The sequence below is a fragment of the Haemaphysalis longicornis genome, unplaced genomic scaffold, assembly GCF_048455015.1.
Source record: "Haemaphysalis longicornis isolate Haplotype H1 unplaced genomic scaffold, Haemaphysalis longicornis Haplotype H1 scaffold_6, whole genome shotgun sequence".
NCBI lineage: Eukaryota > Metazoa > Arthropoda > Arachnida > Ixodida > Ixodidae > Haemaphysalis > Haemaphysalis longicornis.
This window is the reverse complement of record NW_027526407.1, coordinates 187,366,122-187,502,298: the sequence shown is the minus strand read 5'-3', so window position 1 is coordinate 187,502,298 and position 136,177 is coordinate 187,366,122. Positions and strand designations below refer to the sequence as shown.

The window sequence follows — 136,177 nt, the reverse complement described above, 5'->3', positions numbered from 1 at the left end:
TTAGTTGAGGCGAAAATACAAAGCGTGTCACGAACTCCTCATTCTTCATAATGGGCCCTGTAGAAAGCCTAAATAAAACGTTTGTTTCATACTAATAGTTCTGGAGGCAGTCTGTGAGAGAGTGACGGAAAGCGAGCTGGGTAATGCAAAGAGCTGCGACAAATAAGCGCAGGCCGTATAAGAGCACATCAACAGAAGCTTCAACTAGGCTTTCTGCTTCACATTCATACAAAGCTCTAAGAGATCCCCGTAATTTTTTGGCGTCAGCTATTCTGGATGTCTGCGGTAGTACAGTCCCAGCTTTTAAATGGTGTAAATTGATTTTCGCATCGCATCTTCGCCCGGCAAACATTATTATTAAAATTAAAACCAAATTCAAAGTATATAAATGCAGATCGGTGCCGTATAGATATTTTGCGGAAAACACCCAGATTTTTTTCAGCTTTGAATAAATGTGCAGTATATTCAGAGGTCTTTCTGTTAACCTGCTCATTTAGTTGAAACTGGCTATATGCGAAAAATATGAATGTTCTTTCAAAACATTTATAACTTTAATATACGCGACCTTTCCTTTCGCTTGAGTGCTCCTATCATCGAAAGTCCCGTCTTCTGTAAAAAAAAAAAACGGCAATAAGGCTAATGCTAAAAAACAACTTATTAGCACACCAAAGCAAGGGGAGCAAAAATGGCAGCATCTCCACTCCGTGAATGATGACGAGGGTGCGGAGTACGGGGACTCGAAATGACATCCAAGTTGCGCCCCGAGTGACATCCGATTTGCGCCCCGACCGTCATTCCGATTTGGGCCGTGAGTTGCGCCTTGATTATTCCCTAAGTGAAACTGCAACTGACGGCTCAAATCGAATTTCGCTTGATTTTCGCTTGATGGTGGTGTGCGCGCGGATGGACGAGGACGGACATTGGGAGTTCTGAAGAAACTCCGCACCGTTATAGGCGAGGAAGTAAGCCGTTTGACTCTCGGATACTAACTCACGGCGGCAGCGCAATGGGTACGACGACTGACACAAACTCGGCCTGGTCTAACCGATACAGGCGCGAATCCTGCCGGTGCGTGCGTAATTTTGCGATTGTGAATGCTATGCGCACGGACGCGGACAGACATTGTGTGGTCCTGAGATACTCCGCAGCTGAAACATTTAATCCTGTTTACTATTGTTTTTCAGAGTACGTTAGTCACCATGGGGAGCGTCTCCTTGGTACGTAATTTTGGCAAATGCTTTCAATTTTGTCATTGGTCTTTCACAGCGGGGAACTGTGTTCAAAGCACGTCCTATCATGCTTATGTGTGCGTAACTATAATTTATCATTTAAATCGCCGTGATGCACCCCAGCGTAAACTGTTTTGTGACATCTTGAAGCTCTTCATGGAACCCGCGGGCAATGTAAACCCTGTTTTGCAAAGGCGAAATGTTGAAGCGCCCCTTTATTTTGCAATTAGATCTGAAAGTGCCAGTTATGATTTTAGTTCAACAAGACCTGAACCTGTATGGAATGAAGCTGCCCGCACCGGAACGAATGGGTAGTTTTTTCGGTGCGGCGTCACGATATACTGGCATTTACTGGTATTTTATCATCCCGGTCAAAATATATTGTTATGTCTGGACATTTTCTTGTTGCGTAATGTAACGTGAGTAATTCTTGACTCATGCGAAACGTAATGCGTAATGTAAATGTGTAATTCTTGACGCATTCGGCTGCACTAACTGAAGTCATCTAACAGCCTTTCAGATTCGTAACATATTCGTCGTGCTCTTCTTCGCCCACATGGTACTTCAAACGAGGCGGCATCGTGCGAGTATGACGGAGTGAGTAAAACACCAATTTTCGATTTGATTGATTGTAGGGTTTAACGCGCCGACGCAACGCAGGCGGTGAGGCGCGCAGTACTGGAGGGCTCCGGATTAATTTTGACCATCTGGGGATGTTTAACGTGCGCCGAAATCTCGTACACACGGGCGTTTTTGCTTTTCGCCTCCATCAGAAAAGCGGCCGCGGCCGCCGGGAATCGAACCCGCGACCTTGTGCTCAGCAGCGCAACGCCTTAGCCACTGAGCCACCGCGGCGGGTAAAACGCCAATTTTTATTGTTTACTGTGCAACAGGGCGATATTACACTAAAATGAATCGTAGCTTGCGGGCTTGGACCTTTGTTCAAAAAAAGTTAGGAGCCACTCCACGCTTCGAGCGTGGATGACTAGCGAAGCTTTTTTCACTTTTAGCACACGACATAGAGGCTACGCAGAATTTAGGTGAAAGGTATGAGCAAATTTAACTTCTCTCGACCATTAACGGCTGTTATCCCTAAGAGAGAGTTTTGCGCCTCGGACACCTTACCAACATGGACCCGTAGCTATAAATTATGCCGTGGGTGAACGCGGTTTCCCGCCATGGGCGCGAAGTGAACACGGAACACAAAAACTGACCGCGTATCTGCTTGCCTTCGTTGCAAATGTCGACAAAAGACGATAGTCTTTGTCGACATTTGCCGTGTAAATTCCTCTCCCCTCTTTTCCGCTCACCTCTCATGCTGTTTCTCACCCGTCGCGCTCCTTCCAAGATAAACACGCTAGAGGTTTGGTCAAGCCAATTTAAATTTACCGCTTTTCACAGCTCCAGGCCGGTTGTCTCGATGCCAGCGCTCCCGTACGGCGGAGACGCGCGTAAACCGAGGCATGCCCTACTACAACGTCTATTGAACCACGTTGCCCTACTCCACGTGCGTTCCAAGCGGAACAACTATAGGGAGCCTACAGCCTATCGTCATCATCATTATCATAATCGGAGCCTATCTACGCCCACTCCAGGGCAAAGGCCTCCCCATTATTCTCCAATAGCCACGGTCCTGTGCCAACTGTGACCAATTTATCCCCGCAAACTTCTCGATATCATCTACCCATCTAACTTTCTGCCGCCCCCTGCAACGCTTCCCTTCTCTAAGGATCCACTCTGTTACCCTTAATGACCAACTGTTATCTTGCCTTCGCATGACATGCCCTGCCCACGTCCATTTCTTCTTAATTTCTACTAATTTGTCCTCAACACGTGTTGGTTCCCTGACCCACTCGGCTCTCTTCTTGTCTATTAATGTTACACCTATTATCTTCCGTTCCATTGCGCGCTGAGTGGTCCTCAATTTAAGTTGAACCCTCTTAGTGAGCCTCCAAGTTTCTGCCCCATAGGTGAGTACCGGTGAGTACCGGTGAGTACCGGTATGCTCATAGCATACCAATATACGTGGACCATTCGCCCTACTTTCACTGTCGCATACTTGTTCATCAGGCGACAGTTTTGTCCACTTGTGCCTGCATTCGATATTTGGGAATAGCAAGTTTCTTCTTTGCTGCCCTTTAACTTCCCCCTCGTTTTGTTGCTTATTCCCCATTTTCCGCGTTCCAGGCACGATATCGCCCACCTTCCTGTCGTGATTTTCCCGGCTCCACCTGTCCAATTTGCTCATTTCCTCTCGTCACTGTCATATTCCTTTTTTTCTCAATAACGTCCTTCGTTTAATGACATGGTTTGCCAGTTTCTCTTCGAAGCTTCTGATGATTTTGCGATTATGGTCGTTGGCTTCTAGGGTGGATAGAAATGATCCGCTATCTGCATCATGGGCGATTACGATCATGAATTTCTTAACAGCTAATCAAAACTTTTCGTTTCTTTCCTTCCTTCCAAAGAGTCTTTCTGCTTCTCAGATTTCGTCTAATTTTGGTCTTCGACATGCTGTTGCCTCTGCTCTTCATATTGCCTAGCATCTAGATCAGCGCTTAGAATGAAGTATTGAGGTTGTTCTATATCTTTATTGTACTCCTTCAATAGACGAAGACTGTATAAATTGTCCTAAACTGATTTCTCTGCTGAATCTCAACCCGTGCTTCACCTCGGCCGTTTTTCATCATATTTGAGTGTTTTAACGGCATATTTTTACCTGCTCAACTCGTATCGTTTCGTTAAGATTCCTCGTAACCACAGTGTACTGAGTATTTCGCATTTCCAATTGTCGATAACGATGCCCTCGTAGGAACAGTCAACAGCATCACCCTCGTTGCTAGATGTTCGTTAATATGTTTGTTCCGCAATTAATCGGCAAAAAAAAGTCTAGAGTTGAGGAAATTATTGTGCCGGAACTTCACCTATGCTCCGAAGCACGCCGCTCTGGAGTGCTACGGGATCATTCAAATCACCCGTGGTGTTAAACATGCGCCGAAATTTTACGCATGATGGTCAGCGATTCCGCGGCAGAAATTAACCTCGCGGTGAGCTACTGAACCGTTGAATCACGCGTGGGCTCAGCGTTGTCATGTACCTCGTACGCAGATCATACCTGATCGCTAATGCTACATAATCTCTGCGATTCATTGCAAGCTCTGTATATATAAAGAGTCCAGCCCCAAGCCCCTTTTTTCTAGATGCCCTCGGTAGCACTGAACATGACCGGTGAGTCCTCACCGCGCCTAGTCCTATACCCCGTATATTGTCTAAGACCTTCACCGAATACGCTGCCGTCGATTCGCTGAGTTCTAGTGCTGAGCGCTGCCAGGTTAAAACTCCATTGATTGATTGTAGGGTTTAACGCGCCGACGCAACGCAGGTGATGAGGCCCGCCGTAGTGGAGGGCTCCGGAGTAATTTTCACCACCTGGAGATCTTTAACCACATGCGCCGAAATCTCGTACACACAGGCGTTTTAAATGCGAATGCATTTCTTAGTCGGGGGCTGTCGTGCTCCGTTGGCCGGCGTGCGCCCCGCAGGTGTTATCTCTCCGCGCCCTAGCAACAGCTGTGGCTCGCCTAGCAACCGGAGCAGGTGGTAGCTCGGGCGAGGGAGCAGCGGAGGGCAAGGGGAGAGGAGGAGCGCGCGCGGGCGTGTGAGGGCGCTCACATCGCGGAGCTCGGGCGGAGAGAGAGAACTCGCGCGCGGGCTGGCGTGTTTGCGCGGGGCTCTCTCTCCTCTCCGCGTACCCTCTCCGCTCGCTGCGCTCGGAATCTATATAATGCAGTGGAGTGCGCGCCTAATTACTCGCAGCGCACTCATCGGCGCACCCAATACATTCGCATTTCCGCACGATCCCCTTCGGGGAGGTGGGGGGATTTTTTTACTTTTCGCCTCCATCGGAAAAGCGGCCGCCGCGGCCAGCAATCGACCCCGCGACAGAGGTTAAAACTCCAGTTGCGACCTATTCGGACCCACATTTTCTTAGCATTCTCTGCTGTGTCGGTGGCCTGACGTCCGCCTTGGTTGGGTGCTCTACAGCTGCTGGGGTTATGACTTGAGACTTCGGTTCATAGGGAGGATGGAGCCGCTTATTTTTGTGTGGGTGTGGAAAAATACACGTGCATAAATGCGAGTGGGGAGAACTGGCACATGCGAGTTGTAGCTGTGATATGCAACGCAACTATTCAAATTTTTTGAGACGCTACAGAAAGTGTCGGGACACAAAGACCTTAGCCTTTGAATTGGTGATCATTGGAATTTTGAAAGGCTTCGGAAGTGTCTTGAAGGAGAAGTGGCTGAAGAAAAATAGTGACGCTGATGGTGACAATTCTTCTTCTTCTTATTTTCTTATTATGTTGATGATTGTGATTTAATTGTGCTTCTAGAAACCAGAGTGCGTCTTTTGAGCATCTGAAATGCATAGTTTTTCTCAAAGGGGTCGGCCCTGGCTTTTCCAACGGAATTTCGAAGCCAACACATTTCACACATTTTACAAGAATACCCCCTGCAGTCGTATTGAGTGTCATGCTTTGGACTGCTCCATCCAGTGTTATTTTTTGTTTTAGAGCCTTGATTTGTCTAATCATGCCTAGACCAAGGAGGGCTGAGCTCCTTTTAGGGGCGAAGTACCTTAAAGCATCTTTGCTCACGGCGCAGCACCGCGTAAATTGAAACATCTGTGAACAAAAGGTTCACAAAAGGTTAACAAGAACAAAATAAAAGGTTCATAAAAGGTTAGAGAGAGAGGGAGAGAGAGTGCTCCTGGAGAGCCGTTCTGCGCATGCGTGAAGAGCATTGGATTGGATTGAAATGAAGTGGACTGAATTGGAATAAATTGAATTGTATTGGATTTGATTTGATTGGAAGCCGTTTTAACAGCAGTAAGCACTCTCACGGGTGATTTATGGTAAGAACGATCTCCAGTGCTTCGCCCACTCGTCAAGACTAACTTCGTGGAGATGCGTGAATTTTTTTACAAGGACCCCCTTCCGGAGCCCCTGGAAAAATTGTATTTAGACAAGATCACTTTTTAAACAAAACAAAGTTACCATGAGAAATGACGCGTCGCCACTTACTGCATTAGGAATTCCGTTTTATATTTTTCAGCGTCTTCAAACACTGCTTTGAATAAAAGTAATGTTCATTTATGTTTATTTTTTGCAATTGGTCTTTTTTTGTTAGCGAGTTTTGTTGACTTGTGTGCTTGTTTATCCTTTGCAGTGCTCACACACACAACCCTGCTGCAAAGGATTTCGCTGCGAAATGTACACCCCGGAAGGGGGAAGTTGCGTGAAGAAATTGTCCACCCCAGCCCGGAGCGGAGGACGCCGCAAAGGATAATTCGAGATAATTCTTGACTAGCGAACGACAAAATATTCCGTTTATAGCCAAAGCCTCAAGCCGATGTTAGTGTCTGCAGCGCACCTTCTTGCTATCTTGCAACTGAACAGTGACGCCATTTTTGTTGGTTCGTTATTTGGCAAAGTTGTTTCGACCTGTCGTCAGCAGTGAACCTTTTCTAATCTTGGCATCATGGAATTCTTTCACCGCAAGATGGTGGCAGGCTGCGCCAAGCTTTCTTCTTAACTTTCACGTTCATGTAGTTGCACTGCTTTTGTTCAAAGAAGAATAAACGTTTTTTTTATGATTTCAGGGGAACTAAGTTGCCGGGAATTGCTCAGTTCTTTGTCTGGGGTAGCTAAATTACATACGTTTTGAAAATCGCAGCATTTTTATATATGGTATTGCGTCCAGCACTGGGCACATCGAGCAGTCTTGGTGACCTTTTGGGCGACACCACGAGTACCAGTGCATAAGCTATGTTCAACGGTTCCAATATGTTCGCAAGGGGATGGACCATGAACGAGCCCTTAAGAGCTGTGGGAATGCTATGGCCGATGAATTTCTTGTATTTTTACGTGGAAGAAGCTGGAGTATCCTGTTGACCATGAGTGTTCAACTCAATGTACTTTTCAAACTACCTACCTTCGTACCAAAACTCAATGGGGCCATGCAGACAAAACACAAATTCAGCTCAGTCGAAAGATTTCCTCGTTGGAATCATACTGACACCACTTTTAATGCACAGTTCGCTGAAAAGAGCGATATAATAGGGAAAAAAGGAAGGGCCATGCGACCCACCAGCTCATTGCCCGGAACAGAACCTATGATACGCTCAGGTGTGCGATTGGCTGAGGCCGGCAAAAGCAAACGCAAATTAGGCAGGTCTTATAAGCTTGCTGAACGAGCTATTTGCGATTAATTGTAATGCATATTCATTAGTAAGAATCAAAGCTAGCAGTCGGCACGTGCCATTGCATAGAACAGACGTGTCTCGTATGAGCCCCTGCGATTTGTTTCCAAGTGGACGGAGAGTCTCAATTTTCGGCAGTGCAAACAAGAAGAACGTTTTCGCGAAGCTACCAGGATCACGCAGAACCAACTCTCAAGCTCGTGAGTTCATTTATTGCAACGATTTGACAAATCGAAGCGGACGCCACCGCGCTAACCCTAACCCCGGTGGTCCGCGCCTGCCACGGGTATGGAGCGCGGGGCGGGCATGAGCGCGGCAGCCGAAGCTGTGTGCGCTGTACCCGGCGAGCACGGGCCACGAGACGACGAGATGGAGACGCAAGATCGCTGCAACGAAGGAGAAAATTCCAATGTCGACGACAAGTGGGACAAGTGGATAGAAGTAATGAGCAAGTCGGCGAAACGAAGAAACAAGGCCAACGCTTCAACTGCTAAGCAACAACGGGACTCTACTCCAACGAAGCCAGCTTTAAAACCACGATGGGAAACGTCTAGGCCCAAACCGCCGCCCTTACCACAGGAAGACTACAAGCTTGTGATTCGCCCAAAGAATGGGCTCGACCTCGGCTCGGTCAGCCCGGCACTTCTGGCAGAGAGCATTCTCAACGCAGCCAACCTGTCATGGAGGGAAGCTGAAATCCGCGTCCGCATCGACGAGAAGCAGAACATTCTAACTATCAGCACGCCACACCAACAAGCAGCAAAAGCCCTAAGCCAGATTACTCAGCTCACCGTCCAAGGAAGGGTCCACCTGGTGAATCTCTATGGTCTCTCACCTTACGATTCATGCAAAGGTGTCATTCGTGGCGTACCAACGCAGTACACGATGGAGCAAGTCTTGGACGACATTTGGTGCCCAGGATATGAATTCCTAAGCTGCCGCTGCCTGGGCATGTCGGGCTGTGTTGTCATTACAATACAAGGTCATAAGGTACCCTTTTACATTTATTACAAGGGCGTTGAGATGAAATGCTTCATCTACAAGAAGAACATTCCATACTGCACCAACTGTCACTGTACAGGACATAGAGCAGACGTATGTGTCAACGTCGGAATCCGCACCTGTGAGAGGTGCGGCGTGAGAGACCCAGCGCTGAACCACCCATGCCATCCGAAATGCGACCTCTGCAATGGCGACCACATCACAGGATGTAGAGAATGCCCAAAACGTTTTCGGGAACCATACATTCTCCGGCGCAAGGCCTGGGAGAAGAGTAAAGAGCACTCAAGTGGCAGAAGAGGAGCATCCAAGGACAGATCTGAACACTTGGTCTCGTGGGACGACGGGCCAAGACTGAGATCATCATCTCGCTCCAGTCCTCGCAGCCAGTGGCCGTCGCTGCAAAGGTTCGCGACGGCAGCTGAGAGGCGATCGAGGTCCCGCTCAAAACACAGACCTGTAGACTCCAGGCACGACACCCGGGACGGTTCCAGATCCCGCTCTAGATCCAGGTCCCGACCAGCCGCGGATGCTGAGCGCTACAGAGGACGCATGAGGGCCCAAGCTTCCTGGACTTCACAGGTGAGCTGGTCTCAAGTTGCCCTTCCCAGAGCTGAACCCCCGAAACCCCAATGTGAGGAATGCAATAAACTGCAGTCGCAAATAGAAGCCCTTAAGAAAGAAATGGCAATCCTCAGAGCTACAATCGCTCAGGTTGCCTCACAGGCTAAACCAACCTCCCCGCAAACGAGCGGAGGAGCGGAGAAGCGGCGCAAGATAGACGACAATAACAAGCAGAATTACACGCCAAGACGTAGTGAGACGCCAGAGATGCAGACAACAGGGGGAGTGGAGAACCTGGCCGACAAGCTAAATGAAGTGGCGCAAACCATGACGGATGGCATAGTTAAACTCCAACAGTCCATCGACCTTATTTTAAGCAGACTACACGCACTGGAAAGCCAAAGCGCATCGGCGGTGCGAACTTCACGTAGGGAGAAGCCATATCTTCGTCCGTCCTCGCAAGATACCCATGACCAGGCAGACTTCACTCGACCTATTCATGGATAGCCGCAAGGGGAGGCAAGAGCAAAAACTTATAGTGTGGCGATGGAACGCGAGAAGCATCAAAGAAAAACTTGGGACACTCTCACAGTACATTGAGTCGTGCACAGACAAACCGGACGTTATCGCATTGCAGGAAGTCAATTCGTATGCCAGACTCCCTGGCTACGTCACACACGGTGACCCGGAACGGGGCGACACTAACACGCTTGTCAGCAAGAGAGTAACTGCAGTGCAACGCACGTTAAGGCAATCCGGAACGGAGGGAACTCTCACAGAGCTGATACCCCGTAAAACTGGGAAAGGAAACAGCATTTTTATTCTTAACCTGTACTGCAGGCCAAAGAGGAAGTTGTCAGATCTCCGCAGTCTCATACAGCAAGCAGTACAGATGGCTGACGCATGTCCCTTGCTAATTTTAGGCGACTTCAATGCAGCTCACCCGGTATGGGGATACCACTACTCAAATAGGCGAGGAAACGAACTCATGGCTTCAATTGAAGAGCACGAGCTCACGCTCCTCACCGACTGGACTGCACCTACCAGACTGGGCAATAGTGTATCCAGAGACACGTGCCCGGATCTCACGTTTGGGCGAAACGTCTCTCAAGCCACGTGGGAAAATACCGGGGAATACCTAGGTAGTGACCACGCAGTTATAGTTACCGCTGTCGAAGAGGAGGAATACCGAGTACATACTGGTGTAGCCCGAATCGTAGACTGGACGAAGTTCCGGGAGCATCGGGCGATCCAATCTACCTCAGAAATCGAGAACATTAATGATTGGGTTTCATCAATTCGAAAAGATATTAAATCGGTAACGCAAGAAATCAAGACTACGGTTAAGACTCCATGTGTTGACCCCAAGTTGCTACGCATGTGGGAGGCCCGCCGCAGCCTCATCAAGAGGTGGAAGCGGCAACGCCACAGCAAGAAACTTAAAAAGAGAATAGCCGCACTCTCTGAGCAGGCCTCAAAATACGCAGCGGAGCTCTGCAATCAAAACTGGCTCCAGCTCTGCGACGGGCTGCGGGGGACCCTCAGCGCATCCAAAACCTGGAAACTGCTGAGATACCTCATTGATCCTGCGAAAGGCAAAAGCGTGACGTCCAAGATAATTCAGACCATTATACACAAGTTCAAGGGATCGCAAGAGGATCTGCTCGGCAAACTGCAGCAGAAATACCTGCCCACGCACCCCCCTTACGCGGCCCCTGATTACACGGGACATCCAAACCCGCAACTGGATGCGCCCATTACCACGGCTGAAGTGAAAGCAGCGCGTCATAAAATCCGCCGAAATACCGCGCCAGGTCAGGACCAAATCACAAACAAAGCTTTGGCCAACCTCGATGAAGCCTCTACCGTATCCCTTACGCGCTACTACAATGGCTGCTGGGAGCGCGGAACTATACCACTCGAATGGAAATCCGCCGAAATCCGCTTAATACCTAAACCAAACAAGGACCCCGGCATCGAAAACCTACGGCCAATATCGCTCACGTCGTGTATCGGGAAGCTGCTCGAACACGTCGTGCACAACCGGTTGCAAAACTTCCTCGAAGACACGAAGCAGTTGCCACCAACCATGTACGGGTTCCGACAGCATCTATCGACGCAAGATGTATTGCTTCAACTGAAGGAGGACATTATAGATCGCGCAAACAGACACACACCTAAAGCCATCCTAGCGCTTGATTTAAAAGGGGCCTTTGACAACGTCACTCACGAAGCCATACTGACTAATCTCAATGAACTCGGATGTGGAACCCGCACGTACACTTACGTCAGGGACTTTCTCTCTGGACGCCAAGCCACCCTCAAGATTGGAGACTTTCAAACAAAACCCATTCGTACCGGCGGACGCGGCACGTCCCAAGGAGCGGTCTTGTCGCCCCTCCTTTTCAATATTGCCCTCATCGGCCTGCCTGCAAAACTGGCGTCAATCCCCGACTTACACCATGGTCTTTACGCCGACGATATCACGGTGTGGACCGGTGTAGGCTCTGTCGGGGAGATGCAGGACCGCATCCAAATGGCGGCTGATACGGTGAACAAGTATGCCAAGAATTGTGGACTCTCGTGCGCCCCAGAAAAATCGGAACTGCTCCTAGTGCGCCGTAAAGGCGGTAGGCGAGCTGATGCAACTTCAATGCACATCATGCTGAACGGTGCCACCATCACCCCGTCTCCGCAAATCAAAATTCTAGGCATGATTTTCCAAGCGGATTGCGCAAACACCAAGATGATAAGGAATTTGTAAAGCACGATTAGACAGATTGCTCACATGCTTCGTCGGATCAAGGTCAAAGGAAGAGGCATGAAGGAGGCTGACACACTTCGACTTGTCCAGGCATTTGTCGTCTCAAGGTTCACCTATGTTACGCCCTATGCTCTACTAACGAAGACTGAGAAGAACAAGATGGATACGCTCTTGCGAAAGGTGTACAAACAAGCGCTGGGTTTGCCATCCTACACCTCCAACGAGTGTCTCCTCAAGCTTGGGCTTCACAACACTGTGGACGAGCTGATTGAGGGCCACCTGCTCAGTCAGCGCTACCGGCTATCAAGGACAGATGCGGGCAGGGCCCTTCTACTGAGACTGGGCATGAACATCCCTGATCGCCCTCTAGAATCGACGGAAAATATCCCTGGTGAGCTACGCCGTAACATCACAGTGGCCCCCTTTCCAAGAAACATGCACCCGCAGTTTCACGAGGGACGGAGAGAGGCGCGAGTTAGAGCCCTGGAGAAAAAATATGGCTCCAAAGAAAATGTTTTTTACACGGACGCCGCAGATTATGCAAGACGCGGAGTTATGGTGGCGACCGTAACGAAGATAGACAGCCACGTCACGAGCCTCACTCTCACGAAAGTAACGACGCTACAGGCCGAAGAGGTAGCTATAGCACTGGCGATAACGCAAACACCTGCGGAAGTAGTCATCACGGATTCTCAGTCAGCGTGTAGGAGCTACCTTCAAGGCCGCATCTCACACACCGCAATAAAGATCCTAAGCCAGAACCCTCCAAAAAAAGGGTATTGGTTCTCTGGACACCCGCTCACACTTCTCTCCGTGGCAATGTCTTTGCCCACGAGACTGCTCGAGGTCTGACCAGCCGAGCGCCGCGAGAGAGTTGGCTAGAGACGGCCATCCCCTTGACATCATTCCAGGAGGTGACGCAATACTACAGGCTAGCTCGGCTAACGCTTCCCCCTGCACACCCCTCTCTCAGCAAGAAAGAGGAGCGCTACTGGCGTCTCCTGCAAACAAACACCTTTCCCCATCCTACCAAGCTGCACTTTATCTGGCCTACGCAATACCACTCGCAGTGTCGTTTCTGCAAAGCACCCTGCACTCTATACCACATGGTGTGGGAGTGCCAGCTCAACCCCTCAGTTTCCGCGATTTCTAACCCCTCGGTTGAGCAGTGGGAAGGAGAACTGGCCAGCTCGACCGCCGAAGAACAGCTTCGGCTGATTCACAGGGCTGAGACGGCTGGACGCTCCAACGGGGTCCTGGACTGAGGAAACCGACCACTTGGCTCTTTTTCTTTAATAAAGTTTACTCTCTCTCTCTCTCAAAGCTAGCAGGGCAGGCGCCTGTTCTTGGAAACGTATGCATGAAGGGCTGCAGTCATCCCTCGGTGACAATATTCCAGTGATGTGGCCCCAAAAGATAGAAGCACGGGTGCGGAAATAGGAAAATCAATTCGTTGCAATGGCGTGACAAGATGATGTTGCCTCATCATTGAAAAAACGCGGAAATGCAAGAGGAAGTGCTCTAAAGTCTCCTGTTCACCGCAGAAAGCACATCGGGAGGAGGAGGCTAGACCAACCCGGTGCATATAAAAGTTGAATTTGGGGACTCGGCATCTGAAGCTAGTTAATGTATCAGCCAGCTCGTGCAAAGAACACGCTTGTAACTTTTCTGGAGCAGCACCTCGTTCTACGCTGCTCGCCCCCACCATGGCACAGCCGTCGCAACCTCAGTAAATGTGGGCTCGGTCACACTACCTCGTCGGCAGCCTTGACATGAAGAGGCACATTGAACAATAGCACTTATACTGGAGCTACGCACCGAGTTCAAAGAAGGCGTTACTTCCTTTCACGTCCGCACACCACCACCGCTGATCTTATGAATGTCTTGCGCAGGTCTTGCCACCACCCCATGGGCGACAGCTTTTAAGATGCAGGTACTCTGCTTGCCCTGAGCTGGTTACCCTGACCCCGTACACCACAGAGTGGGCAACAAGATTTGGCGGGAACTGCGCAAAAGTTCGTCTATGCATGGACCTGAACGGGAGAAGAAATTAAGACTGCTGTGATGACTTACATTAATGGTGTCAGCCGCAGACAGAAGAAAGTTGCGAGGTGAGCAGGTGTGCGTTTACTTTTGGCACACTTACCAGGTGTACCTTCCCGTGTACCTTCGCGGTGTACCTTCCCGTAGAAAATGCCGCATAAACCACATGGCACCCTTCACCAAGTGACGTGGTTTACTCCATTCCTTTGAATTGTGGCCAGCAGCGTGCAGGCCAAAATAAGCGATGCTTGAAGATTACGCAAACGGAGCACGAATCCAGTAAAAAGCAAGACCTGGTGGCTGGCTCACATCTAACGTGTCGTCCTGCAAGTGTATGCCGGAATTGAGAGCGTTATCAGATTTCGAAGCGCCAAATATTCAGACTGGGTACAAAAAGGACAGAGACATGCGCTACTTCCGACTGATATTTTATTTTCAAAACCACACACATCAATGCAGCAGTGCTAACAAAAATCTAAAACACAGCATCTGCGCAGTGTTCTTTCCCCTCACCAACCGCGCGGCGACCCCTCTCGCCTCTCGTTCGGCTAGGCAGCCGGCCATCAACCACGAACCCCTCACGACCTATACCGAGGTCCTCCAATGGTACCGGTTCAGCCGACGAACTATGCCACCACCTCATCCTCGGCTCACAAGGGCCGAGGCCGTGCTCTACAGACAGCTACAGACAAACTCTGTGATCACACCCGTGTTGGCGCAATACGTGTGTCCGACAGCGTGCAGTGCTGTGTGTGCGCGAGATCAAACGCGACTCTGGCCCACCTATTGTGGGATTGTGAACGCAACCCAGACGAGGCGGCCGCCCCGACGCGGCTGCCGGACAGTTTCACGAGTGCCATGATTTCGTCCGAATACACGACCCAACTCCAGGCCGTCCAGCACCTCGAGGCAGCTCTCGCACGGCAGAGACTCGGGGAGGCGGCGAGGCCGAGGGATCCACTTCCTCACTGCCCGTCAGCCGAGCCAGTCGACGCCTGCGGCGCACACCACGAGGACGTCCAGGCCGCGTCACGATAGGGTGCTTCTTTTGGAGGCGATACCCTCGTTCTGCAGGCTAGTCAATAAAGTTCTCTCTCTCTCTCTCTTTTCCCTGTATAAATATTTGGCGCTTCAAAATCTTATAATGGATTACCAACTAGCTCGCATTAACCCGTTGTTAAGGAATTAGAGCCGTGTCGATTGATCAAGCACTACTCAGCGCACAAGAGAGCTGCTGCAAGCTACACGAAACAGAAGAGGGGACACTGATTGTGTGAGTACCCCTTTTGTTGGTTTGCACCAAAGGAGATAGCGTATTGAGGACTAAGTTTTAACATAAGACAGCGAAATGTTCGAATTGTTTCCATGATGATGAAAATACTTGTTTGTTGCATATATTTTAATATTTTTAAACTTTTTTTTCTCTACTCCCTTTGCGCTGTTATCTAACGGCAGCCTTTTCGTTTGTATTGCCCTGAGGTGAATAAACACTTCGATTTGTAGCAACGTTCTTTGTGTCCCGTCCTGAGCGCTTTTTTTATTTGCAGTGTCTAGAGTGCCGTCCGACGGCACTCCAGCTCAGCGCTACAAGCATGGCTTGAATGCCGTCCGACGGCATTCGAATATTTAACACAGGGCTGACACAAGCCAGAGCGTCTGTCGTTGTTATGTAGAGGTTTCGTTTTAGCTTCCTCTTACGAAAAACGGTGGTTGGGGTCCGGCTCTCGACTTGTTTATGTTTTAAAAGCGGAGCTGTTGTACAAGCTGTAATTTCACCATTGCAGGAAAAAAATACAAAGGAAGGGCCGAGCGCTCATGAGCGCGTGCCTCACGGCGATCGCCGAGTCCCCTGCTCACGCGGTGCTTTTAGCAAAAAAAAAAAAAAAAAAACTCCAGCGCTGTCGTCAAGCGCTACCGCGCATGCAAAAAATAACTCCAGTGCTAATGCGAAATATGAGCCGACACCCTGCTTGGGAGAGGTCCCCACGATCACCGCATTTTCGATGAGCCATTATGTATATTAAGTAATTATTTAATTAATTTATTAATTTAGACAATACTGCAGGCCAGGATTAGGACCAAGCAGGAGTGGGAAAGTGATTACAGTGATTACAGAGCAGAGTAGCAGCTGTAGCAGCCCATTCCCCTTCGTCGATTCTGCCCTTTTTCTACCCCGCGAATAGCCGCAGGTCCGACGGAGCTTGCGGGATACAGGGAGCCAGGAGTGATGAAGTGGCCCCGGATCCTCTTGCGGGACTGCCATGCGAGGCGAAGATCTCACAACGCCCTCCGTCGACTCGAAGCATTGTCACCGGACATTCCCAGTCGTCAGAAAATGTACCAGTGGTGTCGAACCCCCCCGGGGCGCGCAGCAGCACAATTAGCATTGCCAGCGGCGGCCCCCTGACGGGCCTTATTGGGGGATGCTCGCGCAGTCACCAGGGTTCCCGGGCCTCCGTTTGGAATGGTGATCCGGAAATTACCGCAGATACTGGACCACCAAGAGTGGAAAAAAGTCCAGCCAACCATTTATTCTTGTCGCAGTCTCAAGAAACGGAACAGAAACAACGTGTGGGACTCCGTCGAAACGAGGACGCCCCTGATGTTTCACCCGCCTTCTTACTGACCCAACACCAGAGATCTCGTGGTGTGACGCCGTTACCAACTCATGAAAACATGGTGGACGCGACCACATACCTTGGGGAGGGACAGCTGGGGGAGCGGCGCTGTGTGCGGGAACGAGGCCCTGCACATAGCTAGCTGGCACTGCGCCAGCTTGGCAGCCAGTAGATGCTCCTCGCTCACTGGTCACTCTTGATTATGATGAGAAAACTTTATTTCGCCCAAACCGGGGGAGGGAAGGGGACGAAAGGAAGTGTTCGACGGCCCGTTCCCGTCATATGGCGGCCAGGGACATGTGAGCCCTGGCGGCTTCTTCGGCCATGTGGACAAGGCTGCGTTTAGTCGCTTGGTCGGAGCTGAGCAACACGGCCTCCCATCGCTCTAGAATCCTAATCACCATTTCTTGGATGTGTGTTGTCGTTGATGGGGACAGGCCCATACTATGTTCTGCAGTTTAGCTCGTTCCGAGCACCATCTACATTGCTCTTTGCAAAGGTTTGAATATAGCTAGCTATAGGCTACGGGGTCAGGAAAGGTATTCGCGCTTCCCGCTGGTCCTAGTAGTGACTGTGTGTTCCGTGCTTTGCAGGTAAAAGTATACGCTGGACCATGAACTTGTACGAATGGTAGGAGTGACACTGTACAGGAACGTCCACAGGTGAATGCCAAGAAAATACGGTGAACGTGCTTGTTTGTCAATGCAGCTTCAGAAATTCGGTTGGTTTCATATCTTTAATGAGTGTCTGTATAATCGTTACACAAAAAACGCGAGACACCAAAAGGTTCAAAACAGGGTAAACTATTGCTGGCGCATTACGGCAGCGCCAAATAAACTGGTCGCCATTCCGGTTTATGTTATTCACTGGGCATTTGCAGATCCCCAACCTTCTCGCTGTTTGTGGTGCCATCCTTCAAAGAATGGCGGTTATGCAGAAGCTTATACTTTTTTGGGTACACACAAAGAGAGGCTTAAATTCCTTAGGACTGACGTGGCAAGAATCTCAACCTCACACGGCCTGCATGGACCAGCTTGACTTCCGGCGTTGCTTCGTCCTGCAGTGGCTTATCTAGCATCACAATGTACTTCTGCAGAACGAACGTCATCATCAGGAACATTTCCATCAAGGCGAACTTCTCTCCTGGACACGATCTTTTTCCTGCAAATAAAAGCGTAAAACGTTCAATACAAAAATTCAGTGCCCTTCCACTCTGAAGGCGGATGACCAGCAAATCTGCGGTGCCGAGCCTCAACGTGAGCTTTGACTGGGTCGTAGTCCGAGGGATGCACGAAGCAAAACACGTTTGTTGTTAATTTGTGATTGAGTATAGTTCCTGGTTAATTAATTGAATGAACTTTTGACGAACTAGAGTTTTGTTCCGGTGGAAAAACATGGGGCTTTCCGTTTCCCTCCCGTAGAATCCCGTATGTATTGACAGCGGACGCGATTTCCACAATATTTAAAACTTCACTGTGAACCGTGTAATTTTGAAAACTATATGAAACCCGGCGTTGTGTTAGAGCCGTCTTAGCGGCTAATTGTCATATAATTTGTTTCGGTATAGTTTCAATAAAACAAGCGTCAGAGCTACTTTCTGTAGTGGTATTCCCTCCGAAGATTGACGTGATTCACTGTGCAACACTCGATGTGGAAAAGCCATCTTACAAAGATCAAGCTTACAGCGACCCCCTTAAAGTCTGCTTCACCGCCTAACCAAAAATAAATTGCTGGGAAGACATTTTAGTGCGCAGCCCTTTGGCGGCCGTCTCTGGGCTCAGCCGCGTCGGCGCCGTCGTGACCGAGTGAACGATGGGAAGACCGAAGAGTGAAAGAAAGCAAAGGAGGAGATTGTCGCGAAATTGGGAGGGGAGGGCGGTTTGCCGTGGCGGCGCGAATCAGCGCTCTCCGAAAGCGTGCGGTGGTGGTAGGGTAGGGCCAGTATGCTGTGCCCGCACGAGGCGCTCGACGCTTGGCGAAAGCATGAGGGGGGCGTTCGCGTGACGATGATGTGCGTTCGCTTAATGCTATGGTCAGACTACCGACGTAACAGCCGTATCATGCGCTATGGACGTAAAAAAAACGGCGTTTCACGCAGTTCGGTTGCCTGAGACGTCAAATGACGTCATTATTTAAAGATGTTTCGACAGTTGCCACAACAGTCTGAACCCGGCCTAAGACGCCGTTTGCGGTCCCCTCCTGAGACACAGTTCGCGCCGCCGCCGCAGAGGCTCACCGTCGAGAGAACCCATGAATGAGTGCTTCCCCAACGCACTGCAGCCATCAGGAGTGAGTGCTGAACTGTGAATGACGCAACCGGTCGTGCGCATCTGCAGCGGTTGTTGTGAACGCGCACGTGCACTCTCAGCCAATTCTCAAATGAGCGACGCAACTGGTGGTACTGCGTCGTCTGCCGCTGCTGCTAAACGAGCTGCCGGAACAGCTGGGCCCATATATCTCATTAGGGAGTATCGTAATCGCCAGCCAATTTTTTAAAGGAAATATCAGCCGTGTTGTATTAAAATATGACTGCCCTAGGAATTTTTCATTTTATATGATTGTTTTTTATGAGCCGGGGGTGGGGCGCGCAGTTTTACGATCCTGGGGATTTGAGTTGGCTCCGCAACGTGCCGCAACGCTCGCTAGCGATTCTTGTCTACATCGCTCTGATACCGGATACAATCTGCTGGATCCTAGCCATAGACAGCTTTGCTGTAAAAACGATGAATGAATTTCTAATATTTGTATGTTGAAGCAATATCGAGAGTTGTCTACTCACACAGTCGGATGTGAAACGTTTCCCCGTGGTCTCTGAGGTCTCCCTATAATTGCAGCATGGAAGCTCTGTTCACAGTTTCCCCACATCATCACCCATGATTTTTTAGACCAGCTACTGCCCAGCGCATTCCATGTCCCCCATCCCTATGGACCACGGAGCCACCCAAACCAGGCTAAAATCACCCATGTAAAATCTCCGAGCAAACATGGGGCAATGTAACAAGAACAGAGTTTCGAGATGAATTTGCGTTTTGGTCAACGAGTGCAAATTCTACAACAACCAAAGACTGACGCCCAACCAGGCTCTGCGACGCCCCCACACTTTAACGACCGGGTGCAAGAGCTACGCGACACGTCAATATATAATGACTTGCCAAGGCGTTGGACTAGACTAGTTGGTACATGTTTGAATGGAATAAAAACCAGCGGTAGACACAGGACACAAGAAAATGACCGGACAAGCTGTTTGTACCGTCGTTTTCTTATGTGCCCTGTGTCTACCGCTGGTTTTTATTCCGTTCAAATATAATGACTTCTCGGTGCATCTGAGGCATACCCAGAGAGAGGGAGTTGATGTTTCCGACTATTAAGGACCTTAGGGTTGTTATGTAACAAGCACTGGCTGGCAAGCGTGCAGATCAATTTTAAAACTGCAAAAAGACCACGAGAAAGTTAAATTGAGGAAAACCTGAGTGATTTCTCGCAGTGAGGGAGAGAAACGGGCTGGTATAACGCAAAATGTCTTGCATTGCAGCTAAATTGAGAGTGCAAATTAAAGTAACGGGAGTCCTGCGCTATGCGCTCACAACGCCGTCAAGACCGTTGATTATGCTGTTCCTTTTGAAACTTACCAAATGAAAAGGGAACCAGACTTTCTGGCTTTTCCTCATTGAAGGATCCGTCATCGTTCAGGAATCGGCTGGGGTCAAACTTATGCGGTTCTTTCCAGTACCGCGGGTCTTTGTGGGCAGCCCACTTGTTCAGGAGAACCATGGTGCCTTTAGGTACGAACAGATCACCGATGACGACGTCGTCCTTGGCTCTGCGAAATTGCGGATTTGTGAAGAAAAATAAAAGATTCACTTCAATCGCTTAAAAATACTAAAAAAGTGAAAAGTGATGAAATTAATGGTGTTATAGGTTTTTAAAATTCAATACTTTACCTTGTCTTCATGAGAGATGAATTTTGCAAAAAAGGAATATCAAAGTTAGGTTGTCACAGGCTTGCCTGATCACAATGCTGTAATCACGTGGCTAATTATAGCCTGCCCGCCTAATCGACCAGATTCGAAGCATGTGGTTGATTTTAGTTGGGCTGATGACATCTGTAGTGTCGATACTCTCGCGTCTTGTTTCCATGATTTTTTTCCCAAGCAGTGAACACAGTGATGTAAATGTAATTCGTGGTCATTTCATAGTATTGTCCAGGGGCCCAATTCTCTAAAAAAGAACCGTCGTTGCGGTAACTCCATGCAAATGCATGTGTTCTGAGGTTGGGGCCGTCGCTTTGATTGTGGGAGAGGGACGAGATGATCCATAAAGAGCACTGTGGCAAGGGCGCAAAGAGACAAGCAAAACGACGGGGTGGCAGTTCCCGTCACTTTGCGCTCTTGACACAGTGCTTTTCTGGATTCATCTCGTCCCTCTTCCACAATCAAAGCGACGGTCCAACCCTCAGAACACATGCATTTGCATGGAGCTACCGCGTCGTTTCAAAACAACGGCCCGTCGTTTTAGAGAATTGTGCCCCAGGAGTGCATATCAAAGTTGGAGCCTACGAAATGCATTAAACGCAATCCATGACATTCCTGGTAGACAAGGGAAATCATTCAACCAATTCGCCGTATAAAGCGACTTCGCAAAGGTCGTCCTCCTTTGTCAGCTATGTGCACATCAGTGCTTAGTTTTTTGAAGTGTACTTTGAAGGCCAAAATGAAGGAAGCGAGACATTTCTATTTCAGCAATACATTGGCATGGACAAAATTCTGGAAGCCTATCAACCCTGAGTCACCTGCTCAGTCATGTTTCCTTGTTACGCCCGGCGTACCGACCGTACGCCCGTTTACATCCGGTGTATCGTAAATTACTTCCGGCGTACCGCAAGGCTCTGTGCTAACACCTGTCTTATTTATTATATTTATTGTTGATGTTAATGTCATCGCTAAAACCCCTGTAAACATACGTCTGTATGCCGATGATTGTGGGCTGTGTAACTCTATTACAACTTCCCCAGAACAGTCAACGCTCAGCAACATATTCTCATTGTTCTGCGATTTGAGTGTCACGTGACAAATGCCAATAAATTACAAGAAAACTGTAGCTATGACTTTGTAAAATGAAAAATAGCCTCTTAGTTTCAGTTCTAACTACAACGGAAGCACCCCAGCTCACGTGAACGAATTCAAATATCTCGGTGTCACCTTTTCACCTGACATTTAACCGCCCAAACATGTAGATCAGAGAAGATGTCAAGCTCTAAGAAAACTCGGTTACCTGAGCATAGATTGAAAAACTCGACTAAAAATGCAAGTTAACTGCCGACAAGACTTTAGTGAGACCGAGGCTCGAGTATGCCTCGGTGGTTTAGTCGCCTCATCTTGAGCAAGATAAAAACATGTTGGAATCTGTACAGAGAAATGCTGTACGGTTCATTATTAATCATTAGGATCGAGACTTTTCACTGTCGTCACATGTTCACTTGCCACTTCATACTCCAGAACACCGCTGTACGCATGAGAGTGTTATCTTGTTGCACAAGATTTTACACAATAAAACCCGCATTCACGCGCCCTTATTTTTGGACGGTGTACCAGCGCGCGCAACGCGTAGTGTAGATGCTTTGAACATTGCACCCTTCAGGTCTCGTCTGGCTTGCTTGAAATCCTCTTTTTTTTCTGCGTGTGGTGGAACTAGTGAAAATGACCTAGACAGCAATAAGGCAACAACTGAACAGGTGGCAAAAAAATGTGTGGCTGTGACGCGCTATGTACCCCAGCAAGTCTTTGTGATTCTGCGAGCAGAATCACATTCAGGCTTTTTCATTTAAATTGTCGCTCAAGTAATGAAAAGACAGACGAGCTGAAATTAATTTTCGACTAATTCAGGTTTTCCTTCCATGTCATTACGTTCACGGGGACATTGTATCACGATGACTCTAGTTATTTTGTTTTAAATGGCTACACGCATTTTACACTTAACAGATCTGGCCGTCGGGAGGGAGGCATATTCTTACAGATTTTGAACACAGTCCGCGGCGGCCGCTTTTCTGATGGAGGCGAAAAGCAAAAACTCCCGTGTGTACGAGATTTCGGCGCACGTTAAAGAACCCCAGGTGGTCAAAATTAATCCGGAGCCCTCCACTACGGCGCGCCTCATCGCCTGCGGTGCGTCGGCGCGTTAAACCCTACAATCAATCAACACAGTGTTTCCAGCAAAAAATAGCAAATTCTCGACTATTACGCCGGAATTTGAAATACTGGCAGTTGAACGTGGCAGAAATGTATTTACTGTGCTGTACCATCCACCAGACGGCAAGCTAAATTCTTTTTTTTTTCATGCTAGACGCTCTTCTTGATCACGTGTCTTTGAATCAACAAATTTTATATCTTTGTGGTGACATGAATATCGATATTAGTTTTTCTTCCCCCGCACAGCTAGAGCTAACCAGTTTATTAGATGCATATGGGTTTCATAATGTCATTGAAGTGCTGACACGCGTCACCAGTGCCGACACGCGACGACGTCAACAGTGCTTGACCTTATCATAACGAACACGGAAAAGCAAAATGTACATGCCGGCACGCTTGTGTGCGATATAAGTGATCATCAAGCTCATTTAAATGCGGAATGCGATTTACCTCGCGCACGCTGTCAACCTATGGACGAGAACACACTTGAAAGCTTTAGGAATAAGATTCGAGCAACAAACTTGGAGGGAGCACTGTCACACACAGACGAGGGTAGCGCGTATGGAGCCCTCATTGACCAACTTAGAATCTTCTTACGAAAAATAAAAGCTAAAAAACAATGGGTAACTGCGGATTTGCTACAAAAAATCACAATAAAACTGAAATTATTTTCGCAGTTAATGAAGTAGAGACACATTAATGAATTCGGTGCCTTCAAGAAATATTCTAATCAATTAAATAAAGAACTAAAGAAGGCAAAATCCGATCACTTTAATAGCGTTTTTTCTTCTACCTCCAACAAGGACTACCGCGACTCATGGGCTCAGTTAAACTCCGTACTCAACCTCCGATCAAGAGTGTCACCAAAAACAATTGAACATGATGGCACTGTTTTAAGCAGTAAAGCACTTTCAGACAAATTTAACAGCTTCTTTATAAACGTAACGCAATACTTATGCTGCTTATCTAATTATACATGCGGTTATGTTTATCAGGCTCCAAGCGTGAAGGAATCTTTGTTCATTTCTCCAACCACCGAAATAGAAGTTAAACAAATATACAAAAATGTCAGACTCAGCAATGCTCACGGTATAGATGGTTTTCAAATTCAGCCATTCCAATATATAACCTACCTAGTAGCCTCTGCGTTGGCTTTCATTTATAACATTTCACTGGGTACTAGGATTTTTCCAAGACAAATTGCAGATTGCGAAATGTGTTGCCGTATATAAAGGTGGAAGTATTTCTGAGTTTTCCAATTAGAGACCACTTTCGATCCTTCCAGTATTAATAAAGGGCTTAGAAAGATAATTTACATCAGAATGAACAATTTCTTATCTAAGCACTCCGGGCTTTTAGAGTGTCAGTTTGGTTTCAGAAATGCAGATCAACAGAGACTGCCCTGCTGAAACAAAAAGAAACAATATTTAAGGCATTCGAGGGAAAGCACCTTGATCTCTGGAAATGTATAGATTTTTCATAGGCATTTGATGTAATTAATAACAAAATTTTGTTGGACAGTCTTTTTCATTGCGGCATCTGAGGCTCCGTCGCTACTCTTCATACTTGGAACACCGTCGTCAAGTAGTAGCTCACAATAACATCTTCTCAGACATGCAACCAATCGTGTCTGGTGTTCCACAAGGCAGTAGTTTAGGTCCTGTGCTGTTCGTTTTATATAATAATGATATCTTACATAGTTCATTGCCAGGTAACCTGATAGCATATGCGGATGATATCACCATGCTACTTTCGGAAAGTACAGAAACAACATTGGCAGTATATGGCAAAGAATTCCTGGAATACCTTAGACAACGGAAAAAATTACTTCGAAGTAAATACCAACCACAAAAAAGCTTTAATATATCTAGCAAAAAAAATTGTACTTGATACTATTAAACAGGTGTATGAAAATATAGTTATTAATATTGTTTCAAACATAAAGTTCCAAACATAGGCGTCCTTTTTGCAGAAACAATCAGCTGGGATCTAGAAATAGACTAAATACGCAAAAAATAATAAAATAAACAGAGTAATATGTAAACACAGGTACTCCCTTCCAACGGAGTACCTAGTGAAGCTAGTTATATACAATGCTTTCTTGCTTCCAGCCATAAGATATTATTATACCGTATGGGGAACAATCACAAAGAAAAATATTCTAAAGTTACTGGTAGCGAAAAACGAGCAGTTAGACTAATTGTAAACGAACCACGGTATGCGCGCACCGAACACTCTTTCACTTATTATAATGTACATAAAGTTAATACCTTGTACGCATTCAGATTGCTAGTCATGTATAAGAATGCAATATTAAGAAACAATCAACCATTTATTTCCATGCCTCACGTGAGATGCAATGCCACTTCTTACACAGTACGCCAGCGCCTGGCGTTGTTCCTGCCTTTTTTCCGAACTAACTATCGCCTGCAGTCATTGTGCTATATTTTACCATTGTATATAAATTGTCTTGAGAGTAATAATATCTGACTCAAAAAAACTTCAAAGAAAAAATTGTATACTGCTCTTTACCTGTTCGAGTCCCTCTGAATGATCATGATCAGACCGCATTAAACTGTTTGTCAAGCATAAATCTGTACGGACAGAAAACACCTTATGCTGCGTTTTAGGACTTTTTTTTTTTGTTTTACGGTGTGCCTTTTAAGCTATCCGCTATGCTTTTTATGCCTGTGTTAATTTTGTTCGTTCTCATGCAAGTGTGTTTCGTGACTTTATTTTATCCTTCTGAGCGACCGGCATATCACGTAGATTTTAGTGTGGTTTGGCCAATGTATGAAGTGAACTGTATTGAACCAAGCTGTCGGGTTGGGAGTACAAGGTCCTCAAGCTGCGTTGTTTGCAGCTTTTTCCGATGCGTTCTCTCTCTACTGTACCGCAAAAAGAGAGAGATGAAGTTTCATTTCAAAGTTTTATTTCATTTTATTTCAACTGGGGAACAAACTTGATGTTGCTTTGCGTAGACTAAACACTGTAGAGTTGGGGAAAAGTTTTTTTGTGCGTCATAAAATTTTATGCACTCTTGTTTGCTTTCGTGTTCTTGTTTTATTTTTCTGTACCCTCTCCTGCAATATCCCAGAGATCAGGCAGCAGTATTTATAAATACAATAGAATTTAAATAAAGTGGCTTTAGCAATTTTTGTTATGTCTGCCTTACCACAACCGGCGTGCTCTTCTCACTACGCTTAATTTGCCCTAGGCACACTTCTTGCTAAGTCATTGATCTTCGCTGCTGTTACGGAGCTTGTATTACACCCAAACACTCGTGCATCTGTTGGCCACTCTGCAGACTGGCTTCCCACTCAAATCAGAGGGATGGTCTTTACTGCCTATACTACCGTGCTGGTTTCATCTTCCCAGTGCAGCAAAGGTCGCTGAAGGAAGAAGTTATTATGTGCCCTTGAAAGAAGAAAATCTAACTGTTCACTTTATGATAGCATTCAGTGCGATTATAAACAGCTTTTGAACGAGATATGTGTTCATGTAGCTGTATTGTCTAGAACTAGTGTATACTGCTCCCTCCTGATAGAATACCAATGTTATTGCTGAAAGAGAAGGAATATATACCAAATATTTTACGCACACACAAACTTTATTTTTGGTGTACACGATAGATGTACTAGGAAGAGATAACGGGGGCAAGAATTTGCTACCCTTTCTTCTAGGTAAGGGGTATTGAAACCTTAATCAGATTACCTGAAGCAATTTACTGTATTGAAATACGGTTTCGTGTAAGCTACATCATGTTGTCTCACTCTACCCTGCTCGAGAAAAAAAAAGAGCACTACAAGGAGAAGCAATTTACATCTATGAAGCTATCCAATCACTCTGGTACGAACAGCAAAAAATGTTGCCTTATATATTGGGTTTGGGTCTAATGCCAAAAGCTTATCTTCAATAAGAATGACGGTTACACGGCAAAATGTTTTGGAGTGTCCCGTAACCCCGCTGATTTTTGTCATTCTAGAAAAATGGTTGAAAACAGCAACCTCTTTGATGTTGTATGAAAAGGCCAGTAGACAGAAATATCATTTTAGAAGTAATAAAATTTTAAATAAAAAACTTTATTAATCATTCTTAGTTGTCTGGATGGTGCCACCAGTCTCTATAAAATTTGAACTGCTGATGTAATGCCTCTTCTTCTCCAAATTTTTTACGCAAATTTTTCTAGATGTCGACAAACGTGTGTACCTACCTTTAGTTCCTTTATTCTGAGTGAATTTGTTCTTTTTCGCCAGGCAAACTAACTGTGAACTTTTCTACGTAGCAAATGGTCCACCTAACTACATGTTTTTCTGATGGGGGCTAGAATACGTTTCCGACGCATAGTTTCGTAATACACGACGTCCATTTACCGTACCTAAGAAATAAACGTATTTTGATTTCTTCACATATCTATTCATGCGTACGTGTTTTCTTTCAAGGTGCTTAGTGAGAATAAAAGTTTGAACCCTTATATTCGGAATGAAAGTAGCGATTGGTTCTGAGCTGTTTATTTTTGATGTCCCAGCTAGCCTTCTGTCCATCATTGATTATGGAAACGTGCTTCCCTGATGTACCATAATAAACCCTACGGCTATGCCCAATTTTGTTTCCTTTGCTTTTTATTAGCCGTTACAACTTTTCAATGTCATATATATTAGACTAGCAATAATTCCAACTCGGACAATTAAAAGTTTCGATTCACTCAAACCATCCGCGAAATTTAGCTTGGCTCGCAATGTTTTCAATGCATTCTTAAGCCGCTTAGTTCACACTGCTCACTTGCTTAAGAACAACTGCGGGTGGACTGAGGAAGGAACAAAGAAAAAGTACAACATTGGGTTATGGCCCAATATGATAGCTTCAAGTTGTTCCGATTTATTTGCAACACTGCGAGCGTTTATGTTTAAAGCGCCACTTTTTTACCGTAGCGGAGGAAGAGAATGTCTGTACACAAAGCAGCCGCGTCGGTGGATTGCCTCGAAAGTGCGTCATCCCTATTTCATATTTGCCGCGCTTTCGAGGCGCTTTTTCAAAGAAAGTGCTACGAGTTGTGCCGTGCCTCCGCCAGATGGCGCCACGGGTCCCGCGACCGAGAGAAGACGCAGTGAAACATCCCCCTCGCGAGGGGCACGATCAAATGCAGAGCATTTCCGGGGGAGCAACGACGTTAAGTAGTTCGCGTTACGTTAATGTTGTTGCACTTGTGGCAACTGCTGACGAGAGAGCGCTCGTCAGCAGTAGTTTGAATGAGTCAACGATATAAGGCGCGTTCGTAGCGTCCCATTCTGTCTCGGCTTTGTGGCGCAGTGGGTAGAGCACCATGTACATTGCGTTCCGCCCGCAGGGTCGAGGGATTGAAACCGGGCGCCGGATAGTATTTTTGTTATATATAGTAGGGAGGGGTGCGGTGCGGACTACGGACGTCAACGCGGGTGACATCGTGAGTGACTGAAATGCTCTGCATTTAAAAAATGCACTGACGATTACTATACTCTCTAATGCGAAATCTGTGCTAACACGAACTGCAGTCTTCTCAGCCGCGGCGCATATCTGCTGCGTCTCAGGAAGTGGCCGCGTGATCAGCGAACGAACGGCGGCGCGTGCCACTCGGCCGTTATTTCGCAGAGCGTCGCCGCCGCCGAGCATGTTGCTGCAAATTCTGTTTCAACCTCCCGCGCAAATTACAGGTGGTTCGGACGAGCCACGAACGGAGGAGGAACCTCTGGTGAATGTGTGAGGGGAGGCAGTGAGAGATGACGCCTTAGTAGCGCGTGCCGCTCTTCCCCTCAGCCTTTCGCCAGGTACTGCTCCATTTTCTTTCGGCCTTCGGTGCCGCGTTCGCTGGCTTGGTTACGCGAACACCGGACATCGCGGCGGCCGCCGCTGACGCCGCCAGCAAACAACGGTAGTGGGCGCCGAAGTTCTCAGAACTAACAAAGACGGCATCCGGGGAACGTTCCTGACCAGTGCAGAAATCTCTCAGAATGAACGGACTGCCTTTGCTGGCATCGAAAACACTGGAACTCTCATGCAGCGACAAGGCAGTCATCCATTCGTGATTTTTCCCAAAGTGTCAGTAACACTTTAGTATTGTGTGTTAAAGTGTATTACAATAAATAGATTTGAATGTTTATTACAAAACAAGTTGGTATGCCGCGCAGAGTCGTATATATGAGAACTTGTGATAATTCAAACTTCTGATTATTCAAACAAAATCTCGGGACCTTCGCCTTTAAATTATCGCGAACCTACTGTATTCCTGTTTTATATCCACCTCAGTTCTCGTCACCTAAGCAACGAAGGCGGACTTTATGAACTCTGCCTTCGTTGCTTATTTGTAATTATGGTTCAGCTCACATGCCCGGGTGACAGGCGGACATTTGTAGAACATCAATAGATAAAGTAATATTTAAAAGTTTTGCGAGCAACATTGAAGTGTAGCCTTTCAATTTAAATTTATCAAAATGCTAAAAAAGCACACGTGTTTTGCTTAAAACCATCGTTGCCGAACATATAAACAGTGCCTAATGGTTAAAACGCTTGTCTGAGATTGGCTACATTTCTTGTTTGACAAGTCACTGCTCAAACTGAGTTGCGCAGGAGGTAGCTCACTCTCTTGGAACGCTGATAGGAGCTAGTTTCCATCGCTCCACTTCCCAAAGCCAGGCCAGCGTGAAAGGCATGCTCTTTCTGTCTCCCCATGTGGGGCACCGGTGCGGTCCGACGATGTCGTCAATCTCCTGCTGAACTCTTCTTTGAAAAGTGTCTTTGTGAATGGCAAGGAGTACGAAAGTTTGTTGCATTGACTCCCAGGGAGACAATGTGCCGCCAACAATAAAGGAACCCATGTGTCCAACCAGAAATCTGTCTGAAGGGGGAAACGATCAAAAACAGAGTAACAATGCACCAGTTAATTATTAGAGTGAATGGGCGAACTCTGGAGTGAAAAGGAATAATTTGGCCAGGAAAAAGATGTCAGTTCTGAGTTCAGTAAAAAGAATTCTAGCTTGTCCCTCAACTCCTTTCTATATTGGAATACTCTGCAATTTTTCTAGCTGGTATGTCCGATAACCACCAAAAATATATATTGGAGGGTCTATTTGTTGGTTCCACGTAAGTAACAGAAGAAACAGCGCAGCTGACACCCGGACAGAAGTAAGGCTTCGCACAGACAAGGAAGGGGTCGTGTGTATCTGGTCTTACTTCGGTCATTCTCTCAGCTGCGTGGTTTGTTCAGTTAACAGTATGTACAGGCAAGAGCAAATTTTACGGACCACTAAAATTTTAATTTTAGGTATTTCAGCCAGAAACTGTACTTTGGATGCGAGATGTATTATTACGGAAGTATTGCGAAAATACCGCACATAGTACCCCGGGCTGCCGTGCGGGAGAGAAATAACTCAAAATGGCTGCCTTTGTGGTTCGTAAGCACTTTATTTGAGGTACTTGTCAATAACAAAAAGCTTAAATGTATTTCGGATCTTTGAAAAAACCAATCATAGTAAACTACCGGGCTCTCTGACACTTAGATCCGATTATCCAGCTCCTCGTCCGTGCTTTCCGAGACCAATCGTCCGGTACTCGCAGGTACTTGTTCAAAAAATGCGTACTCGTAATTTAGTATTTTCACCCTGACAGCATTCGCAAAAATAGATTTTCGTTCCAGAGCTTTTGTGTGGCGGCATTACAGCCACCTAGGTTAAAGGTTATGATAAGGAAAGGTCACGGGCAGCACTGCACCAACGGCATCAGAAAAGATACCAGACTAATGCGTAAGATGTTCGCGCTAGTGACCACAAGGTGAGGAGAAACTCGGAATAGAGTATAGCCCTTGGAAAATAGTAGTGGAAACGTAGGACAGAACGTCTATACTATTTCGAAGCCTTTCATCACCAAATGAACATTCAATGAGTCTTTGCACCTATGGTAATTGACAAGTCTGTCTGAGGCATCCACCATCCGGAGTAAGGCAAAGTAGTGGTCAATGGCCTGCTCTGCACGCTTTATCCCTAAGAGCTGATGTACCATGTCTACGCAATTGGTCTTTGACATGAGCGGTAAAGGCGATGTACTTTGTTTTAAATGTGAATGCATTTCTTAGTCGGGGGTTGTCGTGCTCCGTCGGCGTGCGCCTGCATGCCTCCAGCGCGAGCGCACGTGAGCGCGCGCCTCGTAGTTCTGCCTTCGTCGTCGTCGTCTCGGCGCGGCGGACCCGCGCCGCTAGTATTTTTAAATGCGAATGCATTTCTTAGCGGGTGGTAGCTCGGGCGGGAGTAGCGGAGGGCAAGGGGAGAGGAGGAGCGCGCTCGGGCGTGTGAGGGCGCTCGCTTCGCGGAGCTCGGCGGGAGAGAGAGCTCGCGCGCGGGGCGGGCGTGTTGCGCGGGTCTCTCTCTCCTCTCCGCGTACCCTCTCTCCGCTCGCTGCGCTCGGAAAATGTATATAAATGCAGTGGAGCGCACGCCTCTCTCCGTTACTGCTTGCCGCAGCGCACTCATCGGTGCACCCAATGCATTCGCATTTCCGCACGATCCCCTTCGGGGAGGTGGGGGGAGTTTTTTTAAATTAAAACCGAAAGGGCTCCACCGAATGGTGAAGTGGCGAAACGATAGGGCACTTGAAATAGTGTGAATCGAACTTAGGTGCTGCCCGACTTTTCGGTGTGACAAGGTTGAACGCAGGTTTTGAATCAACCAAACGCGATTTGAACTGACAACGTAGGAGATTAAAACTACCGAGGGAGACTAATGGACAAAACATTTGAAGCAGTATACATACCTTTCGCTAATCTAATGGTAGAAGGAACCGTGCTTTAGCAATCCATGCGCGAAAGCTTCCTGCTGGGACCGCTTAGTTCTTATTGCGTGTAGGCAGATCAAAACAACAATATTTCATTTGTCAATGATTTTGTAGGTTTAGTTTTTGTGTTTCGTTAAGTTTTTGACGAAGGACATTGGTACACCAACCTCTTATACAGGGTGATCAAAATTATTTCGACAGGTTTTTTTTTAAAATTAGGCGCTTAGCTTTACGCGGGGGCCAATCTCTACAGTGAGATTGGGCGCCAAGGGGGGCGCAAAATGAGGGGGGGAACTGTTGATGTCGGTGGCTTAACTAACTAAAATTGAATAATTAACTTTTTGGCGGCTGCAGTAAGCAGCCATGCTTGTATGAAATAGTTATACGTAATATTGTTTCTACGCAGTTTTATTTGGCAGAATTCTTCTGGCGCATTCGTACCCCGAGATATCGAACTGCGAAGTTTAATGGCTGTTCGCATGATTACGAATGCTAGACAGCTAAGACCGGCGCAGAGCTCCTCCCTTCTGTGACGTGCGTGCTGTGTTCGGTGTATAGTTTGACAACGGGGTGGAGGCATAGGCAAAAGTGATAACTGGCATCCTTTCAGTCTTGGCTGGCGTTATCGCAATCTGCAGTACTTGGAACCCATATCAAAACACAGAACAAAACGGAGGAGCTTTGTGCCGGTCGCCACTGCCTAGCATTCGTAATCATGCGAACGGCAATTAAACTTAGCACTTCGATATATCGGAGTAGGTACGCATTAGAAGAATTCTACCAAATGAAACAGCGTAGAAATACGATTGCGTCTAACTTTTCAATACAAGCATGCCTGTTTACTGCGGCCACTAAAACGTAATTATCTAATTTTAGTTAATTAGGCCACCGACATCAGTTGTTACCACCTTATTTTGTGTCCCCCTTGGCGCATAACCTCACTGTAGAGGTGTCTTAACGTACATCTAAACGCCTAAATTAAAAAAAAAACCTGTCGACTTAACATCACCCCGTATAAAAACAATGCTGTGCTTTTGTTGCCTTTCCCTCCATGTTATTCCTTAGAACTAATATTAAGATTAGGGTCTCCAAATAAGAAGTGTTCGCACGATACCCTCTATTGTAGGACCCATCTCGCTGATATTTATGGCCTTATTAAACATCGTCTACCTGTCACACATCCCTTTCTAGGAGGGCACCTAAATTTTTGTCGGATGCTTTCTGCCTCGTTTCATTGCAGTAAAACTTGTTTCTCCCGACGTCTTGGTATTATACATTAACTAAACTCATCTTCTAAGTCTTTGTAAACGTTCAACAGTTGTGAGTAGTTTGAAGTTACGTTGGTGGAAGTTCATGCTAGGACATGCGGCATGGTGCAGCCTGTCTTTAATTGATTTCCTGCAGAAGCAGCTACCTGCCCATGATTGGGATGATCGGTATTTTAGCTGTGTGGTTCTGGCTAAATAAATCCACAGCGTTCCGAACAATCTTATTTCCAAAAATGCAGCAGCAAAATGCTTTACGGAACAAAGCATACTAAATTACTCATTCGAGATTGAAGCGCGTGGTTTTATTAGTAGCTTTATTGTAGAATTATTACCATCAAAATGTCATTCCTAATGACTATTTAAAAGCGCTTGAAAACCCAAGAAGTTCTCACATAATTGTTTGACAAAATGTATGCAGAAAAGCTCAAGTTAATGCGGTCCTTATTCACGTGCCCAGCGTCGTCTTGAGCGTGCGTATGCGTGTGTGCATGTGCTCATAATTTGATTTGCGTTGCCGTTGGGAAGTTTGGCTTCTTAAGGCCGACGATGGTTACCTCCTTCCTAGTGTAATAATTGGAGATACGTGGTTACTCAAATTCAACTGTCGTAAACGTGAAAATGGTCAACTGTTTGAACACAGGGAAACTCTTACTTCAAATATACTCGGAAGCTTGGGTAGCACCTAGAGATGGATGCTTGCATTGAGCCCTGCAGTACTTCTGCAAGACGTAGACTAAATTGCAATTTGCGATGCGCTGTATACACTTCCGAACTGTAGCGATCTTTTGGCGTCATCAACAGCAACAAGGACTTAAAAATTAGTGTCCTTCCATTCTGTGAACGTGGATGACCTGCGAAGTCGGGCGCTGTCGACGGAGTGCACAAATTAAACCCCGTTGTTTGTGTTTGCGCTGGAGCATAATTCTGTTACATAAATGTAACAGAATTAAACTTGGAAGGACTTGAGCTTTATTGTAGTGGACCAACATGGGGCTGTCTGTTTCGTTACCGTGTCGTAGGCATCTTACCGTCTGTGAAACACACAAGACACAACCCATTCCGACCGACCAGTGAAGACACCACAGAGGGTGCATTCGGCTGTTTGACGTCCACGTGTAAGCCTCCCGCAAGCAGAACGGACAGGCCATCAGTGAGGGCACGAAACCTATAGCTTTGCCTGCGCGCCCCCCCTTACTCCCTGCACTCCCCGAACGTGCACGCATAAATCGGCAACTGCTTATGTGCGCGTGCTTAAACCTCAAAGGCGCCGGCAAATAACAATTGTGAAAGAGGGGTCGGTGGTGGCGAAAAGGAACGACGGAGCGGCGCCGAGTAAAGTGGCTCCACCGGACTGAAAACTGGGGTGGGGGTTGGGGTAGGGGACGGGGTGGGGGTGGGTTAGACATACACTGCTTCGCAGTGAAACACAAGCATGCGGGACGAATATAAGAAGCGGATTGTTCAATAAATATAAACTAAAGAAGCTATAGATGATCACTTACATTGAAATGGAGAGTCTGGGTTGCATTTCGTCTCCTCAATTTTCTTCAGGTAGAGGTGAACAAAATCGTCCTTAGAGTCAGCTTCCGATGTGGTGTCGTACTCCTGCATCTGGGTGCTACGAAAGGTTTGAAATCAAACCCATTTCAAATAGGTCTATGATATGCATGTAAAAGGACAAAGTTTGTTCACGAAATTGCTGCAATAGAGTAAAACTTAGAGCAGTTAGTTGTCAATTTTGTAAACAGAAAAACTGATAGAAGTCAAAACACCGCGTTGTAGTCTGAACGTTTGCTGTTACTGAGATGAAGTCCTCATTGTGGCCTGTTAATATAACCCCAAGAATTCACTTTAACGCGTAGTTGCCGTAAAAATACATAAAAAATCACATAGCGTACGTCCAACAGGAGGCGTAGAAACACTGTAGAAGCAGTTGAAGCACACTTATAGGTGTCAGGTGTTGAATGCACTGCTTGTATAATGTGCGCAGTGAATAGGCCTAATCAATAATGCTTGAAGAATACTGGTATATATTTACGACATCGGCTAAACACTCCCGCAGTCAGCAACTATAATAATTTACAAGCCCATGTTACCCAAAAATTTCTTTAATCTAATGCTTCTGCAGTCTAATTATCATAACATTTCCACGTAGCAAATATCACAATGTGTGAAAATATTTTATAAATATTTCTCACGGATAAGAACAATTTTAAATTTAAATGGGTCAAAAATATCATTGGTAAATTTTCACGCAACAAAATGCGAATTAGCCATAAGAGAGGCACGGCATTGCAAGAAAAAAGACGGCACAAAATTAACTGAGCAGTTCTGAACAGCATCAAAATACTTCAGTTCTACAAAGGCAAATGAAACCACTATACATTGGTGGCAAACTTGGAAAAGGATGAAAAAATGTTGCTCGCAGAAGTGGCGTAGCGGACTTTATGAAAAATGTGAATTGAAAATGCATTTGTAATATTACGAGGAAGCAGGTACCAACAGTGGTTCTTGATTGCAATTGGTTGATTATGAGGTTTAACGCGCCGACGCTACACATGCCATGAGGCGCGCCTTAGTGGAGGGCTCCGGATTAACATTAACCAGTTGGGGCTCTTTAACGTGCGCCGAAACCTAGAACAAACGGGGCGTTTTTGCTTTCCGCCTCCATCAGAAAAGCGGCCGCAGCGAGGTTCTTGATTCTACGACGACCGCCAACCATCTAGCTGCACGAACCAGTGGAAAAATAAGTCAGCCCTTTTGGACGTTCACCTTGCAGCGACCGCTTTTAGGTTTTAAAGAGACCCTGCAGCACCTTTTTGATCTTATTTCCAAATCTTAAATGCTTGCAGGACGTAGTCAACCAACACAACCAGTACTTAGAGTGGGGTCGGAAAGCACCTCCGCCAAAAAATACTGCAGTATGCCCAGCAGATAACGTAGAAACTTGCTCAAAACATTTTCTCTCTTTCTACGTGTTGGCGTTCTTTGACCCGCTGGAATTGCATCATTACCGCGGTTTAGCGGCCATTTCCCGGCTCTCGTTCAGTTGCAGCTAGGGACGCATTAGATAGCCTCTTTAAAACAGAAAGACACGAAAGCAAAGCCGAACCGGAAGGCGTATCTGGTGCGACGAGCAAATCACGCAGTGCCGCTCCGCGTTGGCGATAACTATAGCTTTCTCAGTTCTTTCAGACGCGAATGAGAGAGTGAAAGCGTTTTTTTGAAGTGCTGCAGGGCCCATTTAAGAACTAGGCATGTCTTTGGTATACGTAATCAGAGCCAATCGTCCGCAAAGGCATCAGCAATGTTTCGTGTGCAGACCACGCATGACAGGCCACTGATTGATGCGATGCATGATGGAATGTAATGCCTCTGCAGTAATAACCTAGAGAGGGCGCTGCGATCGCCGAGGTGAGCAGTCGTTTTCACATCGGCTCTGTCTTTCATACCTAATTACGCAGTGCTATTTGGATCAACCTTCGGTTTTCGTATTATCAATGTGTGCGCGAAGGTGATTACCTTCGACCGATACCGATTTTTTATCGAAATGTGCGTTTTTCGCCAATTTATCGAACTTTACCTACTCCGGCGCCACATGGACTCGCTAAGCCTAAGCGAACCCAGGGCTCGCTTGGCCTAGCCCGTACTCTTCGCCAACGACATGGAGACTTCCGCTCAATTAGCGGGGCCTTCGGACTCCAAAATGTGCGTGCAAGTGCAGGGCGAGGATATTTCGCCCGAAGAATACCACGATGAAGCTGGCTGGACCCAGGCCTGCGATCGCATGTCAAGACTTCGGCAACGCGCTTCGAACGGTAAGCCTGACGGCAATGCGAGCTCGAAATCGAAGTTCTTCACCAGCGCCCGTGTATCGGCGATTCGTGCGGCACGCATGCCAGGCATGCCTACGGAGGAAATCAAGATAGTGGTGAGGCCAAGGGGCGGCCTCGACATTCTCAAGACCGGCACCACCAACGTGGCCGCGGCGATTTTGGCAGCGGCAGGCATCGAGAGCGCGGCGGGGACCAGGGACACTATATGCCCCAACGTCCAGCAAAACATCATGGTAGTGAGCACTCCCAGCGAGGAAAACGCAGCAAAATACTCAAGAATTCAAGCGATACAAGTACAAGGCAAGCTCCACCAAGTTGGCGCTTATCGCACGGCGCCCCACGACACCGTCAAGGGCGTCATACGCGGCATCCCGACGGATGACGGCGCCGCCGAAATAGACAGGAACATCGTGAACGACCGCAACCCCCTCGCTGTCGGAGCCAAGCGCATCTGAAACACGACCACAGTTATCATCGCGTTTCAAGATCACAGGGTACCGAACTTCGTTCGTTACGGCGTAACCCTAATCCCGTGCAATTTGTATCGCAAGCAAATAGACGTGTGTCAGCAGTGCGGCAAAGTCGGCCACCGGCGCGACGTATGCCCCACACCGACCATGCGCGCGTGTCTTGCGTGCGGCGCGACCAACCCCACGGAGGACCACACATGTACCCCCAAGTGTAAACTGTGCGGAGGCGCTCACCCAACGGGCGACCGATTTTGCAAGGGAAAATTCAAGACGCCGTACGTCGTCCGGCGCCGGCAGTGGGAGCGTCGCGCCGCCGAGCAGCAGCAGCAACAGCAGCAGCTCTCGGCAAGCTCGTTCCCGCGCCTGGAAGGGTCACGTTCCCCAAGCAAGTCAAGGGCTCCTTCCAGGAGTCGCGCATCGTCACGAAGAAACAGCAGCTGCGACAAAAACAAACGGAGCCTCAGCCGCAACAGGTCACCGTCACGCGATCGCGTGAGTTGGGCCGACGTAACTAAGAGCGACAGCGGCAGAAGCACGCCGACCACGCCGCCACGGAGGCGAAATGACGAAGCAATGGACCGTCTCAAGGCAGCAAATGGCTCGCTACGAAAAAGAAACATCGAACTGGAAGCCTCAGTTAACAACCTGACCAAGGAAATCGCCGAGATACGCAAGTTACTGCGTATATCGAAACCCGCCGCTACGAACCCCACCCCTGCACCGTCGCCATCCCCGACTCACTCGCCACCAACCCCACCGCCGGTTACAGAGTCAAGACCGCAGATTATGCCCGAGGAGGAAATGTCAATGACCGAACTCCACGATGAAATGGAGACTGAGCCCGTAACCAAGAAACGCGCGCTCGAGTCGCGGAGATCCCGCAAAGAAGCGGAACAGTTCGAAGCAACGCTTGAGGCCAAGCTAGAAGCCAAGTTTGACGCAAGATTCAACAAGCTGGAGGAGCTCATTATCACGTCTTTCAAGAAAATCGAAGCAAAGTTCGAGTTCATCGAGCAGACCTTACGCCCAATCGTACGCCACCCGACCTTTGCACCAATGTTCGTGAACCACCCTTATAACCAAGAGCAACAACAACCCTTCACCCTAACGCAATCATGGCCGCCAACCCAACAGCAGCAGTAAAACCACGGTTGGATCTCACGATCTGGCAGTGGAATTGCCACAGCTTTGATCACAAGAAGGCGGTAATACAACAGCACACAGCGATGGTTAACAGGAAACCAGACGTGATCATGCTCCAAGAGACGGTCTCGGCGGCCCCGTCCCTCCCCGGGTACAAAGCACACATTAGCCCCGACCAAGGCCGTGGCGTGTGTACTTTCGTCCGCAAGGGTCTCACCTTTGTGGAGCACACGATAAAGCAAGGAAACATCAAGATTCAGTACACCTTTACGGAGATCATACCGAGCAAGCAACGCAAGGGCAGCCTGTTCCTGCTCAACGTTTACAGCAACCCCAAGCACATACACCAGAAATTCCGCTCCCTCCTCCGCCAGGCCAGCACAAAGGCCAGGGGCAGCACGCTCGCGATCGGTGGCGACTTTAACGCGTCGCACACAGCATGGGGCTACCTCCGAGACACGATCAAGAGCAGAGACCTGCTGCAAAGCGCCCTGGACAACGACTACGTACTCACCACGGACCCCACCAACCCCACCAGGATAGGCAACTCCGTGGCAAGGGACACTACACCAGACCTCACTTTTGTCAAGAACGATCGAACGGGCAAGATTGCGTGGGCAAACACCGGAGTTGATCTTGGCAGTGACCACTACATTCTCGAGATCACGATACCCAGCACGATCGGGGGTAACACCGTGCTGCACAAATGGACAGATTGGGACTGTTTCCGACAGAACCAACCCAAGGATTGTCCGGTCATCCGAGACATAGGTGAGTGGTCCGCCGCGCTTCGCAAAGCCGTGCGATCAGCCACCAAAACCGTGGAGACCGACGAAGACATAGTAAGCGTGGATAGCCGCCTTGCCCACCTCATCGAGGCCAAACACTCAATCATGGAACGCTGGAAGAAACATACTGAACCGTAAACTGCGCAAGAAAGTGGTCGAGTTAAATCGGGCCATCGAGATCCACTGCAAACTCCTCTGCAAACAGCAGTGGAACGAGATCTGTAACAAAGCCGATGGACAATTACATCGTGGCAGAACGTGGAACCTCCTACGACACCTGCTTGACGAGGCTAAAACCAAGTCACACCAACGAGACCGCCTCGCTAGGCTCATGCACACAGCGGTGCAGCAGGAAGGTAAAGACGCTGTGCTCAAGAAGCTGGAGGACAAATACCTACCTGCTACCCCCACGGAGCACCACCCACCGTACGCAGGGTCACCCAATGCGTGGCTAGACCGGGACATCACGATGGCAGAGGTGCGAGCTGCGCTGCACGAGCTAAACACCCGCTCGGCAGCCGGCCCGGACCTGGTCACGAACAAGATGCTTAAAAACCTAGACGACCCATCGATAGAGGCCCTTACCCAATACTACAATGAGTGCTGGCGATCGGGCAGGCTACCGTGCCAGTGGAAATGTGCCAAGACCATCCTGATCCCTAAACCGGGCAAGCCGCCAGACACCAACAACCTCCGTCCAATCGCGCTCACGTCCTGCGTGGGCAAGGTGCTGGAGCGCGTGCTCGCGCGCAGATGGCAAGAGTACCTTGAAAAGGAAGGCATATATATCCAGACTCCATGATAGGGTTTCGACACAAGCTGAGCACGCAAGACGCCATGCTCCAGCTTATGGCGGAAATAATCGACAAGGAAGGCACGAGAGATAACAGAGTAATCCTTGGGCTGGATCTCCAGAGTGCTTTCGACAAGGTAAAGCATTCGGCGATCTTGGCACAAGTTTCCAAGTTGAACATGGGCGAAACCAGCTATAACTATATCAAGGACTTCCTTACGGATCGGATGGTAGAACTCCACGCGGGGGACCTACAGCTTAAAAAGAAGATGCTCGGAAGCACAGGCACACCGCAAGGATCGGTCGTCTCACCGTGCCTCTTCAACCTCGTCATGATTGGGGTTGCGGAGGCGCTAGCGCGAACGGGCGTCCGGCATACTATATACGCCGACGACATCACGCTCTGGGTTGCCGGCGGCAGCGACGCATACATCGAGAGTCAACTGCAAGCGGCAGTCACCGCCATCGAGCAGCATCTCGTTGGTACCGGCCTGCTCTGTTCGCCTAGCAAGTCTGAACTACTCGTGCTCGCACCGAAACGCAGGGGCAATACGCCACAGCGCGAAGCCAACCGTATCAAAATAGTCACCGCATCGGGGCAACGCATCCCCGAAGTAACAAGACTCAAGGTTTTGGGCATGATCATTGACAAGAACAACAGCAACGGTGAAACCCTTGCCAAGCTCAACAGCAAGACGGCCGAGGCAATTCGCCTCATTCGCCGCATTTCTTCGAGAAGAACGGGCATGAAGGAGGACAACCTCGTGAGACTAGTCCAGTCCTTCGTGATCAGCCACATTACGTACGTGGCCGCGTACCATAACTGGAAGGTCATGGAACGGGCCAAGATCAATACACTCATACGTAAGGCTTACAAATCGGCACTGGGCCTTATGGAAACCACGAGCACTGCGCGCTTACTACAGCTAGGAGTGCACAATACCCTGGAAGAAATCACGGAGGCTCAGTTGGCGGCACAGCTGGAACGTCTCTCCATGACAAAGACGGGACGCCAAATCCTCGAGAACCTTGGCTACAACCCTCGCACGCCGGACCGGCAACAGCGTGACATAAACGAGGAAGCGATGGCACACATATGCGTTGACCCAATACCTAGAAACGTGCACCCGGAGCACAACAAGGAGAGGCGTGCAGCGCGGGCCAAAGCCATCATCAAGATGCATGCCAAAGACGACTACGCGCGTTACGTCGACGCAGCAGAGTACCAGCACGAAGGCTACGTCGCGGTCGCCGTTAAGGCCTCCACGGGCCCTAAGACGACGACTGCGAGTGTACGGTGCACCGAAGCCACGGACGCCGAGGAGGTCGCCATCGCCCTGGCCATCTCTGAGGTTGAGTGCCGCACAGTGCTCTGTGACTCGAGAATGGCCGTACGCAACTACGCGAAAGGTCGCGTTTGCGCAAAGGCGGCCGCCATCATCGGCAAGGCAAGGCTCCAGGGCAGAGACGTTCGTGTCAAGTGGTTTCCGGCGCACGTGGGCGAATGCGCAACCGCACCCAACCACAACGAGACGGCACACTCGGAGGCGCGAGCACTTACCCTCCGCTCCTCCGAGACCGACCGTCCGTGGTGCTTCGCGAACAAAGATCGCCTTGTGAGCTACAACGAGATCACCAAGGCTTACCGCCTGGCTCGATGGGTCATGCCACCCCCCCACCAGGGCCTGAGCCGGGAGGAAGCAGTTCTACTACGACAGCTCCAGACCGGGTCCATCCTCGCCCCGGCAACGCTGCACAGGTTTCATCCAGAACTTTATTCGACGGACGTGTGTAAAGTGTGTGGTGTGGGTCTGGCAGACCAGTGGCACATCTTCTGGGACTGTGCCCGGTTTCGAACGAAGCTCAATCAAGAACTTATCCGCCGCAGCTCCAGGACGCTGTACGCAGTAGCGACAAGGACACTCAACTCTGGGCCGTCCAGCAAGTCCGGGGTGCGCTCGAAAAGCACAGACCAGGCGACCCGGTGACGGGAAGCGTTGGCGCTGCGCCTAGTAACGGCAATCCGGGCAATCCCTAGGACGACGCCAGGCCCGCGTCGCGGCGCTTAGTCGTTTTGCAGACACAAATACAGTTTTTCCTAATCCTAATCCTAATCCGTTAACGCCGTCAGCTGAAATTCAATCGAGCCAAAGCCTCTCGCCGCGTGCACTCGCCGCGGTGGATCAGTGGCTGAGGTGTTGTGCCACTGAGCACGAGGACGCGGGTTCGATTCCCGGCCACGGCGGCCGCTTTTCTGCTGGAAGCGAAAAGCAAAAGCAAAAACGCCCGTGTGTACGAGATTTCGGCGCACGTTAAAGATCCCCAGGTGGTCAAAATTAAACCGGAGCCTTCCACTACGGTGCGCCGCATCGCCTGTGTTATGTCGGCGCGTTAAACTTAATAATAAATCGCTCTCGCCTCGAGCGCAGCGGAATGGGGCGCAGTCACAACTGTAGTGCGGAAAGCGGAAGTCCTTCTGGGAGGCTCGCCGTCAATTAATAATATGGCGGAGAAAAAAGAAAACGTACGTAATTTCAGCAAACAACACGCTTGCGCAGTAAAGTTCATTCTTCACGTGTCGCCGCTTCCGTCGATGAGGGATTATTTTGTATCTTGCGGCGTATAGGCACGTGGCAGTGATGTTAGCTGCCGGAGCAGCACCACCATTTTATATATCGTCACGGTGTGAATCGTGATTTTAATGCGAGAGCGTTACGACACCCAGTGAGCATGTTTCGTGTACATGAGGCGTGCGCATTCTCCCTTGCTCATCAGCAATGATCGTTGAAAGGCACCACCACGGCAACTCATGCGGGCGCTGACATCACGACAGCTAAAAAAAAAATGGCAAAAAAGCAAATCGAGTCTCTGAAAAAGCGATGGGTCGTCTAGATTGCGAATAGACGCGGAATAAATGTGCCGTAATAAGAAATTATTGCAAGTAAAATCGTCTAATTACATGAATTTGGAAATTACTGTTCAAATATCCCGCGACCCCATCCATGGTGTAAGCTCTGTCGGTCAAATTGACAAATGGTGTCACGCATCCAAGCACCAGGCCCCTTCACTGCGTTGACGGAATGTCCACTTGGAATCACTTGGCAGACTGGCGACACCCCACGCACACGCTTCACCAGCATTAAACTTCTCCGTGGCTGAGGTGCTCGTACTCGACTCATGTGCCGTCAGGTTCACCTGTCACGCGATATGACATCGACACCGCAAGCACCACTCTAACCGCAGTTCAATCTCCCACAACGTGCTGATGTTGCGCGGTGATAAAACACCCGGGCCCTGCTCTGGACAGCAGGGTTTCAGTTTCTAACGAACTCAAAAGAGGTATTTTTTTACCTGAACTGGCTGCACTGGTGCAAGCAGTGCAGCATATTCTCATTTTTTTACTAACCAATATTCTCAGTAGCACTATGCACTGGGACACCGCAATAATATGCACCAGTTCAGGTAGAAAATGCCTGTAATGTTCTCAACTTTTTGGTTCACATTACAGAAAATATTTCACATACGCACTTTGCACAAATTCCTAAAGTGCAGCGTTTTTTTATTTTTTCAGCGGTGGCGAACATCTACACCACCGTTTCGCACACGGGACACTTAAAGGCCCCCTGCAAGGCATTTGATAAACGCTTTCACTCTTTGCTTCGTGTCTGGAAGCACTGCAAAAGCTACAGTTATCGCCAGCACGGAGCGGCACTGCGTGATTTGCTCGTCGCAGCAGATACGCCTTCCGTTCCTGCTTTGTTTTTGTAGCTTTATTTGTAGCTTTGTAGCTTTAACAGCCGCTACATGACCTTAATGACGTTATGTGAGCCGCCTATGAACGCCAAGACAGGCAAAGAAAGAAAAATGTTTTGAGCGAGTTTGCAAGTTATCCGATAAGCATAGATCAAAATTTTTGTTTTAGGTACTTTGCAACCCCCTAATCTAAGTACTGGATGTGTTGGGCGACTACGTTCTGCGGGCATTTAGGATTTCAAATAAAGTTGAAAAAAGTGTTGCGGGTTCACTGTAAGGCTTTTGGCCTAAAGTTTGAAAAACAGAAATTTGGTGTCAGTATTTTAATTTTGTTCCGGTGTAGCTCTTTACTAGTAGTGCGGCATATAATAATTGCATTTTATGAGGCAACAATGGAACTACAAATATAAGTTTGCGTACGCTGAAGCGTGCATAGAACTCAAAATCAAACTTGTTTTAAGAAGAGGAAAGTGGTGCGGTAAAGAAACAGCAATTGTCTCACAGAATTAATTCTTCCATCTCATCCAGAGCAAGCAGGGGTTTGGGACGTCCCGTGAAAGGCATCTTTCTTGCAATGCTGGGCATAAAGTCCAAGGATTCGCCATCGGCCAAGCTCAAGGCGAGCTTCTTGACGATCTGGTGCAGTCGTTGCTGGAAGACAGCCTTGTCGCGTAAACGTCGCCCCAGCAAAAATTCTACGACGTTATTTGTGATGCAGGCAATCAGGGGATCATGCAGGTACACTGCTTCTCCTTTTGTCTCACCAATCCGTTGTGTGAATCGGCTCACTTCCGCCTGTTTGAGATGGATACAGTGGGAGGGTGTTACCATAAAAATATATGTACGTAAATGTTCACGTAATGTCTTATTTTGTAGCACCTTTTTGTTTTTTTTCTCTCGTGTTTTGTATTTTTATTTGCTCTAAATCTTCCTTTGTCCGACTTGTTATACCTGCACGTTGTACGCAATCAACCTGTGAATGTATCGCTGCTGCAGGGCGTCACAACACGAGCCTCCTGAAATTTAAGCTTGCTCGCAACTATACTGATGTACGTTTATGAGTTAAATAAATATTATCCTAACTTATATTGTGTTATCATCATTGAAAATTGAGTGTGAAAGAAGAGCGGGTAATGAGAACCATGTAGAGTACAAAGAAGACATAAGCTTGATGATATCTGGTAGGGGACACACATTCTAAGCAAAGTGCAGTATTGGTCGAGTTGGTTATCCATCATTACTAAACAGCGCAACAAAAACACGGACTATAGCATAGGTACACAGGACGAGCGCTGACTTCCAACTGATCTTTTATTGAAAAAAACACATATTTATACCCCACACACCTACACACACGTGCCATAAATGCACACAACAAAACAAGCAATTCATCACAGCGGTGCTATTTTTTTCAATAAAAGATCAGTTGGAAGTCAGCGCTCGTCCTGTGTACCTCAGCTATAGTCCGTGTTTTTGTTGCGCTGTTTAGTAATGACACACATTCTGCCAGGCTACGACAGACCTAGACTGGTTCCTGCTGCTATTTCATTGCTCCTACCTTATTTTATGTCATGTTATCATAAATGGCAATTGAGGGCGCAAGAACAGCAGGTAATGAGAACCGTTTAGAGACCAAAAAATATAAGATTGATGATGACATCTCGTAGGGTACACACATTTCGAACAGTTGCCGTCAGGGCACCAGAATGCCCTGGGCAGGCAATCTGCCCTGGGCAGGCACGAATTTAAGCGACCACTGAACTAGACTCTGGTTCCTGTTGCCGTTTCTTTCTTTCCGAATGTTGTGTGCCAAAAAAATGTGCAACAGACGTAATTGACATGTGTTGGAACTTTTTCCCCCGAAGACAAAGAAGTGATCGCACATGTGAGTAGAAGAGGACGACGAGGAATGATGGCGGCGATCGGGCATTTTGAGTGTGTATTCTAACGTAAATACAGTTCTTTTCCCTTAACGAAGGCGTTGTAGTCACGACAACATGTGTTCAATACACTGCCCAGATACTAGATTTTATAGTTATTTATCTATTGGAAGGACGTGTGTAAACAGTTTTCCTACTTTATGTTGTGGCTGAAGTTTTTTGGCGAGATAAAGCTCAGTACTTTACAATACAGAATAGGACACCCATATTTAAGCTCCACCACAAGGCCAACAAAGAGTTCGTGAACGACTTCCTGGAAAAACAATGAAAGTATGAAATTGCGGATTTTTAGCAATCATCTAATAATCACATCTGCTAAGCCCACCAAATTTCTGTTTACCATAGTTAACAGGTGGTGAGCATGGTTTGCTAATGAGAATATTTTTGTACAACCGTATTAGTGCAGCGTCCGTAAAATGAAAAGCGTTAACCGAAACCACTTTTCTGTCACGGTATTGCCGAGGGTGAAAGGATCGGAAAAAGCAGCCCCCAGAATCCGTGCAATTTACTTACATAATTCCTGAAGGGCTGGAATGAACAGTTGGCGTTCGCTGAACTTTTAGAGGCGACGACATTCGTTCTCCAAGTAGCTTGGGTAGCTTGGGAACATTCGTATGTCTTTGATTTCTCACATGGAAATATTATTCTTACTCGGATGCCTTCTTTACCTACGAAGGTGTGTGGCACTGCTGGCAGAAAGGGAGGCGACGGTTTGCCACTCAGGAGTGACCGAGAATGACCCCATTTTGTCGCCATTAGGGGCCCAGCTTGTTACGATGCGCTTAAGAAGGAGCAATCACGATAAAATAAAAGGGCTCATATTTTGACTTGAAGAACGCATATAAACGCCAAAAGCATAACACCAAAACTAAAACCCATATTTGTACACTTTGTTGGAGTAGTTTTGGCGCCTCAAACGCCATTATTTTATTTTTATACCGTTAGTCTCTGTTCGCGTCGTCGCGCAACTCGGCGCTTTTATCGACTGCGTCAGTCGCCGCGCTGTCTTTTCTGCCCTAGCAAAACTCATTGCTGGGTTCTAATAGCTGCCACTGCCGTTGACGTACGCTTCTACTCATCTATCTGAAATATTCATAATGTTCTTGTCATTTGGAACCACTCTGCCAGTCTCAGAACTCTGTCCCAGTTTGCTTCAGGCTTCGTCACCATAGGCATGAGGCCGAATTTTGCTGCATCCATGACTTCAGGATTAACTATAAAAATGGATGATTTTCCAACTTTCTTTTCCCTCCACGGCATCATACCACTCCGAATAATCTAAGAACATCCAAGTGAAACACTGGAAATGAATACAGTGACATATACTCAAATACACAAAATCACTAGAATTTTCTTACAAGTGGCAACATTTGCCGAGACATCATCATTTGCAGTGCGATGGTTTGGTGAGAACGCAAGGTCTATTGAGCCTTGCCGTTACTTTCTTAGCCATCAGCCTTCGTGGTGGTATTGCACTTATTCTTGTTTTGCAAATGGCGAAGACGGTATGGAAGGAGATGTGGGCCTAGGTATGAAATAAAAATGACCTTTTGATTTTCGATACGTGGAAAACTAATGAGCCGATTACCCAGAGAAGTTTCCGCAATGAAGCCGAATATCTCGGATCGTATTCTCGTCAGTTTGGGGAGTCACTAAGGCTTTGTGTTTATATTTAACTGCGTGTGGGGTTGAAATGACGTTCTATGAAATGTGCATGATATTTGCATGCAAACGAAACATTGTTCTTGTTCTTGTAGCGTGGTATCTGTACTAATGTTTGTGATTTCACCCCCCGCATTTTTTCTCACTTACCCTCATTAGATCTTCCCCGGCAGATGTGGTAAATCCAATGTTCTTCAATGTGCTCATGCAAAATCTCTTGTTGGCAGCCCATGTTTCTCCATTGAGATATGCGAGTCCTAAAAAGACAAGACGGCGCGAAGTTGTTTAACCGCTAGGTGGCGGATACTTACTGTCATTCACAGCAAAGCAACGATGGCTGTTTGTTTTACATTCGAAGAAATTGCCAGTTGGATCCTTTAAAAATACCACGAAGCGTTGTGGTCCTCAAAGATATCGTTATTTTGTTATTTTGATCCGAAAATTTTGTTATCTTGTCCTTGGTAATTACATCTGTTCACCTTCAACGTTTACAACCAACGGCTCAAAGTTACAGTGGTCCAAGATCACGCACAGAGTAAAGACAAAATTCAAAAGAACCGCGACAGATATGTACAGGAAATTAAAAAAAATAGATGACTAGTACCTAACGCCTTTAGGAAAATGTTTTAACGTTAGCCAAAAATCTGTAATATATACAGTTACTTATGAGCAACAAAAATACGCTCATTTAGTTGATGGTTCAATTTTGTTAATCCTTCGCATGTAACAAATGTGTCCTCTTCGTCTGCGTCCGTCGCTTGTCAGTACGCAGTCTGTTCGTTTAAGAAAATGTAAAGAAAACTTGACTTGTAACTCACCCGTATTTGTTGCGCTCGGTGAGAACATTGTATGTAACGTCTCTCACGGTTAACTAAATGTAGAGCCGCATACTTATTGTCCAAAATGTTGCTTTGGTATCCTTAACGGCTTCTGTGCGAGTTTTTATTGTCTTGTGTCTTAATTTCTTTCCTTTTGGTATTTACCGGTCTTCTTACCCAAAAAACGCTAATTACTGCATATAAATTGAACCAAACCTGCCCAAAGGAGGCACAATATGACTCAGAAAGTGTCAAAAAGCTTTCCTGGTCGTTTTTTACAGCCTTTTTACAATGAGAGTTAATATTTTGACGAGCAGGACGACCCCTTCTGCCACTCTCTTACTATACACTGTTTTTTTTTATGTTCAAGCCGCCACCAAGGCCTCGAATGTTGCTGCGATCGGGAGCTCTCCAGTTCTGAGTTAACAGATAGACATCTCTTAATAAATTTGTCTACGCGAAATGACAACAAAAATTGGCAGTTACCCGGAAAGTCAGCCTGTACTTACAAAAGTGCTCTAATTCTTCAGTACGCGATATTCTTGTGAACATGCAGGGGTTGTAGTGTTTCATAAACATTTACAAAAAGCTTGTTCGGTACTAAATAGTTGTTGCTCTAATATTTACATACACATAATAACTCTGGAGCTGAAGCATGGAGGGAGTTGTTTTCAGTAAACGTTTTAGTAAAGTCATTGCTAAATGCTTTCTCAGTTTCACAGCATCGTTGAATTGAGGGGGAAACGCGGTGTTACCGATTAAAAAATGCATGTAATGTATGCGTCCTATAAATAGGCATGTAAAGATGCGTTCTTCAAATAGATTTTCTAGCCATATCTTGCTGAGGACGAGTCAAGCATCTATTTGACCGGCAAATATTTTAATGTTGCATCCATGAGTGTCGTCCGGCTGCTGGGCTAGGCAGACGAATGCATTGATCACATGGAAGCCCGCGGGAATTGCGCACTTTCAGCTGATATCCTCATTCCCACTCACAGACCAGGGTTGCGTCTTGCACGCATGTTTGTTATTAATTTAGGAAAATATGACCTATGCTGAAAGAAAAAAAAACAATGCCAGTACACCTCACTACTTCTCCGGAATTGTGAATGCGACGCAATAATCTCAGATTGAACGCCGCTCGTCCTTCTAGTTTTTGGCTGCAAGTAATTGTGGCCAGGTGACTTCTGCGCTGCGCCAGGTGATCGGGGCTTGTGCGTGAGAGGCGCCGGGCATGAAGCTCACAGCCACAGCTGCAACTCTGCGCTTGCCACGCCGCTCTGCATTGCCTAGAAGCGCTGCCCTAAACTTGTGTTTTAAAGCAAAGCTATACTAACCTCGCCGAGCAGTTTCACCGACGCGGTAAATTTGACCTTCATTTGATCGTATCTGCACCGTGCCCTTGGCAACGCATGACGTGACTCGCCCGGCTGAGCTTCGCCGAGGGCAGCGTTCGCTAGCCACCAAAGCCGCCGCTGCCAGCTTGGCGCATGCACTCTCCGCAGCAGTAGTAGTAGTTCCACTTTATTCCCGTAGCTGTTTCGCGCCTGACCACGTGACCGTGCGCATGTGAGCATGACCATGGATGTGAGCGAGACCGGACCGTATTCTCTGAGCGTTGCGCGGGAGATGGCTTTAAGCCGTCGTCGGCAAGCGGCTTCTGACAACCCCGCGGGTATCGGCCGGGTAGCGGTGCGGCTCGAAAAACGGCAGAAGCGGGACAACAACCGTTGACAAAGCAGAGTTTGGATGAATAGTGTAATAATTACAGCAAAATCCAAGGTTAACCAAGTGCAACCAAGCCTTAACCGGGTTAAGCCAATCCTTCAATTTGCATATTCAGGGATAAACGAACTAAGCTGCAGCCATTTTTTATTCCACTTTGAAACTCGCGCTTAACTCCTCATGGTTTCGAACGCCCCTCGAGGAGCCGTTTCTCTGTTCCAGACGCAACGCCGATACCGGAGGCTGCCTTTTTTGAAGAAGGAACCACACATTGCGTTTTGCCATAATTAGTTAGTGATCTACCGAGTAGTTTATATCCTTGAATTGTAGGTGTGACTAAATGCCATTAGGTGTCTTTTAGAATTGTTTAGAGACCTTACCCTCGCAGACTTCTTTCAGGCCTATTAGGGTAACATACGTAACAAGTACCTGATATGACTAGAAGATGTCTCAAATTGAGTGAGCAGAATTTCCGGCACAGTTTTAATTACGCATCCTCGCGCGAACCTTGTCAAATTTTGTTTGAAATTTCAGAATGTCACACCTATTCCACAAAACAATTATTTTGTTTTCGCGTTTTAACTATGTTGATATTCCAATGCTAATTGAAGGTACCGCATTTGAAACACAAGTGATTTCTTTAGTTCCAACGTCGTTCAGGTGCGGCTCTGCAGGTTGCAGTAAGACAGCAGGTATTTTTCATGAACATGCTAGAATTAAACAAGAGCTTTAAACATGAACACGTCAACATGGCTGGTAAAAAGTCCAATAGAATAAACGAGGGGAAGTTGTAAAATGTAGGCGTCGGTATTTCCTGAAAACGAACAAATGCGTCGCCTATAAGGAAAACGGAAGGGAAAACGGGCTATTTATGGCTATTAGCTTCAATTTCAAATTTACCATCTTTGAGTGTCACGTGTTACATTTGCGATGGGTTGCATTTACGTTCCTCGCAAATCTTCTGCGTCGAAGACACTTCGGTGATTGCCTTAACCTTGGCCGAAGGCGTTAGGTCACCGTGTCAGCTTTAATTGCAAATTATTCATATGATGTTGACACCTGTATGTTATCGCCAAATTTTCGCACTTACCTGGGTAGTTTTCGAAGTTCAAAAGAAAGCAGCTTGAACGGTTTAGTATATCGTCTTTCGAATAAAAGGACTTTATAGATTCAATATCGTTGAGTACCACTATATAATTCAGGTTCACTCGAAGTCTGAAAAAGGGTCAATGTGAGAGGAATGAGACATATTACGAAGATTATGCATATTTTAGAGTCTCATGCTCTACCGACCGAGCTAGCCGGGCTAACTGGCGTGTTCATGGTAGGTTTTGGCGATTACTACACCAGGCTGCCCAATCCTGCTCTGGTGAGGGAGTGCCTTACAGACAATGGTCTCCGAGATCAGGCCACACCCCGAGCCTCCTTCTGCAATTTCATCAACAAGCGGATTTCTTTTTTTAATCCGGTATGAATTGTGAGCCACCGGAACTAGAACCAAGTTCTTTCTGCACGCGAAGCGGATGCTCTACCTCTACAGGGTGGGGTGCAGCGGAAGTACCGTGACTCTAATACCGGTGCCGCACAATTCCCACCGGATTAAAAAAAAATGTGCGTGTTGATGGAATTGCATAATGAGGCTTGGGGTGCGGCCTGATCTCGGCGACCATTGCCGGTAACGCACTCCCTCACCAGAGCAGGATTAGTTATTCTGGTGTAGTACTGGCCACAACCTCCCATGAATACACCAATTAACCGAGGGCCCTCAGTCTCCAGTGGCTGCGAAGCAACTCACCACCACGGCGGTCCTACCTGGGGCGCAGTAGATGGTGCTAAGAATCCCTAGAGCCGGACAGGCTGCCATTGGAACCTGAACCTGGCAACGTTTAACACGAGAACTTTATCCAGCGAAGCGAGTGTAGAGAGGTGTTGTTCGAGAAATTAGAGCGCAGTAAATGGGGTGTCATAGGGTTTAGTGAGTTTAGGAGGACAGTTAAAGCCATTAGGGTGCTGAAAAATGGACATGCCCTATGTTACCGTACTCTAGTTGAGACAAGAGAAGTATGAGTGGGATCTCTGGTCAATAAAAGCATAGCTGTCAACATAGACGGATTAACGAAAGGGTAGCCTGTCTTGTAATTATGATTAATCAGAGGTACAAACTCAAGGTCGTACAGGGCTGTGCGCCTACATCCAGCTACGACGACCAGCTGTTGAACGCTTCTATGAAGATGTGGAATCGGCAATAAATAAAGTAAGAACACAGTATACCGTAGTTGTGGGAAACTTCAATGCTAAAGTAGGCAAGAAGCAGGCTGGAGACAAGGTAATTTCGAACTATGATCTGGGCTGAAGAAAAAGCAGGGGGGACCTACTAGTCGAGTTTGCAGAACGGAATAACCTACGCATAATGAATACCTTCTTCTGCAAACGGGAGAACCGGAAGTGGACGTGGCAGAGCCCGAATGGGAAGCATAAAAATGAAATAAACTTCCTATTATGCATTAACCCTGGTGTCGTGCAGGATGTGGAAGTTTTCGGAAGGGTAAGGTTTAGTGACCACCATATGGTAACATCTCGAATCAGACTAGATTTGAGAAGGGGCCGTAACAGGCTAGTACGAAAGAAGCCGATCAATGAGCTAAGACGTAAACATTAAGACGTAAATTAAGTTAAAGAATTCAGGATCGCGCTGCATAACGGATATACACCTTTTACCGAGGAAGCATAATTCACGACACAGGAAGACAGCGACAATCTTACATGCATTAGCATGGTGCGTGCAGTAGACATCGGGGGCAGGATAGCTAGACAGGATACTGGTAAACATTCCCAGAAGACGAAAGATGTAATTACGAAACGGCAAACCATGACAATATCCATCCCAACTAACAAAATACAACTAGCGGAGCTTTCGAATTTAATTGGCGTAAGACAGCTGACATACGGAGAGGATCAAATGAAGAGGATCGAACATGGAGAGGATCGAAAATACTGTAAAGAAAGGAGGCAGCCTGAAAGCAGTGAAGAGGTGACTAGGCATGGGGAAAATCAGATGTATGTACTTAAAGACAAGCAAGGCAATGGCATCTCAAATAGGGATAAAATAGTCACAGTAGCCGAGATGTTCTATAGAGATCTTCACAGTAGCCGGGGCATCGAGGACAATACCGAACAAGAAAGTAGTTCGGAGGAGATAGGCATCCCACCATTAACGACAGGAGAAGTAAGGAAGGTTTTGAAAGCAATAAAAGGGGGCAAACAACCTGGTGAAGACCAGAAAACGGGAGTCCTCTCTAGAGGATGGCGGGCAAATTGTACTAGTAAGACTGGAAAACCTGTACACGCAATGCCTAATGACTGCGAGTGTACCAAAGTCTTGGAAGAACGCGAACATCATCCTAATCCGTAAGAAAGGTTACATGAAGGACTTAAAAATTATAGGCCGATCAGCTTACTGTCTACAAGGTACTGTTAGCGATTACCTTGTTACAAGGTACTTAACAAGGTAATCGCTAACAGAATTTCTGCCACCTTAGATTTCAGGGAAACTGACGAAGAAGCAGGGTTTTCTAAATGCTATTCAACAATAAACCATATTCACAGGATCAATCAGGTCATAGAGAAGTGCGCGGAGTATCCTAAACCCCTATATATAGCCTTCATAGATTATGAGAAAGCATTTGACTTGATCAAAACTGCAGCAGTCATTCAGGCATTACGGAACCAAGGTGTAGACGAGCATTATGTAAGAATAATAGAGGATATTTACAATGGGTCCACAGCTACCATCTTCCTCCATAAGGAGAGCAGTAAAATACCTATAAGGAAGGTCGTCGGAGAAAAAGACACAATCACTCCGACGTTATTCACAGCATGTTTACTAGAAGTATTCAGTACATTGGATTGGAAACAGGTGGTTCTAAGGGTCAATGGAGAATACATCAGTAACCTCAGATTTGCTGATGACGCTGCCTTGTTAAGTAACTCGGGAGAGGAATTGCAAAGCAAGCGTACCGCATTGGACACAGTATAACCGTGGGCCTGAAATATATTATGCAGAAAACTAAAGTAATGATCAATAACCTCGGGAGAGCACAGCGGTTTGAGACAGGTGGCAAGGCAGTGGAAGTGGCAAGCGAATATATCTACTTCAGCTAAGTTGTGACCCCTGATCCCAAGCTTGAGGCAGAGATAATTAGGAAAAGAATGGGGTCGTGTGCATTCAGCATGCATTCTCAGATAGTGAATGGCAGCCTACCCTTGGCCCTAAAGAAGAAAGTGTATGACAGCAGCATCTTACCGGTACTCACGTACGGGGCAGAAACTTGGAGGCTCACTAAGAGGGCTCAACTTAAATTGAGAACGACTCAGCGGGAAATGGAGCGGAAGATGGTAGGTGTAACATTAAGGGACAAGAAGGGAGCGGAGTATGTCAGGGAACAAACGCGTGTTAAGGACATCTGAGTAGAAATTAAGAAGAAATGGACATGGGCAGGGCATGTAATGCAAAGGCAAGATAACCGTTGGTCATTAAGGGTAACCGAGTGGATACCTAGAGAAGGCAAGCCTGGCAGGGGGCAGCAGAAAGTTTGATGGGCAGATTAGATCAAGAAGTTTACTCTGGATAAATTGGCGGCTGTTAGCACAGGACCGGGATAATTGGAGGTTAATGGGAGAGGCCTTTGCCCTGCAGTGAGCGTAGATAGGCTGGTGATGATGATGATTACATACTTTAAACCACTGCTGAGCTGGTGGTAAATAGAGCGTTAACATCGCCACAAGCAGCCTGGGTGTTTGTGCCTAGGGCACTTTATCTAGCAGCAAGAAGCTGAAGATTGAAGAACCTCAAAATTTATCAAGTGTGCAACCGGGAGTTTCCGAAATGGCCAAGTAAGGAAGGCATTTGTGCTTAAAGTTGGGTTCAGAGCGACTCGGTTGACGTACAAGCCGCAAAAGTCGACATAAAGAGCTTTAGCAAAAACGAAAGGTGCCGAAACCTCCCAGTTCAAAATTTGCAGAAAAGAGGTGCGAGAATGCCCGAAACATGTTCTAGTTTTTCTTTTTAAAGCAGAGCAGCCATAGATAATTTTAAGAATGGTCGATGGGGCATAAAGTGCGGCTTCCTTCCCCTCAACACCAACTGTCGAACCCATGCTCCGGTGTGGTATAAAGCGCGTGGCGTGCTTAAAACAACAGATAAATCGTCGAGCTCATATACCCCAGTCATCCTCCTTTAGCTGACATCCTGTTCAAATTAAACCGTTGAGGGACCCCGTAAGCTCCCCCAATGATTTGGTGCATTCCTCTTTTAATTGCTGCTGTTTGGTTTTATATATCCGTTCCGACGATGGCATACTCTACTTTATAAGAAAAAAGCAGTCAATATGACACAAAAGAGCTCAGATTGCTCCAAAACGTTCGAAAAAATATTGTAGAGATGGCAACTCGAAGGTATTCAATTTATGTGGCGACACGCTCTTGCCCTGTGTTGATGGTAGTATGATATACCTACAGACTCTCCCGAAGCGAGTGTCAAGTTTCCCGGAAACAATACCTTGTTAGCGGAAGTAGTCATATAGCTATCGTACTTTTAAAGCGAAGTTTTTATGCTTTACTGATGGCTTCCGGCGCACGGGTAAACGCACTGCTGGAAAGCAAACTTTCTCTGACGATGTCGATGACTATTGTTGCAGTGAAAGATGGTTGATACGCGAACCTTTCTCTAGTCGAAAGACAATGTCTCCAAAGTCCAAAGTCAAAGTCCAAAAACCAAATCGTTATGCTCAAAACTCACTGCAGGAATGCGAACTTACACAATGAGTTTCAAGAATGGCACATCAAGGACAGGGGACACTTATATATTCATAGCCACTCCTCGGAACTGGATACATGGGAAGCACTTTAACACTATCATCACCATCCTCGTCATCTTCATTAGAGCGCGTGAAAAAGTAGGTTTTGCGCAAGGTGCTACGGCGTAGACGCAGGTGTACATAGGCAGCGCTCGATGTGCGCTAATTACGCCGGCCGTCCTGTTAGATAACGGCTGAGCCGATGAGTACAAACGAGGATTTTGCTAGCCTGAATAAGAGTAAACAAAGTGGTTTCACACATACATTCCATGCTGTAGAAATGCTGTGGCGCGCGACCAACTGCCCCACCTAGCTCATAGCCTCTTAAATGAAAGCTGCCGCCCCCTTGCTCAATGTACAGGAGGTTGATTGTTCGCAGCGTTGCAGGGGGATCAAATGCACAAGATGATGGTGAACAGCCTGAAGACGACGGTTCTAGTTTCGCTTTGAGCGCGACCTATGGAAAGTTAGGGTGCCTTAGGTAGCGATGGGCAGCATAGTCGTATCATAGCTACCACCAGTGACCAGTTAGTGCATCACCGGCTGCCGTCATGGGCAGACGACAACGAACTAATCGTTAACGAGCTAAATAAAATAATTCCGCAAAATTGGGGGGAGGACACGGACGAAGTGAGGACAGACACGTGCTGCGACGTGTGTGTCTGCTGTGACGTGTGTGTCTGTCCTCACTTCGTCCATGTCTCCCCCACTTTTGCGCAATTATTTTATTTCAAAATGGAGTACCAACGAGCTCCGGACGCTACCCTTATTACGTTAACGAGATTTAACTTTGGTTCGACTTCGTTTGTGACGAAGGAAAGCCTCGCGTTTCAATCGACTTTGTCATTTGAAGAATGGGATTGACCTTTTTTTTACGCTAGCATGCTAGCGTGAACAAGCTAGAACATGCTAGCACGTTAGCATGCTAGCTAGCATGCTAGCGTAATTTCGTATTGTTCATCTTTGCCCACACATGCCCCGACCCATTTTCTAGTGGGTATATATGTTTTCACGTGGTTTGTCGCAAAATAAACTAAAAAACAAAACAAAACTTTTTCTGGCTATCTATAGGGAAGATTGGTAATCACGTCTCTCTCTTGATTAAACTTTTCATGTTGGATGCAGTTTTATCATGTGGCAGGCACAAATGCCACTAATATTGCTTCTTGTGAAAATTCTGAACACTCAGGCAATTTCATCTTATCTTTTGTTCGATACCTACATGACCCAGTGTGTCTGAAAAAAATACTTCATTTGTTACGATGGCGTTACACTTTTTCTGGGTTCTGGACCTACTACAGCTACTAAAGGATTTGTAAAAATCATAGTCAGGTTACAAATCTGCATGCCTATGGAACATTAACCCACCCGTTTAGGAACAACAATTTTCTCTTAGTCGGTTACCCTAGGTTCGAACACGTTTTGCTATTATCTAAGAGGTGTAAAGTAAGGATGGACAAGGGGACAAGGGAAAGACGCTACAAAACAAATGGGTGCAAGCTGCCGACTGGATACCGTTCTTTGTACCCCCTCATTTGGCTGTGCACACAAAAAAAGAATTACAAGCTGTTCTGTTCTATGAAGGTGGATGGCCGACAAAAATGGAGTCACGACTATACACGAGAAATCAAATTGAAAATAGAGAAAGTGTTCCTAACAATGGGAGCGCCACCTCGAGCTTAATGAAGAAGGGTAAGTAGGCCACTTAAAATGACGGCATAGAGAGGCCGTTGTGAACGTAGACAGCCGCTCCAAAGAGCCGGAGAAAACCAGAGGCAAGAGCGCTTGGAACGTCTGCATACAGGGGGCAGTGAAAACGTAGACATGGTCGATGCAGGTCGCACAGTAGAAAATCTTTGAGGGACCTTCGCTATCTGAGGTCTACTGATTTTGAAAATAGTGCCCGATGATAACTAATCCACTGAATATCCACGTGATGAGGCGTACAGGCTTTTGCATGAAACTACGGAATTTGATTTTTCAGGTTTCTGACCGTATGTTTTGTTTAGCACACGCAGGACCAAAATGCACCATCCCCTACCCATAAACACCCTCTCTGTAGCAAACAGAGACGGAATAGGTGTAAAATTAGTGCCCACAACATAAAAATAATCATGCGCGACACAAAGATCAACGAATGGGACAAGTACACCGCATGGTGTCGTATTTTTGGAACTTTCTTAAGCGAATACACTTGTACAGGAGCCGAAGCACACCTCTCAGGAAGGCACACCTCTCAGGAAGGCCTAACGATAGCTGATGCATACACAGCATTTGCCTTACAACATGCCATATGTTTCTAAAAAAGGTCTTTTTTGCGGTTTTGCCAAGCGAAACAATATCTTGGTCTGCACGAACGTGGGCTGCGTAGACTTTCCGATGCGTACCCAAGTTCTCGGGGTCACTAGTTTGCGCACACGTGATGCCCTTGGAGCCTGTTGTTTCCGCATGTCCGCCCCCCATCACTCTGCAATCGTTCATAAAGAATACCATATACTTCACCTACCAAGCATTAAACAAATAGAAAAACCCTTCAAAATTTTTTGTTACGTCGCAGGTGTAGAGCAATCCGACAAGAGATATGTTGGACATGCAGGTAGATGTCAAAACACTATGCTCCGAGGGCACCGGTACACCTGTGCGCAGAGTAGTGACCCTGAGAAGGTTGCTATTGGCGCGCACTATGTGCGCACAATAGGCTATGGTCCAGGAGACCACTGTCTTAGCAACCTGCCTAAGAGAGCAAAGAAGAGAGTCCGTAGAGGCCCATAGCTTGGTATCATGCGCTAGCGTATGTGTGTACGCAGACCCTTTTTATCGTTAAGCGTGAGCTGATTGGAATTATCGAAGGGTAGAATGCGGCCCTCTTGCATTCTGTAGAACATAACGCTGTGTATTTCAATTGTCAATATTACGGGCGGTTGTGTAGTGCACATTTTTATATTTAGATATTAATTTTATTTAGATTTACATATATTTATATTTAGATTTAGATGAATGTAATGTTGCTACTTTACACCTCTACTTTTTTGCAGCGTTATTGCCTGAACTTGATTTTGCACCCTGGCCGCACATCTTCAAAACAAAGTTTAAGACGTTCCAATCGAACCGACGGAAAGCTTGTATTAACGTTATTACAAAATCTTGCCCGCTCTCTCTTACAGAATTCAAGTTATTATCCTTTTACTGGTTCTCTCGATAGCGTGACCTTTTTTATGTATTGCAAAGAACAGGAAATATACTTGTGTTGTACAAGTTCCCGGGTTACATCCTGTGATCACAGCTCTTTATCAAGACTAGCCATTCATTCTCATCTGCAATACCTATCAAGTAAGGTTTGTTTTGTTTCAACATTAAGGCTTTTTAATAACTGTTTTCAAATCCTTTGCTTTTAAAAGAACGAATTAACTTTATTCCGGTTACTCATTCGCGTAAAACAAACCAGTGCATTATCGGGGGCATTGCGTATCATTAAAATCATCATTCTTTTGTGTATGCCGCAGGACAAGGCCTCTCCCAAGGATTTCCAGATAGTGATATCTCGAGATTGCCACGTCCTTCTCCCCAAAAATGTCTTATTCATCCCGGTATCGATTCTGTGGTCTTCGCTTGTACATTTTGTCTTTCCTTGTTTTCTTGCCATGTTTATCTCCCAGACAATGCTCTACAAACGCCGCGCCGATCTTTGTTTCCGAACAGATAAATTAGAGTCCGCCTGGCTAGAATTTGACCGTACCTTGTTTTTTGCTCATAAAAACACTGTCGTGGCCTCAATTTACCGATCGCCATCCTCATCTTACCAGGACTTCTGTGCCGAACTCGACAACATACTCCATCTTCTTAACCGTGAAAACAAAAATGTCATTATCGTTGGTGATATAAACACCAATATAAGCGGCATAAATGATACCTCGTGCTCAGATTATGTGAACTGGTTTCACGGTCATGGTCTGGATTCTTTGATTACCTCGCTTACAAGATGCATGCTACTTGGCCCGTGTACCCTGATCGATCACGTCCTATCAAACCTCATCTCATCTCAGATTGCTGGTGTTGTCCATTGCAACATTGCGGATCACTACCCCGTCTTTTTACTTATCGAAAATCAGAACCCTACAAAACGTAATATTCTGCATGCAGCTTCATTTAACTCGGCTCAGTTTATTCAAATCATTTCTAATACAAATTGGGAGGATATAATTCAGGAAAAAAATGCTGAAAAGGCGTATGACATGTTTTGTGATAAACTAAAAACAGTTTTTACCTCATGCACATCACGATCACAGACCTACAAGCGTTCTAATAACCCAAAAAATCCCTGGGTTTCACGTGGCTTATCGCAGTTGATGCGCAAGCGAGATAACCTGCAGAAAAAAGTGAAACTCCTTCCCTTTAATCTAGCTCTTAAAGCCCGCCTAAAGAAATACTCTCGCACACTCACCAAATTGTTAAAAGAAGCCAAACAAACCTACTACCAAAATCAAATTATGAAAAACAGTAAAACTAATTACATGAATTGGAAACTAATTAAGGAATTTCTAAACTTGGCTAACCCAGAACGTGGAATCAACAAAAATACTGATGGTCCTCGGTGGTGGACTAATCCCGACGATATAGCGAATGCGTTCAATGGTTTTTTCTCAACGGGTGTTCCGATTGAGGACGCTGTTGCAGTTCACCTTCCCCGCTGCCCCCGTAGTTTCTTTTTACGCCCCGCATAGCCGGATGAGTTTACGCCATACTGAGTAGCTTCAAAAACAACTGAGCTGGGCTGGACGCAGCCATGCCATCCAAAATTAAACTTCTATCCCGTGAGCTAAGTGGTGTACTTGCTAACATTATGAACAAAATATTTATGTGTGGTATTTTTCCCAGCCAGCTGAAAGAGGGCACAATTGTTCCTTTGTTTAAAAAGGGAGAGCGTGTTTTGTTGTCCAATTATCGTCCAATCACTATCTTGCCGTTTTTAGCAAACTCCCAGAAAAACGAATTGTTAACCGCCTGATCAGCAACCTTAACAAATTTGACTTGCTCACATCTAAACAATTCGGTTTTTGTGCAAACTACTCTACGGGATTAGCTCTGATAACATCTATTGACGCCGTGAAAACATTTACTGACAAGAGGTTCTGGGCCGGGGCCTTGTTTATTGATTTCCCAAAGGCATTTGACACGATTAATCATAAATTGTAATCGCTCGGAATATGTGGGCTCGTCTTAAACCTTTTACGCAGTTATTTGGCTAACCGGAATCAAGTGGTACAAATAAAAGATTCCTTATCACAACCATCAACTATTAGCAGAGGTGTACCACATGGTTCCCTGCTAGGCCCTCTCCTTTTCCTCTTGTACATTAACGATTTACCTACTTGCTTTCAATACACTAATTGCATCCTCTATGCCGATGACACCACACTATTTGTTGGGGACGAAATTTTGACAAATTTAACGGATTGACTCAACAACGATCTAAAAAATATTTGTCTGTGGTGTGAAAAAAAATCAGCTTCATATAAACCCCGCTAAAACCAGATTTATGGTCTTTCACTCACATCAGAGGCAGCTTCCTTCAACTCCCTCCGTTTTTCTTCGTAATCACTGTATAACCGCATCTAGATCAGCTGTATTCCTGGGAATTACATTAGACCCCCATTTGAAATTCAGCCTGCATGTTAAATCCCTCAGTAAGAAATTATGCTTTGGTATCCGTGTCTTGTTGCGATCACGTTTTAATTTCCCTGTTCACATACTTCGTTTGCTTTTCTTTGCCTTCGTTCACAGCCACATTTCATATTGCATTTCATCATGGGGAAACACTTACCAAGCGCATCTATCTGGGATTGAGCACTTACAAAACCAAGCTATTCGCATAATCAGCTTCAGCACTTACAGGGCACCTACATATTCTATTTACAACAGTTTCAAAATTTTTCCGCTACGACGCTTAGTGCTAATCAAGTTAGGGCTACTGATCGATCGCCTTCGCTCTCATGTCATCGTCATTGACGGCTTTCCCCATGATCACCTCACAAACTCTAACATTACCAGATTTTCTGAACATCATAACCTCCTCCTTCTGAAAGCACGCACCAATTACGGCAAACAGTTCTGTTTTCAGGCATTGCATTCTGGAACACAATACCGGTTGAAATTAAATTGTCTCGTTCCCTAAGTTCTTTTCACTGTAGATTAAAAAGCTTTTTCTTTGACAGCTATTCGCATCTCGGCACTTAACGCATCAGTGTGTCGTACGCCGCCTGAACAACTCGCACAACCAATCCGGTACCATGCCTTTTCGTTCTGTGCCATGTCTTCGCTTTCTATTCTATAATTTTTATTGCACAACCGCAATCGAATGCTGCGACACCTTGGAGAATTTCGCACCATATAACGTTGTTACAGGAGGTCCCCCCGACAGTGTTTCACTCTGGGACCTCCTTCTGTATGTATCCATTATTGTATTTCAATGTAACAACTATATTTTTTTCAATAAAACTTCAAACCTTCAACAATTTACTTAAACCGGTAGTTCACGTGGTGTACGTTATTCACATTACATGACGTCTCAACCTACTGAATTTTGCGAATTCAGATATATCTTCTCCAAAAGTTTGTTTCCGATGTCAGGCTGCTGTTTTCTCATCTCTGATTGTTGCATGTAGTATTGTCTGGCCCCAGAATCGTACGGCCCGCGTGTGTTTGCTTTCTAGACCATTACTGTCACTGAAGTTTGCGCCCCGTACATCACCACTGGAAGTGCACAATATTTGTATACAAGTAGTTTCAGCATAGAAAGTAACTAAGTGCCGCACATTTTGAATTGCTTAGCGAAGGCAGGCCGGTCGACAATATCTCTGCACGCAATTTCCTGCTCAATATTTGCATCCCCAGAGATTTTTCCCGGGAGTTACAATCTTCTACTTGTTCTAGTATTTCATTGCTTACATAGAAATGGTGCCTCACTGCATCTAGGGTCACACGTTGATAGAATGGATAGAATATTCGTACTATACTAGGGTATAAGTTAAGAACGGCAACAGCTTACGTAGTGTATCACTCCGCCGAAGCGATGGTCCTGGGTGTCAACGCGCGTGCGCGTTTTGAAAAGATATGGCGTTTAATGCGTGAAATCTTATTTTTCACACCTAGTGTTTTTATAGCCATTGCAGGAAGTTATAAGCATATCAAGTGCGAGAAATCATAGAAACGACTCGTGTCACTTTCAAAATAATCGTAGTAGGGAACGTTTTGCGCCGCGCGGAGTAACAGCCGGCTTCAGTGATGCGGTGCAGGGGCTACTTCTGGTGTCGTTCTTAACTTGGACCCGAGTATTTTTGCTTGAAATGTTTGTAGCGGTAGCCAGAATGGCCGTTTTCGCGCCGTTTCACTGTGGTCGGTGGCCGCCCCGCCAGCTGAACGGTTCCCATAGCTGGCGGCGGTTCCTAGAGAACCTGCGGCGGATAGGGAACCTATCGATTCCTTAGCCGCCGCAGCTGGCTGCGCCGCTCACCGCGCCCAAAAAACAAAACAAAAGGAAAATAACAAATAAATATGAATGTAAATAAAAAACAACAACTAAAAAAAACGGATATATAGAAGGGGCGGCTCGGTGGGATTCGTCGTCAGATATTGAAAGTGAGTCGGAGAGAATGAAAGAAGTTAGGCTTCGTCGTCAAAACGAAACCATGAGGAGGCAGCGAGCATAGGAGACGGAGCAAGAGCAATCCGCACGCCTCGAGAAGCGTCGTAAGCGTACAGAGAACCAAGCTAAACAATAACATTGCCCGTACCTCTCGCTACGCACACCCAGGCATAACTGAGTTAAGCCGTAGCCAAGTTTTTTTTACTGTACGTTACCTGCTGGTTCTCTATTTTTCTTGTGAAGTTCCCATAGATATACAATTCGAAATGCCTATCCTACAATATCGGGATTCGAAGTTTTGTATAGGCTGTAAACAGCCCCAATTTTGCAGTAAGCCTTGAGTGCATACGCTTGTGGTAGCATTCAACTGAATCTGCTGTTATATTGACCAGAACAACGTCGACACTTTCGCTCGAGCTGTGGAAGGACCCGTACTATCTGGTGTCTTTCTACGGCTGAAGAGTTGTATTCAAAGCCACGTCCTGTCTGGAAGATTTTTGGAGCACAAAATATACCCACTCTTTCAACACTTCAGGCCATATTGTTTGTTAAAATCTTTTACCTTATGATACTTTATTTATTGCCGGTGACTACCTCTCGGTACCCAGCTAGGCTGCTGTCGCTCAACGAAGTTTTTTTAAACGTTCCCGGCGCAAGATTCCAGCGACGGTCTGATGCTTAGCACTGCTCGCTGTTTCGCTGTCAAGAACAACGCTTTGGTCAGATGCCCTACTTCTATGGAGTCTAAGGGCGGCGCATAGTCTTGGGTTCAAGAACATTCTACTGCACTGTACAGCATTATGGTGGTAAGGTCGTTTGCACGACGAGAAGTTTTGTTTTTATCTCAGGAAACCCCAGTACTTTGCTTTGAATCCAAATAGCGTGCCACTGCTAATTGGGGGCAGTGTTGTATACCATAACTGGCAGCGCTCCTACCATAGGTATCTGCTTACTGAGCCTCGATGTCTTTCAGAGGTGTCTCTCCCTAATCGTACTCAGAATGTGAAAGTAATTGGAAAGTGTGCGTATGTGTGTGTGTTATCACAATATAACAAGTTAGGCTACATTTCACCAGAAAAAAATAACGTCCACAGGAGCATCGCAATAAGCTTTGCAGATAAAAACTTGACATTCGATGGATGATCAGGGCACTCTGCCGCGAGCACACAGAAATATAGAAGCGAAATAGGGCATAAATGGTAAGCAATAGTCAAAATAATTTAGAAAAAAAAACACTGTGATTGATTAGAAGATGACAGTAAAAGCAGAACCTTTCTTAGACACTACTCGTACGTGCGAATTTATCCCAACTAATACCACACGAGGTTTCGCACTATTGGCCCTGAATGTCAAGAAAAATGTGCCCGCAGCCTTACCTGAAAATTGTGCCGTATGCCTTGGCCCACTCCATTGCTTTTCCACTAAAAAAGTCCTTCCGTGTTACCTCCAGGTGGCCGCGAATGGACCGAGAGGGTGGCATGGGTGGCAGCCGCGTTTCGGGAGGGAGCGTACTTTTTCTTCTCCACCAGAACAGTGGTACCGCGAAGGAAAGCGCCGAAAGTACCGACAAAGCGATGTCCCGCCGCTGTTTGTAATTCATCCACAAGCACCTTAAAAAGAAATTTACAAGAATTCATTCAGTTACCCTCCGTGACACACAGAATCGACAGCAGTAATTTTGGTGATTACACTCTTTTGAATCAACTGTTTTCCTTCTACTGCATTGCTGGCGCCACAACTGCTGTACAGCTTTGGTCAAACTTTATCGTGCACTCCACATGCAAACGTCTTTGTGGGCGCAATAGAAAGGTTGTGACCTGCTCCGCTGTTTTGTCGGCATGTCGGAAATGACGAGTGGGCAGCCCAACTGTTTGATTTACCCAATGAGCATGCCCCAACTGTTTGAAGGGGAGACATGCTCTTTGGCGGTGAGACTTTGATGTTACCTGGACGAAATTGCTGCCGTCGAGGTAACATAGGGCACTAAATGTCTGAGCCTCAGGTGTACAATCAGTGTGAGTGTACTGAATACTGCGTGATATTACCATGCATAAATACCCCAGTGACTTTATAGGGACCCTTCAGTTTTACCGAGCGGCTTTTTGAGGGCGCGCCAATGAATATGTCTGTGGTTATAATGGAAGTCGGTTTTCCTTCAAAACGAGTCGTGTAGTCATTGTCGCCTCTCCATTGAATACAATTTGATGAGAAGTGTGTGCCCACAAAACGTACGCACGTTTAGTGCCAATATAGCCTGTATTCAATAGCGAGGCACGCATGCAGGCAACCATGTGAGTACGCCGTCACTGGTTACGTCCGGCTTCGCGCGATGGCGGTACTTGTCCGTGCTAAGCGCATGATATAGGTTGGACCTCCCAAGTTGTAGCCCGCCGAACACAAAATACTGCCTCGACTCCAATGTGAGTGCGATTAACAACAGCTCTGTTGACACCACCTTAGAGAATCGGGTTGAAACAGAGCAGACGACGCACGCCGGTGTTATTTTTTTCTTCGGCGTGCGGCCGCAGTGGCACAAGCTGCGCCATGTCCGTGGCGCTCCGGCCATGTCCGTGGCCATTTCAGTGTTGCCAAACGAAGAAATTGACAGCTTAACTTTTCAATGAGTACCACCTATACGGCAAAAAAATTTTTCCCTACAAAAAATAAAAACAACCTAGATAAATACAGGAACAACCCTGCACCAGCTAGGCTATAGTGGGTAATGCCTACCAGAAAAATAAAAGAACAGGAAGCCGAGGCTCTAAAACCTTTTGGAAGAAAAGAAATTGGGTTACAAAAAAAGAAAGAAAAAAATAAGGCTTTTGCTTTGCTCGGCGTGAAAACAATGAACGGAGAATAATAATAAAAATAATAAGAATAAAAATAGGATTGATTGATTGTGGGGTTTAACGCGCCGACGCAACGCAGGCGATGAGGCACGCCGTAGTGGAGGGCTCCGGATTAATTTTGACCACCTGGGGATCTTTATCGTGCGCCGAAATCTCGTACACACGGGCATTTTTGCTTTTCGCCTCCATCAGAAAAGCGGCTGCCGCGGCCGGGAATCGAACCCGCGACCTCCTGCTCAGCAGCGCAACGCCTTAGCCACTGAGCCACCGCGGCGGGTGAGTAAGAATAAGAATAAGAATAAGAAGAACAATGAAGTCCAAAAAAAGTCCCAACAGACCACCGCCAACTACCACAAAACATTACAGTCCCCCAATACCACAATGTCCAGCGATTCACCCACTTCGAGGTGTCGAATATTTTAGAGCGCAACTGCGGCAGCGGCCCTACTAGATTATCAGTTGCCGATTTCTCGTGGCGAAAAAATGCGGTTATCCGGAAAAGGCATTCTCAGAGCAGAGTAGGCGATCTACGCCGATGCAGTTGATTCGAAAGCAGCGAACGTTTTCAACTCTGTGGCTTGTACAGCCCTCGTGAGGCGGCGCTCGATAGTGTTCCTAAAGGTTAGCAGCCACACAGCCCGCTCACGTAGCATGACCTTGAGCCGTCATTCGCCCTGGGGGGCGTGAAGCCAGGTTTTACGTATTGCGGCCTGCAGCACTGGATTCCCGTACATGCGGAAAGCGTTTATAGAAAATGGGCGCGCGGCGCAGCATGAGTGCATTCGCGTAGCGAAACGGGTATGTCTAAGACTGCTGAGAAACAAGCGCCGACTTTGTCAAAGCGTCATCACCACAGCTGCGGTGTTATTTCGGCTCACATAGCTCAATCGTCAGATATTGTTTTTAATTAGTTCGCCTACTCGATAGCGAATCGCTGTTGACTTTAACTAACGTTGAATTATTGAAAGAAAGGGTGAACCAGAAAAGCGCCTGTAACTCAGGCTCTCATAAACGTGTTGTTTTTCCAGATTGCAAGGACATTGTAAGTACTCGTCTTGATGTGGTGGATGTGAAAGCATTAGTGTCGAAAGGCCGAACTGGTCCTCCGACTGGGGTAATCATTTCCTCGGTCTAACGGTACGTAATTGTAAAGCTCAACCTTAGGCGGACCATAAAAAATCAAAGTCACAGTACGTCAAGCTACGGGTGCCACGGTTGGCTGTGTTAAACATGTAAGCGCGACGTTGGAACTAACTTCACGCTAGCATATACCTCCTTGTCCACACTGCTCGGGCGCTTGGGGCAGCACCATGTGATGGCATGTAGTTCGGACGCCGCACTATGGCGCTACTCAAGTCACACCGCCACATACCCATGTTTCTACTCCAAGCAATAAGGAAATTAAGTGCTAACATACTCTGAGGCTCACCTGAATGCTACATCTGCAACTAGCACACCGGGTATACGCCAACAAGTTTGAGTAGAAACCACAACGCATTCAGGAGATCCAATTTTAGTCAGAGTAAGCCATCTACCTGTCATTGCGTGGCAGATACGTGCTCAAGTCGCATTGCGCAAACCCTAAATTTGATCCCATCTGTACCCTTATTTACCAAAATTTTGGTTTCAGCTTGAATACTGTATTGTGGTTTGTTGGTTTTCCGTCGATTACGACACTCACGACGCTGAATGTGCCACTTAGGGATTAAACTAATGCTTGCGCATTAAAACAGATTGCGCTGCATTGATAAACCATTACAATACCAGCTTTCAATTAAAACTTAGCTCCTCTTGGGGCAGCAAAGCTGTATTGAACCTTTTCTGGCTGCTCGGTATGAAGTGCATGATTCACAATTAGGGAGATTTAAAGTGACGCTTTCTGTGTTTCACTGATTCTTCCGTGAGGGCCACAAACGCACTGCAGGAAAGCGAGCTTTTTCTGACGGTGATGATGATCGTGGAAGTGCCTCAAAAAGAAAACGGTTCCCGTCGACGGAACCGAAGCTGGCTTCCTGACGTTATGAAGCCTGTTGCGCCATTCTGACACGGTCAGAGGAGTTCGGATTTGGAGATGGGTACATGGACGTGCAAAGTAGACAAAAAATCATGCACCGCTCCGTCTAACGGGGACGATGGTTGAACGTGAAGTTCTCTTTTTTGCGAAATGAAATGACGAAGGGTCAAAGTCAAAGCCGCTACGATCAAAATTCTAAAATGCGTGCAAGGGAAAGTCAAAGATAACACGCCAGAGGTTTGCTCAAGTCAATTTAAATTAAGCGAGTTCCACTGCTCCAAGTCGGGTGTATCGATGCCAGCGCTGCCTTACGGCGGACCCGCACGCGGAAATGGCTGCGTATGTGCTCCTTTTGTTGCCAATGTCGCCGAAAGACAATATCAGAGTGGAACTTTTCGTTGCTATTGCCATTTGATTTCTTACATGCTACAAGGAGGTAGCGCTGGCAATAGCAGGGGGTGGTTTTCTGCAGTTGATGCTGTATTTCATTTGCTATTGCAAAAGCCAAGCATTCATGAATTTTCTATTAAAGGAACACTGCAAATACCGCTTATGTATTTATAGTTTGTTTGTGTATTTATATTCCGAACCACCTGTGAGCCAAAGTCTAAACTTAGACGCCAACCAGAGAATGAGCAAGCTTCGTGTTCAATAATGGTCGTCGTTAGACGAAGGGGTGCATGATTTGGTTTGCCAACATCCGCGGAAGACAGCCCCAACCCATACTTTTTTGTGGACACGACACCCTAGTCATAGTGTTGACGGACCAGAAACCCCTTTTCTCAAAATTTCATTATCGGGACTGCCGACCAGTACTACAGTGAACGTCAACAGCCAACGCTTTCCATAGGTATCTCACAGGCACAACGAACCAGATCAAACACTTTGCTTTTATGGGCCTAACATCTCATGTCTCAGAAGTGCTGCAGAAAAGAGAAGTGTGAAGCTGGAGTGTATGCGACAATCTACATCAACGCAGCCACCATACGCATCTGCGGTGGCGCATTCATCAAGGTAGCCTTGCCCAGCCAAGCCTTTTCTTTCTCTGACATGGGAATCTGCAATGCTGGAAGGAAGGAAGGAATACATTTTTTCGTCCATCAGGATCAGGTATAGGGGGTGGAGGAGGCCCACAGGGCCGTCGCGACCACGAGGGCGCGGGAGGTGGTCAGGACTTGGCCTGACTCCCCGGGTCACGCAACATGTGCTCCCAGAGGTGAGGGGAGGGAACGGGGGGGGTACGGGTCTTCGGGGCATTCGCAGAGGGAGTGGTAGTGAGTGTTGGGTTCCGCGCAGGCTGGACAGGTAGGGTCCGTAAAGAGGTGTGGATGACTCTGTATCAATTGTGTTCTGTGTGGGAAGGTGTGTGTTTGTCGGATGCGCAGCGTGGGGCCTGCCTCCGGAGAAAGGGGTTGGTGTGGGAGTGGGTATCGGTTGCGGAGAAGGCGGTAGTGCAGGGCAATATCCCGGCGTAATGCTCGGCTGGAAGTGGCGCGGTAGCGCTGCCCAAATGTTTGCGCCTTTCGACATGCAGGTGCGTTTTGGCCGTATTCACCGCATCCTATGAGTCGTAATTCCCACCGCTGACTCTGCTCGCGGCAGTGCTTGTGTACGTTGCACAGAAAAAAGTTCTTTTTTTATATATTCTTCATTTTCCCAGTGGTTCCTGAGAAGCCTTTACAGGCGAAAAGCTATTTTACACAGCTTGACAGGGCCCACAGCGCGCTGTCAAGCTTGGCTTTGTTTGACTTTCTGCAACGCTCTGCCGCATTCAGAATCCATCCTGCCACGAATTTGCCACTGCCGGTTTAAATATGTATGAAGTGGGCCATGTTTCTCCCCAGGAGCGGGTGTTCTTGCGGTGGCTATTGGCATCCAAGTACAGGAACTCATGGAAGTCTGCAAGAGAAGCTTTCGTGCTGGTGGGGACAACAAAGAGGACTCGTTGCTGCTGCTCATGAAAACGTGCATGATGCTCTTGTTTTCTTTGGCTTCGTCACTCACCGAATGGATTTGAAGGACGAAACCCAATTTCCAATTTTTTTCCGTGTTCCCCTTTCCAAAATAAAACAAGAAAAAAGGTGGGGAACAACACCCGCACCAGCAAAGTTATGGCAGGTTTGCAGCCAATCAGATATAAATGAACAGGGGCAAGCGCCCAAAATGAAAGTGTTCGGAAAAAGTTAAATCCGTTCCACTCAATGTGAAAGCTGTCGGAAGTGCAGAGGAGTGATTCGACATAATGGGCCGTAGCGCCGTTATCCGCTCACTGATACCACCCAATGCAATTAAAAGTTCGCGCCTTCACAGTGCTCGCGCCCCCCTACCTGAAACTGCGCCAGCGGGAGTTCTGTTCTTTGTGTGCTTGCTTTTCCTCCCGGATGTGCCGATGTTGCGCTGCCACTTTTTTTTTGATTACTATCGTAGAAAACAACCAAACCAGTCTTCCTAACTAAATGAACGCGCGCGGTGCCGGTTAATTACGATATTTGCCTGAAGTGTACCTCCAGTTTTCTTTTCGCTAAACAAGGGGGAGATGTATGACAAGCGCCAGTGGTTCACGAATTTCGAACGCTTATGACTATGTAAACGGCTTGGCTTTCTAAACATTTGGGTTACGCCGCGATGACAGCTGCTACGACGGAACGCCGTGTGGCTCTACTTGGGTCCAGCGGGCGAGCTACAACGGCAAGGCGAGCCCCTAAAGTGCTCTGCACTTAAAACCAGGCTATCCTCTATCTAACGACGACGATGGTTGAATGCGAGGGTTTCTCGTTACGGATCACCGTCGTCGTTACAAGGTGGGGTGTAGGATTTGTCTAATTTTGCACGCCCATGAAGCCCGCTCCAAATTCAAACCGCTTCGACCATGTCGAAACTGAGCAATCGAGTAGACGCCGGCTTCATAAGGGGAGGGACCCAGGCTTGTTTCCGGCCACGGCAAGCGTTTTTTTCTTCATTGAGAACATGAGTGAGAACCCTAAAGCTTCGTTTTTAACTCCAGCGTCCAGAATCAACGGTATAGATTCCGTACGATTTGCAGAGTGATGACCCTTTGCTTATGGCTGGAAACTGCAGCTGGTGCTTAGCTCTTTATATATAGGTGCTCTATGATTCAAAGAAGCGCTACCCTGGCAGCCACGTTGACTTTGAACTGCCGTGGCATGCCGTATTGGAAATGTAGATTAAAAAAATTGAGTTGGCACTGAAAAGTAAGAAGAGACACGCAGGAGACAATATCACGTATAAAAAGACGCCACCGTGCGTAATTGCAATTACCCGCTTATTCAACGGTACTCTGCCATGCAGCGCGCATAGTGACCTGCTGAATCCAGTGTGGTATTGTTACCGAACAGTGTTCTGTACACTAGGGATAACGTCAATTTTCTTTCGAAGGTACGACTACATTAACTAAAGCGGCTGAACTTGCCTTCCACGCAGTTTCAGCTGCCAGAGGCTTCAAGGATCACACGAATAAATTTTTTGTAGGGTGGATCGAACGCCTGCGGGGTACAAACACTAACATAGAGAGCTTTGCCAACACGTCTTTGTTTGAAAAGCAGTCCAGCGTGTTCGGAACGAGAGAAGGTGTGTATGGAGTGTAAAAAAGTGGATTTAATCGTCCTTGGACAGGAACATCAAGTTAAACTCACACACCTTTCCTTTCCCTAATTTAAAAGCACTTATTGCTCGCAACAAATGATTTTAGAGGCTTACGAAAATAGTTTTTAACGCTTAGAGTCTTTAGGAGAAATTCATCAACAACAGTAAGATATGTCTCGCACGGCATTACTTATAGAGCTTTACGATAAAGGTGAACGGCTATGAGGCCAGTAATAGCAGCTTTCTTATCTGAGCCAGTAAAACACGGTCTAGAGCACATCGTACTCTTGGGCACCTAGCGATGCCGTTGGCTCCCATCTGGTAGCCGCACCAGGAACATCAGCGATACTTGGATAGTCAGCTCTTGAGCTATATAGAGATGCCGCTACGGCAAAGGTCCCCAAAATGTAGGTGGCGGATTGCTAAAACAGAAACAAGAAATTAACGGCAGGACCAACACGAACAAAACGACCGCTTCCTAGCTCATAAAACAGTTGTGTCGTCTTATAGACGGGACACGTGTTTTGAGTCTTTTGTCCCGGGATGGGGTCTGATGAGTTAGCGCAAAAAGGAGAATGCGACAGGTGTGTGGTCGCAGCTTGACCACGCAAGAAGGGCAGACCACTCAATCTCTCAGCCCGACGTTGTAGTAAGTTTCCAGTGACTTATGACAGGTGCTATTCCGATACTGCAAAGTCGCGGCTGCTTATGTGTATCATCGTACTTGCTTCCACCAAAATCTCGGGAAATTAACAACTCGTTTTTGGCCGAGCCAAAACCAAATATTCGAGCTTTTTTGGAAGTCCCATCTTGCGGTAAAAGCTGTCATATTTCCCCTGCTACCACCATGGCGTACTCGAGGTACCCATACAGAAAAAGTCGTTTTTCCTATCATGTGCGGAGCTACCGCACTTTTTTTGGCAGCCCAAAGCATAAATTCACGAAAGCGACTGCTTTTAAGTATGCTGAGCGAAAATGGCTTTAGATAAAAAACATTAACGAATGTAGAGGGTAATTGTTACGTAAAAAAGGGTTTAATGAGATGAAGGTGAAAAACCTGTGGAATACGAAATATGAATACTATCTATACGCGCTTTGAAACACAAAATATGAAGCATGGCTCATGCTGCTTTATGCTTTTGAGAAGCCGAGAATTTGTTCAACGTTGTCTGCTACTCCCTACAGCACTACTGTGGAATTATGGTGGTTCGTCGGATTCAAAATGCGGATTGAAATGAAGTCTACGCATGTGAGAGGATGGATTTTGCAAATTGCCATTTGACACTCAGCTACGCACCTACAGTATAAATGTGCTTTACGGGGCCTAAAAGAAGGTGCCTCAAGTTTCAAAGATTTGCTAGAAAACATTTCAGTAGCGGTGTTTATGATGATTTGAAAACATTCGGGGATCCTGCCGCAAACGGTTCTGTTAACGTTGCACTGGCAGTTGCTTGTGAAACTAAAGGCGGCAGAAATTCAGACTAAGCGTAGTGTTCGTAAAAAGTCCGTGGGTTTCCCTTCCGGGAAAGGTGCATTTCCTTAAGTGACACGAGCCGCATTATTTTTTGGTGTGGCTTAACGGATTACGCTCGGCAACACGGAATAGTTCAGAGGGGAATAACATACAAAAGCGTAAACTGAAATCACTGCTGAAGGATGCTCTCGGTTCCCGGAAAAGAAAACTTTGCGGCCGGTACAGAATGCAAAGGCGAGAGTTTACTCCGTGCACGTCGAAGATTGCATTCATGAGGGCCTTTTCTTTCACTTATGTTGCCATGGTTAGTAATGCCATCACAAAGTTCTCGGGATTCTGTGGTCTAACCAAGGGACCGTTTAGACGGTATTGCAAAAACCGGTGATATATGAAGTAAAATTTTTAAATAACAACCACGGGTTGCCAAAAGGTAAAGGATACATGTTTTTGAACAATGATGCTTAGAAAAAAAAACACTTTTATTCATTCGGAGTCAGATGCATCGAACCACTCCCGGTTATGAAAGTGACATTGTACTAAGATAGGAATGATGTGCTCCTGTATTTAAGCCACAAACAAAATGCGTAAGAAATTGTTCTGAGGCACTCATTGAATTGTATTTTTTAAATAGAATGGTTGGTCGTGACCAGATTTTATCAAGTGCTTATATTAGGCTGCGAGCTTTTTTCATTAGTGCATAAGGTGTATCTCTCAGAATGCGACAAATATCAATGGCATATTTGTGATAGAAGATGTGGGATGGGTGGGACATAAGACAACGAGCTCAAATTACCAAAACACTTGTTACATTTGCAATGAAAAACGGCAATTTTTAAGATGAAATGAAAGAGCCAAGAGGGGTTTTGTACATACGTACATGCATGTTGCCAGTAGAAAAGCTGCCGAAATGGCGGCGAGAAATCTTCTGAGCATAATACTGCTAGTTACCCGAAGCTGCGTAAAAAGCTCTCACTCTGCTTTTACACCAGAGCTGTGGCTGTTCCGGACGCCCTACCAAGCTCCTCCGCAGTCAGAAATCTGTCCGTCAGTTCGCCGCTATCATATTCGATCTGCTGCACCGCCGCAGCCGGGTTTTCCTATAGCAGCTGCGCTGTAAATATGTGTGACGAAAATTAAACGAACAGGTGGGAGTCGACGGGAGAGGCGTTCGACCTGGAAAGTACATAAACTGTCGACAGCTGCTCTCGCTGGTAGTGCCGTGCTGGTTTCTGCGGCTGCCTCGATCCCCCTTCGAGCTTAGAGAGCTACAAAAAGAATCAATGCCCTCGTGAATTTGCGCGTTTATAATCTGAGGCATTAGTATCGGAATACACTCAAAGTGACCATGCTTGTCTTGCACCCGGAAACTGCAGCTCGTCCAGAGCTTGATTGTTCTGTGAGGGTACAAACGAGTGCTGGGTTATCAGTGTTATGGATGGGGGGGAACTCCGGTTTTATGCGTGATTGTGCACATAAGTTACAGCTTCCTCCTGATATCGTCTCAACGGAATGACATTGCTTTCAAAAGTACGCGGCCGACGGGTCACTCCTGCGAAGTGAATGGGTTCAATATTTATCCTCAATAAAATCACGGAGCGTTTTTGAAAATAACACATAGCTCTAAAAATTATTTCCTCCTTCCTCTGCCCATATCTATGCCCATATCTCCTTTGCTGTATGTTAGACTGCTCTAAAAGTGTTTTATCCCTACAAAAAAAGGCAACATATTTCATGAGAAGGCGCCGCCTATTTGCATGGCTTTCCGTCCAAAAATGAACCCATTAAAGTGGCTTCCCTTGAGGGCACACGGAAACAAGGATATAGATACAAAAAACAGAACCAGGAAGGAATTGAAGTATAGGCTGCCACTTACAGAAAAGAAGGGCTTGGATTCCCAAAGGAACAAAGAAAGCCGTGAACTCATCTGTATAAAAGCGCAATGCTAGGTCGACACTGTAAGAAACGGGAAACAAGAAACGACGACTTAAGACGTCAGAAGATTTTGGCAAGTGTGCAGCAGGTAAATTACTTTGCGGTACGTACAAAGAGGCGATCCGACAGTGTAAGTGTTCGAATGAATCAAAATGTTGGTCGGACAATATGTACAAGATCCCGCGAGGGAGAATGTGTTTACTCACTGATCGATTTGCACTGGTGCCACGCAGGCTTTAGTGGCTCTCAGTATTTCAGCCTTATTGTGACATTGCAGATGTATTTCACGTTTGCTTGCAGGGCTCTCTCACAAAAAGTGCGGCTGCCAAGTCATCTAATTTAAGTGTGGTATGCACTACCCCGTTTTACAAGGTGTGAGGCACTTTAGTATACGTTTCATCCGAAATAAAATGAGCACTAGCATAACATTTGTGCCTTCAGAAAGAGAGCTCTAAAGAAAAATTGAGCGTTTCCCCAGCCACATTTTTCTGGGCTAAAGATGCAAACGTTCTCTTGATGTAGCTTATATTAGGACAGTTTGGATATCCTAGAAGTTAACTGTATTTGGTTGTGTTGCACAGTGTAAACACCGGCGTTCGATAACTCCATTAAAACCCCATTGCTAAAATTGGGCACTTAAGTGAAGCTTGCGACGCATCACTGATGGTGTCGTTTCTCCAAATATAGCGCACTAAAGCCATGGATTCCACAAACTGATGCTGATGTTAACTGGAGCCACATCAATGCCTCAAAAAACAAATTACACAATCTTACCACGTGGGAACTCTGAGGAGATGCAAAGCCGTGGAGTACTAGCGTGTTTACTGGTTGTTAGAGTAAAGACACGTCTATTAGCGTATTCAATGACTTCTTTATTTATCGAGTAGTCGGGAACGTTTTGCGGCTTCTCGTTCTCGAAGCGAGGAATACGCTGTTCGACGCTGGTGTTTCGAAGCGTTGTCACGTTGCCGAACGCCATCTGGATCAGCTACTCGCCGCTGGCGTTTCAAAGCGGAGGAGGAGAAGGAGGTAAACTTTATTTAGCCAAGCTCTGTTACGGGGACGTGGTGGCCGCTGGCTTTAGCCTGGCGGCGACAATGGCAGCCCGATTCGTCAGGGAGGCTTGAACCTCCGGATCAGAGCTGCCCAGCGCCCTCTCCCAGTGCTCGTCGCAGGTGATGGAGGGAAAAGGATCATTGGGACAAGCCCACATGGTGTGGGATAAGGTGGCGGGAATGCCGCATGATGGGCAGTTCGGGGAGGGAAATAAGGACGGATGAATGCGATGGAGCAGCGCGCGACAGGGGAGGCTGCCTGTCTGCAGAAGGCGCCACGTGCGTTCTTGCACGTTGTCGAGACTGACGTGAGCAGGGGGATATACACGGCGGGCGAGGCGGAAATGTGTCGCTATGTCGTGATAGCTGAGTAGGCTATCTCCAGCTGATCTGGCACCGTGCGAGGGGACGAGGCTGGGGCCGGCTCGGAAAGTGAACCCTCGAGCAGCAGAATGGGCCGCCTCATTACCTCCTAGCCCGGCATGAGCAGGGGTCCAGATCAGTTCTACTGGGGTGGAGGGGGGATTTTGAGAGAGAATTTTGAGTGCCTGTGGGGATACGAGCCCCATGGCGAAATTTTGAGTGGCCGTTTTCGAATCGGAGATCACAATTGTGGGAGTCGGCCGGTGCGTTAAGGCAAGCGCTATTGCCGCCTCCTCCGCCTTTGCAGGATTGATGGTGCGGACAGAAATTGAGTCAACTGGCGGGGCATTAGGGCGGTCAATGATTGCTACCGCATACGCATCATAGTGGCGGTAGTCAGCCGCGTCCACATAAAGAATGTCCGGTCGGACGGGGAGTCGCTTATTGAATGCGCGCACCCTTTGCTCCCGCCGCCCCATGTGGTAAGTTGGGTGCATATTGCGCGGGAGTGGGCGAACCAGTATATTAGAATGGATATTTGGGGGGACTTGAAGCTTGCTGTCGGTGATTGGCGGAGCTCGTAAGCCGAGTTTTCCCAGAATGTGCCGTCCAGTAGAGGTGCCTGATAGCCGTTGCAGCTGACCTATGCGATGGGCCTCCACCAGCTCCTCCGCGAGGTTTTGAATTCCCAAGCTCTCAAGTCGGGCAGTGGAAGTGTACAAGGGGAGCTGCAATGCAGCCTTGTAGGCTTTCTTGATGAGACAATTAATTTTCCTCATTTCAGTGGGAGTGACCTGAAGGAAAGGCAGTGAGTATGTGATGCGGCTTACGACAAAAGCCTGCACCAGTCGCACTCTGTCTTCCTCCTTAAGCCCTCTGTTCTGGGTGGTTATGCGTCTAATGAGACCGATTGTTTGATTCACGTGCGAAGAAAGTTGTGAAATGTACTGAGTGTTAGCCCGGTTACGCTGGATTAGAAGACCGAGTATACGTATGCTGTTTGCCACCGGGACAGTGATGTCACCAATTGTAATTTGCATATCCGGGACGGACTTGGAGCTGCTTTTTGCCGGTAAAAGAAGGAGTTCAGATTTAGTAGGGGAGCAGTCAAGTCTGGCTGCGCACGCTTCCTCGATGACAATTTGTGCTCCAGTTTGTAAAGTTTCCTCTATCTGTGCATCGCTGCCTCCAGACATCCAGAGAGTGATGTCGTCCGCGTAAAGGCTGAATTTAAGGCGATGAATTTTCTCAAGTCTCTGGGGGATGTTGAGAATTGCAAGATTAAAGAGTAGAGGGGAGAGAACGGCGCCCTGAGGTGTGCCAATAGAGGGAATATTAATGGGGTCCGAGATTATGTTTCCAACCTGAATAACCGCTGTGCGTGACGTGCGGAAGCTTCGCACATAGTTGTAGATGCGTTCTCCTGGGGATACAGCAGTTGGTCCCTGCATAATAGCCGCATGGGAAACCCGGTCGAAGGCCTTCGTGAGGTCCAATGCAAGGATGGCAGCCGTGTCCACTTTAGATGCTGGAGTGATGATTTCGTGAAATAATTGATGGCGAATATCCTGAGTTGATAATCCAGAGCGAAAGCCAATCACTTAATAAGGGAAGGCATTGATGGAGGTGAGATGTTTAGTTAGCCGTGCATGGATTATGTGCTGAAGAACTTTACCCATGCACGACGTAAGTGATATCGGCCTGAGGTGATCCATGCTGAGAGGTTTTCCTGGTTTGAGGATGAGAGAGACTTTTGCGTGCTTCCACGACGGGGGTAAGGTATCTGATGTCCAAAAATGATTAAAAAACTTGGTGAGAGTCGAGATTGAAGAATCGCCCGAGTTACGTAACATTTTGTTAGCAATTCCGTCTGGTCCCGGGGCTGACCCTGGGCGGATGTGGAGTAGAGCAGCTCTTACTTCCGCCTCCGTGATATCAGCGTCAAGTTCAGCATTGGCCGTTCCTGGGTAGAGAGGTAGATCCAGTTTCTCCCCCTTGGGTACGTACAAAGACTTGGCCGCGTCGGTGAGCTGTTGGTTCGTGCCCGGCAAATTGTGAGCAATAGCAGTGAGTCTAATAATTTGGGAGGTCTTTGATCATTCAGAGTCTAAAAGATGTCTAAGAATAGACCATGTGCGTTTCATACTCAAGTGGCCTTTCATCTGGTCACACAGTTGACCCCACTGATTCTGTGCCAAATGAGCAGCATGCGATTCAATTTGTAGGCTCAATTCTGCCATTTTTCGGCGGAGCTTAAGATTACGTTTGTTTTTTCGCCATCGGTGCTGTATGCCCTTGAATGCCTCCTACAGGTGAAGTAGCCGGGAGTCCACTATGTCGGACGGGATTTCAGGGTCTAATTGGTGGTTATTGAGGTGGGCATCGGTAACTATCTGGCCGACCCAGTCCTGGAAAGTGTCAGTCTGAATTTCTGTTTGGGAGTAGTTAGCGCGGGCGTGGCAGGAATCATCCCAATTTGTTATCTGGGTATGTCTGGGTCGCGGTTTGATGGAATGGGCCAGGGAGATGTCTGTTTGAATAATGAATGATCACTACCCAATAATGAGTCAGTACAGCTCCAGCGGACGTTATGTATTCTATGGGTGAGGGTGAGGTCCGGCGTGGAGTCTTTTTGAACGCTGTTGCCAATTATAGTCGGTATTGATGGGTCTGACTGTACTGTGAGTCGAATTGCCTGAATGCATTCCCATAGAAGACGACCCCTTTTGGTGCACCTGGGGTAACCCCATGCAGTGTGAGGCGCATTGAAATCGCCCACTATGAGAAGAGCATAATGTTGAGCAGCCTGTTTAGCGAGGGAAAAGAGCCTGTTAAAGTTATGCCCAATGGCTTTGGGACTGCTATATACATTGAGAATATATAGCCTGGAGGCATTACGTTGCATAGGATAGAGGACAATTAGATCATGCGGAATATCAATGCTATCAAATTGAGATCGTTCGGACGGGACGTTTCTTTGGACAAGAATCGCTGTATGAGGATAGCCGGACATTGAAAAGCCCTGTAACCCTGGAGCTTAGTTGTAGCTCCTGCTTCCTGTACGGCTATGACTGAAGGGGGAGTTTCCATGCAGGCGACGAGGATTTGCAGGTTGTTCCTTTTCTTGCTGTAGCCCCTGCAATTCCACTGCCAGATTCTTAAAGTTTCTTTAGTGGTGGCCATAGACGGGATTATATAGGGGATCAGTGGCCGCTGAGGATGGGGTTGAAGCATTTATACGAGCACCTATTTGGTCAACCCAAGACTGCATTTGCGCTCTTAGCTCCTCAAGATTGGCCTGGAAAGTAGAAACGTTGGCTAGAACAGCCTGATGTAGGCTGGAGTACTCGGCTTTCTGCTCCGAAAGAGCTAGCTTGCATGAGCTTTCAATGGAAGTTATCTGCCGCTGCAGCTGTTCATCTCGGTCAGAGGGCTCGTGTGGAGATTTGGGGTCGGACGACAGCGCCTTGCGCTTGGGCGGAGGAGCGTTAGGGGGAGACGGATCTTCTTTTCGGTGGATTATTTGCTGTTTTAGGGATTGATTTTCGTGCCGCAGGGTAGCATTTTCCTGGCGGAGAAGGGTGATTCGGCCCGGATGGCATTAGTTCTTTAAGAATGTCAGGGGAAAGCGAAGGGGGAGGGCGAGTGTGCGACGAGCTACTGGTAGGAGCGCTCGGGCAGCTCACCTGATGTCCCCGCACGTCCTTCTGCCGGTGCTCGCCGTCCCGGCGGGACTGTAGGGGTGTCTTCGTGGTAGTCTTCATCCCGGTGCCTGCATCGCGAGCTGGGTGGCGGGGAGGGGGGCGAGGTCCCTCTGAAGACAGAGAAGGTTCGTCACGCTGAGCAAGGAAGGAGTCCTTAGTTGGTTTTTCGGAAGACACAACCTGTGGGTAGGTCGGGTGCCGACGGCGGGGCTGGTAACGTCTGGGGCAGTCCGCCGAGCCCGTGAGAAGCGGGCCTTCGCAAACGATGCATCTGGGGGAGCAGTTATGATTCTCGGCAGCGTTCATGGTGCCGCATCGAGAGCAACGAGCGGGGGCTTGGGCATTCGGGCAGACGTCTTGGCGGTGGCCCTGTTGCCAGCATACCGCGCAGGCCTCGGTCTTCCTCCGGAAGGGTTTGCAATGATAAGTGGTGGATCGGTACCTTATACAGAAGGGAACTTTCCTGCCGTTAAATAAGATTTGAGCCATGTTTGACGAATTGATCCGTTTGACGTCTAAAATTCTCATGTCTGGGTTGTAGTTGCAAATACTGTCTCTTATCTGCTCCGGGGTGTCATCTTCGGGAATATTGAAGATCACTCCCGCTACGGTATTCGCCGGCGCCGAGACATGCGCGGCTATCTGCGGCTTCTCGTTCTCGAAGCGAGGAATCCGCTGCTCGACGCTTCCGTTTACGTTAGGCGTCGCGAGCTCTCTTCTGTGCAGCCTTGTCTTCGGAGGCACGAAACGAGCCGAGCGGCGAGGAGGAGCGGTGAAGAGGAGAGCAGCGTTATCACAGCTGGTTAGGACTCCTGGAGCGATAGTGTCGCTGGTGTCTTCCTGAGCCGGCACGAGACGAGCCGAGCGGCGAGGAAGAGAGCGGCGTTATCACAGCTGGCGTGGAGAGGGGCACTAGGAGGAGAGGTGCGGACGCCGGACGACGGAAGGTCGACTAAGAGATGCTTTGCATTTAAAAAAGCCCTGACGGTTACTATACTCCCTAATCCAAAATTTGTGCACAGCGCGAACTGCAGTCTTACCTGTCACGGTGCCTAGCTGCTGCGTCTGAGGAAGTGGTCACGTGATCGGCGAACGCACGGCGGCGCCCGGTGCTCTGCCGTTATCTCGTAGCGCGTCGTCGCAGCGGAGTATGTTGTTGCAAATCGTGTTTGAACCGTCCGGGCAAATGTCATCTAGTTCCGATGGGCCACGAATGGAGGAGCAGCGTCTGGTGAAAGACTGAAAGGAGGCAGTGAGAGAGATGACGCCATAGTAACGCGTGCCGGCCTCCCCCTCACTTTCGCCAAACTCTCCACCGTTTTATTTCTGCCTTCAGTGTCGCGTTTGCTCGCTCGGTTACGTGGAAATCGCCCCCGCCGCTGCCACAACCACGGCACCGGGCGCCAAAATGCTGCGCTTAAAAAGACTTCCAGTGGTCGGACCTAAACATCGGTTCCTTGCGTTATCAAACTGACGTCTATGCGATATCGCCATTTTGACCCTTCTTTTCCCTGTTATGCATACAAAATTTATCAAAACTCACGCATGACAATTACGCACAATGTAAAGTGTACCAAAGAGTGAAGAATGAACACATCAGTCTAAAAAAAGATCGGCACCATGTCAAAACTCAGGCAAGCTGACGAACGAATCCAAAAGCTGCAGCCACTGCGGTCGATTACTCTGCGACGCATAAACGCTCCGCACCAGCGCTGCCTGTTCCCAGAAAAATACACTTGGGTGGCCTTGGTAGTAACGTATGTCGGTCAATCAAGCTGCACTACTACAAGCTAAACAATTATAGCAGAACAAAAACGTCATAGGGAACCGGAATAACATTTTGAAAAGGAGAGAAGCGAATTGTCTAAGGTGCGATGTAGATATCCTTTTTAAGCGTCTGTTGCAAAAAGTCTCAGGAAAGCACCGCATTACAGCATAACACACAAAAAAAGATCTATACGCTTTGGTTGATTGCACAAGTGACAATTGACTGACCGAGGGATCGACATCCCTTCTGGCGCAGCCATGGTTTAACTCGAAGCGTTTGCGAATAAAGCCTAAAGAAATACGTTTGTGTATTTAGCGGCCTACACATACGCCTGACATTATCTATAACACTTCTCTTGGGGTCACGTGCCATTCCGACGCGTTTAAAGCAGCTTGGAGTTTGGACTTTGACTTTGACTCGCGTTGCATGGGCGAAAGCTTCGCGTTTTAACCATCTCTCTCAAAAGAAAAATAAAGAAGGCGGGTGGCGTCCCACGTTTAAAAAGCCAGAATAAACTCTATTTAGCGACAAGTCAGGAATTTGCCCTTTGAACTCTTCCCTTATCCAACCTCCGAGAGAAAAAAAAATATTCCTGCAGTTTTGCACCGTGACGCCGCCATGCAATGAACGATATGCGACAGATGCACCGGCAAGATGTGGGGTCGCGACACTCCGGGCAAGCGCTTCGTCTTAGCTAATAATAAATAACTGAACAGCATTACTACGGAAGCAAGCCATCGTTCGGTGAAGAAGCAAAATAAGCACCACTTCGACCAACGGTGGTGGTCTAACCTTGTTATTCTCCGAACGCTGATAAGCGTGGAAACCGACTCGCAAGAGACGACGCTGCAATGAATAGTTGCTATTAAAGCTGTGGTGTCCACCCGCATGATGGACGGCAGCCTTTTTTTAACTATCCCGCGCGCATCCTACATGAGCCCAAAAGTCCGGTGATCCGCGCAGCAACATAGCAAGATCACAGCGTGTACGCGGTCAGTGGTAGAGCCTAATAATGTTTCCTCCTGATTACTAAAGGCGGAGCCACCAATATGAGCGGGAAATTTGATTGCGGGAGTTGTGGAGCTGCGGAACCTTCAGAAGGCCTAGAGCTAAAACTATGCGCCTTAGAAGAATCGCACCGGCATGTATGCAGTCTGAAGAGCCAAAGGGAGGGAATGTTGCAAATAGAATTTTGGTAGTTGGCTATTTTTCTGGATGCGTCGTGGAAAAACTCAAGAACCCGGAAGCATATGTTCCTGCCCATATTTCTTACTTGTTTTATAAAAAATCAATAACCTAGATGAAAAATATGTCCGCAAAATTCCCTCCATTTTCGACGGTGGAAAACGTTGCCACTAACCGCATGAGGCTAGGCCAAATATTAGGCGCACTATGTCTTCTGAATTAAACTGCCCATAAATTGTCTACGGGAGGCCGGCACTTCTGAACACACTTAAGAAAGAGGCTTTAATTTTTGTTACTGGTCGAAATATGCAGCCTACTCGAGATTGTCTGACGTATGAAGGACATTTGAAGGTTTCAGCAGCAAGCAAAAGTCGCCATATTGCTGAGAAGCATATACAGAAACAAATAAAATGAAGGAGTATATACCTGACGGAAAAAGTTGTAAACAAATTTAACCACGTATTAAAATAAGATAAAATAGAGAGACGAGCTAATTCGCGAACATTCATCATTGAAAAGTTATCGTGAACGGAAACGGTCAAGAAAGACAGACGACAGCGGCGCTTTCTGTCACCTGAAAACTTCATTAACTTAGGAAACACACATATACCCTGTCGGAGCCCAACTCTTTTTCACGTGCGCCCGCTCCACATGCGCGCAGATTGAAGCTGAATTTGAAGTTTATTTCACCGCTTGTGTACAGTGTCTTTTACAGAAAACCGTTGTGGCATGGAAAGTGGAAAAAAGGCTGCTCCTTTGCAGCTTGAAAAGCCCCACCTTGCTGTCAAAGTTGACACCGAGGTCATTAACCTCTGTCATACCAGGTGGAACTTCACTATAATGTTATAGGGGAATAAGATGTAATTGTCGTGTATAATCAATCAATCAATCAATCAATCAATCAATCAATCAATCAATCAATCAATCAATCAATCAATCAATCAATCAATCAATCAATCAATCAATCAATCAATCAATCAATCAATCAATCAATCTCTGTATTATAGTGCCCAGGTACAGCCGTAGTCTTTGTTCTGGCGCACTTAAGAAAAAGACAAACGACGACACAAATACATTCACGCGTGAGAAGAACAATAAAATTCAAGCGCAGAAAAAAACTAGAATGAAGAATAAAGGTCATTTAACAAAATTAATTATTTCGGCACACTAAAGTTGGAACAATCACGAAACGATAAAACACAGTGTCATAAAAATTTGACAATACAAACGGGCAGATATATATGAGTAGGAACAGTAACAAAGGCGAGCAACATAAACGGAAATAGGGCAATAAAAATAGAATTAAAACAGGTCGGAACCACGTCAGGGAGAGACAGAAGTAAGAAGGTCGCACATGTAAGACCGAAGTGGTGTATGAAACAGGTCAATATTATGGGAGTAGAGATTAAATGTTTTTTGAAGGCGGTACAATGTGCAGTGTGTATTGCATGTCTTACGGGTACGAAGTATAGGAGACTTACGGGTAAGTTTCGACTGTACTCTAAGATTTAGATTTGCAAGCAACTCCGAACAAGAAATAATCCCGTGTACAAGTTTAAATAAAAAAATTAGGTCAGCATTGGTTCGTCTTGAATTCAAACTTTGGAGAGGATTAGAAGTAAAAAAGTCTGAACCATTGCCACTGTGGCGGGAGAAACGATGTTTGTGGATAGATATGAACTTATTTTGCATTTTGTTAAGTATATTACTATTCAACTGGCACGGGCCGTTCCAAACAACAGAGGCATATTCTAAAATAGGGCGGACAACAGACAAATAAAGCTTTAGTAGTGCGACAGGGTTGCTGAATTCTCTTGATATTCGACCGACAAACCCCAAGCGGCGAAGGGCGCGCTTAGAAATAGAATCCACATGAGCAGAAAAGTTTACCGCACTGTCAAATACCACTCCAAGGTCAGATATTTTCAACACACGCGGTAGTGGCACACTTTTCACAACGTACGGATAAAGTATGGGGTTTGTTTTACGAGTGTAGGACATAACCTTCATTTTAGTTCCACTAAGAGCAAGTTTGTTCGCGGAGCACCAGTTGCTAAAAGCATCCACATCAGATTGAAGAGCTATGCAAGCTTCAGCGCTAGTAACTTCTTTAAATATTTTGATGTCATCAGCATATAACAGAAAACAAGAGTGATTTATAGAGGCTGAGACGTCATTAACAAACAAAGAAAACAAAAGGGGCCCCAGAACAGATCCCTGAGGCACACCACTGGAAGCATAGTAGGCAGCAGATTCTCTATCATTAACAGAGACAAAACATGACCTATTATTAAGATAGCTGCTGAGTAACTCCACGAAGCAAACTGGAATGTTATAAGTAGACATTTTATGCAGAAGCAAGGAAGGGTCAACTACGTCAAACGCTTTGCTGAGGTCACAGTACACGGTATCAAGCTGACCCCATCCATGCACAGCTTCCGAGGCAAAGGACATAAAAGACACAAGGTTTGTAGTAGTTGAACGGCCAGATAAAAACCGTATTGTTCTGGAAGAAGGATGTTTTTGACACTACTCGACAAAGTTACGTGCAAAATTGATTCGAACAGTTTGCTTGCCGAGCAGAGGATATAAATTGGCCTGTAGTTTTCTACCTTTGTTTTCAAACCAGACTTAAACACAGGAACAATACGCGCGACTTTCCAAAGGCGCGGAAAGGTAGATGATTTTATACAGTTTTTAAATATAGAAGCGAGAATCGGAGCTAGTATGACCCCGTAAGATTTTAGCAGTGCGGAGGGAATTCCATCCAGACCAGAGGAAAAAGATGGCTTTAGCTGCTTGAGTGCCTTGAGAACGTCTTGTTCGCATATAAGGGTGATTCAGAAATTTGAAGAAGACAGTTCGTGGGCGCGGGAGAGGGTATTGGGTCCAAATAATGAACTGAAGTGCTCAGCAAATGCATCGGCAACAGAAGCGGTATTATTTCCCTTTCCATCGAGAAGGCTGATGTGTTCTCGGCTTTTCGTGCCGGAGCGAAAACGGACGTACTGCCAGAAGCATTTGGAACTCCGCGTAGCACCATTTTCAACAGCAGAGATGTACAGTAACCGATCCCGCTTATAGAGCACTTTGTACAAAGACCTGTAATAGACAAACTGCTGTTGCCATGACTCACTATTTGTCCGCCGTGCCTTCCGATGGGCACGCTACTTATGTTTCAAGGCCAGGCGGAGCTCACCTGAAAACCAAGCGGGGAATTTAGAGTTCCTGGGCCACTTACGCGGGATGAATCTGCCCATACCTTCTTGCATAATAGAAGAAAATTGCTCGACTTGCTCGTCAACTTTACGAGCGTTTGAAACCTCAGACCAATCAAACTCCGACAGATAATTATAAAAACCTACGTAGTCCCCAGCGGCAAAGTTAAAGGCAGGACGGGCAGATGGACAGGAGCGAATGAAATGAGGGGAACACGGTAAAGAAAGATGCAAGGGGGGATGATACTTGTCAGGACACACAAGATGAAAGTCGGATTTGGAAACACTGAGAGAATGAAGATGGGAAAAACAAAGGTCAAGCGTGTTTCCATTGCCGTTTTTTACACCATTTTTTTGCTGGAGGTCAGTAAAAGAAATGAAGTCGAGAAGGCAGGTGCCTTTCCTTATGGCATAGTGGTATTGATGCTGGACGGTACCATCCAACCAGTCGATACCAGGTGCGTTAAAATCGCCAGCGATACAGAAGTCATGACGGGGATTTGAGGTGACGACGTTTTCGATGGCCGAAATGCCTGACTCCTACTCATGTGGATGAAGATTTGGAGAAAAGTAAAATGTAGAAAGTAATATATTCCGCTTACCTGGGCAGCATAATTCAACCCAGACAGATTCATCCACAGTTTAGATATCACTGCGCCTCAAGGAAGTAATAGAACAATCTACAGCTATAAGAACGCCCCCACCAAAACTTTTACTATTTGTACAGTCCAGGTCACTGCGGTAAACATTAAAATTTTCGGTAAAATAGTCGCGGGAGGCAATATCTGGTTCAAGCCAGATTTCCGTAAGAATATAAATATGAAAATCGGATGAAGATACGAAATAAAAAATCTCACTAGCCTTTGTCCATAGGCCACGAACGTTTTGATAGAGAATGTTCAGGCGCATCCGGGTGAATTATTATTAGATGTTCCAGACGTGTGTAGCATGGATTCATGAAGAGGACCTAGAAACCGTTTAAAGAGGCACCCATTCGGCCACAACGATGGGTCTTGCAAGCGTTCGAAGTACTCATCGGAGAACACGACATGAAACGACGCATAGTTGGTGAACCTTGTTTTTAGTCGTTTGCAGGTCACAGGAGGGGCGTTCAAAGTGGTGAGGGGGGAGGACAAGGCTTCACTAGAAGTCTCCGGTGACAGCCTAGAAACGAACATAGCAGGTGGCCGCCGAGATACGTCACGTGTCGGTTGTTGGTCAGCCGAGTGTGTTAAGTTCGGTGAAACCACCGTGATTGATCCCGGGTCGGAAGTGCCATACGACGGTTGAAGGCGAGCTGGGCGTACCTTCGGCTGTACAAGCCCAGTGACCGAGGCAGGGACAAATGCAACTACATTACCCTGCACACCCCCGGCAGTGGCTGATGTCGGCGAGGGGGATGCGCAAGGGGCAGGCAGCATTGGAGCCGCCGCAGAAAATAGCGACTTCAATTCCGGGGAGCAGGGCCGGGTGCGCGGGGCAGCAGGCCGTCGAGCGAGTTCCCCACGCAGGAAGCGAATTTGCTCCCGGAGGGAGACTACAACAACATCGGCCTGCCGAGCAAGGCCCTGCATGCTCTGAAGAGGGACCTGTTCGTTTTCCTCACGAAGCCGGGTCACTTGGTCGCTCAGAAAAGAGATTCCCTCCAGCGCGTCGGTGAGAAGGGCGTGGAGAGAGGCAACTTGAGGCCGAAGGTTGACCGGTTGGGACGGTGGCGCGGGTGTCCAGGCGGCCGAAAAAGTACAGGAAATGTTTGTAACTATTCACATAAACTGATAAGTTATAGAAACATTTGTTTCTATAACATTTGGTTCGCCCAGGCCACTTAAATATATGTATTAAGAGTTGACTACATAAGTGTAGCATAGTACATACAACGATTACGCCCGCAGCACTAACAACATATATGAACAAATGAGAACAGACTCTGTGGAAACAATATACACAAGCGGAAAATAACTCAGGAACACGAGAACTGTCGAAATGAAGTTAGTGCGCCACGGCTAACAGCCCGGACAAAAACCCCCCAAGGGGACGGCAAAAAATATCAAGTTCCCCTGAGTGAAGGTTATATAGGCGTTGCAGTCTATCAAGAGGAGAACATCTGCTAAGTTGAGCAGCTGTGTGGAAAGGGTGGTTTAGCCTTGTTGCTTTTTTCGGAACACGAAACCCGATTGCTGCAAGCAGTTCCGGGCATGAAATTGTACCATGAAGCAGTTTATATAAGAAAACAAGATCTGAACGGGTGCGCCGGTAACTTAAAGAGACAGTTATCGGGAGAGGCTCAGAGGGAAAACGATGCATAAATATGGATAAAAATTTCGTCTGTACACGCTCTACACGTTGACAATTAGATGTGCAGGTTCCATTCCAAATGACAGAGGCATATTCAAGTTGAGGAATACAAAGTGCCATAAAAAGTTTTAGGAACGAATGAGGAGACTGGAAGTCTCTTGAAAACCTACATACAGCACCAAGCGAGCCGAGCGCCCGCCGAGTCAGTTGAGTGACATGAGGCGAGAAAGTTAAGGCGCTGTCGAAGAGCAGTCCGAGGTCTTTGATCTCGTCGACTCTAGATAGAAAACCGTCATCAATACTGTAGCGAAAGAAAATGGGGTTCGTTTTTCGGGTATAAGACATGACCTTTGTTTTCGCCGGGTTAAGATTTAGTCTGTTATCTGAGCACCAGTTAGCAAAGGAGAATATATCTTGCTGCAGGGCATCACAGTCTTCGGTGGACTTTATACGTCTGAAAATTTTGATGTCGTCAGCATAGAGAAGAAAAGAAGACTTTCTAATTGCGACTGACACATCATTCACAAAAATGGAGAACAAGAGAGGGCCCAACACGGAGCCTTGGGGCACACCGCTTGTTGATCTATACATAGAGGACGTCTGCCCATTAACACTAACGAAACTGAACCGATTGCTTAGATAGCTACCCAGCAAAGCCACGAGTGGTGTATCAATGCCTGACAGCAAAAGCTTATAAAGTAACAACGCGTGGCAGACAACATCAAATGCTTTGCTCAGGTCACAGTAGACGACGTCCAACTGGCCTCGCTCAGAAAGTGCAGCGGAGGCCTGCTCCATGAAGCAGGCGAGATTAGTCGTTGTCGACCTTCCTGACATAAAACCATGCTGTTTACTTGTGAGAAACTGCTGTACAGAACTTGACAATACCTTGTGCAGCGCTGTCTCAAAAAGCTTGGAGGCAGCACAAAGTAGAGAAACTGCTCTATAGTTTTTCGCAACAGATTTGGTGCCCGATTTGAAGATGGGGCGCACTCGAGAGATTTTCCACTTACGAGGAAATGTGTTTGTGTTTAGACAGTGATTGAATACCGCAGTTAAAACAGGAACAAAAATGCTGCTGAATGTTTTTAAAATAGCGGGAGGTATTCTGTCAGGGCCACACGACAGCGACGGTTTCATGCACCTTAGACTCTGGAGCACCAACTGCTCGTCCAATTGTACTAAGCTAGGACCCTTTACATTATTTAACATTAGGTTTATTTCGCTGTCATCGCGCTGGTCATATGTAGTACTAAATTGCTGAGCAAAATGGTTGGCAACATCACGAACTTCTTCCCCAGAGGAATCAACAAGACGGATTTGCTCATGATAGTTATTTTTACGGGATCGAATATATTTCCAGAATGTTGCAGGCTGGGAATTAACGCTGCTGTCAACAGAATCGAGATAAGAGCGCTGGTCCCGCTCATAAAGACTTTTACACGTTTTACTGTAGGACCGGAAGTCCTCTTTCCATTCATCAAGCCCGGTTTTCTTATATTTTCTGTGGCTGCGGTCTTTTGACTTAAGGGCGGTACGAAGTTCATTAGAGAACCAAAAGGGGTGTTTGGAACGGCATGGTTTACATTTGGGTATAAACTGATTCATGCCACTTTTGACTATTTCAGTGAACCGCTCGACCTGCGCATCGCAATCTGGGAGTTCTTGAATTTGCAGCCAATCGAACGAAGAAAAAAAGTTATACAAACCAATGTAATCACCACGGGCATAACAGTAGGGAGCGAATTCATTATTCTTCAGTGTAGCACTGCAACGCTGAATCGAGACGTGAGCAGACACTAGAAAAGGAGGATGATGCTTGTCGGGCTTGACAAAAGAGATGTCAGACAACGATACACGCACGCTTTGAATGTCTGAAAACCAAAGATCTAAGATATGTTGAGAGCTGTTTTCGATATTATTAAGTTGCACCAAGGATGTGAAATCCACGAAGTCTAAAATCATGCTGGATTTTTGCTGTACGTAATAATTGTAGTGTTGATGGGTAAGATCTTCCCATAATAATAATAATAATAATAATAATAATCAATCAATCACTCAATCAATCAATCAATCAATCATGTTTATTTACGTGCCCAGGAACAGCCAGAGGCCTGAGTGCTGGCGCACGGGTAGTTACATGAAAACAAAATACAAGAAACATATAGCAAGAAACACACAAGCGACAAGAGACACACAAATTGAAGTAGTGAAAATGACAGAAATAAAGCACAGGCGGAGCCTGGGTACAGGTAAAAAATAAAAAAAGAAGATGCCTATGTTGCTCTGCCCGTCGTAAAGGCCACACGACAGGCAGAGCAACAAAGTTTGACAGTAATACAACAAAAACAACTGCAAGAGTGTAGAGACAAATGAAAAAACGAACAAATGACAGTAAACAGTTTCAAAAATAGGCAACTATCAGTTGGATAGACACAACCGCAGAGAAATCAAATTCCAGAAAAAAAAGAACGACAGACATATCATAGGTGTTTAACATACTGTATTCAACAGCGTTGTACGGTAAACTGTAAAGGATTTCTGAAAGATGTCAAGGCGTTCAAAGAAGCGGTTGTAACAATTCTGTATTCTGCGCACAGGAGAATGATTGGAGTTGCGCGCAGCGGTCAAGAACGGGCGATGCGACCTGGTGGGCCTTTGTGGTACACTAAACTCTAAACAGTTAAGCAGGTCTGCGCAAGAAAGGTCACCATGAACAATTTTGTGAAGAAATGTAAGATCTGCACGCATACGTCTGCAGTTCAAGGAAGGGATGGAAGGGACTATGGATAAGTCAGAATCAGGATGAAAACTGTGATTGTGATGACGGTGCTTAAATATGGATAAAAACTTCTTCTGCACACGTTCTAATAATTCACTACTAGATTTGGAGATGCCGTTCCAGGCAACAGAAGCATATTCTAACTGTGGTATACATATTGCACTGTATAGCATTAGAAATGGATCTGGAGAAGAGAATTCCTTTGTAATCCGACACACATTTCCAAGGCTTCGGAGTGCTCGCCGGGTGATGAGCCTAATATGAGGAGAAAAAGAGAGGGTACTGTCGAAAAGCACCCCTAGGTCCCTAATCTCCTCAACCCTTTGCAGAGGAGCTCCCTCAATACTGTAGGAAAACAGCAGACGGTGGGTTTTCCGGCTGTAGGTGACAACCTTTGTTTTAGTGGGGTTTAATAATAATAATAATAATAATAATAATAATAATAATAATAATAATGACGCCTTTATTCCTCAACAAAAATGATGTAGGCATCGAGGGGAAAAAATCTAATTAGGTTAGCTTGACAGTGCTGCCTCCTCCTAGAATAAGAGAAATTATTCAAAAGGCACACAGTAAAGCACACCGTGCAAAAAGAGGAAGCAAAGAGAATTGCGGTGTATTTAGGGGTGTTCGTAATTAACAATGTACGAAAGGAGCCGTGGACTCGGTGAGCGGTGGCCTCCTACATTCATTCGAGTGCGTAAGCCCGGCCGGAACTGGGAGAGCGGCGATGGCATGCGGCCGCGCGGGTGTGCATTCGCATTCGAACTTCTGTGTCGTGGCACTGCTGACGCGCCAGTACAAGGACCGCTGATGATGATTGTAGGCAACCGTTCATGATGAGGATAGTGGCGGCGCAAGCAGATAATGATGATGCGCCAATACAAGAGCAATAAAATGAAATAAAAATAAAAGTAAACGAATGTATCGAACTGTCTAAATGTATGCCGATACGTAGTTTATCAGATACGGGTATACTATTGCTCTCTCGGTTCATAATTCAGGCGTGCACTGTCTCATCTAGAACCGCTTCGACACATTTCACGCACGCGCCGTGTGTCTGGAGATATTAACAGAGCTTTTCGATCGACGAACCGGTCCATGGGAAGATGCACAAGTTATTATGTGCAGATCACTTTAGGGGCTCGCCTTGTCGTCGTAGCTCGCTCGCTGGACCCAAGTAGAGCCAGATGGCGTTCCGTCGTATAGTGGCTGTCGTCGCGGGGTCCCACAGAGGGTTCGAAAGCCAAGCGGTTTATATAGTCATAAGCGTTCGAAACTCCTGAACCGCTGGCGCTTCTCATACATCTCCCCGTTGTTTAACACTAAGAAAACTGCGGGCACATTTGATGCAGATTATGCGTAATTAACCGGCAGCCTCAGCGTGTGCTTAGTTAGGAACGTCCGTTGGATGGGTGTTGTAGCCTGAGCTACACTGGCCGAGGTAGAGCAATTTGGCGTTTGCTCCTGGAGAGCCATGTTCTACATGCGCGAGGAGCAGTGATGTCACACGGCGCACAGAACATCGCTCGCTTCCCGGCGTCTCTCACACACCCCACGCACCCAGCGTCTTCGCCGACCTCCATTCCGCACGTGGCGGCCCGGTCCACTTGAAGATTATGGCAGGGGTGGCCGGGTGTGGAACCGATGGCTCGTGCGTCGCAGCAACACCGGCGTGAGCCTGTGGAACCAGCTTAGCGCTGAGGCGATTGGTGACGCTGCGCCGGAGCCGCTCGATAAGTATACATGTGTCACATAATGCGTATACCGTTATTTGTGTCATTGAAACAGCAGTAAGCATGATAATCAAGCTAATCCTTGACGAGGAAAGCTAAGAATAACCATCTGAACCTTAGCTCACGCTGCGCATATCCTGGCAAAATTTGCCAGTGCTAATTTTTTTTACGATAGTATGCGAAAAACGTAGCTGCTAGGAACACCGTATTCCAAACTCCGCATTAGGCGCCGGCACGTGCGAGGTCCCGCTTGCCCTGTTCCAGGCAAGGGGCCCGCGAGCACTGCGAAGGAGGGAAATTTGAATTGCGTTGGACAAACCTCCGTTAAATTCATCAGGAGAGCAGTGAGACAGGGCAGCGAAGAGCGTGGTGATGGTAGCAATGAGCGGATAGCGACGCCACAGCCCTTAATGGCGAATCACTGCTCTGCACTTCCAACAGCTTTCACGCTGAGTGGAAAGGTGTTAATTTTTTTTTACGGGACGCCATCAGTGCCACTAAGAAATCTTTCTCTTTAAAAGGCTCCGGAAACACTTTCTTAATACGAATATGAGTTCTGCAAATTGCGATGAAGCAACAGCCGTTAGAAATTTCACATATACGTACTTGCACGCTGATAGCGAAAAGTCTGCTGAAATAATTACAATCAACCTTTTTGGCATGATCTGGTCCTGTTACCAAACAACGCTACGTTTAAACGCGCTAACGCTGCTTAAAGTACAGTTTTGGCTTTATGTGACAATCAGCGGTGTTGTTCCGCAGTAAGACACTGTCTCTCGATCAGTTCCCAGATATCATCCCAGACACTCTGCATCACCTCGACCAGGTTTTTTCAAAACAGGTGCTCGTTTAGTCTGCTTTGGACAGCCAATTGCGGGTGCATCTGGAACTGTATGGGACAACCGTTCGTCTGCAGGGGGATTGAAACAGACTGCAGCAGCTGCTGCTGATTTCGATAAGGATGTGTGTCCTGTTTTCTGCCATCCCTCGCTCCCCCACCTTCATTTATTTTCTTTCATATATTCATTTATTCAGACAAACGAGGTCTGGGCTGGAGAGGAAGAAGTAAGATTAACTCAGCCTCACAAAAACCTTCTGCCGCGTACATATGGCGCTGCACAGCAACCGTCGGAAACAAACGAAACGACATAAGCAAGAGAACGTGCTATACAAAGTCTAGACAGGACGGACGAAAATACTCGTTTGTCAAAAGAAAATTAACAACAATTACAACCGGGCAGACAGCCCCAGAAATAACACGCTACATTGGAGAGTTACAAAAGTGCGAATGCCCTTGTAAATTTTTAGGTTTCTGCTCCAAGCTAGTATGCTAGCGACGTCACAAAAGTCAGTCCCCTCGGCTTGCGGGCGGATGCGACAGCTGCTGCTAAGTCTGAAAATGGCGAGAGCGTACTGTCTAGTGCCTATCTATTAGCCATGTCGACGGTGTACTGTGATGCCGTACATTTCGGTGTACGGAAATAACAACTGCGTGCTGTCATTCCAAGCCCTGTTTTCGAAGGAAGCGGGGAAAGGTATATTGCGGCGGGTGGAACGGAGCTGTTGTGTGTTCTCAAAATCACTTGCTGATGTACTGTTCTGGAGCTTGCCACCTAATCCAATGGCTTCTGTAGGAGCAAATTTGACGCCCTGGATTTACTCGTTGTCTTTTTAGAGAGAGCAAGAACAGAAACTTCGAACCTACGTCATACCAAAGCTCAGGCGGGAACGCACCCACAGTCACGTTTTTCAACCAATGAACTTCGTGAAGGTGTGTGGATTTGTGCTCAGGTGCTGTACCATAGAGTGATAAAAAATTCGATTGTCGTTTAAAACAGGGTGTCGAACCGGAATTTTTTCGGGTTCGGTTCGGGTTCGGGTTCAAGCCTTTCGGGTTCGGTTCGGGTTCAGTTCCAAAGCACCATTCCGGTCCGGTTCGAACCGGTTCGAACCGGTTCAAACGGGTTCAAACGGGTTCAAAGAAAAAAAGCAGGCATGTTTTTTTCTGTTACTTTTTTGTGCTCGTTTTTCGTTTCCTTATCAAGTCGGCATAAAAACAAAGTTATAATGAAGGTTTCCTTGTCCAAATATTTTGTCTTCGCCAAACTAAAGCGACCCTGCAACACTTTTTTCAACTTTTCTCTAAATCTTCAGTGCTTGCAGAAAATAGTCAACCAACACATTAGATTATAGGGTTGCAATGTGCCTCAGCCAAAAATTACTGCTCTCTCCTCGTCAGATAACATAAAAACTTGCTCAAAATATTTATCTCCCCTTCCCGGTCTTCGCGTTCTTCGACCCCTGAATGACGTCATTACAGCGGTGTAGCGGCTGTTTGCCGGCTTTCCTTAAGTTGCAGAATAGAACGCATTTGATAGCCACTTAAAAAAAGCCACAAAAGCGAAGCAGAAACGGAAGGTGTATCCGCAGCGGCGAGCAAATCACGCACTGTTGCTCTGTGCTGGCAATAGCTATAGCTTTCGCAGTGCTTCCAGATGCGAAGAAGAGTGAAAGTGTTGATTTATTTTTTACTGCTTTTTATTTATTAGATGCGACGCTCAGAGCATCTCTTGTCGGCGGCCCTGTCCTTCCTGCGTGCGTCCGTTGTTGTCTGCGTGCGTCCGTTGTTGTCCGCAGCCACTCTCCCCCTCTCCTCTCCGATAGCGAACACTCTCTCGCAAGGGGCATTGGATTGGATTGGATTGGCTTGGCTTTGCTTGGATTTGGATTGGATTGGATTGGATTGGATTAAAGTGGATTGTGTTGGATTGTGTTGCTTCATAGCCGCGGCACTCTCTCCGCGGTCTCCTCTCCTTCGGGCGCGCTGCGCATATAACCGGTGTGCCGCTCTCCGGCGGCCTTTCGGTCGAAGGTTGCTCTCCGCTTGCGCTTGAACCGCCCTCAGCGTCGCATCACACCAGGGTTCCCGCGAGGGGAGGTGGGCGTAATTTTTTATTTATTTATTTATTTATTTATTTATTTATTTATTTATTTATTTATTTATTTATTTATTTATTTATTTATTTATTTATTGTTGGGTTTAACGCGCCGACGCTACGCCGACGACGAGGCGTGCCATAGTGGAGGGCTCCGGATTAATTTTGACCACCTGGGGATCTCTACGTGCCCCGAAATTTCGGACACACAGACTTTTTCGCTTTTCGCTTCCATCAGAAAAGCGGCCGCCGAGGCCGGGAATCTAAACCGCGTCTGTGTGCTCAGCAGCGCCACGCCTTGACCACTGAGCCACCGCGGCGAGTTTATCTAAAGTGTTGAAGAGCTCCTTTAACTGTACCTGCAAAATGTTTTCTATGGTAGTGTGACGAGTATGTGGCGCCGACTGCCAAGCGTGGCAGGTGGCATTAAAAGAAATTTCCTTCTGCTCATCTTTTATCTGCGAACAGAGCTGTTAGGAAGATAGAATGCCTATAAAGACTCATTGGACGGCGTGTATAGGACGGCATTGGATAGGGAACCACCGGAGATAGGAACTTGCTAATGGCCCTTCAGCGACCGGTGACAGCGATTGGGCTCTAGGAAAGATGATAGCCAAGTGAAGTCACAAGCAGCAGTAATGATCACTTGGGGAGAGAGAGAGAGAGAGAGAGAGAGAGAGTAGTTTAATTCAATCGAGGGAAAGTTTCAGAGAGGCGTACTCATTCGAGGGGGCTGAATCGACAGCCGTTTCCATCGAGAGCAACTGATCTTCCAGGCCGGAGCTGGCCATGGCTGTCTATCAATTCTCTGTGGAAACGTGGAGGTTGGATCGATCTACGGCACACTTGTCGCAGCCGCTTACTATGTGTATGAGGTTCCCAGGCTCTCCACAGAAGAAACGAAATGGAGAGAGTTGTGTCCCGTCAAAGAGGTGAAGTCTGGTGTTGTGTGGGAAGGTGTATACCGACAGTGTGCGGAGTAATCTTTCCTGGATAATCGGTAGCGATTTGTGCGGAGAGGAAGACGTTCTATGGAAGAGGCCATAGTTCTGAGTAACTTCCTGGTCTGTGACTGCAGGATGCATGCACTCGGGCCAGGCTTCATCAGCGCTGGCTAAGCGAGTCAAATCTCGACCCACGAGGTTGGTGATCTTGTTTGCCGGGGATGCCAGTATGAGCTGGTGCCCATACAATCCTGACTGGTCTCGTTGCTGGTCTCTGATTGATCATCGGAAGTGTTGTAACATGCAATCGACCGTTGGCAAAGTTGGGCCACGCCTGCTAAGAGTCTGTTATGAGAGTTTTGGCGCCGCTTTGCCTAAGCGCACGTGCTATCGCCGTTGAGATGCTAGACGTGTGGGAGGCTGCAGAACGGTAACACAAAGAAAGAGAAGGTATTGAAGAATGCTATCGGGCGTCTCTTGCATCAAACCAGTTAATCGTTCCTCCTTTTTTTCTCGCAATTTAGTTTCTTTCCAACTGTCTCCCCTCATATACAGGGTGTCCCAGCTATCATGCACCAGGATTTAAAAAAAGAATAAAGGCGTAACTCGAAGGAAACCAGGTGCATAATGTTTGCACTACTGTGTAGAAGCGGACAGTATTTTTTTCTTTGATGAGACTTAATTAACTAATTGTAATTAATTATCTAACTTGAGAAATACTGTCCTAATCACTAAAGTGTCAATGAGGCACTTGTAGGTAACCACGAGGCGCATCTAACTGCGGTATTTTCAGCGATGAACTAATTGCATACACATTTATTTTGACTGATAAAGGAAACCCGCGAAATATGAAAAATACCACGTGACGGCGCCTCCGCGAGCACCGTAAAGCAACGCCCTCAAACAGACTGCCTCTGAGTTAGCCAGAATGAAATAGACAAAAGACAGAAAGAAGAAATCGCTACCGAGTTTCTTCCTTATCTGCACACGCGTCCCGCCAATCTTGCTGCTGCTGCTCCTTCCATGCATGCTATTATAAAGGCGATGCGCTGTCTCTTCGGGCGGGTAGCACGCGAAGCAGTTGCTTTCAATCAGCTTTGTTTGGGGACGCTGCTTTACAATGCGCGCGTAAGCGTCGTCACGTGGTATTTTTCATATTTCGCGGGTTTCCTTTATCAGTCAGAATAAATAAGTACGCAATTAGTTCGTCACTTAAAATACCGCAGTTAGATGCCCCTCGTGGTTACCTAGAAGTGCCTCATAGACACTTTAGTGATTGGGACAGTATTTCTCGAGTTAGATAATTAATTACAATTAATTAATTAAGTCTCATTAACGAAAAAATTACTCTCCGCTTCTTCACAGTACTGCAAAACATTATGCACTAGGTTTTCTTCGAGTTACGCAATTTCTCTTTTTTAAAATCTTGGTGCATGATAGCTGGGACACCCTGTATACACACGTTTTGAAAACCCTTTGATGAATATAAAATATGCATTAGGCAATGAGTTATTAACTTTAGTGTGAGATGTCAATTTTAATATAGCAACAACATAATAGCGCAATACGGGCATAAATAGCATTCAGGCAGTCCTCGCAAAACTTTGCGGCTACTTTGTGCGTGACAAAATTTCCTGATTGGTCGAGAAGGAGAACGCTGCAAAATTTCCAAATGCCAAGGACCTCAAAGATATCATGTTTGGTCCGACCGTCGAATCCGCCTTAACTGACCCGCTAATTCCTTTAATCCAAATTAATGAACACACCAGTCCCACTAATTCACATTAGCTCATTCACTCACCTAACTAATTCACCCCAGTCTACCCGCTAACCCACACTAATCGACTTAAATCCATCCGCCTCTTAAGTGTAAGGTTGAGCAGATTTAAGATAACATGAAAATGCTATCAAATATACTTTAAAAGTGGAAATTAGGATTCCCCATTTTTTTATATCTCATGTTCTCTTAGAGTAGCAACCAATGGACACAACGGCACTGTATACAAGAAAAAGTGACGTTAATTTTGGGAACTGCGAGAGTTTGTGTCTCAGTGCTGTTTGTATATAACTGCCCATTCAAACTAGAATAAGTGGAAGATATGGATTTATTGTTGATGGTGTCCCTGAAGGCCTTCACAAGCGGACAGGGATGCATGCGAATTAACAACACATTGAAAACTTTACACAATTTTAAACACCATGTAGATAGAAACCATGAATAATATTCCATGATCTGTTGCCTCGTAATATGTTTTAACTTAAGTTATGCTAAATGTTGTGGGCCTCACCTGTACAATGCAGTGCCGCCTGCCAAGGTGCCCACCATGGGTTCGAGCGAGCCAAGCCGTAAACGGCCGCGGCGGCCCTCGCCACGCGTGCGCAGTCACTCCGAGAAGACGAAGTACCTCCTCAAAACTTGGTTTAATTCCGGGTAATCCACGGTACAGCAACCAGCCCTGGTATTACACTCCTAGCCCCTGGGGCAGAGAGGGGGGTACCCGCCGACCGTACGCTTCAAGCCACAGAGCCCGACGCGCAGGGAGGGTATTCGGCAGCTGTTGGTCCAGTGGCGTAAGCCACCGAAGCGCTGCGGGTGATGGGCCCGGCTAGGACCGGAACCGACCACCACCAGACTGACTGCGAAATCCAACTCCCGGTACGTTCGCCGACCTCACGGAAGTGAGAAAACGGCAGTCGCTCAGGCAGAAGCGAGCGGGCAGCTTGCGAGCACGAAGTACCTGTCGGAGTCGGCACCCAGCCCATCTCTCCTGGGTCCGACCCAAGCGCGCGCCCGCCGCCGCGAGCCCTTGGAAGGGGCCACTACGTCACGCCCCACGTGGCTCACGGACCGGCGCGCATTGGTCAACCCGTGCCCCTTGCAGGGAGAGGGTGCGAGGGGCCATCCTCACCCCTCGAGGAGAGGGGATCACGGGCTACGTGCTCGCGTAATTGGGAGTAGCCCCAATTAAGATCCCCACAATGTAAAAGATAATTGGGAGAGATGGGCAGTACCTAACGCAAACTGATAGTATATACGGACAACTTTACATTAAATTGAGGGCAATAATTAGAAGAGAACCTGATGGGCCTTGGGAACTGCAGACTACGCAAAATATTTCATGGTTCTGTCTGGCGAGTGGCAAAATATCTTCAGACACAAGGTAGGGTACCGAAATGGAAAACTAGAAATCACATTTTTGAGGCCCGGAACCGGTTCGGAACGGTTCCTTCGATTCGTTCCGGTTCGGGTTCAGTTCCAAAATGGCGGAAAAAATACGGTTCCGGTTCAGTTCCGGTTCCGAGCAAAAATTCGGGTTCGGTTCCGGTTTTCGGTTCGGTTCCGGTTCCGGTTCGACACCCTGGTTTAAAAACGCACCCACGACGCGCGTCAACTTTTTACCGGATTCGAAATGATGCAACAATAATCAATGGTCCCTATAGCCCCCACCTCCGAATTGTGGGGCTCACCCCAACAAAATACGAATAGACTGCGAAATGATTCTCCCCGTCCAACGTACAGTCACACGACAAATGCACCTCATGCATCCAGTCCCTCACCGAAGATTCAGTCTCCAAGAATAAGATACTGCTCGCATCTTCCTGGCCACTCTGATTAGCCGGACTGCGTACAGTACTTCATGCCTGGCCCTAAAAACCTCTGAGCACCGCGATATGTCAAGCCCCCAAAATCGCACTGAACCGGCCCTCCATAATGGTAACAAAGAATTACTACAACTGGGCGTCCACAACCCGTGGACACAAATCCCAGTGTATACAACTTGCACGCTTCCAACTTCCCGTTAAGAAAAGAGCCATGTCTCGCCCGCTAGGATATTTAACCTCACAGTAGCAAGTTCCCAAGGCACATATCCCCGTAGATGTTCGGCAACACATCGGCGTGTCATCAATCACACGTAACGTGATTCGACGTATGTCAAGGTACGACGAGCAGCAAGGACAAAAAGAATTCATCCACAGTACAATCACCCCCCTGCCTTCACTCTCTATGCAGACGCATCCGCGTATCCACAAAAATCTACCAACGCTGCCATAGTGACTGAGGCCAACAGAAAAGAACTAGGAGCAGTCAAGACCCTCGCAACATCCATAGAATCAGCCAGAGAAGTTGCTGTCACCATATCTGCCGCATATCGTGAGGAATATATGATTATACACTCAAAGCTGGGCAATCCTTAATAGAGGTGCACATTTTCGAATTTTTGTAACCTATAATTTATAAGGTACAAAAGTAACCTACAGCTTAGTAACCTTTATATACGTATACACGTAAGGGTTACTCAGTTATAGGTTACTTTGCAGCTTCTACTGACCCCCAAGGCCACGCACATCTACCGCCCTCCACGGCCACACACCTGGAAGGTGTCGTGTTGCGTGCCACGCGCGCATTCGCCGGCACCGCTGTGGCGAGACCCCGAAGGCGCTTTTCCCGCGTAGTAGTGGTAAACAAACATTGCGTTAGTGGAAGACGACATGTGCGGCTATGCTGTCCATTGCGCTATCTAAACTCGGAAAGCCTCGGGTGTCTTTTGTTCGTCCCTTGAATGAACTACCGGCCACACGGCTGTGACTGAAAGAGAAGTTACTTTTATAATTCCTCCAATGGCGGTGCCAGAAAGCTTAAAAATGTTCTTTTAATATATATGTATTGCACTACCTGTTCGATAATCGTTACCCAGGTTGTCACCGAAAAATCTTCGCCAGTGTTGGAAACGCTTAAGTCTCATGAACAGGCATAACTAAATTTGATGTTTGCATCAGCTTTGTGCCGTTTAAGAAACGAGCATCAAACATGCATGATAGCCCTTTTGGTAAATTGTGGGCATGAATTTGAGCTTTAGTTAAACAACATTAGGCTTTAGTGAAACTAAGCTTTAGGGGAAACATGAAGTTGATAGCACACTTCAACAGGACGCCAAAGTTGGGACAACCTAGCCTTACGTCAAAAATTTTTGTCGGACAACTTATGCCATGATTTTCAAAAAAAGAATTGCAGTACATGCACACGTTTGCACATTTAAGAGGAGCTTATTTACAGAAGTTTGGCATCAGTGGTTCTGAACATTCACCTTTATTTTTTTACCCCAATTTTATTATCGTCCCCACCCCAATTTTATTGTCGTCCCTTAATGAGTATTAGACAATTACGGATTCCTGGGTGAATTGGTGTTTCCTATGTTGTTTTAGACTTCCAGGTAAAATTATGTTTATTCATATATCCTTATTAAACCTATTTAATAAATGTTGCGTGAACAGCTTCGCAAACATGGCCAAATATACAGATTATTTACCTCAATATTTGCACGATGTATGCAAAGTATTTCGAATTGTTTGGATGCTGCCTTGAAGAATTTTAGACGAATTCAAATTTGAGCTAAATTTATGACATGGTTCTGAGATGTGCACTTTCCCAGTACAGCGTTATTGTCATGGTTCCGCACAGAAAAAAACGCAGAATGTGGGAAACGAGCAAGAACATTTATTACAAATTCACTGTTTCATACAAAGCAGTGTTTATGGCTATATTCGCTACATTCGCCTTGTCACTCAGAGTCGGTAATATTACACTTGGAATTCAGTCGTCTTTACGAATCCATCTTTGCACTTCCCTCTTAGGTTCCTCTTTACAGTTCCACGTGAGTTGTGATTCCCACGCCAAGTTATCTTTTTTTACGCAGCACTAACAAGTTTTTAGGCCGATTGAAATCTGTATTTTGGACAAACTTTCAATGGGATCTAAAATTTCCTGCATAAAGAAATCTCCTGCATAAAAAGGAGATAAGCTTCGCAATTTATGTAGTACACAAGCAGGCACGAAATCAGGGCACGCTGAACATTTCCGGAGTTCAACTGAATAACCTGTTCCTTGCTGCCGTAAATGGAGGTATATGTGTGAGGTGCCGTCACTTGGATTTCCCCACCTTGAAGAGCCATCTACAGAAAATTTTCAGAAAAAGAACAAAATACAATGAAACCATAAGCCCCTCACACCACAGGCATGTGAAGTACGAAAAATACATTGCACGAAAATAAAGACGGAGACCAGAGAATGAAATGAAAGGCCACACCAGAGATGGAGTGATTTTCTGCATTTGAACTAATTTCACATCATTTCTATACTCGTTACAAAGAGCAATTTGGCTGCATTGTTCAGAACAAGCGAATCTACTGTAGCCATACCGGCCAACCCTCCCGAATGTAATTTTAATCGTGCCGTGTTCCAGTTTATCTCTCACAATATTTCCGCATGCTCACTCAGAACAGGCAGAAACTTTGGGCTAACAGATAAACTGGGGTGCCGCACATGCATTTGCAAAAGAGAAAGATGTGGAATCACTTGTACACGCAACAGAGCGAACGTCGCACTAAATCCAGGAAACGTGCTTTAAGGATGCTGGCGCTGTCTGCGTCACATTTTTCGTTGTACTTAAACATCCCCCTCCACCCCTCGTACTGGTAGTTTCAATTTGAACAGAGATCCCATGTTGAAGCAGAAACGTTTTTCATTTCAGTAAAATGTTCTTATCGGTGGTTTTTTACTCGGCTATTAGTAAAAAGGAATCGCCAACTTACATTTTTTCTCGGTCCAGATATGTTGTGGGAGTGGATCCATCTGTAATTTGCACCGATCTTCAAGTGACATTTCCAGGAGGTCTGTACTTTTAATGACTCGAAGGGCTATTTTGGTAAAAATGGAATAGGCTTTACAGGTGGGCAGTTGGTTTTCATTCATAATGAAAGAACACCGCAAACTTCTCAAGGCGAAGAAAAGAACACAACACAAGCACTCATAACAACTGGAGCTCTCTTAAAGAGCTCTTTTTCTTGTTGGCTGTGCAAAAGTACCCATCTTATAGAATAGCTAAAGTTGCTGAAAAACTACAAAGCTACATGCTGAGGGCATCATTATGTAAATTCATAACGTACATGAAGTAACGAACTGATAGAGAGAGTCTCATTACCATGTTGCAAAATAAGATGCGGAATATAACATCATAACACTTGAAGAAAGACTTCGCATTTTTACAAGTGAATCATACTTTTTTCTGTGCAGGCCTGGTTGTCATGTTTACAAAGAATATTTGCATGAATGTGTTTTAGTTATTGCATTTTCATACCGTTGTTTCCACGGAAATCGGGCTTCATTTTAAATTGTGTCATACGCAGGGGAGTCCTGGTTGTCAGCTCAAGGAACACTGCCTGCAAGAAAAACAGTAGCTCTGATAAGTCATAGCATAGGTAGCCAGATGTAACCACACTTTTGAACAGCCAGCAACCGATGAGGGTGCCGCACCCATTTTTACACCTGCACCTGTCTCTGTGTAACTGTAACCTGTATCTGTAGCCTGTAACTCTAACTGTGTAACTGTACCCTGTATCTGTAACTTGTAACTGTAACTGTGTAAATGTAACCTGTAACTGTATCCTGTAACCAAATTTGTCACAATTTTTGTATTACCAAAAAACAACAACAATCAAGCAGCCTGCATGCTGGCCCATTCTGTAAAGTCGTTTTACGGCACTACACTAGGATCACGCGAAACAACCATTTGCCCTGCAATACCCTGAAATACTCATCATTTGCCCTGCAATTTTGGCAAATCAGAATAATGAACCCACTTAACATGGTGAAAATGGCCCGCTGTCTCAAAATGACTAACACCAAATTTACCCACTCAAGGAAAAAAATGACAAAAATGAAGAGTGTTGTACATATGAAAACTATTCATTGTGTGGTAGCTTTTGCTATATCGGCCAACCAGTCGAGGGTGGCGCAAAAGTAAGACAGCTCCGGAAGTCCATCTTTTCGCTGGTGGTGGAACCCAACGCATCCCCATAGTGACAAGCTTACGGGTCCTTGGCCTTCGCATACAAGCAAACGGACACAATTCCGAAACCATCCTCGCTCTGAAAAAGAAGGTATCTCAAATCACCCGACTCATCTCGCGTATTGCGAACCGCCATCCCGGCATGAAGGAACTCAATCTAAGTTGAAACTTTGGTTCTAAGCAGGATAACGTATGTCAATCCGTCCTTAGACATTAAAAAGGATGAAGAACACAAAATCGACGCTCTCATTAGGCGAGCTTACCGGCGAGGTATCGGGATACCGCTTACCGCATCTACCAAATGCTTCGAGGCACTTGGGCTACACAATACGCTATGCGAACACATCGAAGCTGAACGCTTAGCGGAACGAGAACGACTAACGTACAGCGCGACTGGACGGCACATCCTTGACTCTATTGGCATCACCTATCCGAGTACTGACCCAACGAAGGTCCCACTACCTCTAGCCATAAGAGAAGGCATATCCATATCCCCCATTCGAATAACATGTATCCCGTGCACAATATGGAGCGAAGACACGTGCGGGCCAAAGCCCTCCATAAACAGTACGAAAAATCAGAGAATGTGGCATACGTGGGCGCAGCCGATTACGAAGGGCGCGATGCCATGGCGCTCGTGGTAGTCGATCGGCAGGGAAATTACATAGCTTACGGCTCGATTCGTACGAATAAACCGGAAGTGAGAGAAGAGGCGGCCATAGCACTGGCGATGACGGCCTCCGCAAATATCAAATATGTCATCAGTGATTCTAAGTCTGCCATTATAAATTTTTCGAGAGGGCGAATCTCCCCAGAAGCGTCTGCAATCCTTACATCTGGCTCCCGTCGCGATGCGCGGACCGGCAAAATCTACCTGATATGGGCACCTGCCCACTCCGGCTTGGCCGGGAACGAGTGCGCGCACGATGCTGCTCGAGGATTCACCGACCCAGCTGACATCGATTCAAACACCCCATTCGCCCATTCGCTCCGATGGTCAGGTAGGGATCGGATCGTGTCCTACAGGGACATAAGAAATCACTACCGTCTGGAACAGGCCCAGTTCCCCCCCGCTCACCCATCACTCAACAAGAGGCAATCTGTCGTATAGCGGCTACCTCAAACGAATTCATTTCCAAACCCGGTTATGTACAGCTACTGCTATCCAGGGCAACATTCGGACAAATGCCACAAATGTAAAGAAAGGGCAGATCTAGCACATATGCTATGGGCCTGCCCACAGGCGGCTACACCCGTGCGCAGAATCACTCGGGCAGAGCAATGGGAGACCGTGTTCAGCACAGACCCAGCGGATCAAGTCTGGGCCGTCCAGCTGGCCGAAGACGCTGCTAGAGCCGAAGGGCTCTTGGCCGATGCCTAGGATCACCAGCCTCTCCCAATAAAGTTACTTCTCTCTCTCTTTGTGGTAGGTAATCTTTCGCAAAAAAGAGGCTTGTGATGGACAAAAGTGAGTTTAGAAATTTCGGGCAGCATTTAGTGGACTACTTTTCTGTAGCGCACACCTTGTGTTTAACTGGATATACTACTACAAGACCAATAAACTAGACACCATTCCGAATATATGCAGCGAGAAAAATGAACATTTCCTGACAGTTGAAGCAAACAAATAATACCCAGAGAATACCGCGATAATATAAGAGTTTTTTTGGGAAAAGATTCAATTATTCAAACAGAGCTACCTAACAATTACATGAGCCAATAACTCGTCAAGTGCACCCGATGAAGCCAACAGCATAAACAAAACGTTCAACACATGACTAAGGCGCGCAAACAGCGCAGAAAGAAGGTCATGAGCGCCGTTATCTGTTACAACGTGCGGGCTTGCCCGACGTCCGCTCTAATCTGACGGAACGAACGCAAGCCCGTGATTTCATTCAATTGCCGTTGCAGACAACAGAAAACGTCCAGCGAAGCAACCAGTCAGGTAACCAAAATCCCTCTCGAATGCTGAAATTTCAAATTGAAAAGCCCCCAGTGAAAAGATACTTCCAATGAAAACAAGGGTTCCGTTACAGGAATAAACTCACCGAAATCGCTTTCACTGGCGCCGGGGCATTGGTTCAACATGCGAACTTGATGCTGGTCGTAGAAGAACGGTCCGTGTAGAGCTGCCAGTCACAAACGGGCTCGCCGCAGCCTCCGCGACTCACGCCGACAAACAAGTCTTGTAACAGCAATCCTAGCTTCATCATAGGGGCATCACAGCGGTAAAGAGGCGCGAGTGGCGCGAAAACGCTGCCACCAGGCCTGCGGGCGCCGCCATTCCTTTATATTCCGTCATGCAACAGAGGAATCAACGGCCACCTAGAGAGAAGGCGCGACGAGCATCTCTTATAGGTTACAGGGCGTTTTATAGGTTACAACGTAAAGGTTACATGTCAGATTTTGTTGAAGTAACCTATAAATCACTGACGTAACCCATACACCGCTTTCAACTTCACGCCTGTAACCCTTGAAATGGGCTGGGATAATGAAAATATAAAATTAACTACATTGTAAACTTTATGCTATAGTTTACTTCCGTTTAGAAGTTACATTATAGGTTACCAGGATTAGGGTGTACTAACCTACTCCCTAGCTGCATGCCGGAATTTCCTCAATGAACGAATATTCCTATCAGCATTGGCTATTGTAGAAGCAGTTAAATTTCAGAACTACAGATTGTCTGGTCCCCTGGGCAGGGATCTCTCAAGGAAATGAGTTCGCATACGCCACTGTCCGCGCCCATACACACCGGGACCTTTCTGAAGGAGTAGATTTAGATTTAAAAGCTCCGCATATCCTCAAACCAACGCCTATGCCTAGATACGCCGACATACTCATCCAGTACCAGAACGTGAGAACGGGAGCCAACAATACCCATCACCCCACCCACACCTATCGAGATCCGCAGCTAGCGCATTTTGACGACTGCAAACTTCTACCCCATTAGTACCCTACTCCTTACCGTGCACCCCACTCTCTACCGCCTTTTGCGAATACTACCTCAGCACCATCCCTGTGGCACCCTAGAACACCTAGTAGGGGAGTGTCAACTAACCCCATCAGTTATTACACTTCCCAACCCACATTCGAGCAGCGGGTGGCGCGGCTGACTAGCTCCGGCCTCTCCTTATAGCGTAGCCTTATGAAAAGGGCCCCGGTGACCAGAGCAGGCCAGGGTGTCGAACGAACAAAGAACGGTTATTATAAGGAAGTACTCAAGGTGGCATAAAGGGAAATGATGGGTGGGAAGGAAGAAGGCTTCAGTAGTAGCCTAACCTTGAGGAATCGTAGACAAAACGACGTAGTGCGCCTAAAGTCTTTTTGATGGGGCCCTAAGGAAGGGTCGAGTCCTCGTAAATAAGGACCCATGCCGGTCGCCGTCACGAACGTGTCCTTGTGATACCTAAGCAGTTCCATACAAGGTGATGGATGATCGGTCTCAGCGCGTGTCCGCAAGCATTGCAGAATTCAGAAGGTAGGGATAGGGATGGCCTCACCGTTGATGAACAGTATTGTGAACTACAACATTGGAATTGCCGCCCCGTCGGGCTCTGCTGGAGGTTTGCCTCCGCTTGGCCCCGATGTCATAGTTAATGCGTTTCCAGACCGAGTTCGATTAAGGAAGAGTTGCGCATCGCGGGGAAGGCCCGGATGCACGGTATCCGGATATAAGGAGATCGTGGAGGCGACGTTCGTTCTCGGTCCGTCCTTATCAAGAGCAAACACCTATGCGGGGTGCATGGGTGCATTCCATAAATTTATTCGTGTTTAATGATCGGCAGCGTGTTAGAATGAAGCCATTACAATACATTTTTTTGTCTGCATAATGACGGTAAACTTCCACACACGTGCCAAGAATACCATTTGCGGGCCTAGGCTGAGGTTCCACCGATGGTTAATGTTCGTAGAGTTGACATAATAAAACTCCATAGTGTGCATTGTTATTTTAAAGTGTGCATTGTTAATTTAAACCATTGTTCCCAAGATTCACCTTCTAAGCAGACAGTCAATCTGAGTCATCAGTGCTTACTAGCCATCGCTCAGCGTGTTTTTTCGCACAAAGCAAGCTGTTGTGGTGAGTTTTAATTACACGGCGTAGAAAAACCTGGTTTGAAACCAGGCTGCAAAGTGCCGTCAGCAGTGAAGACGCAGCATATATGAACATTTAGTCGCAGAGTCTATAAGGACAAGAAAGCGGATTTGCACTTCACGCAAACATATTTCGTTATACGTAAAAATATGTTTCGACCCTTGGCTATTTGCTGAAATATGTCGAGAGCAAGAGTGAAACCATGTTGGTGAGAAGGGAGAAAAAGCTAAATGCTCAGTTCGGCCCGTGACGAACGAATCAGAGGTACAATAGTGCTGTTGTTTCAAACGGTGATTCACCGGAACTTACAGTCGCGGGCCAGCCGTGGTGACGTCATAGACAAGTGCTTCAGCTGGCTGCCACACCTGCAGCTGAGAGTGATTGACACAAACTTGTGTAATCATGTTCCCGCGAAAAAATTGTCACAAACAGCCATGAATGGTCGTGGTTAAGTAAAATGCCAAGGCAAAATTATGATCACAAACGGAGGAAATTGGATATTTTAAGTTATGCAATTCGAATAATATTTCACTTTATTCGTAAACAAATACATCAGTGCGTCACTTCATCCAGACTGGAAACAAACTTAAGTAAGCTGAAATGAATCATGCGATCAGTGTAATGGGCTTCATATCTTGTTGTACATGCCTCATTCGACTCGCGCTAATCTGACGCTTAATTTTTCAGGAGTTTAGAAAGGCTGCAGAACGCGCGGTTTCGGTATTTTTTGTAAACTAAAAGAATGTTGGTGCTTCGACGTCACGAACCTCGCACTGCACGTGTTTACCATTTGCGCGCTCTGCTTCATCTTGAGTGCGCTTCCGCGCTTCTCTAATTCTCGCCTTTGCTTGACGCACGTATTTAAGGGAAAGCTGGTGTGTCTCAAGTACGGATATGGTAATTTATGGCTAACAGTGTGAAAAAGAAAGCAGAATCAAGAGCCAGACCGTGAAATGTAGGATGTGACACAAAAACCCGATTGCAACATATTCGTTGGGCCGTAGGAGTTGGTTCCTCGTTATCTGGCGCGAATTATATCGGTCAGACTGAACGCTGTTTCATTGTAGAAATAAAGAAATACGAAAGTGCAATCCAAAACAGGGAGCTATTACTCTTGGGAATGCGTTGCAACGAGTCGGGAAGTTTGGAAAGATTTGAAACAACCATGTGACAGTGTAAGCATAAAGAGCAATCAGACGGGGAAATAATGTAAGCTCACGTAACCAGAAAACGCGGAGACAAATGTGTAAGCCAGCCATCACCCATTATATCTCAGAAACCAATAGAGTATTTGGATATGAATATCTTACTCCCTGCCGGGTATCAGTTTGCGACTGCACCGAGCTGTATGTTTTTATAAAGCAAAGATTTCTAGCTCTGGCAGCCAACGGTTCTTTTGTGGCGTGCGGTACAACAAGCTCCCAACGCGGCGGAGGCCGCTGGGGGGAGATGAGACGGAGAGTTTCACTCACGGAGCAGAGATGGCGTGGCGAATTTACCCAGCGTTCCCCGCGCGGAAGCGCCCGCTCACCCGCGGCGGCATCGGCGGCACGGCTTTGTCGTTTGCTTTAGCAACGGTTGTTTTGGGCCTGTTTTGGTGCAGCTTCGCCTCCATTGCGCGGTGCCTTCACACGACTTGACCAATTTGTTCAACAGCACTTCCAGCCTAACATGCACCCGACAGAATTAAGTGGTCGTACGGCAAACATACGGTAAGGATTGGCTTGCATGGCGAGAAAACAAAATGTACAAACCTCGTACAGACATCTGGCCGCTAGAGAAACGCTACATTTTGCGCACTGCTTGCCACGAATGAGATTCCGATTTCTAAATTAGTGATTATCAATTCGGTTGTGTTTTAAGAGGTATTACAAAGGGCGAACGTAGCAACTGGTTCTGATAAATAGCGATTATAAGCGTTCCCTGAGCTCTCTCGCAATTTTCAAACTTACTAAACTAACTAGCTCAAATCGGTATAAATGGGAATCAGTAAACTCACATGCCGAATCGTTTCGGTGTCTGTGCTTGTGTCGTGCAGTGGTGTGGCCCCAAGCTAGCACATTAGGATGGCTAGGTTGCGCTGTATCACCCTTCAAAAGACTCCCCTCTCCGTTTGCTTGCTCCCGACTCACGGCCTGGCTACAACGGTGGCGTCCGTCGCTCTAGCTCGCCTGCGGCCAACGCTGCTGCTGCATTCGGCACGCCCCCCCACCCCCACCCTTCCCCAAGCGAATTCAAGGTAACGGTTGGCAGAATCTCTGGTTTCAATCTTTGTTGAGCAACGTGTGAATTCAAGTGACGTCGAATGGGCAATTGTTGTGGGTGTCGTTTAAAGCTTCGTGCGATAACCACCTTCACAGAATGAATTGGAGCCATTTTTTTCTTTAATATATGTTATTGGGTAGCTATTTGCAGAAGCACAAAGTTCGCCACAACATCTCTCATATGACGAATGTGTACGCGATCCCGACCAGGGGAGGCGGTGATCTTTTTGAAGCATCTGTTTTGGTATGCGACGCCGCGTTACATGTTATGGGTTACTATGGTGGCTAGCTACCGTTGCCCCGGACGAGCTACGGTGGTAAGACGGGCCCTTTAAATTCCAGCACTTAAAAGTGAACGAAGGGAAATATTTGCTATGGAAAAGCAAGTAAATTGAACTTGAACGCTTTAATCAACAAGTTCCAAGCCTGTCGTGGTGACGATGGGTGCAGATTCTTTGCTAAATGATACATGTGTAACGGGCGCCAAACAAAAGACTCAGCATCCTTTGTCATTACTGTAATGCTTGAAGCAAAGGCAATTAAGTACGCTCAAAACCAACTTGCATATTTTAGGTTTTTGAATTAAGGTTCACTGGAACGCTACTGCAAGTCGTGTTGTAAAAATGTAACTTTTAATTTTTTTCTTGTTTTCCAAGTACACTTGAAAATCATTTTTTTTCTGTTACGGGTGACGAAGCAGTGGGGGTTTATTTACAGTTGTGGCCACGACACACCGGGCGACGCTACGGCCGCTCAGTTTTCAATCGTCCACCATCTCTTCTTGTATATGACCTCTATCCTGCTTATTGTAATTAATTGTCAACAGCGCCATTCAAGCACTGGGTTGAAACCAGTATGCAAGGTCTTTGTTAAACGTGGGTGAGCAATAAATACTACGAAATATTGAATAATATTGTAATCTTGAATAATTATTGATTGGACATAAAGTGTACTGTGGTAATGTTTTACAACTAGCTTTTTTAGGCATGCAAGGTGTTCTTATACTAAATACTGAGCACGCTTGTAGCAATCGGGATAGCTTATTGACAAAAAAAAAAAAAAAAAAAAAAACGTACCGCGAGTTTAATCAGTACTGTTAGCTCTGGAAAGGGAAAACATTCATGCCGAAATTGGAACTTTTTTAGGTGCACACGGAAATGGAGAGAAATCCCAAAGAGCTCTCAACGTAAGAAATAAACGCTGTCGTTATGAGCGAAGATGGGAGTCGAGGAAAAGAACAGAGAGAAAAAGCTCCGGCAATTGTAATCAAAACATTCCTGCAGACCACTGGAAATTTGGTGAAAGGGCTGCGTACCTTCTTTTTGTCGTAAGAAATATTGTTTTTACCGAAAACCTAGCTGGAATAAAATAACTCAGCTGGCTAAAACGAGGTTCTTGTGTCTTGCCTTGCGCTTGGCCACTACAAAGTGTGTAGCTTAAAATTCGCGGTAATCGTCGTAAACGTTCCGCAATTATAAAACGCGCAATTTATCGCGGTGACTGCTTTATGTTTGCAGGCGTACCTCTTTCTGGCAGCTTCGTCGCTTCACTCCCCTGAAGCCTTTAGAGCTCAGGAAAAAGATCGACATGTTCGAAAATTTGTACGGGTCGCACACGCATACTTTCTGCCCCGTGGCGTGCCGAACGCGACGACCCTTGGCTCGTGATTTGAACGACAGCTGCCACGGAGTTTGCAATGGGGCCGAGAGGGCCCGAGTCAGCTCTGGGCTGTACTCCCTTTGGCTTGGGGAGGTCACATAAAATAATCTGTGCGACCCTGAATAAACAGATTCCTGTAGGCGCGACGCGTGTTTCCGTCTCCAAAACGCTGTAGTATCAAAACTTCCGGTGACGTCACACAAAAATAAAAAACAAAGAACAAATACGCAGAAGCCGTTTATGCATTAAGTAGTAATAATGATCATCATAAAAAGTAAAAATATTGCTGCGCGTGCAAGCATTTGTATCGAAACGTTTCATGCATCAACGAAAGTGGGGGTGCATTAGGGAGCCCCAATGCAGTGCTTCGCATCGAGGCTCCCTAGGGCGGATGCGCCACGAGCGCCTTCTAGTGGTAGAAAGCTCCCGTAAAAAAAAAGAAACAATGGCGTCTTCCGATTTGTGCGATTTGTGTACGAACCGTTACGCATGTAGTGCATCATAAGGCTCTAAAGTCGTCTGCACCGTGTGGGTCTTGCCAAGTCGTCATTTGTACGTCAGGAAGTCGTGGTGGGCTGTTTTTACGCGTAACGTCATCACCTAAGCTGGTGGTAGATAGCGGCATTGCAGTTGTAGAGAATAAGTGAAGCGAAGAAAGTTTTCGCAATGGCATCTGCATAATTTCGGTGACACAGGTTTTGGGACTTACATTCTCAGATGTAGGCTATAATTTATATTTTAAGCACCTGCAATGCAGCCTACAAGGGAATGGTGCTATGAGATGCCCCATACCCAACACTGTACCAACAAAGTGACGTGACTCTGGTCTCTGAACCACTGTTAACTGGTACGGACAATAAACAAGACCGCTCGCAAATGACAGTCAACAGGTGCAGTTTAGGTTTAACGCTCTCTTTATTTACTTTTGCTTCTGACCTTCCAATTTTGACACATACGCGTTCTCGGGAAATACAAATTTCGAAAAATGTGAGCACGGCCCCTGTAAACATGGTCTCAACATCAGATGCTGCAGTACTATTCCAATATTATTCCTGCCATTATATAGCCGTTTGTTAGCTGTCTGAGAAAGAAAGTAATAAGTAGAGGACATCGTGCAATGTACTGTCCGCCCTGACATTTCAGAAATACAATACCCAGTACTACATTATTTTCGGAGGCTGTGTTTTCGTGAACTTGACTGAAAACTAAACGTGAATTGACTAAAATGATTACTACAGGTGCAGGATGTGCTCTTTATCAAGCGTGGAAATGGTGACGGGATTTCGAGGAAGCCCTTGCTTAGCGTTCCGTCCAGACGGAACGCCAAACAGCGCGCTCGGCTCACAACTCCCAGTGAGGGCCGCCTCTGTGCATTTTTATCCACCGCTACAGCGCACGGTTAATTAGTAAATACCATAATTAATTACATTGATAATTAAAGCTTTGGTGACGGGCCTTGGGGCAAGCACCCGCACTGAAATGGTTCATGTGAAAAGCCTGGTATACTGCTAAGAACAATGCCATCACAACCATTGTCACTAGAGAACGTAAACACAAGCAGTGCACCATCGCCTCCTGTAGGATCGCGCTCGCCTGCTATTTATTTTTTATTTTTCTGCTACCACTAGAAGGCGCTCGTGGCGCATCCGTCCCACTTTCGTTCATGTGTGAAAAGTTTTGATGCATATGCTTGCATGCGCAGGAATATGTTTACTTTTTATGATCATCTTAATTTGTACTTAGCGTATAAACCGCTTCGCGTATTTGTTCTGTTTTCTTATTTTTGGGTAACTTCACCGAACGTTTTGACACTACGGTGTTTTGGAGACGGAAACACGCAGGCGCGTCAGCTTCTCTAGCTTAACTATGATGTTAGTGGTGCGATAAATAAAATCATCGTGTGCGTTCTGTGACTGCAAACCATATGGACGTTACCATTGCTTTTGAGGCAGTCACGAATGAGTGCAAGTTTTTCTCTCGTCAGAGGATCGTAACTCCACTTGGCGTATAGCTAGGGTGTTGCCTCCAATACAAAGGCAGCCAGGGGGATGCATATGCCCACAGGAGCGCAGCCAGCAGGGGTGTTTCGGTGTGAGAACACGCCCCGAAATTTTTGAGCACTGCATCTCCCCTCTGCCCTCTCCTCCTTTCGGCCTTTTTTGTCCCCGCTGTTCACACTCACAATCGGTATAATAATAAGTAAGAAACCAAATAAGAAATGTAGATAACCAAATAAAGATGGCATGATGTTTGCGCGCGGGCTATCTTTTCTTTAAGTGTTTTTTTTCCGGCAGTGTGTAACACCTGGCTACATTTCTGGCTACGCCACCATTTGCAATCACGTCAAATTGCACGTCGAGAGTCAAAAATAGATTTCTAAGCCCTTTAGCACGCAGTATACATAAAAAAATTGTCCCTGGAAAGTACAACATTGTTGGGTTATTCTGGTAGGCAGAATTGCCAGATGTTATACTGCCAAAGTCTTGGAAGCCCACGCCTCTAAGTGCATGGCCATATCATCATTGATCATTAGCGTGGCTAATTGGGAAAACACCTGTCCCATACAGGGGGGTATGTGAGCGTTGTTTTTTAAGGGAGGCTGTCGTGCACCCCAAAAACCTAGGTCTCCGAAAAAAAATCAGTGCTGAGTTGCTTGCGTATGCGAACGTGGCCACCGATTCGTTGGCAATTCCATAAATACAGTGATACCGCCCGGACAGTAGTAATAGAAAAACAGCTGGTGTGTAATTACCAAAGACATGTCAACACTACAAACAGAAGCATGATTGCGCGCAAAGAATGCAGCCATGAGTCTTGAAGTTGGGCAAGATGTCGATAGTGGTAACGGTTGAAATAGCATCGCATCATGGCGGCCATTTTGTATGAGAGCAGTCTGATTTTTACCCAAACGGCTAACCGCTTCTGCTCACTGACTACCCAGAGTAACTTTTAGATAATACTAGTTTTTATGGACAATCACTGATTGGTAGCGGTTCGGCAGGTTTGGGTGCAATCAAGACATACTGCACCCTCGCAGAAGCGGAGTGACACCAGCGAGGACGGCCGTGCTTCATGGGGACGGCATGATCATAATTCCCAGTTACTCTGGAAAGTCTGTGTACGGAGGCGGTTTGCCGGTTGGGCAAAATTTTTAACAAACTTCTCCCATGCAGGTTGGCCGCCATGGTGCGACGCTCTTTAGACCGTCTACACAGCCCGCGTAAATATCAGAACTACGGCGGCAACTGGAGACGACGACCTGGTTCTAACCATGACCAACTGCCTTCAGGAGTGCTCCCGATCCACGGTTGAGCGTCTCAACCTGAATACAGACCAAGCGTATAAAAGGTTACGAGCCTTTCACATGCAGGCGTGCGGAACGTAAGGCACGACGCACAAAGAAATCAAAAGACGTTCGAGAGGCTAGCAGAATGCAAGGGCAGGTAAGACGCCACTTGGAAAAGTTGAACAGACAGAGATTGGCAGGACTTCTGCTCAAAACTGGGTGTTCGCAAATCTCTATCGCGACTTTGGCGCCTCGTTAAGGGAATGCCCAGCGATATTCAGCACCTGCACCCATTCCTCGCGCTATCATTGCACGCCGACATTTCTCTGAAAGAGGCGGCTAAAAAGTATTGTAGGCTACTGTCTACAAGATCGGTGCCGCCAACGCGCCCCACCAGTGCCCCCTTCAAAGTCCCGCGTGCGGCTTGCCCCGTTATCGACCTTCCTTTTTCCATATACGAACTCAACGCTGCAATTTCTGTTGCGAAGACACGTTCTCCACCGGGTCAAGACGAAATATCTTACGAGGCCATTTCTCGCCTGTGCCATCACTCTCGATTGCGTCTCCTAGAATATCATAATTCAATCTGGCTCTGTGACACAGTACCTCCCCAATAGAAACTAGCTAAGCTAGTGGCCATCCTAAAGCCCGGTAAACCACCAATGACGTATGACTATTTCGGACCAATAGCTTTGCTAAGCTGTGTCGGCAAAATTATGGAGAAAATAATATTAAGAAGAATGGCCTGGTACCTTGAGAGCATAAACCTCTATCCGCCTCAGATGAACGGCTTTCGCGAAAATAGAGCAGCGATTGATAATGTAATTGCTCTAGTTTCATCTCTGGAAGAAGAAAAACATAATGGATATGCTCATATTGCCGTGTTTTCAGACATTAAACGGGCATTTGATTCAGTTTTTTATGATGCCATTTTGACATCCCTTGCTGCTCTTGGGTTTGGTGGAAAACTTTACGATTGGATTTCAAGTTACCTACAATTGTAAAAACTAAAAACTTTTCATGTCCATATGCCGGACGGCCCAACTTCGTACTGTACTATAGAAAAAGGAGTACCTCACGGAGCCGTCTTGAGCCCTCTGCTATTTAACCTTACCTTACTCTTATCCACCCAAAGCGAGTACTCCCATCTGGTGTCCACGTCACCCTTTATGCGGACGATGTCTGCATCTGGAGTGCGTCGCGATCACGTCGTACCACGCAACAAAGGCTGCAGAAAGCTCCCGCAAAAATATCTGCGTACCTTTCACTGAGAGGACTGCACCTATATTCTGAGAAAAGTGTCGCAATTGCTTTCACTCGCAAGTACATGAAACGATATCCACGGGTTCTAGGTGGCCGCACCCTGCAATATGTGCGAACCCATAGATTCCTGGGAATCCTAATAGACCGGAATCTTTCCTGGGGTCCTGAAGTGAAGAAACTCCGTACAGAAATCACCGCCATCTCAAAAACCCTCGGGTATCTCGCCGGCAGTCGCTGGGGCAATGACTGTCGCTCTATGGTACTGCTCTGCAAAGTGCATGTCGACGGTCTATTGCGTTACAGCCTCCGTGTCCTCCATAAGCTCCCTCCCACAAGCAGAAAGCAGGTAGATGTGGCCAGATACAACTGCCTCGAGCATCTGCCTCAGCCTCCCGAAAGGGTCGTCGTGCCTAGGTACGATCGATGAATCTGGCTGTTTGCCTTTGGACGTGATTGGTCTCCAGGAGACTGTGCGAATACATCTGCGACATCGAATGCACGCCAAGAGCCGTATACTAACACGCATTGTTGAAGATGGTCATTCGAGTTCGGGCAAACATTCATCACATCAAATATTTCTGTTCCCTCCAAGGCACCAAAAGCGATGCCATCTAATTTTCCACCCTGGACCCTTTCGCCTCTACATATCAGATGCAGCATCCCCGGAATCGACTCCAAACAGAGCATGCCTCAAAGCGTGCTCCTACAATTAACACTTCACCATATCAGCTGGCTGTACTCTGACGCAAACCACATCTTCACAGATGACTCCTGCGCACCTGAGCGCAGTAGCTCCGGAATATGTATTCCCTCTACTGGCCAGACGTTCTCCTATCGCCTCGAGCGTGCGACATCATCGATGACCGCTGAGCTTCACGCCATCAGTGAAGCTATACGCTACATTTTACGCCCGCAGCCAAAGCAATGGACTGTTTTCACAGACTCGAAGGCGGCTCTTCAATACCTGCAACGCACGGACTGCTTCACCCTTCATGAACATGCCTCTCGCAACATCACATACCTGCACCACCTTGGCAACGACGCTGCACACCGTAGAACGTTTCAGTGGCCTCCCGGTCACTGTGGTGTTTTAGGAAATGAGAAGGCGGGTGAAGCTGCTCGCAGGGGTCTGGAAATGCGCGATGTGAGGAAATTTTTTTTCGCTAAGTGTGCTGCCACAACCATGGCAAAGGCGCTCATTTTAATGGAACGGAACCGTCTCTGGTCCCTTCCAGATCACCACCATACCTTCCTACGCTACATAGACCCTGTACTCAGGATGAGGCTGCCAGAGGTACTCCCGCGGCGAGAACAGACATTATACCACCGACTTCGTCTCAACGCAGCGCTTACGAAGGCATACATTTTTTGACTTGGTGTCGCCACAAACCCTTACTGCGACAACTGCGGGTCGCCGGAAAACGTGAAGCATTTGCTGCTGGAATGCTCTGCATACATACATGCAAGATGCAGTCTTGCGCAGAAACTAGAGCGCCTCAGCCCAGGACCAATGACCTTGAAAGTACTTCTTGGTCCGTGGCCATCTCCACTAGCTCAACGCAAAGAACTGGAGGCGTTGTTCGACTATCTGGAGGAGATTGGCGTCACTGCAGTGATTTAGAGTTTAGAAGACAGACTTTGTTATCCCACTACTCACAAACTGAGTGTCATTTTCTTGTTATTTTTTTGCCTTCTTTTATTTCTTCTCTTTCTTCCTTTTACTTCTGCACTGTAATCTATAGGGCCTTTTCATTGCCCTCCCCCTTCCCCCGCCGAGTAGCATGTCGGTGTAGAAATTCCGGCAAACATCTCCGCCTTCTTTTCTAATAAAGAGCCGTCTTTCTCTCTACTGTCTATAACACAATCTCTGCGCAGGAGAATTACGCGGAGATCGCAAGACGATACAAAATGGCCGTCTTCTATTTCCTTGTGTCTGTATTTCTGGGAGAAAGCCATCTTTCAGAAAAAAATGTAGTCGTGATTATGTACATTTACAGGACTGACCTAACAATGCTCCCACTGACTAAAAGAAGAGTGCTGCAGGCAACTGCTAAAATATTTGATCCACTTGGACTATTGTCGCCATTCACCATACGAGCGAAAATAGGTTTCCAGAGCTTATGGAAACTGGACACAACATGGGATGATCCTTTACCTGCTGAAGAAAACAAAAGTTGGAGAGTTTTAATTGAAGAGGCATTAGCGATAAAGCATCTCCAAGTGCCCAGGTGCTATGCTGAAAATCAAGGTATGATACAAGACTCTTCGCTGATGTCTTTGCTGGGTGCTGGCAGACAATTACGGGATATCACGTCTACTTTCAGTGCTTCGATTGTGGTGGTCGAGCTCTTGGTTTCCAGCCCTACTGTTACTTGCACCACATCCATAGTCTTCACCGTTTCATTACCGCCGAACGAGCCAATCGTCAACTTTTCTTGTTTGATGATCTTTGCACCAATTGCTTCTGCTAATCCGGCTGCGATGAATGACCTTTGGCTGCCGCTGTCAAGTAAGATTCGTGCGTAGTCGCCTGAGGAGTCTCCTTCGATCCAAGCTACCGCAGTTTGAAGCAGTACGCACTGCCTTTCCTGCCGTTCAATGGCATGCATGGTGCAGTCCGTCGATTCTTGTGGCTGGACCATCGCGGCATGTTGTTCTGCTTTCTTTTCTCGTTTTGTCCTGCACATTGATGTCGCGTGCCTTCCTTTGCACTGTTTGCATCGCACGCTGGCTCTGCAGACACGCGCAGTGTGATTTGGCCGCGTGCACCTGAAACATGCCCGGTTAGCTGTTAGTGCTGCCTTTTTCTCTTCCATTTGCATATTGCGCCGACAATCCTCAGTCGTGTGGTTTTTCTGTTTGCAAAATACGCACACTCTTTCGGATGAGCTGTAAAAATTTGTTGTCGTTCGAAACTGTCTCGTGCTTTCTTTTGACTGTTTTTGAGAGACCGTTGTTTGCTCCTTTTCTGTCTCCTCTCGTAAGTTTACTTGATGCCGAAGGAATTCAAGCAACCGGGTTTGTTCTTCTGCGCTTTTTTTTCCTGTTGACTCGTTTTGCTGTCTTTCTTCCCTGTTCCGTGTGTTCTGCGACAACTCCTTCAAATTGAACTCTACTGACAGTTCTGCTGGAATAGCCCTCTTCTACACTGGCATTAGCATTGGTGCATAGCACTCGGGATTTACATCTAGGGATTCAAGGGCGAGCATGTTCACTTGTACCGCCTGGACCAGCCGTCGAAGATCTTCAATATCCTTTATTGATTTCACTTTTCGAATGTTTAGCAGCTCGTTCATGTGAAGATCCACCGATTTGTCGTGTTTTCCATAAGCTTCCAATAGCAATTGGACTGCATGATCGTAGTTCTTTTCCGCGCAAAACTGTAAGCCTTCTATTTCAGCAGCTGCCTTTCCGTCTAATGACGCCATCAAATAGTTGAACTTCTGAGCTTTGCTCATGTTAGGCCTGTCGTGAACTAATGACTTGTATTGTGTCCAAAATCTGTTCCAGTCAAGCATATTCCCGTCGAATTTTATAAGCTCTAGCTTTGGCAATTTGACCAACTCCGATTCATCTCTCCTTGCGCTGCACTGTGGGATTGGTGCTATCGGCGGGCTATTTATGTTGCTTGGGATGGACTCCACAATGCTCATTTCGAGCTTCGAGAGTATAGCCAATATTTTCATGTTGTATTCAAGGATTCTTTCAAATTCGCTGTCCGCCACTTCGTCTGTTAAATATTGCTCCATTTGGTTATTTGCTTCTTTAAGTCGGGCTTCCATTCCCTTGGTCTGTGCTTGCGTGGAGTATAACGTTGTCCTTTCGGCTCTCTCTGCTATTTGCTATTCGGCTGCGTTGATTAGCTGCGTAATTTGCGCGCGTATCGCCCTCCTCTTCTTTGTTACTATCTCTTTGCTCATCTTGGAAGAGGGTTGTCGGAAGTCCTCTTACGTTTCAGTCAGCTCGGCGGATCCCGTTGATTCCGCGGGGGTCTCCTCGTTGTCTGGACCAGGTCGATCAGCTGCTCCGACGCCTCCGTCTTCTACGCTGCTCCAAGGCAGGCTGCTTGCTTTCGTGGCGTGGAGGTAAAAATCCTTGTCACGGCACCACTTGTAAACACGAGAGAGACCGGGGAACCATCTGAATCCTTTCTTTAATGGCTGCCAGAATTCCGATCGCGCGCTCGCGCCACGAGGAGCAGATCTTCTTGCTCTTCGTCTTCAGTGTTCATGATGGTGATATTTTACAGTACATAAAGTAATGGGTTGTTTATTTTAATGCAACCTGCAATACGGTGTCCATGATACAGGCAACATATCGTTCTTTAGTTAAACAAAATAAAAGGGCTTGTATACACGCAATCAAAGTGGTCAAGTACCCGCAAAGCGCACTTTGTAAGCGATAAATATTCGATGAAGCAGGTGTCGAAACTTTGCGCTCGAAACATTCCCTAATTGTTCTTATGAAGACAGCCGTTGAGAGGAGCTCAAGATAAGTTAAGGGAGTCGGCATTTGTGTATCCTCTTCGTGTTGACTATTTGATTCCGCTGCGTGCGAAAAAATTCATCCATTCTCGATACAACTCTGCTGAATTTTGTTGGCGACGCTGGCCTTTTATCTTTACCTAAGTTGGAAAGGGGACCCGCTACGCTTTGAAAAACTCTGAACCACTAAAACACCTTTATAACGTGGAAAATGAGCTCACCCAGTCTCTTGGTTCAATTGCCATTAAATAGCCCCTGCAAGCCCACTTGACAACATGCTGAAAGTCTTCTCTTTATCTGTGCTTATCGAAGTGTGGGCGTGGTTTTTTTTCCTTTAGTGAAGTTACTGCTGCAATATCAGCGAAATTGGCCAAGTTTTTTTTAGTTGCATTAAGGAGCAAGTATATTAGACAGCTAAAGCAGTCGGAATGAGAGCGAAGCAAGGACAAACAAATCAGTGCCCTTCCACTCCGTGAAGTACGATGGCCAACCAAGCTGGGCGCAGTGCAAAGAGTGCATGAAAAAAAAAACTTCATCGGCATGTGGTGGCGCGTGGCGAGCAGGCAGACGGAGCAACAACAATGCTGGACTCGAGTAAGAGGCGGTGGCGGTGGAGATTAGTATAAAGTGGGGCCGTAATGACACTAACCGCACAGATGGGCATGCTTCACTGCGGAACTCACTATGTTGGAAAGCCAGGTTACAACCAAGCTCACAGTGATCTCCTTAAAGTCCGCTTACCTTTTAACAGAAATGCATTCCTGAGACATCTTCTCTCAACATACGGAAGCCCCAAGACATTTTCTTATCTTTTATAGTTTTTCCGTAAGCTGATCCCAATTTTTAGGCGTTTTTAAAGGGCATACTATCGCAAAAAAAAACGCTGAACACAAGTACCCGAAGTGCCCGAGTTTTTGTTCCAAACTATCCAGAGAACTCGACATGTACAGCTTCGCTGGTTAAGTATTCTGTGCGTCCAGGAAACTACGCACTTTTTCTGTTGCGGCAATAATCAAAGCTTTTGCAGTGGTACCATTCACGGCAGAAAGAGGGAAAGCGCTTTAGCACAGATGCAGGGTTGTTCTGGCACAGGGGTTGTTCAGAAAAAGGGAGAGGTGAAGGTGACAGTGAAGCCGCCTCCTTCGCTCAAGAGATCGGAGCTTCGTGGACTCCAAGCTTGGAACACCGCAACGCCCTCTCGCCTCGCTCTACAGCAATGGCAGGTGGTAGCGGTGGATTGAGTGGGCATATAAAACCGAACGGGGTGCGGGGTAGTGTCCGGAGTGTCTCAGCCGTTTTAGAAAGGTGCACTGTAGGTTGGAAGATGCGGCGGAGGGTGACGTGGTTGTGGTAGGTATGAGGTTGACGTATTTGGCAGCTCGTTTTTTTCTCGCCGTTTAGCAAAGGACTCGTTTTCGCGTTTCTCCCTCAGAAAAATGCGCCCGCCGCCTTTACATTACTGCGCCTGCATGTTTGCGTGCAGAATGCACACAATATCGAGCCTGAGTGGTTGCACCTGGTGTGACATTATATAAATTACGCACCCAAGACGGGTCTTTGAGGTGAACCACTATGAATGAGTTCGAAAAGGTAAAAAAAAAAGAAACAAGCAATGATGACTAAGAAAAAAGTTTGATTCGGAGACTCAGGTGTCTTTCTCAAAGCTGTTAAACACGCTTAAATCTTTTATGTGCGAGATAATGACCGAATAGGGAGGGTATCGGTGGAGCCGCAACGGAGGACAGGAGAGCTCATCATGTAGCGAAAACCAATGCGACGTGTGGCTGCGGCTTACGTCACGACGGAAAGGGCAGCTCCTGGAGTGGCGCAGTGGGCCGAAATGCGGCCTTGCACACAGCGGGCACAGGGCTAGGTAGTCCTTCCGCAGATGTGCTGCTCATGCGGAGAAGTCCGCACAAACGCTTTCCACTAATCACAGTACTGCCTCCGTTTGTGTTGTGTGCTGTGTAGATAAAAATGCCTCAAGGAACGCAAGTCTGCCTAGGGGATTTGAAGGTAAGAGCCTAGCAATTATAGACTTCTTTAGGACTACATCGTGTTTGCGTCGCTTTTTTCGCTTTCAACATTTTGTATGTTGGCGTCAAATATTCCGAGACTCAACACACGTCACAGCTTCCCAAGAATCAGAGTTCTGCGTGGTGGGGGTGCGATCATTCTACTCTCGTGCCGTTGCGTCCGATTTTCAGGCGCTTGTACAAGTCTTACTTTTGTTCCTCCGCTTGCAACGTGCGGCTTTAGCGTACTAGTAAGAAGCTCGGCTCCAACTCAATGGGCGCCAGTTGAATTCTCACAAGAAATGAATGGTGGTTTTTATTAACTCTTTACAGTGGCGGGCATTTTTCTCACAGGGGAATAACTACAATCACTAACACGGTTTCTATTACAATGGCGCACTTGAGACTTTCGCCGTAAAAGAGACGCTTGGCGCCGCTCATGTGATGAAGGGAATTCGTAAGTTACGTAGTACGGGAGGGCAGACGGAAGGATGCCGAAACGCGCGAGCAAATTCAACGGTGTTTGTCGACACCTTCGCAAAAAATTCCATTGGTTTGAGTGACTTGGCACAGTGCGAGGCTTTAAACGCGCCGCTGAAAGATACGAGACTGAAATATAACGAAGACGCACGGTAGGCTAAGCTGTTAAAATTTTTACTCTGATCATTCCACGGGGAACTCCAGCGCTTATTTAGAAGAGTCAAACCAGAAAAAAAAACAAAAGTAGTGTAAATTATCACGGCAACCGTGAGAATTACTGTTAAAAATGTCTCACGGCAGTCGCCTCTGATTGCCTAAGCACGCCACCCGGACATTTTCTGGGAAAAATATACCGTAAAAACTTGTTCCTAGAGCTGCTCCTGTGGCGCTGTGGTATAGCACTTGCTTTGAAAGTCGAAGACACTGGTTCGAGCACGGGAGGGCGGAAATTTGGTAGCTTCGGAATTTTTCAAGTCTTTGCTCTTCGTGAATTTGTTAGTGCTTTTTTTTATTCTGGTTATTGATGATTGTCGGGTTTAACGCGCCGATGCAACGCAGGCGATGAGGCGCGCCGTAGTGGAGGGCTCCGAAATAATTTTGACAACCTGGTGATCCTTAACGTGCGCTGTAATCTCGAACACACGGTGTTTTTTTAGCCTCCATCAGAAAAGCGGCCGCCACGGCCGGGGATCGAACCCACGTCTTCGAGCTCAACAGCGGAACGCGTTAGTCACTGAGCCACCGTGGCCGGTTTCATTCAGGTTATTGCCATATCAAGCGCCCGCCGCACATGTTTTCAAGAATTGGTTGCATTAGGTTTAATACAGGTGGCGTTCTGCGTCGTTGGGCTGGGTGGGTTAGGTGAGGTTTGTTGCAGCTGGGCGGGATTTGGGTAGGTTAGGTAACTTCAGGTTACGTTATGTTCGGTGAGGTTATGTTATGTTGGGTTACGTTGGGAAGTAATAATATTAAGCGAACTGTAAACCAGCCAGCCTTTGTGGAACAAGAATTTCCCGGAGTTAATTCTTATGGCTGCCGTGAGATTAGACGCAGCCAAAACAAAATGCTCACCAGGTCACCATCATCATTACCCTAATCATCACCACCACCTTGAAAAACTTCGACTGAAAAGCTTGCTTGATGAAAAAGCTTCGACTGGGGCATTGTTGTGTATTTTATGATTGATTTTACTATTGGAAGTGTATTTGAAATTCCGCGCTGTATTTGGCACAACCCCTCAAGCTAACACTGCTTCCGTGTAACCCTGAGTTTATATTCTGAGGGAGGCGCTCAGGGGCCGTAAATGGCTGAGCTCGGTCGGGGCAAGAACCGCAGCCCTACAGCAAATGGATTGCACAGCCAGACGTCCGGGTGTTCTTCGTCTTGTGGAATCGGCTTATCTAGCATCACAGTATACTTCTGCAGAACGAACGTCATCATCAGGAACATTTCCATCAAGGCGAACTTCTCTCCCGGGCACGATCTCTTACCTGTAAATAGAAGCGAGAAATGTCCAGTCAACACGTTGAAGCTACGTTTATTAAGTGTGTGGTGAAAATGTGTTCGTGAGAGCTTTCTCTGGAAAACAGTTACGTGTGACATATTTGCCATGAATCTCTAAGGGGAACCCATCAACGCAACACACCCGCTGACTGGAAAAGGCGCGCACATCACTTATTGCGGATTAATGATCAACGGCAACCCAATCTATTAAACCCGCACCACGTGGACTCGGCTGATATCGCTTGCCTAAGAAACCCCGACGCAAACAAGGGAAGCAAAAATCCGCACCATTTTCGGATTAATTTAGGTTAATCGCAAATTGCTCGATTTCTCCAACAATTCTCCAATCGAACGGACCAGAACCCGCGGCACGCCAACTCTTCGGCTACACGAAGCAGGGTCGCCGTAACACCCATACCAAACGAGGTAAGGGTACATCTGAAACAAAATCCAGAACGTGGGGATTTAGTACATCTCAGGTTTATACAGATAAGAAGCAGTAGCCGTAAACGCGCAGGTGACTTGGAAAAATCAGACAATACCGCGAAAGAAGCTCGAAGCGAGGAACACCGGCTTCTCGTGACTAGATAGATTACAAATATTTTTATGTTCTCTGCTCCAATAGCTTTCCTGCCACACGTCTGCCCAGTCGCTTCTTATAACTTTTGCATTCAATTAGCCCATCACTATCGTGTACTTTGCTTTTACCTTAGTCATTGCCAATTCCACCTCCACGTAGAAACTTTCGTAGCTGGAAGTTTGAATATTCTAACACTGTGCGTCTTGTTTGTCTCTTCGCAGCTCGATATTTTCTTTCGCTAAAGTTGTACAATTTCTCCAGTTTTCTGCGGTACCCGTTTATGAACCGGGAAACCTACTCTAAATTTCTCCCTTTCGTCATGACCTCAGTAGCATAAAATATGGACACTACTCAGCACCTTAATACCCTCCCGTATTCATTCAACCCCGCGCAATGTTAGGATATCCCATTTATGACTGAAAGCTGTTCTAGTAGTAAAGCTCAGCCACGCTCCCTCTAGAGGGTGTAGCGACACCATCGCCATCGTCATCATGAGCGCTAGTATCGTCATCAGCGGTGCCTGGCCAGCGTCAGAAGTGCCCCGCGAGAGATCGAACACGACTGCGCAGCTGGGCGGTAGCTCGTCTTCGCCGCTCCAAATTCTGGCAGGCATGCGCTCTCCAAATAAATATAGGAAGCCGCCTCAGCCACACCAACCGAGTCTGCTCCCTACAAGGGCTTTAGCCCAGAACGTTGCCGCAATAAAATTCCAGTGGCGGCATGTACGGACCGAGAGATTCTTGTCCCCCTCTGCTGTATTACTGACGTGGCCGCCGCCGTGGACAGGTGGACCCGCATGACACACATATGACGAGTTAGAAAGAAATACGAATTTTCGATATCGCCCAATGCGTCACCGGAACGTGCAAAAAAAGCTAAACATGTCGGAACCATTCCTGAATCGTGCAGTGTTTTTGCCCAGAAAATATTTGCAATGTGAAGAATGGGGGAGCAGCAAGTATTTTCTAGAGCACACACGCACCCCCCTGATTTATATTAAACCCATTAACAAAAAAGTAAGCAGATAAACAAATATAACTTTCACAGAAATCCTTGCGTTATCTAGAGCCACGCCTCTAAACTACACATACCGCTTTTATGTGAACGGCACGTTAGGATAATGTATCCTGTCATTGTGCTTTGCAAGACCTTGCTCATACATAGCAAATAGCGCGAGAAAGGGCACGCGCGTTGCTGGTAAGTTTTATGGTACCGCTGCAGGACATGGTTTTGGACCAATAAACCACACAGTTAGGTCACTACTGGCTGTAACTGCTACGTCTTTTCTTGTTTTCAGCATTAAATACCTTGGCATAACACGTCATCTTTCAGCATAGTTACATGTAACTTATATACGTATTACTTGCTCTTTCAGAAGCCACAATTTTCTAAAAACTAAGGATAATAATCACGAGCCAATCTCAATCTCATTTTCGTCTATAAACTGATAATCATATGGGTAAGAAAACACAGGCAAACCAACTTTAGCAGCCGCCTTGCATTTCTATCAGCTCTTCATCAACATTCTGGTTCGCACGAAAGCCTGTTTAATTAATAGCCGATATAAAGGTAGGGGTGTGGAAGATGGAATGAATTACATTTGGAGATTGGGGCTCGGCGTATATTGCCACATTTCTCTTTATGGGTTCTTCATGTCTTCTTATAGCGCTGAAACAGTGCGATTGAAGTTAAGTGTCTCTGCAAGCCATTGTAGATATGTTAAGCATGGTGTTTAGCACGGCATGATATTCTTCAGCAGTTCCCTTGGCCGTATTAGTACCCCGAGTGCCGTTCTTCATCTCAGGAGTATTCAGTGGGCCCAGGGTCAATCTTCGTTTCTGAACCCTCGCGCCATTGCCTTTACTTTAGAAACTGCCAAAAATGAATTTAAAAATTGTGCAATTTCATGGTTTCCTAAAACGAATGAAATTGTTTCTTCTATCGCATTTGAATGGTGTTATGATCAAGAACAAGGTAGTGTCCCACACACAAGTTGATTGATTGATTAATTGATTGACTGATTGATTTATTGACTGATTGACAGTGAGGCTTAACGCGCCTACGTTTCACAGGCGATGAGGGGCGCCGTAGTGCAGGGCTCCGGATGAATTTCGACAATCTGGGGATCTTAAACGCGCTCCATAATCTCGACACACCGTGGGATTCGCCTTTTGCCTCTACCAAAAAGGAGCCGCCGCGGGCCGGGATCGAATCCGTGCCCTTGGACTCCAGTAAAACAGCGCCTTAGCATTTGCGCAACCGCGGAGGTTTAAACTCACCCAAGGAAAACGGAACCAGGCTTTCTGGCTTTTCCTCATTAAAGGATCCGTCATCGTTTAGAAACCGGCTGGGGCGAAACTTGTGCGGTTCTCTCCAGTAGCGGGGATCCTTGTGCGCGGCCCACTTGTTGAGGAGAACCACAGTGCCCTTTGGTACAAAGAGATCACCGACGACGATATCTTCCCGTGCTCTGAAAAGTCGGGATTAGGGGCGGGAAAAATTAAAGACAGTCTATAAGGTTCGAAAGATGCGAAGCACCTTGCAGAACGGTAGAATCTATTCGAAAAGAATCTTGCGCTATTGCTTTTCGTAGGCGTTAAACTGAGCCGTTCTTTAGTGTGCTCGGTTGTAAAAGACGGTGTGGTCTTTTCGCTGTACGACTCAAGTTGTTACAACGTTTAGGTTTGTTTGTACACCGTTTTTGACAAAACAATTGACCTTTGAAACCGTTACGAAACCACCATTGCAACCGAAGACTTCAGCCTCTGCTGATGCTTCTACACATAATCTTTTGGTATCATGCCGCGTCAGAAATGCGTGCTCGTTACAATATTGGGCAACACGACATAAAAGTGTTCTTTGTAGCGTAAGCTACACTGGCCGAGGTTCGGCTGTTTCGCGGGGACCTTGAAGGGCCATGCTGCGCAAGCGCAAGGAGCATTGGATCGCATTGGATTGAATTGGCTTGGCTTGGTTTGATTTGGTCTGGCTTTGCTTGGATTGGAGTTGGATTGGATTAGATTAAATTGGATTGCATTTGATTGGAAATCCAAACCAATTGGAGTACGGGTGTGTAGAGAATTGGGTCTGCACATTCGCCAGTCTGCGCATTAGAGAGGAGTGACGTCATAACCGCGGCAGACGCACTGGCGCCGGCGCGTGCCCAGATGTGCACCTCCATTGCGCAGTAGCCATGTCTGACGGTGCGCCGGAGCCGCTTGATAGCAGTTTTGCTTGGCTCCTGGAGAGCCGTTGCCTCGTTGCCTGCCACGTACGCCTGATTGGAAAACAATTTCATTCGCGGAAAAACAGCAAGTTTGACATAAACTATTTATTTTTAGGGTACACGACTCACTATGCGAGCATAAAGGGGTAGATGTTCGGATAATCGATAATGGGTGAAAAATTCTTAAAGTTATGCCATTACAGGGTATATAAATATCACGTTACGTTTACTCTGCAGTACCAGAGACAAAAATGTGCACACTACAAAGACAAACCATTATATGCATAAAAGCATATAATTACACTATGACAAAACGCGATGAACGCTGCCTGAAATTCCGCGTTTTGAAACAGACGCCAAATTTTACGAAGATGGCTTGGTGGGCTAGTTGGTATAGCATCAGAAAGGTGTCGTCTTCTTTGTGCGCTGTTAACCCCTTTATGAGACAGGTCTATCTTCCCAGGGAATTACATTGACAGAGCAAAATATATCTGAGTATCTCTGGAATGTGTTGACTGTTTCGTCACTGTGCGGGAGAAAAGTGTTAGAAACCGCAGCTTCTCTGCTGGTGTTTGAAAGAGCCTCTTTGAAGAAGTCGTGTTTTAACAGGGGTATTTTTTCAAACAAAATAAACATTCATTTATCAGTTTCAGATGGAGGAACGATTCCTTTTTCCTGCAGGATCTAGATCACTGCCGCAACGCCCCTTGGCAATGGATCATTTTACGCCAAATTGTGCTACCTTATCTTCCCATGGAAGTATATCTGTTATTTTACTTCCCATATCTCTCTAAGTATTTGTTCTTTTCGGCCGGAAGATGACTTATCGTCGGTTTCTTGCAGCACACGGCAAGCTCGAACAATATAATTTTTCCTAACGTCATCCTAATGTAAGGTAGGATGTCTTTAGATAAAGTAGTATAGCAATTCATGACGTTTGCCTGATGTCCGTATGCACTACTTATCATGCTTATTCCCATGGCTGTTTATTCTTAAGTGCTGCCTTCCAACGTGCGTAGTAGCAAGCGGCAGGTTCAATTCCTTAAGTTATTATCGAAGGTATGCGTTTGTTCTGCTCCATTATTCGTGGGGACAGAGCTAACCCACCTGTTCATTATCTATAATAAGATAGTGCGTCCATACATTGCGTCCATACATTGTGCTCCATACATTGTCACTCTGCGCCTATATTTTATCTTTCTCTTTTGATTAGCAGTTACGACACGTGAAACGCAATGATATTTAGAATCTGTACTATTTTTTTGTTGCCAAGGCTAAAGCGCTTTCTCACCGCTTGACCTTACGCATAACCTACTTTGCGTATTAACACAGCATGTGTTCCCTGTCTTCAAATTGCAACTGTTACCCATGGATAGTCAAACTTCATTGCTTGCTATAAATATTGTTTGATTACAGCCGCAATTGGCAGGTGCGCATTTTACGACAAATATTTAAAATAATAGTTCAGAGTTGTCTAGAACACGTCTTCCAGCTAACAGCCCCGCTTACATAAAAAAATTAATGAAAATAAACACGAATTTTATTTTATGTAATGGTTGCCACAGAATTAGCCAATGCTTAAGGACCCCAACGGTTCTTTGAAATGTTGCTCGATCCCCAGTTTTAAGAACCACCACCGTCATGAAATAAAATGCACGTGACCCACTCTCTTGGAATTTTGATTGGTGCCGCTTTCCATCGCTCCACTTCCCACAGCCAGGCCAGCGTGAACGGCATGCTCTTTCGGTCTTTCCATGTGGGGCACCGGTGCTGTCCGACAATGTCGTCAATTTCTTGTTGAACGTTCCTTTGAAAAGTGTCTTTGTGGATGGCCAGGAGTACGAAAGTCTGTTGCATGGAGTCCCAGGGGGACATTGTTCCCGCAACAATGAAGTTACCAATGTGCCCAACCAGAAATCTGTCTGAAGAGAAAAAGGGCGAACAAACTTAGCCACAACGTACAAAGTAACTGAGGCAAATAAGAATGGAGGAATTTGTCAGAATTCTGTTCCATTTCACTCTGTGAAGAAGGGTGACAAGCGAAGCTTGGCAAAGTCCAAGGATTGCACTAAGGAAAAGTTTGGTTTGTAATTTGCGATAGGGCATACTTCCTTAACAATTAGCTAAATGAAACCTTTAAGGGCTAGTTTTTCTAGCGGACAATCATGGAGGTGACTGTTTCCCTGCCACTTCATAGGCATCTTACACCCAAAACCCGTTGACCACAAAGTGGGAAAAATTTCATGTTTAAGCCGGTTTATCTGCGCACGCTCTGCGTGAAAACCTAGGTATATAGAGCTGCGCTGTAAAACGTAATCCTTCAAAGAAAGGTACTACCGGCGTCAAATGAAACGCCTACACGAAAATAAAAACAGGAACGTGCGAAATTGAAAAATACTGTTCGTAGGGTTCATATAATACCTTGCTATTGGTATGTTTAGAAATGGACTTTTCCCAACTTTGTTTTTGTAACTAAGCCACGCGTCATTTTGGCTTGCATGGAAAGAAATCGCGCTGTTTGTGTGTTCAGGTTCATGTTTTCATGTTCGCGTTTCATTTGACGCCGATAGCACATGCGAGTTCTGGATTTAGCCGACAGGATTGTTGTTCCTGAACTTCTCTTTCTATTGTAAGGCTATATAGTGTCCATAGAAAGCCAGTCGCTACCAGATATAAGATCAATTTTTCCATAAAAGGGACCTGAAATGAAATGACGAAAAATTGAGCGAGCATGCACAGTTGTGTGTGGACTTCCCCATTACCTATTTCTCATGTGAATGAGCCTAGATTGCCCCAGAAGGCTCGAAGAGACGTTTGGGATGCAAAGAGGTGATATTGTGCATAGATATCATTTCTTAATACTGAATTGTTGAGTATTGAGTTGATTAAACCCGTTTAGTAAGTTAAGGAGCGACACATGGACTGAAAGAGTTAATTTTGGTCGCCCTTTAAACCAGAGAGAGAGAGAGAGAATAAATTTCGCCCACCTCCCCGCGATGGGAACCCTGTGTAGATGCGACGCATCGTGGGGTTCACTTGGTGTTTCCGTTGGATTGATTCTGAAATCGCTTGAAACGTGTCGGGAACGCGTATGATTATTATGTTTTATGATTAATATAATGTTTTATTGGCCAATCTTGGTCAATCCCTCTAAGTGGTATGCTTGGGGCTTCGCTGTCGCAACGACCTTTACTCCATAATTGTTGCTGTAAGTGGGAGCTTCTTTTCTTTTATTGCAAGTGTTAATCATTGCCCCATCATGCGTTGTTTCAGTAGCATCTTGACGTAGTTTGAATGAGTCAAGGATATAAGGCGCGTTCGTAGCATTTGATTCTGTCTCGGTTTTGTGGCGCAGTGGGAAGAGCACCATGTACCTCGCGTTCCGCCCACGGAGTCGTGGGATCGAAACCGGGCGCCGCTAACTATTATTTTTTTTATAGTGTAGGGGGAGGTGCGGACAACGCCGTATGGAGGGACAAGGCGAGTGAATGAGATGCAGTCGCATCTAATATGTTTAATAGAGCAAACTGCGGTGGTTGGGCAGTCGCTCAGGGGGGTGGGTTCGCCTCAGTCCAGGTACCCTTGGGCCTTGTCTGCAGCCCTGGCACGGGTCACCAGAAAGATCTGGTCAGCGTGATGGGAGCTGGTCAGCAGGCCCTCCCACTGCTCTGGGGAAGGGTTGGGATTGGGGGTAAACGATGGGTTGTTTTGAGAGGCCCACACCATGTTGTAGATAGTATTAAAAGAGGGGCAGAAGTGACAGGTGAGGGTGTATCGGGTAGGGGAACGAGCGTGCAGGATGGGGGCGTTGTCATAAGTGTTTGTTTTTAATCGACGCCAGATGATTGCTTGCTCCTTGGTTAGTTGAGGGTGAGGTTTAGGCAAAGTGAGGCTAAGGTTGCTATAATGGTGCAGGATATCGAGTGTGATGGAACAGCGGGAGGTGGAGGAGGCTGGACCGTGAGGCGTGAGCCGCCTCATTTCTATCGAGGGACGAGTGGCCGGGCGTCCACACGATGTACAGCTCGGGGAGGGGATTGATTGATGCGAGCATGCGTAAGGGGGGAAGTGAAATGCGTCCACGTTGAATGATACGGCAGGCTTGCTGGGAATGTGTTATTATTGTAAGGTATTCGGAGCCAGTTTTAGCGGCCATGGCTGTGGCAATTTCTTCGGCAGTGGTGGTTGATGTCGAGAGAGTTGTGAGGAAGGTGAGAAATATACGTTCTCAGTTTACAAGCGCCAGAGCATGAGCGAGTCGGAGTGAAAGTGGAATTGGGATCGAAGATGTTTAACCAAAGAGTCTTCTACCTTGGTTGAATTCTGGGTGCATATTGTTAGGAATTGCGCATACAGTATTGTGGGACCGAATTGAAGATGGAATGCACTGAAGGGCTTGTATAGCAGGTGGGGTCGATTATCCGAGGGCCTGGAGGACGTGTCGGCCGGTAGTGGTAAGGAGGAGTCCTCAAAGAAGACGATACAATACGACTTATTCAAGCACTTTCAATTTGTCGCATCACATATTCCACCCCAGACATCTCCCTCAAACTCAAAGAACGGGGGAAAGCCGACATACTAATTCGAAAGCTTTCAAAATTGGACTTGGCCTCCCCGCTCAAACCTCTACTTGTCGTTTCCTTCAACTCGGAATCCACAATACCCTCGAAGAACTCGTGAAAGCTCAACGCAACAGCCATCTCACCAGGCTTTAAACAAGAGAAATAAACTCATTACGGTAGTTCTAAACATTAAGAACTAAAAGCGTTTCTTGTTTTTAGTGTTTCGTAAAGTGTTAAGAAATATTAAAAACAAAGAGTGAAAAATTTTCTCTCGCGTTCTTCCACGTCTGCCCCAAATGTGCTTGCACTTCAAAGTGGAAACTGCGGGAATTTTGAAACGCTCCTAATTACGTTGTTGAATGCAGGAAAAAAAAAAACGACTGGAATTGCGAAAGAGTGTATTGCCGTTACGGGGAGTATTCTGAGCACTCCAGATATTTATTGTTGCGGTAAGATTGCGCAAAAAATGTTGCTTAGGGAATCTGTGTGTTCCTCCACTTTTTCGAACGCAAAAAAAATGCTTAGGCTATGTGTGTGTTCGTCCACTTTTTCGAACATGTTAGTGTTTTGCGTAATCGCACTGAAATCTATGTCAGTATCATATGTAAATTAGAGACACTCTTTGGCTTGGGAGAAAACATTCGCTGCTCCCTTACAGGGGTCCGCAGACAAAAATGTCTGATCCACGCAGTGAAAAAACTTTACTTGCGTTGAGTGCCTAGGCCACTGAAAATAATGAAAACAATAAGTGTAGGCTACATATTAGCACTAACCGCTTCTTCACAGCCGCATTACCGATTCTGCATGGTTCACCCCTCACCCTGACGGACAATCAGTTCGTAAAACACATCGCCGGAGCGGGTTTGGCTTCCTCCCACTGGGGGAGGCAAAGAGAAGGGAGCTTGCCGGCACTGCCGATTTCTTTCCTCGAACCGCAGAACTTGCGTGGAGACGAAGCTGCTGTTCTCAGGCGAGCGGCGTCGACGTTCAAGCCGAACCGCTGTTCGAACCGGGGTTCGAATCGCTCTTTCAGCATATTTCACTGGGGGTGGAAGTGGGTTTAATTTTATCGACCTATTCGTTCAGCCAGAACAGTACTCTGAGAATCGTTTACACTGGCACATGTAGAATAACGAAAAAGTGTAGCAATAACATGGGGACAGGTATGAAAACAACAATCGGATTGGGACTCAGTACAGCGTGTCGTTGGCGCAGTTTGTGTTGCATCTTTAAGAAGAAAAACAGCGCTTGAAATAGGGGACTAAGATGATAAATAGGACGGCCGCAGAGTCACAAAACACCAGAGAGGCAAAAACACAAAATAATAGAAAAACTAGACTATTGCTCTCATACCTATTGTACTCCCCACAATATACACATAAAACATCCCCACCACGTACGCACTGTCCCGATGCTGTCTGTAACCTCCTCTCAGACTCAGTCGAGTGAATAATGAATAATATTACATTTTTTAGAGGCCCTGCACTTCGTTGAAAATTTCAGTTTGTCTTAAACTACCGGAATTGATTTCATACGCAAAATAACCAGCTCCCCACAATTCTGAGGAACCATACCTTAGCACTGAGGTATTGCTTTGAAGTTATTTTGCGTTTAATAATACTTATTACGATAAGTAAGTAGCAAAATGTTTTAGTGAACAAAGTCCAGAGTTCATTTAGGCGATATCATGGGCTTGATTGCGGAAAATGATTAGTGGATCCTGTTCCGCAACAAATAGAAATTGCTTTTACGGTTAGATTATTACGGTCTTGTCCATACAAAAACGGCCTGAAGAAACGATTACTAAAATTGATATAGATGAATACAAGTGCTCGTGCTTTTGTCTTTACATCGGTTAGCCACTGCCTGAGCAATAGTGACACGGGCAAGGGCTCCCATTT

The 136,177-nt window shown here is 46.6% G+C and overlaps 2 protein-coding genes and 1 long non-coding RNA gene across 3 annotated transcripts in view; 1 reads left to right on the top strand and 2 right to left on the bottom strand.

Annotated features, from left to right (window-relative positions):
• The first annotated feature begins 1,223 nt into the window (after positions 1-1,223).
• LOC144142115 (uncharacterized) lies at positions 1,224-6,893 on the top strand. Its single transcript, XR_013316843.1, has 2 exons — positions 1,224-1,826; positions 6,456-6,893. It is a non-coding gene; the product is annotated as an uncharacterized LOC144142115 (long non-coding RNA).
• Positions 6,894-17,224: 10,331 nt separating this feature from the next.
• LOC144142114 (cytochrome P450 2J4-like) lies at positions 17,225-64,747 on the bottom strand. The gene is made up of 8 exons (XM_077673519.1): positions 64,530-64,747; positions 50,747-50,871; positions 47,264-47,370; positions 44,014-44,306; positions 34,231-34,346; positions 29,277-29,532; positions 20,106-20,296; positions 17,225-17,637 (listed from the first exon to the last, which is right to left on the bottom strand). The coding sequence occupies exons 1-8, from the start codon at positions 64,631-64,633 to the stop codon at positions 17,459-17,461; spliced, it is 1,371 nt and encodes a 456-aa protein (XP_077529645.1). The 5' UTR covers positions 64,634-64,747; the 3' UTR covers positions 17,225-17,458.
• Positions 64,748-125,504: 60,757 nt separating this feature from the next.
• Positions 125,505-136,177, bottom strand: part of LOC144142112 (cytochrome P450 2D1-like) — an 11,183-nt gene continuing 510 nt past the window's right edge. Inside the window, exons 2-4 of the mRNA XM_077673518.1 lie at positions 131,381-131,636; positions 128,768-128,958; positions 125,505-125,895 (exon numbers count right to left, since the gene is read on the bottom strand). Of these exons, the coding sequence (XP_077529644.1) occupies positions 125,696-125,895; positions 128,768-128,958; positions 131,381-131,589 (600 nt within the window). The 5' untranslated portion in view covers positions 131,590-131,636 and the 3' untranslated portion in view covers positions 125,505-125,695. The remainder of the gene's footprint in view (positions 125,896-128,767; positions 128,959-131,380; positions 131,637-136,177) is intronic.

Excerpts from the sequence above, each read along its gene's own strand:
- LOC144142114 (XM_077673519.1), bottom strand. The coding sequence starts at position 64,633 with ATGCCACCCTCTCGGTCCATTCGCGGCCACCTGGAGGTAACACGGAAG. Across the intron at positions 34,347-44,013 it reads GAGATGGAAGAATTAATTCT|CACCCAGATGCAGGAGTACG; the intron begins GTGAGACAATTG and ends AACCTTTCGTAG. Across the intron at positions 20,297-29,276 it reads CCTATCAGCGTTCCAAGAGA|AGCCAAGGACGACGTCGTCA; the intron begins GTGAGCTACCTC and ends GCAATTTCGCAG.